Source organism: Nelumbo nucifera, chromosome 3 (assembly GCF_055504915.1).
Source record: "Nelumbo nucifera cultivar China Antique chromosome 3, China Antique-T2T, whole genome shotgun sequence".
NCBI classification, from domain to species: Eukaryota; Viridiplantae; Streptophyta; class Magnoliopsida; order Proteales; family Nelumbonaceae; genus Nelumbo; species Nelumbo nucifera.
In genome coordinates, this window is record NC_142651.1 from 74498584 (window position 1) to 74642762 (window position 144179).

A 144179-nucleotide genomic window follows, 5' to 3' on the forward strand; every position below is an offset into this window, starting at 1 on the left:
TTATTATATCATACTAAGAATACACTACAAAAAGAAAAAACCTCTAGTGGCAGTTTTTGAACTAGCTATTTGGCGACCACTGCTAGAATTATTGATCTTTAATGGCAGTCAATTAAAACTGTCACTTAAGACTAAGCAAGTGCTGCTACATAAGTGACACGGGCTGAGAGGTTTTCCACTTTTCCTCCATGCCTCTTCCTCTTCCCGCCCTCTCCGTCTCTCTCCTCTCTCAATCGCCATCAGGTCTTCTCTCCTCTCCCAATCTCTCTCTCTCTCTCTTTCTCTCTATCCCAATAGTCTAGATGCAGTAGCGGTTCAAATGGAACAATAATGAGAACAAGGTCTTTTCCCTTCAATTGAGCACCTTTGAAACTTTCACAATTAGTTCACAATCTTGTAAGCAAATAAAAATTTCACCAAGAATTCAGGTTTGAAAAGAGACCATCTAACCAAAGTCTATATTGGTTGGCAGAAATTTGTCAATACTTTTCAAAGATTATGTTGTAACATGAACATAGGCGATCAGGACACCTAGAAACTAAGCAATATTCAACAAAAAACAAGATCCAGGCATACAGAATCCTCTAATCAGATCTGTCATGCAGCCAAGCTGCAAAATCCCGCATACAGATTGGATAATAGAAAAGAGGGCCTTGGAGTATGAAGATGTACATAAGTTCAGCTCAGAATTCAAAAAAAAAAAATCAGCTAGATAGCTTGTTTTCACAGATAAAAAGAAAAGGAAATAGAGGTGAGGAATCAATCTCACAGCTGGGCTCAAGTTTATGTGTTCTATAGACAGAATAAATAGAAAGCAACCAGAAATTTAAGAAGGAAAACTAGATAACTTAGAGAAGAATTAAAGAAGAAAAAAAAAAAGCTTTTGTATCAATTATTCATTAGTTGACTGTATCAGATTTCCCAAATCGATACATTTGCTTTGGATCTGTTCTCAGAAAAAAAAAAAAAAAAAAAATCACCTACATCTACGGGAGAGATAAATCCATCCATCCCTGCCGATGAAAAATGATGAGAGATAGTGAACAATTCCTTGTCATTTACATCCCAATTAACCCTCAGCTCTCGTATATACTTGTTCTCACTTTCCTCACTCAAACTCACGAACCCTTTCAAATAGAAAAAAACCACTCTTTTACAAAGAACACCCTCTTTCTCTCAACCTCTTATCCTTTCCAAAAAAGATCCTCTTTTATCCAAAATATCAATGTTTGCTCTTTTCACTCGAAAGAGGCACATCTACGTACAAAGAAAAGAAGTATCTTTCATATACAAAGTTGTATGCCCTTTTGGTCTTTCCTAAGGGGGATCACACTCACCGTTGGCTTACAATCTAAACAACGATTGTGCAAAAGCAAAACAACCCTGATAAGATTAAATAAATCTATATCTATATTATTTATAAAAGAGCGAATCCTCTTTTTTCTGGATTTTTCATTGGATATTTTATATCCCTTTTGTCTAAGCACACAGCAGGCACAATGAGGGCATATGCATCATTTATTCTCACTTCATAAACTGTTCACTCATAACTGTTTAGAAACTACCCACTTATTAAGTTATAGCCATTTAAAAATTGTCCATTGATTATAAATAGTTGTTTTAGAGATACTGTCACGTGCAAATACATGTACATATTTACTAATAGTTAAAAGAAGAACAATGAAAGAAGAAGGAAAAATTAAACATGCTACGGAGAGATTGGTACAGATAGAGTGCCAAATTTGCACCAATAAAAAAAAACATTTCATTTATATCTGACCAAACAAATAATTGGTCAGATACAGTCATGGTTGGTATTGTTAATAATTAGACTCCAAGAAACCAACCCCAGTGCGCATGCTAATACCTTTTAGAGTTTGAAACGTTTGGCAGTTTAGGAAACCAGACGTCTTAACTTCATAAAAAATGCAGATAGTTTCTTGAAACTGGGGTTGTACATGCATGCCTTTTCTAATAGTCCGTGTTCTGTGGACCCGTGGGTTCACGGGATGCATGAACCTACCAATGAAAGGCGACCACGTTGGTTGGGTGAAAAGAATCTAACGTTAACGGGCTTTTGGCCATTAACTAAAGTGACCGGTTGAACCGGACACAAAATGACAAAAATCATGTGAATATCCTCTCAGTACCCTCCCTCCCATTTTCTATTTCTCATCCCATTTAGTTATTTAAATAACTAAATAATATTGTAAATAACTAATTTTATGTATATCAATTAATAATTCTTGAAAATAACTTTCAAAAAAATGTTTATTAATAATAATATTAAAATGTTATTATATATTTATTATTTATTTATCTATACTAAAATTAATATTTATTTTATCTTTAGTAAATATTTATTGTCTTTTGTGATTAAATATATTTTCAATAATTATTAAAGATTAAACTACTATTATTTAACTTTTAAATTTAATTTATTGTACTTATTGTTTTTTAATAATTGTGTATTTTTGCTATAAATTTTTAGTTATTATTGGAGATTAAACTAATTTATTAGAGATTAGACTATTAATTTAGCTAAAATTAGGAGTGCTCACAAGTTGGCTCGACTCGGTTGTAGGTTGTTTGACCAACCAAATCAACCTAGTTAGGTTGGGGAGTTGGTCACCCGAAACCAACTATCCATTAGTGAAAATTGGCCAACTCGAGTTGCATCAGTTTGGGCAGATTTTTGGTTTGGTCGGTCGGTCCAAAAGATTTAAACTTAAAAAATTAAAAAATAGTGACATTAGTAAAAAAATAAATTTAAAAATTAAATTTATGATATAAAATATTTTAGACTAAGAAATATGAGAAATTTGCCACTTTCCTATATTAAAATATAAAATATTAACATATATCTATGCTTAGGGTGTTCGATTTACAAATGGCCAAAGCAAAATTGATCCAATTCGATGGGGTTAGGAAATTGTTGAACCAAAGCCAATCGTAGGGATAGCAATTTCCCCATTTCCCTGATCTCCATGGGGATCCGCCCCGAATGGGGTGGGGATGGGGATGGTTCCCCCCATCCCCTGCAGAGAAGGGGATTGGGAAATTTCCATCCCCATTGGTGGGGACGTGGAGAGCACTCTTCACCCCATAGGGACCTCGATCCCCACCCCATGGGATCCCCACTAATATATATGTATATATGTACACATACGTCTATATATTATTTAAAAATATTATTTAATATATTTGAATATTTTCTAATAGGATTTTAAATTTTAATTATTTTACTTTTATTTTTATAAATAAAATAAAAAATAAAAACAAAATGATTGACATTATAAAAAATCATGGGGGAGTGGGGATCCCTACGGGGATGGGATTCCTTGTGGAGGTGGGGATTAGTGGGCACAAGGACGGGGATGGGGAGAAGCTTTTCGTTCCTGCCCCCCCTCGTTGCCATTTGTAGCCGACTGGAAATACTAGAAAACTTACCAACTCGGGTCGAGTTGGTCGGTTTCATCAATTTGATGAACAACCCTAGTTAAAATTAATTGTTGTTATTTTTGTATTGAAAAGAAATTATTAAAAGTAGTATATAAAATATAAATAGTTATTAATTATTTAAAAAGTTAAAAAAATATAAAACAATTGTATACTCTTATGTGTTTCTATTGTTTAGCTTTTACTTAACAAATCCCATGCATCGCATGGGTTCCCGCTAGTAAATAAATATATAACGTTAGTTATATATTTGGTTAATAATATTATTATTAAACTAAGAACGATACTTCATTCAAAAATTTCTAGATTAACAATCATATAAAAATAATAAAGATCAATCATCTAATTTAAAAAAGAGTAATAAAAATTAATAATTTTTGGTTTGGACTTAGACCAGTTCGGTACAATTGGGAATTATACAAGTCTTAATTTTTCTAAACAAATCTCCTTCTATTTTGTTCTGAAATAATAAAAATTTATTTTTAAGAATAATTTTTAATTTTGAAATTTAAATTAATACAATTTCATCTAAAATAATTAGTAAAAATTATGAATAAAATTATAATTAATAACAAATAAAATTCATTTAATTTTTATTTATAATAATTAAAAATTAAAAAAAATATTAAATAAGAATACATTTAATGGAGTTTATATAACGATATGTAAATTTTGTTTTAATAACGATATGCTTGGGTTGGATTTGAACCAACTTGGCCCAATTGGAAATGTCATCAGGCTCCTCTGGTTTTAGTTAAATAAAACCCGTGGATCGCATGGATCCCGACTAGTAAAGTTTGTTTTTCAAAGATTCAAATGGCTCCCAAAGGAGATATGGCATCGTTATTTGAGAACCTAAGAATATGTTAGTGTTTTTTTTCAAGAAATTTATTAACATTGATTCTTAGAATAAGTGATATTCAATTTACAATAATTGTCAAAGGGTAAAACTTCGTAGTACTGCCGTTTATGACATGTAATGGTCCAGCTTCTGCTTCAACTTTCAAATAAACATTTTTATTCATAAAACCAAGGTTTAAAGTATCAACACATATCGTCCCATATTGGCTGATACATATTGTTTCGGTACCCTTCCAATATGCTCCTATAGTGGGTGTATCGGGGGTCTGACTGGCTCAAGGGGTGGAGGAGCCCTAAACCAGCCCTCCTGAACTGATTTAAAAAATAAATAAAAAAAAGAGCACAAAAGTGTGTATCAATTCGCCCGATACGCCGGTAGGGGCATATTGATATTTTGAACCTTGCATAAAACTCTTTCCTTTGAAATGAAAATCTGACTTTTTCACTTCTTTTAAACAATTAAATAGGAAATGTAGAATTTTCCAAAGTAGGGGTGGTAACTGGTAAGTTTGTAGGTAAAGGTTTTCTCCAGTACTTGGTATTTCTCTCTTTTCATGTTCCAAATTCAGTTCCCAATATTACTAAACAGAGTTGAGTTGATGAGAAGAAATACATTTCAGTTGCGCCCAAACATGTCGTTTCTAGTAAATCACTTGTCTACTTCACGCAAAATCTAAAGAGTTTCCTCTTTCTCGTTACCTTTTGAGAAGCATCTACATCGTTCCTTCTTGAGAATTGGGTATCAGCTCCTATCATTATATTATTATAGTCCCAGACTCCCAGCCAAGGTTCAAAGTATCGACATAATCGACCTGTCTCGGCCGATATGTATTGTTCTGGGACCCCTCCGATACGCCCCTATAGTGGGTGTATTGGGGGTTTGACCAATTCACGGTGTGGAAAAGCCCTAAATCGGCCCCCCTAAACCAATTTGAGAAAAAATAAAAAATAAAAAGTAAAGAAAAAAGTAGTATCCATTTGCCCGATACGCCCTATATTTTGAACCTTGTTCCCAGCTTGATAATCACAAAGCCTTTTTACACATGACTCATCTTTTATACCGAACAGATTAGTCTTGAATCGTAATTGTCAACAATGAATGGTGATCCAAGTCCTATTCTGCTTAAAATTCTTTTGTTTAGGCTTCGTTGGTTAGTGGTGTAGTGTAATTTAATTTGCAATGGTGCATAACTTTGGCAGTGCAAATGAATTAAGTCCAAATAGTGGTTTAAGTTTGCTACAAGTTTTACTTTTTGTTTGTTTGTTAGCAGTGCAGGCAAAAGTAAAATAAAACCTAAAGCAAAATAAAGTACAGGCCAAAACAAAAATGAATCATAATCTGCAATTTTCTCATTTGTACTCCCATGTATTTGTACTAGTGTAAATGGAATTGCACTGCAAGCAAACATAACCTTGGGAAATTTACACCTTTTAAATATTGGATTGTTTTGCAACATTCAGTTTCCTAGTGTAACTCGCCAAAAATAAAAGTTTCCTAGCGTTTCTCTTTCTATTGAATTCATTGTAAACAATAGAGATTTGTGATTTGTCTCTCGCAATCTCATTGAACTGAGTGAGTTTTCCCTTCAATCATCTCTCTCTCTCTCTCTCTCACATACACACACACACACAACCATACCCCCATATGCGCCCCTGTCCCCTACACAAAAAAAGGTACACCTATAGAAATGCCTAATGATATATCCTAATGCATCTGTAAACTTTCACATGAAACATAAGAAAATCTTGAATCTGTAAGTACCACTAATCAACATATAATTCCTGGAAGAAAGGATTATCAGCATTCCTTATTTCTAGCTTGAGCAGAGCTGTCTATGGTAGATTCTGATGCAGTTCCATTGCTTTTACTTCATTGTTTCTCTTGTCATCAGGTATTCATTATTCTAAAAGGATGTGAACATTGGTAAGGTAGCATCCTACATCTCAATACTGTCCCAGTCAACTGATCCGTCTTCAACACCATAGTCAGATTGTTGAAGCCTGTTGCGAGCCAACCTGCTCATCACTGCAAGACCTGAAGCAGTAACCAATTTTAATCAGAACCACCAAAACCGCACATCTTTTTTCCTACAATGATCATATAGTTGCATCATTTCTATCATCTTCCATTGTGCATTTACAGGAGGTTCCATCGAGTTCAATGGAGCATACCAATCACTTTCTTCATATTGTACAAAAATCATTTCTATAACCTTCCATTGTAAATATTACAGGAGGTTCCTTCCAGTTCCATCTAATAATTTTTTTACTATTCATCTAATCACAAGCCAAAAGAAAAAGAAAAAATAAATTAAGAAATTTTGTTGTCTGGCTAGGACCATGTAATTGCATAATCATAGGCAATATGGTCTCAGATACTTGAAGTTTTTCTAGTTAAATATGGTTCAGTGGGATTTGGTTTTCCAATTTGTTATAAATCGTAAGAAAAGTAAAATTTAACTAGTTCTATATCCCTTAGTGAATAAGAAAAACCATGACGACCCCAATTACCTCCTATAGAATTGGCATAACAAAAAGGATAAGAGTGGTGGATAAAGATGGTGTGATTGGGAATCTATATTTCTTCTATGGAGTGGTTTGGGTATCAGGAGAGCTGGGGATATCAATCCGCTTCTCTTGCTGAAACTCTCATGAAGATTCCTTGTTTCTTTGAGTGCTTTGTGGTTTAGTTTGTTGAAATCGAATTATTTAAAATCTGAAGATATTGTAGGGAAGGAATTTTCATGATTCTCCCTTTTGATAAGGGTCACCTGATGTTCTAAAAAATCTGGTTGATCAAAATTCGAAATATGGAAGCGAATCATGCTGGAACCGGATTAAATTAACTAGAAGATACTTCTGTTTTGAATGGACATAGTCCTTGCTGCCCCTGGTCTTATTTAGAAATTGTGAATACTTTAAGATTCTCTACATGTTGGGTAATAGAGCTGCACATTTGTATCACTAAAAAAAGCTAAATTACTTTCATCTAAAGTAGTTTGGGATAAGGAACCTCCTTTTTGATTGTTAGAAGTTCTTTGGGATGATTGTATTGATGATGTATCTTAATAGATTAGCTTTTTAACCATAAAAAACAGTAAATCCTAAAATTCTTTTTCCCCTTACTATACAAATACACATGCATTATGTATATAGATATTTATGCATAGGGACCACTGATTGGAGCAATTTGTAAAACCTTGGGCAGACAAGCATCAAGAATACAGATTCAAATCTGTGAGCATCCACCTTGAACAAAAAATGCCAAAGGTTAGGTCTGTATCCAGTCAACCCCACCCAAGACCTCAAGCCAGGAAGAATATTGGATAATGACCCCATGCATGTGAAGTTGTAAACATGTATGCATTTAGAACTATCATGCACGCACCTTCAACCATTTTGTAGAGAGCTGACCACCATCTACCTCTAGAAACCTGGTACTGATTCAGTGTCTCTTCAATGACTTTGTCATGCTTCCCTTCCAATACACACTGAAGAGTAATGATTGCATCCTTGGTTTTCTTGATAATGCTGTCCTCATCTTCAATGTCCAGGTTTTGGAGATCATTCTGCGAAGAAGACAGACTAACAGACAGGGCAAACTGTGCAGCAGCAGCCCAGCGGGAAGAGGCTAGCCATCTTCTCTGTCCATCTTGCCCCCTGGTTTCTTTTCTGGTTGACCTGTTTTCACCTTCTCCAAGAACTAAGCTGCGTAAATACTGGGCATTTGCAGATCCTGTACTTTGAACCATCTTAGAGAAAGCGCTCCCTTCATTTAACAGAAGATCCTCTGGTGTATCAAACTCTAGAACCTGAATAAAAGCATTTAATCTTCAGGTACAGTATCAAAACTATAAATAGAAACATGGGATATAACAATTTGAATATGAAATAGACTTGGAATTTTATTAGCTGATTTCCAGAATTTGGCTTGTCCACTTTTAAAAAAGAAAATTTTGTACCCTTGAGAAGAAAGCTCATTTACTGCTGACAAAGCAGACACACTGGATAGGTGTTATCAAGGAAATTTCTTAGGCCAAGTACCATACTTATCTATCATGTCCTGTATGAATCTTATAACATCTGATCTATTGCATTCTTTAGCACAAACCAGAAGAGGAGTTGTGTGTATCTAAAAGATGGTTAGCATCATTAAATTAAATAAAGATGTCTTTCTTCATACTCATCCACCAAGATTTGATTTGTCCTACGAAGATAGCAAGGTACAGTCAGACCCAGATCATTGAATCATTCACAAGTCCATGAAAAGAGATTAATCATGGGTCAATTGCCACCAGTTGACCCAGTAAATGTGGCATCATAAATAAAAATATAAAAATCTGTTTATTATCTATATTTAGTTGAGTAATTATAGACATAATTGTGTTTATTATATTAATAAATTACATAACTAATAATGTTTATCTAGTTAAAATAAATTTTTATGTTTCTATAATTACTGTATAGGCCATTTAATACATGATGACGAGTTGAGGTTTAATGGCCTTTGTTTTTTCCACCACACAAGAGACACAAGCTCCAGTCTTCAAGTGCACCTTTTGTGCAAAAAGCATATGTACAGAGAGACCAATTACCCAGATGGTTTGACAAACATTAGCCATGCTTTAAAAATCCAGTGAGTTCTCAGAAAACCTGACAAGCCCATAGTGGTTTGACTGGGTTTTAAACAATTTTAGGCCTGGGGTTTCTAAAACCCACGAATCTGTGACAACAATGATGTGAAAGACAATAGGAGCATACAAGCAAAGTTAAAATGCTTGAAGTACCTGGCCAGCATCAAGCAAAAGAACTCGGTCACAGTCAATGATGGTATTCAGTCGGTGAGCAATAACAAGCATTGTGCATGATTTAAACTCTTCCCTAATGGTTTTCTGGATGAGAGCATCAGTTCTAACATCAACAGCAGCCGTGGCTTCATCAAGAACAAGAATCTTTGATCTCCGCAGCAAAGCACGTGCCAGACTTAACAGTTGCCTCTGTCCAACACTGAAATTTTCCCCTGCCTCAGAAACCTTGACACACCAAAGAGTGACATCTGTGTTAAAATATTATGCACGTTTTCTAGTTTATTTGATAAGAAACATTGTTGGGACTTCTCAATCATGCATGCTGAGGTTTTGTCTTCTTATTAGAATGTAATGAATCTGTAATTGTCCAATCAAATACCTATTTTATGGAACGTCATATTCCAGACAGCGGCTAAACAAAGGTTGGAATAGACAATCATTTAACATTATTAGCAACCAAGAAAATGAATAGGTAAATAGAAATTTACTAGATTTGGACAATTAGATCTTAAATCCCAATTGCTGCCTGTTCATTAGGTGTCACAAAATCTGTTTCTATATGGTAACTTTGCTCCCACCCAAAGAAAAAATAAAGAAACAAATTTGAGCAACATACCTCAGCATCCAAACCCAAAGAGTTTCTTCTGATTACATCCTTTAGATGTGCTCTTTCTAAAGACTCCCAAAGATCAGCATCATTATGCTCATTGAAAGGATCAAGATTGAATCGTACAGTTCCTAGAAAACAAATAAATGAGCATTCATATTAGTTACAATCGGAAGATCAACTTAATCCACATCAATATGAGAGATTGAGTGAGAATCTATATCAGTTACAATCATAGTTGTCCTGGCAACACCTAGGTAATATGGTGCTTTTTTAACATCTTGTTCTTTGACTTGGTGTTTTTGCATGGGCATGTCCAATCTACCATGTCTCATGCTAGATCATATAGTCTGGAGTTTTTCTCATTAGACAAAGCAATATTCCCTTTCTTTGTTTACCTTTGTAGCTAATTAATTTATTTATTTTGTGTTGGGGGCTGGGGGGAGTTATTTGAAGAACTTCAAAATACAAATCTATAATATCAAGGATTTTCTATTAATGAATGCTGTGATGCATCTTCAATTAACTACTGTTTTGGTGGGCCATGTAGGTTGTTCAAATCTGTTGAAGTTTGACCTGCCATAGAATTCTGTCTTGTTCGTTGACTGTAGAGTAAAGTAGACAGCAAGAAGTAGGAGAGGAAAGAAGAAAAGAGAGAAGAGAGAAAAGAGAGAAAGGCTGGTTCGAATTAGGGAAAAAAGTTAATCCCTTGATTCGGCCAGACCTATTATTATATTATTGACTTATTGAAAAAGACTTGAGTGCCCTTCTTTAAGTAAGAGGCACTCGAACTAACATAACAGTACACATCAGCATTCTCAACAAGTACAAAGACTGAAATACCCCTTCACTAACACCACTAACACTCCCCCTCAAGCTGGTGAGTATATATCATATAATCCCAGCTTGTTACATATGTAGTCCACTCTCCCTCGACTCAAGCCTTTTGTAAACAAGTCTGCCCACTGGTTTCCCGTACTAACATATGCAGTTTCTATCACCCCATTCAGCACCTTCTCTCTCACAAAATGACAGTCAACTTCGATGTGCTTGGTTCTTTCATGAAACACTGGATTGGAAGAGATATGAACCGCTGCCTGATTGTCACAGTAGAGCTTCATTGGAGTACTGATGTCATATCCTATCTCCTGTAGAAGGTTCCTCAGCCACACTAGTTCACAAGCAGTATGTGCCATGGCCCTATATTCCGCTTCTGCACTGCTTCTTGCCACAACTGTTTGCTTCTTACTTTTCCATGTTACCAGGTTACCCCCCAGAAAGGTGCAATAGCCTGTGGTAGATCGTCTATCAGACATAGAACCTGCCCAATCAGCATCGGTGTATCCTTCTACTACCAGTTTTCCACCACTTCTGTACAGCAAACCACGACCAGGAGCTCCTTTCAGATACCTCACAATCCTTAGCACTGCATTCCAATGTGGGACCAAAGGTTTCTGCATGAACTGACTCACCACACTAACCGCAAATGAAATATCTGGCCGAGTAATGGTTAGATAGTTTAGTTTGCCTACAAGTCGTCGGTATCTTCCAGGCTCTTCAAACACTTCACCTATATCACTGCTCAGCCTCGTATTTGTTTCCATAGGTGTCTCAGCCGGTTTAGTACCCAACAATCCTGTTTCTTCCAGTAAATCAAGCACATATTTCCTCTGGCACAAATTAATGCCATGCTTAGATCTTGCTACCTCTATGCCCAAAAAGTATTTCAACTTGCCAAGGTCCTTTGTCTGAAAATGTTCCTGTAGGAATGCCTTCAATCTGTCAATGCCCATTTTATCATTCCCAGTCACAACGATATCATCCACATACACCACCAATATTATTTTACCTGCCGAAGAGTCAAGACTGAAGACAGAGTGATCAACTTGGCACTGTTTCAGACCAAACTTCTTGACCACCTCACTGAACCTACCAAACCATGCTCGAGGGGACTGTTTAAGTCCATAAATAGCCTTCTTAAGTCTACATACCTTACCATCCTCCCCCTAAGCAACAAACCCAGGTGGTTGCTCCATGTAGACCTCCTCGAGCAAATCCCCATGCAAAAAGGCATTTTTGATATCGAGCTGATGGAGAGGCCAACCAGACATAGCTGCAAGAGAGATGACGACACGAACTGACCCTATCTTAGCAACCGGGGAGAACGTCTCCGTGTAGTCAATGCCATAGGTTTGGGAGTACCCTTTGGCAACCAGCCGCGCCTTCAGGCGCTCAACACGACCATCTGGCAAGTACTTAACACTATACACCCACTTACAACCGACAGCCTGCTTCCCAGGAGGAAGAGCGGTGAGATCCCAAGTGTGATTATGATGCAAGGCAGAGAGCTCTTCTTCCATAGCACGGCACCACTCTGGAGAGGTAAGGGCTTCCTGGACATCCTTAGGAACAACCACGGAGGATAACAAAGATATGAACTGGCGATGGGAAGCGGAGAGGTGGGTAAGTGAAACAAAATTGGAAATAGGGTGAAGGGTGCAAGTACGCTTACCTTTCCGTAAGGCAATAGGAAGATCTAGGTCGGAGGCTGGTGTCGAAGCTGGAGCTGGATCTGTCGACGGTGATGAAGCTGGAGGAGCTGCAGCCGGTACACGTGGGCGATGTGTATACACGTGACGGATGGGTGGACGGTCAACCAATGGTGGCACCGGAGGCAAGGACGTAGGCATGACTGGAACCAAAGGAGGTGGATCAGCCACAGGAAGAGGAAGAGGAGGTGGTGATGTGGGGGAAGCAGCAGCACCGGACCCCACGAAGAACGGAGTAGACTCAAAGAATGTAACATCAGCACATACCAAGGAACGACGAGAACTAGGATGATAACACTTGTACCCTTTCTGAGTTCGGGAATAACCAAGGAAGATACACTTCATGGAACGTGCATCTAACTTGTCAGTCCCGGGACTCAGATTATGAACAAAGCAGACACACCCAAATACCCGAGGAGAAAGCGGAAACGGAGACATGTTGGGGAATAAGACACTAAAAGGAGAACGACCATCAAGGATAGACGTGGGCATCCGATTAATTAAGAAACAAGAGGTGAGCATTGCATCGCTCCAAAAAGTTTTGGGAACATTCATGTGGTGCATGAGGGAGCGTGCCGTTTCTACAAGATGGCGGTTCTTTCTCTCAGCAACCCCATTTTGTTGCGGAGTATAGGTACATGAAGTTTGGTGTATAATGCCATGTTGGTCCAAGTATTCTCGAAAAGATGAAGACAAGTATTCACGACCATTATCAGAACGGAAAATTTTGATGTGAACACCAAATTGATTACGGATCTCAGCATAAAATTTCTGGAAGATGGAAAATAATTCACTTCTTTCTTTCATTAAATAGAGCCACGTCATTCTTGAACAGTCATCAACAAAAATAACAAAATATCGGTATCCATTATATGACATCACTTTATAAGGACCCCAAACATCTGAATGAATTAAAGAAAAAAGACTCGACACACGGTTATCGACCCTAGAACGAAAGGGAACACGATGGTGTTTCCCAAATTGACAAGACTCACAATCTAAAACAGAAAGTTGACTCAATGAAGGGACTAAGGACTGCAACACTTTCAGCGAAGGATGACCAAATCTACAGTGCCACTGGAGAGGAGAAATGGATGACTGAAGAGCCGTTGACGTTCGTCCACCACCATCAAGATAATACAGTCCACCGGCTTCATGCCCTCCACCAATCTTCATCCCCGTCTTGAGATCCTGAAAAACACACATAGAAGGGTAAAAAGTGATGGAGCACTTAAGTGACTTGGTTAGCTTACTAACAGACATAAGATTAAATGGAAGCTTAGGTACATATAAAACAGAGGATAGGGATACAGGGTCTAGGTCAACATTACCAACACCACAGATAGATGACGTGGAGCCATTAGCAAGGGTAACAGATTGTGATGTTGAGCAATGAGTGAGAGATGAAAACACACCTGGAGTTCCCGTCATGTGATCGGAGGCTCCAGAGTCAATAATCCAGGGGTTGGGTGTGGATGCCAAACAAGCCATACCTGAGTGTGCAAAGGAAGCTGTGTTCTGCTGCGACTTGGATTGAACAAACCTCTCATACTCATCACGAGGAACACTCACCATCTCCTTGCCTGGACCATCTGAGGGAGTAGAAGGCATCGGGTCAGCTGACCGTTTCTCCTGTGTAGGGCTGAAACTGGTGTCACTAGTCATGGCATGGTTGGCCCACGTCGAGGGAGGACCATGTAAGTCATAGCAGTAGTTAATGGTATGTCCATCCAAACCACAGTGAGTACACTTCCGTGGACCCGAGCCACGTCCTCTACCACGAGCTCCCCCTGAATCTCTGCCTCCAGTACGACCACCACCACGGATATGTGTAGATCCACCACTACCACTCCTGCCAGGCTGGGTTCCTCGAGTCCCACTTCTGCCACCTCGGCCTCTTGACACTGCAAATGCTGATTTATCGGAGACATTAGAGTCCATAGATCCAATGGAAGCCCTCCGAAGACGAGCAAACACCTCCTCTAAAGATGGAAGAGCAGATCCCCCTAGTATCTGGGCTCGTACTGGTTCATACTCAGACTTCAGCCCCACCAGAAACCGTGTTACATCAAGCTGCTCTCGCTGTTGCTGTTGAACTTTGACATCTGAAGTGAGAGGATGATAGACATTTAACTCATTACGGATATTCCTCACATTGGCATAGTACTCCTCAAGGCTCTGATTTCCCTGTTGCAGATTGAAGTATTCCTGATACAGTTGATATACCCTAGTGGTATTATCCTGACCTGAATACAGTTTCTTGGCATGATCCCACACCTCTTTGGCTGTGTCAAGAAACATGAAGTTCACACTGATTTTGGGTTCCATACTGTTCCACAACCATGTAATGATCTGTGCATCTTCCTGTTCCCAGTCTTCATACTCCTGAGAATTAGCGGGGGGTTTCTCCTCTCTTATATGCTTCACTTTCTTCTTCGCCTTCAGAAAAACCTCTACAGACTTGGCCCAAGGGACATAATTCTCTCCATTCAGTTTAATGGAGGTCATTTGGACATTCAGGTAGTCAGTAGATATCATGACACTAGGTTTACTATCACTGTTATCTGCCATTGCCGAACTCCCTTAATTCTGAGCACTGAATTAGGAGCACTACACACTGCACACTACACACAGACACTTCATCGAAATCTGCACACTGATTTCAACAGCTGAGAACTGCAACACCACAAACCCTACTCACCGAAGTCTGTACACTGATTTCAGCAGTATTAAATGTTGAAAACTACAACACCACAACCCCTACTCACCGAGGTCTACACACTGATTTCAGCGATATCAAAAGCTGAAAACCACACTTGTAACACCACCAACATTAATCCACAACTATAGGAAGCTTCACCATTAAGTAGACACTATTGCCATTCGAATCACACACAAACCAGAATAAACCCTAGCATAAACCCTAGCATACTGCAATCTGAAAACCCATCATGCGAACTGTACTACACCTCTCATGTATTCCATAACAAAAAAAATATATAAAAAAAACTTTACCTCATCGCCTGAAGGCCAACCATACGAAGGGCTGAGACACCACTGCACCACACGTACCAGCCCTAACTAGGGCTTAGAAACCACAGCAACCAATCACCAACGACACAATCGGAGGCATAGAGACCTCCTAGGGAAGAGGGCGATCACTCCTTTTCAGCCCTTTTCCCAGTCTCCAACTCACAACTGAGAACCCCAAGTGAAACCCTAATTCGAATGCGCAGAAGGCAGAATTCTAGCAAGTCTGATTTGGTGAACCTAGCTCTGATACCATGTTGAAGTTTGACCTGCCATAGAATTCTGTCTTGTTCGTTGACTGTAGAGTAAAGTAGACAGCAAGAAGTAGGAGAGGAAAGAAGAAAAGAGAGAAGAGAGAAAAGAGAGAAAGGCTGGTTCGAATTAGGGAAAAAAGTTAATCCCTTGATTCGGCCAGACCTATTATTATATTATTGACTTATTGAAAAAGACTTGAGTGCCCTTCTTTAAGTAAGAGGCACTCGAACTAACATAACAGTACACATCAGCATTCTCAACAAGTACAAAGACTGAAATACCCCTTCACTAACACCACTAACAAAATCAAATAAGCTGTTTTGGTGGTGAAGATCAAGATGGATACCACATACCTGAGAAAAGAACTGGTGATTGTGGGATAATCCCAAGAACTTTGCGTAAATCCATCAGACCAAACTTTGCAACATCACAATCATCAATTAAAATTCTTCCTCTTTCAAGTTCTACAATCCGAAACAAAGCATTAAGCATGCTCGATTTCCCAGCTCCAGTCCTGCCTACTATTCCTATCTTCTCACTAGGAGAAATCAAGAAAGACAAGCCATGCAGCACAGGAGGAAGTTCAGGCCTGTATCGTAAGACAACATTTTCAAATTTGATAGATCCTGTTGAGGGCCATCCTGGTGGAGGGCGGTTGCTCTCAATAATGGCTGGAGCCTCAGAAGGTAACACAATATATGTTCCTATTCGCTCCACAGCATTTAAACTATTCTCAGCCAGACTTGCAAGTCTTAAAACAGCAGTCAACAGGTTTGTGATATTTAAAGCATAACTGAGAAGAAGACCCATTGTAGATGCAAACACAACCTGATTTTCTGCCCGTTGGTTCTGCATGACTGCAAACGATGCTGTTAACCAGATCATAACTCCTCCCAATGTTTCAAGCCGGATAGCAAGCCAACGATTTGAACTCATATTCACAAGAGTGAATCTAATATTATTGTCCATTGATTTCCCATTAATGTTGGCCATCCGATCATAGGCCTTGTATGCACGAATGGTTGTTAAACCATTCAGTGCTTCTCCAAATTGTGCATAGACAGGAGATCTGGTTATTGAATCCAGCCGTTTAACTTCGCGAGCAGTGCTCTGTCAAATAAAAAAGTCTTGCATTGTTAGAACACCTACTCATATTACCAGAGATTATGAAATGAAAAATGTTTTGGCAACTATTAAACATGAGCAAGAAATTCTGAGAAAATCATAGTTTTCAGGACAAAACAAGCATAATTTTCAACATGTGATTAAACAGTCCTGGTTTAATGCACTTTCCCATTGGAAACATGCTTCATCTCTGCTCTCCACCCTCACATTATCACTCTGCTTTTGACTACAATGATACTTTTAAATGAATACTGGGCCAAAGCATTAAAACACTAAAGCCTGAAGTTTGGCATTTCACTTGCCTAAATTGAGGCATAAGCATCACAATTGCACATTTTTTTAAATAAAACCAAAATAAGATAGTCATTGCTCTAATCTATTTCTTCCCAATGGGCTTTTTCTTTTCTGTTTAGGGCCTATTGGGCCTGAAGTTTGGCATTTCACTTGCCTAAATTGAGGCATAAGCATCACAATTGCACATTTTTTTAAATAAAACCAAAATAAGATAGTCATTGCTCTAATCTATTTCTTCCCAATGGGCTTTTTCTTTTCTGTTTAGGGCCTATTGGGGTAACTCACAGTATTCCTAGTGAGTTTTGATATTCCTAAATAAAAAAACATAGTTATGATTTCTTTTTGAATTGTCATTTTTTATTCAAAGACAAATATAATAATAATTAAGCTCGAACCTATTAATTGCACTGTGAAATTGTCATTTTTTATTCAACTTAGGTGCACGCCTCAGTTATATGTCATGAGCATGCCATACTTCATATTGCACCTCAGGTCACTTAAGGTTATCAGGTATGCCTCTCCTTGTTAGAGTCGACAGTCCAGGGGTACTTAAAGTCATTTCACAATGTTTTATTTAAAGGTGTTTTGTCTATTATGTCTAAAGTTAAGTAGGGTGTCCCATCCATAAAGAGGGGCACAAAAGTCTTTGTACTTAATATTACAAACCTATATAGACAATTCTGGTTGGCTGAGAATATGTGATTTTTCTTTCAAGCAACGACCATTTAACCATCTCTTCTTCTCTTCTTTTTTCTTTTATTCCAGGACAGAAATCAGATCTGATCAAACTAATAACATGGTATCAGAGCTCTGATTTCCTGCCCAGTTTTTCTCTCTTTTAGCGCCTTCCAGCACACCAATTTTGAGATTTCTTAGTATTACCTGGAGGATCGAAGAGAGGCCACAAAGGAGTGATCATTTTCTCTCTAGGGAGGTATTCATGCCTCTAGGTGCTGCAGTAGGTGTTGTTTCAGTGGAGTTTTAGAAAAACCCTCTAATCGGTGCATCAAAGAGGGACTGTCAGTGATCAGTTTGTGTGGGGTGTTTCAGTGATCTGAAAGGGTACGGTTGTGGATCTCAGGGCCTATTGTGGACTGCCTATTAGCAGGTATGCATATGAAGTGAGTTTCTGTGTGTTTCCTGTTACGGAAAGTGGGTGATAGGTGTGAGAATACATAGGGCTGTCAACGGTCGGGTCTGGATTGGAACCAGCTGGAACTGAAACCGACCCAACATGAAATGTTAAGGACCTGGACCCGGAACCAGACCTGATAGGGTCTGAAATTTTTGGACCCACAATCGAACCAATAGGTTCTCGGGACAATTGGGTCTGACCCAACAGGCCCAATTATAATAAATAAAAAATAAATATTTATGTTTAATATATATTAAATATTCTATATATTATATGTATAGTATATATAATTTATTTATTTAATATTATATATATTGGGTTGGGTCTGAATCGGTTCGGGACTGGTAGAACTGGTTCCAAACTGATAGTAATCGGGACCCTATATCAGGACCCAGAACCAACCTGTCAGTTCTAGTTCCCGGAACCAGAACCAGCCCAATCAGTTCGGTTCCATCAGGTCTGCTGGGTCGGACCCGACCCATTGACAGCCCTAAGAATACAGAACAGTGCTGAAATCTGTTATAGCACATGTTTCTGCTGTAGTTGATTGGTAGTGGTGTAGTGTGGTGCTGTGGGGTGAAGTGACAAAATAAGTGCTATAACCCCTGATTTTTTGAATGTACAAATGACATCTATATGGAGAGAATTATGTGCCATGGACCAAGTCAGTAGAGGTCTTTCTTAGGGCCAAGAAGAAAGCGAAACATGTGAAAGAAGAAAAACCCTTCATTGATTCCCAAGGATATAGTGATTAGGAACAAGAAGATGCACAATTATCACGTGGTTGTGGAATAGTATGGAACCCAAAATCAGTGTGAATTTTATGTTTCTTGATATGGCTAAGGAGATATAAGACCATGCCAAGAAGCTTTATTCTAGACAAGATAACACTACAAGAGTATATCAGCTCCATCAAGAATATTTTAATCTAAAACATGGAAATTAAACACTTGAGGAGCATAATGCTAGTATGAGGAACCTTCCAAGTGAGCTCAATATCTATCATCCCTTGACATCGGATGCTAAAATTCAGCAAAAACAAAGGGAGAAACTTTATGTGATTAGATTTTTAGTGGGTTTGAAGGCTGAGTATGAACTAGTCAGAGATCAAATTCTAGGAGGTTCTGCCCTTCCCTTGGGAAGGTGTTTGCTTGACTCTATAGGATTACTATTGGGTATTTAAAGGGTTCCACCATTTTAGATAGATTAGCCTTTGCAATGACGAGAGGGGGAGGCCATGGAAATAGAAGAGGTCATGGAGTTTAGGGAGGTTGTGGTGGTCTTACGTTGAATCATGGTGATGGACGTAGTGGAGGTCGAGACTCAAGGGGAGGTTGTGGTAATGGGCCTAGGAAGTGCACATATTATTACAGGGAAGGTTCAAAATAGTTGATGCAAGGTTCAAAATATCGATACGCCCGATATGCCAGTAGGGGCGTATAGGGCGAATTGATACTGCATTTTATTGCTTTTTTTTTCGCAACTAGTTTAGGAGGGCTGGTTTAGGGCTCCTCCACCCCCTGAACCAGTTAGACCCCCGATACACCCACTGTAGGGGCGTATCGGAGGGGTCTCGGAATGATACATATCAGCCGATATGGGCCGTTACATGTCGATACTTTGAACCTTGAGTTGATGTTCAGAAAACCGATCAAGCACTCTCTACATCTACTAGTGCCTTTGGGAAGGAGATGATGAGTAAGAAATGTTTCATCGGGCTACCTCCTAGTAGAATACTGCCACTCTTGCCCACTCAAGTATGGCTTGTCTGGCAGCCAAACCTTCACACTAGATTATCGATTTTGGAGCTTCCAATCATATGACTAGGACTCCGGGTTTGTTTTCCTCCCTTTCTTCATCCTCTACATTACAAACAGTTACTTTAGCTAGTGGTTCTACCTCTCCTATTTGTGGTGTTGGTAATGTTGAAATTGCATCGTTGTATTTTAGTATGTGTTCGAATTTCCTTTTAACCTTATGCCTATTAGCAAATTAACCAAATCTCTCAATTGTTCTATAACTTTCTTCCCTGGTTCTTGTGCTTTTCAGGATCTCAAGACGGCGATGAAGATTGGTGGAGGGCAAGAACCTGGGGGATTGTATTATCTTGATGATGGTGGTTTGACAGTAGCTCTCTAGTCTTCTCTTACACCTTTCTAGTGGCATTGCAGGCTTGGTCATCCATCTCTCAAGACACTTCAATTATTCCCTCATTGCATCGTCTTTTTTCATTGGAATGTGAGTCATGTCAGTATGGAAAACACCACCGGTAATCCTAGAGTCGACAATTGTAGTTTGTGTCGTTTTGCTTTAGTCCATTTTGATATTTGGGGTCTAAACAAAGTTCTTTATATATAATGGTTGTAAGAATTTTGTAATTTTTGTTGAGGATTATTCAAGAATGACATGGCTTTATCTTATGAAAGAAAAGAGTGAAATTTGGGGTCCAAACAAAGTTGTGAAGTGTTCCCCAATTTTCAAAAATTTCATGACTAAATTTGAACTCAATTTGGTGCTCACATAAAGATTCTTCATCTAATAATGGAAAAGAATATTTCTATACACCATTTCAACAATACTTAGAACGACATGGGATCATTCATCAAACCTCTTGCACTTTGTAGAGAGATTGGGCCGAATAGGCCGTAGTCCTTTGGTGTCATTCTTATTAGTTCCTTCTTGTTATGTTTTCTTATTGGGCCTTCTTTCTTTATGGGCCTTTAGCTTTTGTTTTGTTTTTAAGTGTATTGCTGATGTGGACACCTACTTAGGGCCTTCTTGTAAACTATGTAAGTTAAGTAAGTCTAATAAAAGATTAGAGTAGGGGAAGAGGAGATTATCGAACTCCTCCTTTCTTTCTCTAATTTTATTGGTTTGGATCACATCTTGGTATCAGAGCAGGTCTTTCTTCGTTTTCTCTTTTTTTTCCTTCTTTTACCATACACCTTTTTTTTCTAATTGAAAGGTGTACGGAGAGATAAATTGCTGATCAATCAGAGATCTTGTTTACCTAGTTGGTAAAGGGTTTGGAGAGTCAGAAGTTGGCCGAAGATTGCCAAGAAAGTGGGACTGCAGAATTTTTCCCAAAACCCTAGCTGACTAGAGAGTTTCCAGTTACAGGTTGAAGAGGTTGTTTGGGTGTGGCGCTCAAGGCTTGGAGGGTTCCCTTTTATCTCCAAAAGTGGGCGGCTACAATTGGAAGTGGTTTGGATTGCTCTGGTTTGAGCGGCTACCTCTTCTCTCTTTCTCCCCAGAGGCCAAGTACGATGAAACCCTAGTTTTGGGACTTTTGAGTGTTGACTGACCTTAGTTAGGCCTATAAAAGTTGAAAACTTTGTTTTTTGATTTTCGTTTGATTAATGGAGCAATCTAGAAGTGAGATGAAGCAAATCCCGATGTCGAAGGTTGGTCCTGTATATTCCATTCTGACAGGAGTGACTACAATTAAACTTGACGGAACAAATTATCTTGCTTGGCACAATCTGTTAAGATCCATGTCTGTAGTAGAGGTAAACTAGGGTTTCTCACAGGTAGTAAGGTGATGCCAAAAGAGACTGATACTACATATGAGAAATGGATGCAAGACAATTACACGGTTATTGGGTGGTTGGTAAATTCTATGCAGCCCCACATAAGTCAACACTATCTATGGATGACTTCAGCCAAGGAAATTTGGGAATAGTGTTACAGAAACATACTCTCAGAAATTAAAAGTTGCAAGGGACTACAAACTGAAGAATGATGTGAAAAATTTAAAACAGGGGGACAAGAGTGTGGCTATCTACTATTCAATGTTGAAGTCACTATGGCAGGAGATAGATGTTATGGAAGCAGTTGTATGGGAAAGCACCAAAGATGCAGAAACTTTTAGGAAATTTGTGGAAAGAAATACAGTTTTTGAATTCCTTACAAGACTTGATCCTGAATTTGATATTACAAGGCAAAATATTCAAATAGTCAACACTATTTGACCCCACCTCCCCCAGAACATTTTGCACATGCTGGATTAAAACCAAAAGGGGTAAATGAAAAAAAGGAGGTGATATGTGAATATTGCAAGAAGTCAAAACATACGAAGGGTTCTTGTTGGAAACTCCATCCAGATCTTCGTCCAGAAAGGTTTTGAAACAACAACAATTTTAAGAAGGGTAGTCAGTCTGGAAAGCCCAAGAATGCAAATGTTGCTACAGTATCTGAAAGTGAAGAATAATTTGTTGTGGAACAACTGGTAGTAGTGAAGGCAGAATTTGAGAGATATGGGAAGTTGATACATCACTTGGAGTCTACTGTTGCATCATCCTCCTCAAGCACCCCCTCTACATCCGCCTTTGCCCATTCAGGTATTCGTGCTTCTGCAAATCATGCTACAGCCTCAAGTAATCGTAGAATTCCTTGGATCATAGATTAAGTAAAAAGCCTTATGTGCTGATTTCGGCCAAGCTTCTTGTGAAAGGAAGAGTAGAAAGTTGGGGATTTCAGCAAGAGACAGAGGAAAGGGAAGAAAAGAGAAGAAGGTCGACTAGGATAGATTAACATAACCCTAGCCGCCAGCCCCTCATTCTATTTATAATTAACTTAAGTATGAGATATTACAAAGATGCCCTTAGTAGGGCGGCAACTCAAACTAAGTAATTACAGCTCTTTTAAAAAATAAAAACTAATGGGCCCAAGGCCCAACAACATCTTAATTTAAAAGAAAATAAACTAATGACAAGTCGGCCCACTCAACACTCCCCCTCAAGTTGGGAGTAGATGTCATACATCCCCAACTTGCGTAGATCATGCTCCAGCTTATTCTTTGCAACACCTTTTGTGAGGACATCAGCAAGTTGCAGATCAGAAGAAATGTATGGAAGACAAACTTCTCCAGAAGTTACCCTTTCTCTGATAAAATGTCTATCTACTTCAATGTGCTCAGTTCGGTCATGCTAGACTGGATTATGAGCAATATTAATTGCTGCCTGGTTATCGCAGTATAGCATCATAGGTTCTTCTACCTGAACAGATCAGAAGAAATGTATGGAAGACAAACTTCTCCAGAAGTTACCCTTTCTCTGATAAAATGTCTATCTACTTCAATGTGCTCAGTTCGGTCATGCTGGACTGGATTATGAGCAATATTAATTGCTGCCTGGTTATCGCAGTATAGCATCATAGGTTCTTCTACCTGAACACCGATTTCTTCCAACAGAGAACGGATCCAGAGAAGTTCTGAAACTCCATGTGCCATGGCCCTATATTCGGCTTCTGCACTTGATCTTGCCACAACTGTTTGTTTTTTACTCTTCCATGAGACTAGGTTACCCCCAACTAGGGTGCACACTCCTGAAGTTGATCTTCTGTCATCGAGGCATCCTGCCCAGTCCGCATCTTTATAGGTCTCTAGCTTGAGTTGTCCATGATCAATAAACAATATGCCTCTGCCTGGATGTCCCTTCAGATAAGCAAGGATCCTGTCAACTGCCTTCCAGTGTTGGTCTCGTGGAGCATGCATGTATTGGCTCACTACACTTACTGCATAGGAGATGTCCGGTCTTGTCATGCACAAGTATAGTAGCCGACCCACAAGTCTTTGGTACCTCCCAAGGTCCTTTACTGGTTCACCTTCTGATACACTGATTCTATGGTTCTGATCAATGGGGGTGCTAGCTGCCTTTGTTCCAAGTTTCCCTGTTTCTTGGAGAAGGTCCAAGACATACTTCCTTTGAGAGATAAAAATTCCATGTTTTGATCTTGCAACTTCAATGCCTAAGAAGTATCTCAGTTCTCCAAGGTCCTTAATCTCAAATTCCTTATGCAGGTTCCTCTTCAGACTATCAATCTCACTCAGATCATTCCCAGTGACAACAATATCATCCACATAAACAATTAGGATTGACACCAAGGATCCCCTGCGCTTCACAAACAAGGTGTGATCAGATTGAGTTTAAGTGTAGCCAAAAACAATCAAGGCCTTTCAGAATTTGTCGAACCATGCTCTGGGAGATTGTTTGAAGCCATATAGTGACTTCTTCAGCTTGCATACCTTTCCCTCTTTAGCATTATCATAAAAACCAGCTGGAAGATCCATATACACCTCTTCTTGCAGATCCCCATTTAGGAAAGCATTCTTCACATCCAGTTGAAACAAGGGCCAAGAGTATAAGGCAGCAAGAGAAAGGAGTATCCGAACAGAGGTCATCTTTGCAACTGGTGCAAAAGTCTCTAGATAATCAATGCCATAGGTCTGTGTGTATCCTTTTGCAACAAGTCTTGCCTTGTACCTCTCTATGCTTCCATCTGCCTTATACTTTACTATGTAAACCCATTTGCATCCAACTGTCTCCTTGCCTTCTGGTAGGTCCACAATCTCCCATGTCTGATTCTTAATCAAAGCCTCCATCTCTTCTTGCATAGCTGCCTTCCACTCAGATTTGGAGAGAGCCTCACTAACACCCTTGGGTATAGACACGGAATCAAGAGAAGAGAGAAAAGCACGGTAGGAAGGAGAAAGTCCACTGTAGGATAAGTATTGTGATATGCAATGAGCAGTGCACTTCCTCTTCCCTTTTCTAAGAGCAATAGGGAGATCAAGGTTATCTGTAACAGTGTTAGTGGGACCAATGGGAACTGAAATAGTAGAGGGATCAAGAGGAATACCTGGATCTGTATCAACCGAATCTGGAGTCTCCAAGGGATCGACAGGAAGTGGTGTGAGTTCTGCTATAGTGGAATCAACCTCCTTATGAAGTCTCTGTCGCGAGTAATACTGTGAGACGGAACGCAAAGGGGGTGGCAAGGTAGGTGACATCGGATGGTTGTCAAGCACAGTAGTAGACACAGGAACTAGAACTAGGAGAGGGATAGACTACTGACTTACTTCCCCAAAACACTCCCCCTGAGAAGGATTCCTTGAGAAGAAGTATGTAGGTTCGAAAAAGGTGATGTCCATAGTAACAAACCAGTTCCCAGAGACTGGACCATAGCAGCGGTACCCTTTCTGATTCTCTACATATCCAAGGAAGACAAATTTCTTTGCCTTGGGGTCAGATTTCGAACGGTAAGGACCAAGAATATGCGCAAAGCAGACACACCCAAACACCCTTAGAGGAATATGAAACATCTCCCCCTAAGGAAAAAGAAGGCTGAATGGAGTGCTGAATCCAAGTATACGAGAAGGCATCCTGTTAATCAAATATACTGCCGTGAGAACAGCATCACCCCAAAAACGAACCGGAACTGTCGCTGTGATCATCATGCTTCTTGCCGTCTCAACAATGTGTCTGTTCTTTCTCTCTACAACACCATTCTGCTGTGGACTGTAGGAGCAGCTACTCTGATGGACAACACCATACTCCAATAGATATGAGGCAAGATGTCTCTCAAAATACTCCCTAGCATTGTCAGATCTGAACATCTTGATTCTAGTTCCAAACTGTGTTAATACCATCTGATGGAATTGCCTCACCAAGGATGGTACCTCATCACGTGATTTCATCAAGTAAATCCAGGAATATTGAGGGAAATCATCCACAAATAGGAGAAAATAGCGATAGCCACCCATAGAGGGAACATGATAAGGGCCCACACATCTGAATGAATAACATCAAAAGGAGAAGAACATCTTTTCTTACTCGGTTTAAAAGAGTGTCTACAATGCTTTCCAAGTTCACAACCTTCGCACTTCAACCTTGACAGACTCACAGACTAACAAACAGTTTTGGAAACAAAGAACTTAAAGAAGAAAAAGACAAATGACCCAGACGATTATGCCAAAGTATAATCTGATCCACAAGTTTTGACTCACTGTCCTTGCAAACATGATGACTTTGGTGAATTGGAAGAGTATCCAGGAGGTAGATTCCATTCACTTCACGACCACTCCCAATCCTCTTTGAATCCAGATCCTGCAAAATACAATGTCCAGGAGAAAAAATTACTGAGCAGTTCAGATTCTTAGTCAAACTACCAACAGATAACAAGTTGGTGCTCAATCTAGGAACATGGAGGACAGAGGGTAAACAAATGGAATCATTAATCTTGACAGATCCCTTCCCAGCAATAGGAACATGGGATCCATCAAATGTGGAGACCCTATCTCTGCTAGAATTGAGCTGGTAAGAGGAGAAAATGGTGGAGCAATGGGTCATGTGCTCTGAGGCTCCAGAGTCTATAATCCAAGGAGATCTCTCCTTACCTGAAGCAGAAACATAGTTTGCAGTGACATATGGACTACCTGTGTGGGCAAGGGAGGTAGAGTGAGTTCCACCTGTGCTACCTGTACCTTGTTGTCCGGTTGCGGCTGAATTGGAACTAGCTGTATCCCTCTGATTCAGAAGTAACCCAAACCTCTCAAGCTCGGCCCTTACTGCAGCAACTGCAACAGACTCCAAGGCAACTGTAGTAGGGGGGGCCGGAGTGTCACTAGTAACTGCCATATGTGCATTTCCTTTCTTATTCTTCAATCTAGTCGGCACAAGATGTGGGTGAAGCTTCCAGCAAGTATCTCTTGTATGCTTCGGTTTCTTACAGTAGTCACAGGCTAAGTCCCTTTTGTCTTCCTTCTTGTTCTCATTGCCATTCTGTTTAGGTTTCACAGCACTTACCATAGTAGACTGATTAGACATGAGATTCTTCATCATTACATCCCTCCTGCACTCCTCTCCTGACACGAATGCATATGCTTGGGAGAGAGTGACACTGTCCCTGGAAAGAAAATGCTGTCGTGCAATGTCATACTCAAGGTTAAGGCCAGCAAGGAATTCGAACACCCTATACTTCTCTAAGTGTCTTTGATAGGTAGCTGCATCCTTGGTGGTTTCCCAAGTAAAGGTCTCTAGATGGTCAATCTCCTGCCACAAGGTCTTAAGGACTGAAAAATAAGCTGCAACAGATCTATCTCCCTGCCTAGTAGCAATAATCTGATTTCTCAGTTGAGAAGCCCTAGCAACATTCTCCTTCTGTGAATAGGTCTCTGCAACCCCATCCCATATCTCCTTAGCAGTGTTTGCCCAAAAAAGTTTTTACTTATATGTGGCAACATAGAATTACGCAACCATGTCATTACCATATAATTTTCTTGCACCCACCAGGAGTTGCCAATTTCGGGTTTTACCTCTTCACCAGTAATATACCCCAATTTTCCACGAGCCCCAATGGCCATCTTTGCAGATTGGGACCATTCCAAGTAATTTGTACCATCCAACCTAACTGTAGTAATGGTTCCGGCTCCGAAGGGGTCTCCAACACCTCCTCTCACTGGTCCCATTTCATTCCCGGGCTTATATTCAACTCTGTGTCCCTCCATGTGTCTCAAAGAGGTACAGAAAACAGCTAAAAAATGCAACAAGAATAAACAGAATACCTTCTGGAACCAACGACACTCCTTTGGTGTCCTAGACTTTCTTCCCACGAAAGATTCCTTTTCGGTGGGATGGGGAGAAGAGAGAGAAGAAGCAACCGCCCTCTCTAGAGGCCTCCAAACCACATGGAACTTGAATCGCCCCTTATAAAAAGCCCAAAGAAACCCTAAAAAAATAGGGCGCCACTACCTAGGTCAAAATTGAAGAGTCCAACAAAATCAGGACTCTTCCCCATTCTCCAATTTTTCCTGATTCTGATGAGAAAGCCTAGACCAGCTACAGGGCATACAGATCCATCAAGAAAATCCAAAAACTGGGCTTACCTGAAAGCTTCGATCAGCCTCTTAAATCTCCATGCAGTCGGCCGATCTAGGGCTGTAGGAACGAATCTCTTCAAGAACCTTCAACCTGCTCTAATACCAAGTAGAAAGCCTTATGTGCTGATTTCGGCCAAGCTTCTTGTGAAAGGAAGAGTAGAAAGTTGGGGATTTCAGCAAGAGACAGAGGAAAGGGAAGAAAAGAGAAGAAGGTCGACTAGGATAGATTAACATAACCCTAGCCGCCAACCCCTCATTCTATTTATAATTAACTTATGTATGAGATATTACAAAGATGCCCTTAGTAGGGCGGCAACTCAAACTAAGTAATTACAACTCTTTTAAAAAATAAAAACTAATGGGCCCAAGGCCCAACAACATCTTAATTTAAAAGAAAATAAACTAATCACAAGTCGGCCCACTCAACAGATTCTAGTGCATCAGACCATATGACTAGCATACCCAACCTTTTTTTGTTCATACCAGCTCCTCTCAGGTATAGAAGATCTCTCTTGCCGATGGGTCTCTTGCTCCCATCTCTGGCAAGGGGGATGTTAGAGCCTCTCACTTGTATTATCCTCTGTCCTTCATGTTTCCAAACTTAGCACTAACCTTTTATTTGTTAGTAGTTTAACAAAACCAATGAATTGCAGCATAACCTTCTTTCCTACTTATTGTGTTTTTCAAGACCTGAAGTCTCAATGAACGATTGGGAGTGGCTATGAAGCGAGTGAGATATACTTGCCAGATGTCTCTGATCAAAGTTTTGGATTACCTAGTGGAGTAGCTTTGGAGTCTGTTTTATTAAAGTCAATTGATAGAGTCATGATGTCATTTCAGATTTGGTCATTTGTCTTTTTCATCTTTAAGTCATTTATTTCCAAAAATGTTTAAGGGAATATCCCTATCTAGCCTTCATTGTGAGTCATGTGAAGTTGCAAAACATTGTAGACAATCTTTTTCAATGAGTAATAAAAGATTTGTTTCTCCTTTCCATATTGTGCACTCTGATGTTTGGAGGCCATAACATTTACCTGCTATGGGGGATTACAAATATTTCATTCTTTTCATTGATGATTTCTCTCGTTACACCTGGATTTACCTCATGAAATCCCGGGATGAAGTACCAAATATTGTACAAAAATTTCATAAACTTATACTTACCTAGTTTAATACTCAAATCCAAATATTCCAATCTAATAATGCAAAGGAATATTTTGAGAAGAGCCTTTCCTCCTACATTGATACCTTTGGAGTTATTCATTAGAGTTCCTGTTCCTACACTCCTCAACAAAATGAAGTGGCGGAAAGGAAGAACAGACATGTGGTTGAGGTTGCGAGGAGCCTCCTTTTTGCTTCCCATGTTCTTGTTAAGTTTTGGGGGGATGATGTCCTTATAGCTACATACTTGATAAACCAAATGCCTTCCCGGGTTTTGGGGTTTAAAACTCCCTTTATCTTGTTTTTCCCAAATGAGGATCTATTCTCTCTTCCTCTCAAAGTGTTTGGGTGCACTTGCTATGTTCATGTTCATAGTCATCAAAGACATAAGTTTGAGCCTAAAGCACGCAAGTGTGTCTTTTTGGAATATGCCTCCACACAGAAGGGGTATTGCTATTTTGATCTAGTTCGTGGCACTTGCTTTGTTTCTAGAGATGTCACATTTGCAGAGTCTGTACCTTTCTTTGGTACTTCTCCTGAGAGGGAGAATTCAGAGATGTTGTTTGCATTGTCACCATCTGTTCCTCTTCCAATTCCCATTGAATTTTCTATGGAGTCTCCTCCAATTGAGTCCTTTATTGGCTCTTCTTCTCATGTTCCTGCTCCCCCTCCTTGGCTCTTCTTCTCATGTCCTCTATTGGCTCTTCATGAGTTCTTGGCATGAAATCTCCATTCACCCTTTTATACCCTGATAAAGAGTTGTCCATCATTCCTCTTAAAACATTTGGTTGTACTCCCTTTGTTCAGACTCTTGGTCTTCATCGTTCCAAATTTGATCCTAAAGCCTCAAAATGCATTTTCCTTGGTTATGCACAAACTCAAAAGGGATATTGCTGCTATGAACCTACTTCTGGGAGGAGATTTGTCTCTATGGATGTCACTTTCTTTGAGGATGTACCTTATTATCCTAGGGTTTCTTCTCAGGGGGAGTATAGTGAGGTGGGGATTCATTCATCAGAAACTCCATTACTTGTTCCGGTTACTGAAGAGGGGTGTAATGGAGAGGGTTGTCAGAGGTGACGGGATTTGAGAGTTTATCATAGACAGTGGAGGCAGGTTGATTTTGGCCATCATCAACAGTACAGGCCAACCCCAACTCCTGCTGATCTAGATCCAAGTACAACTGTCGTTCCTTCCTCCTCCATTACAGATGAGATATTCCATTGTTGAGCCTTCACCCTTTCTTGTTGAACCTTCGCCCTCTTGTGATGACCTTGATTTTCCCATTGCAATCTATAAAGGCAAACATTATTGTACCTCATCTATAGCCCATTGTATTTCCCAGTTCCTGTCCTATGATCACTTGTCCCCATCCTACAAGTCCTTCTTGACATCCATTGCTGCTATTTCCATTTTTAGAACAGTGCAGGAAGCCTTGTCAGTTCTTGAGTGGAAGGATGCAATGAAGGTAGAAATGGACACCCTCCTTAAGAACAACACCTGGGAGCTAGTTGATCAACCTAAAGGGAAGAAACCAATTAGATGTAGATGGATATTTACTGTGAATCATAATGCTGATGGTTCCACTGGAAGGTATTAGGCCAGATTAGTTGCAAAGGGATTTACTTAGACATATGGCATAGACTACTTGGAGACCTTTGCACCAATAGCAAAGATGACCACTATCAGAGTTTTATTCTCTCTTGTAGCCAGTTACTCATGGCCTTTGTTTTAAAAAGATGTTAAAAATGCCTTCCTCAATGGAGACTTGCAAGAAGAAGTTTACATGCAGTTGCCTCCTAGGTTTTATAGTGTAGAAACAGGAAAGAAGGTTTGCCAGCTGAATAAAGACTTGTATGGACTAAACTAGTCCCACAGAGCTTGGTTTGATAAGTTCAGACAAGCCCTTGAAACGTTTGACTATGTGCAAGCTCAGTTAGATCATGCTCTATTTATTAAGAAGGTGGATTCTTCCTTAACCCTATTTGTTGTATATGTGGATGATATTGTAGTGACAGGGAATGATAACAATGAGACTGAGTCTCTTAAACAACTCCATCTAGAGTTTGAGGTAAAAGACCTAGGAGAGCTACGATACTTCTTGGGTATTGAGGTAGCTCGGTCCAAACATGGGATTTTTTGTTTTTCAAAGAACGTATGTTCTTGATTTGTTGGAAGAAACAGGAAAGTTGGGTGTTAAGCCTACTAACACACCTATTGAGCAGAATCACAGGGTCAGTGCAAAAGGTGGAGAGCCCCTTGAAGGTAAATCTATGTTCCAACGATTAGCTGGAAAACTTCTCTATCTTTGTCTCACTTGACCAGACATCAGTTATGCAATCAGTGTAGTCAGTCAATATATGCACTCTCCCAGAACTACTTACTTGCAGTTGAGAGGATATTGGCATATTTGAAGAGATGTCCAGGTAGGGATATTCTATTCAAGGATAATGGTCACATGAAAATAAAAGTCTACATAGATGCTGATTGGGCTAGGAGTGTGGATGATGGGAGGTCTATCTCTGGATATTGTGCCTTTGTAGGAGGTAATCTTGTTTCTTGGAGGAGTAAGAAACAAAGTGTTGTTGCTCGCTCCAGTGCTGAAGCTGAATACAGGTCCATGGCAAATGGTGTGGCTGAAATCCTATGGTTGAAATCACTATTTGAGGAGTTGGGTATTACTTATGAGAAACCCCTAATGTTGTATTGTGATAATCAGGCTACTATTAATAGCCCATAATCCGGTACAACATGACAGAACCAAACATATTGAAGTGGACTGACACTTTATTAGAGAAAGAGTTGCTTCTCAAGAAGTGTGTCTTCCATATATCACCTCCAACATGCAACTTGCTGATCTTCTCACCAAGGCAGTTTCAAAGACAAAGTTAGAAGCAGACCTATGCAAGATGGGAATGACAAACATCTATTCCCAACTTGAGGGGGAGTGTAGAGAACATTATTGTGGCCCCCACTGTTCATTAGTCTAGTTTATGTTTATCTTATTCGGCAGTTAACAGTTAGTTATTTCAGTTTGTTTTATTATTAGCTCTTTATTTTATTTATTTTCCATGTAAGCAGTAAGGGTAGTTCAGCCCTTTCATCTTTATTTTAACATTAATATAAATTGTAGAGTGAGGTGACAATCTTAGCCAACACACTCTATTTCAGAATTCTTTTCTTCTCCTCTTCTCTTCTCTTCGTCTCCCTCTCTCAATCTTATTCTGATTATTTTATATTGAACCTAGGACTGATTGCAGTCCTATTCGACTACAGTTTTTTATACCATTGAGCTTGCATATTAATTAAAAAATAGCAATTCTCAATATTAAAAACGCTAACTTTCCTCCCAAAACATGACAAAGCATCATATCTAAGAATAGTATTTCAAATATGTTAATTTATATACTTTACAAAACATAAATACTAATATAATATGCATTTAATATAGAAATTTTAATATCAAATTAACAACGAAAGAATAGAGAACTTTGTCATGTTTTGAGAGAATAGAGAATTGCTCTTTTTGTCTTTTTCTCTTCTTAGAACCCTTGGATCTTTTAAACTCACTAATAGAACTTTAAAATAAAGTAACAATGTGAATGATATTATAATAAGGCACCTGCGAAGGCAGGGGCCTAGTCACCTAGACGGGCCTTGTTACCATAAGACATTTAGCAAGCCACCCAGCCAAGGCTGCCTAGTGGTCCTGAAAACATCGCCACAATTCTACCATTTTGATCTCTGAATACTCCTCCTATACCTGAAGGGCCCGGATTACCACTAGAACTCCCGTTGAAGTTCTATTTCACTATCTGTTGTGTTGGTGGGGACTACAATTCCTGCACAATAGGTTTAATGGAAGTTGTAGATGCCACCACTTCCCAATTCCTGTAAATGTCTTCAGTTGAGAATTCTCTAGCTGGTTTTCCACTTTCACCAGTATCCTTAAGGTAGATAGGAAGTACACTGGTAAGTTAGCCAAAGTTGACTTTATTAGGGTTATCCTACCTCCCAAAGAAATGTACTTTCTCTTCCAATTCGCAAGTGACTTTGTAAATCTCTCAATCATTTGATACCAGAAACTATCTATATTAGGATTTCCCCCAAATGGTAGTCCCAAATATTGTAATGGCCAATTCCCTACTTCACACCCCAATAGTCCAGCTAGCCAAATCACCTCTTCACTCCCTAAATTTACTCCTGCCACACAACTCTTGCCCCAATTAATCATAAGGTTGGAGATCCTCTCGAATTTATGGACTATCCTTTTTAGGTTCACAAGTTATGTTTTCCCTTCACAAAACAAAAGAATATCATCTATAAATTGTAGGTGTGTACCCACCACTCCATCCCTTCCAACTCTCCAGCCTCTAGCCATATTGTTGGCTGGCTATCAAAACATCAGCAAAATTGAATTATAGTTGCACACAGGTTGTCTGACTGGACCGAGTAAACTATATGGACAGTTGCCAGCCATCCACATCAGTTGGCATCCTATCTATATATTGGAATTTTTTTATATCATTCTAAAGAAGCACCTGCAGTTTTAAATTTTAAATAAAAGAAATGTCAAAAAGGAACTCTCTTTTCCTTCTCCAAGAGGCCCTTATGATGAAACTTGACAAGTAAAAGAGGGGGATGGGTGGAAGATGTCGATCCCTTGGCTCACATCCTCAGCAGCCAATATATAAATTACTAAATTTCCACCTAAAGAAACCAAATTAGATCCACAATAATCTTCAAAAGAACAACAAATAAACAGTATATAAGATTAAGATAGAAACAGTTAAAACAATATCATATAATCTGTAAAATAATGAGTAGTGCCAATATTTACACAAAGGTGCATGTACCTGATAATATAGATAGGCCGCATAAAAGAGCACTAGAAGTGGCACTATGGCCCAGAGAGATAAGGTGCTCACTATGCCAATAAGCACAAAAGTTGAAAGAAGTTGTGAAACTTGGCCAAGAAACATGTTCACAAACACAGCAACATTCCGATCTATATCACCTAGATCCTTTGCAAACCTATTAATTACACGCCCAATAGGATTTGTGTGGAAGAAAACCATAGGAGCTCTCAATATTGAGTTAAGCATGGCATTGTGCAATCTTTTTGCAGCATAAAGACTTGAAATTATCAACCAATAGGAGTTTGCCAATGTAACTAGCACCTGAATAGAGCAAACATATAGAATATTAGTTAGTTACTGACACACAAAGAAGTTGCAAATCCTCCACAACTTTGTAGAAAATATGAAATTCTCATGACCACAGCTTGCCCATGAATCCAACCTAAATTCAAAGTCAACCGCATCAACCCATGGGACCATTTCACCTTATCCTTTTAATTATTTAAAAACAAAAAGGAGTTAAGAGGTCATTGCTTGGTATTATGATAAAATCTTGGTATGAGAATGCAACACTTCATGTAGAAACTGCTGGATTGTTTACTCAACTAATGAACAACTTTTCACATACCTGACCAAAAGACAGAAGGGCATACACTAGATTATAGAAAGCAGCACTATAATTCTTTGAATTGCCTTGATCTGTCCAAACACTTAACCAGGTGCTACTTGAAACACGAAGAACTTCTGTTGAAATATAGCAGAAAAAGAGTATCATAACCACCCATGCACCTCCTAATGCATTTTTATACCTGCAAAAGATTCAATAGCACATCAAAGAAGGTCTGAAACTATGGCACAAAAAATGAAAGCCGCATTTAAGGAAAGATGGTGCATAGTGCAGGGTAAAAAGCTCATAGACAGATAGACCAAATGATTAAATTTATCTAATTATAACAAGTTTTGACTAGAAATCGTGTATTAGTTTCCCTTGGAAATCTATTTGTTGAGTACTCCCAACCTTTCTAAGTTATATCAGGTATGATGTGGGTAATGGGCATAATGTTCTGTTTTGAGAAGACCTTTGGTTGGGCAATTCCACTAATCCACTCTCAAAGAACAATTTACCCTATTGTATTTGTTGTCAAATTATAAGATGGAACCTTTAGCTAAAATCTAGTCTACATACCGAATGTAATTCCTTAATTCTCCTCTTGGCCAAACTTGGCTCCACTTTCTTGGAAAGGCATACCAGTGATAGTAGGATTGGGTCAGCTTCTCCCACTGGTTTGTAATAGCCTGGGAGTGAACTTTCTGGTGAAATAAATTTGGAGTAAACCCGTCCTTCCTAGGATTCAAGCCCTTTGTTGGGAAGTGGTTCTGGGCAAGATCACCTATGACATGTTGCAGAGGTGGAGGCCATTTATGTGCCTCTCCTCTCACATATTTTGTTTGCATGGAAAGCAGTGAGACTGCTTCCCATTTATCGATCTCCTCTACCTTTGTGAATTGTGTTTGGTTGGAATTGTGCTCTCTTTTTGGGTGCAGGTGGGAGGCTCCTCAAGATATGGCTGGTTTATTCTCCCCAAACTTTCTGAGGCTACCGAACAAAAGATGCAGAATCTTGTTGGGGGCAGCAAGGGCAACAGTGATATGAGTGATATGGGAGGAAATGGATGGAAGAATATTCAAGGAAAATAAGTAAGAATGTAGGAGAATAATGGATAGTGTAATAAAGGTGGCTAACCAGGTGAAATAGTGAGAGCTTGGAGAGAAGTGGCTATCTCGTCTAAGAGAAAAGATAAGGCTGTGACAGAGTAGAAGCCGCCAACAATTCAAGGATTGAAGCTAAACTTTGACAGCAGCTTATTGGGTAACACAGGTCTGGCAGGAATAGGAGATGTTTATAGAGATACAAGGGGAGTAATCAAAGCTATATATTCAGGACCTATTGGAGTTAGTGACTCTTTAATAGCAGAAATAATGGTGCTGCTACAAGACATGAGGATAGCCAAGAAGTTGGGAATCCAACATTTAGAGCTGGAGGGGGACTCCAGGATGGTTATATCTTGATTAAACTACAATGTTCCAGGAGGTTGGGTATATAGGCATGTTGTAAAGGAGAGTGGGAGCTACATTTAATTGGATTAGGAGAACAGTAAATGGGATGGTTTGAAATTATTCTGGGCTAATTTATAATTAAGCTGGTTTGGAATTATTCTGGGCTAATTTATAATTAAGCTGGTTTGGAATTCCTACTGAATGACTGGACTTTCCATCCGTTGTACACACCTCTTTTATTTAAATTAATGAATTTATGTTGCTCATGAAAAAAAAAAAAACAAGTTTTGACTAGATGACATTTGAAACAGGAATAACTGAAATGAATTCCCAGTCCCTTTCATGTGCATTATATAGACCCTGTGATGCCTTTCATAAATTATCCAAATTTCATTTGATCTAATGCTAATTCTAGGGAAAGCAAGAAAATAGGCTGCCCTTGGGTCTACTTTCCTATGCACAATTTGGACTTCAAAACTAAGTCGGGAACTTCTATTGAAGCAAAGTCACTCTACAGTGCTTCTAGACCTCCCTATACATTGCAAGAAAAATGATATCATATTTCTTTGTTTTAGCATCATTGCTTTTTATAAGACAACGGAGTTTAACATATTCAAGTAAATGAGTTCAATAGTACAAGCAATTACCTCATCAGGACATTCCAACTAACAACACCTGTTTCACGTTCCTCCTGTTTAATAAGGACAGACTTGCCTTCCTTCCCTTTGTTTTTGTGACTTGCATTGTCTGACAAACCATTTATTTCCCCATTGGCAGCAGGCGTTTTTTTCTCCTGTACATGGTTCTCCCCATCTTTCTTTTCTTCCACGTTATCCTCCATTTTCCCAGCATTTTCCATTAATTTTTTGAACAATATCCCATTTTTAGTAAGTTCCTCAAAGGTTCCCTCCTCTTTCACCATACCTTCATGTACCAAAATAATCATGTCAACTTGTGGGAGAAAATGTAACTGGTTTGTAACAAGGACTCTTGTTTTTCCTCTCAGTTCATCCTTAATACATTTATCAAAAACCTGCAAATGCAATGGTATTTTGATTTAGATTAACAGTAACTGAAACCTCAATAAAATCAAATTATTTCTTAACATTTAACAGATCAATCTACTAGCAACAGTAACTCTATGCCATCAATTAGTTAGAAAACCTTCTTCATTGCAATAGCAAGTAATTTCCGCTGTTCCAATATCAGCAGTGGTGTGTACAATTTAAGGAAAAGAATGAGAGAAACTTCAAACAAAGAGGCAGATCTATGAAGAATATAGTGGACATCATCAAAATAAAGGTAACTCATAGGATTAAAATGAAGGACATGGAAGAATGGAGAGAAGTTGCAACTTGCAAGATCCTACACTTCTAAAGACAGTTTTATGAGAGTGGAAATCTTCAGTAAACAATAGAGTGAAACTGAATTTTGATAGAAGCTCAATCCGGGACCGTCAGAGAATGGAGGTGTGTTCAGGGATGCACAAGGCAAAGTGGTAGCATTTGTCTCAGGTCCAATTGATCATGCTGGTTCTCTAAAGGCTGAAGCATTGACACTACTAGAAAGCCTAAGATTACCTAGCAGATTGGATTACAGGATACAGAGGTGGAGGGTGATTTAAAGCTGGTCATCTCTTGGATGTGCAGGCTCAACTCGGGAACCTGGATTTACAGGCAAGCATTGAGGGAAACTGAGAAGTAATCAAGGGAAGCTGGTGCAACATTCAGATGGATTAAAAGAACTGCTAAGCTAATGGGATGGTGGATTCCTTGACTAAACAACGGGTCGACAGGGAACAATATTTCTTGGCAGCATTGTAAAAGGCTAAATATAACGATTGGGTGGCTGGGTATTCAGTCCCAGCGCTGTCTGTACATTAACCCAATTTTTAACAAAATGTTCTTTGCAGATCAAAATAAAATGTCCTCTAAAACATGTTCTTTTAGAGTAATTAAGGGTGTGCCCCTTCATCAAAAAAGAGATATGCACAAAAACTCTTCCCAAAGAAAGAATTGAATTCGTGGTGTTTTTAGGAGCTTCTCTTTTCTTACACTCAAAATGGCTGGTTTGGTCAAATTCTTTTTGGCCCAAAGTTAATAAGTTTACAATACAAAATTTGCATTTCTGGTGCCTTCCCCTTTTTTGGAAACATTGAGGCCTTTCTACTGGGCTACAGCCCACAGGAAAAATTAATAAATACTCTTTCACTTATGTGTAGCTATAACAATTAGAAAACGAACTGTATGCAAGTGAGAATACAATGGTTAGCCAAGCAAGGGGCAAGAAGGAAACAATTGTTTTGGGCTCAGCTGTAACTTGATAATTACTTTGTAATGTAATTTTGGGGTCTCATCGAAATGTAACCTTGATGGGGGAGGCTGCAGAAAACGAATTTTGATAACCCAGATAAACAAAGGCACTATTGTGTAGAGAAGATTTATTTAATAAGGAAGATGCACTTTCCAAACAAGATATCGTACATTAATTAAACAAATCATACTCAACTAGGAGCAGAAAAAAAACAATTATACCCTTGAGTTTGTGAAAGATGCAGTTCTTAAGAAAATATGAAATTATCTATCATGTTGACAATACCTGTCGAGCTACATGAGCATCAAGGGCACTTAAAGGGTCATCAAATATGTATACATCTGAATTGGAATAGACAGCCCTAGCCATTGAAACTCTTTGCTTTTGACCACCACTAATATTGACTCCTCTCTCACCAATCTCCGTGAGATCTCCACCCTGATACAATAAGGGGTAAGTAGAATATAGAAATGCAGGCATACCTATAGAGAAAGTTGTATGGGCATGACTCCTAAATAAGATCAAGTAAAATAAATATTAAGAACCTATCTTAATCTAAGATCATATGCTTACAGGGAGTATGTGAAGGTCAGGTTGCAACGCTGTCACTTCTATTGCCTTTTCATATCGTGCCGGTTCAAAAATAGATCCGAACAATATATTTTCACGTACCTGAAAGTACATGATTTGGCAGTTATTAGTGTAAAAAAAAGGGGAGATTAACCCTTAGCTGCTTGATAAAAGTCAGCTCTCTGGTTCCAACATTATGGAATGAGATTCTTTTCTGCTTTAAGTAATAGAATGTAAATTTTAGCAACCACATAATCACCACTTCAGCATGATACTACTCCATGGATACTGGGGTCATATTCCACAGTATGATGATTTGGTTTGTTCTCTGTAGCTACACAATCCATCTCCAAATAAATAATAGATAACAAAATTAACAGAATGTTACAACTTACAGTCGCATTGAAAATCCATGAAATTTGTGGGACATAGGCAACTGTTCCCCGAATAACAACACTTGCATCTGACATTGGAGGAAGTTCCCCTAGCATTGTTGATATCAATGATGTTTTTCCTTCTCCTGTACTGCCAACAATTGCAACCAGGCTACCAACTGGAATATCCAAGTTGATATTTGACAATGTCGGCTTCTCTACCTGATAAAACATAGCCAGTAACTAAGGCATGAAAAGAGGAATACTAATATGAGAGCATAAAGCCTTCTAAATATTAAGTTCATGCCATAATAATCCAAAACCTTAATATAATGACAAATTATTTCATGTAAACTTTTAAAAACGAACAAGGCTTAAAATCATGCTAAAATATTAACTTGTAATTAAACCAGTCAGGGCTGAAAACATTTTTTGTTTCCTAGGTACTGTCAACTGGACTTAGCATTCAGTTGCTAATGGTAATGATTAAATGTCATGTCTTATAACTTGAAGCAGCTAATATGATCTTAATATACTTGTTTTTAGGGGCTAAATTCCATAAAATGAAAAGAAATTGGGGATGGGATTGGTCTTGAAAGTTGAAACATTTTATTGTGCTGACATTTACCAATTAAATTAAGCATAAAACATAAGTAAACATTTTCTCCATACTTCCTATGAAAATAACATTTTGTTTCCTCAATGGCTGACTCTCATAGCATCTACTGGCTCACTGAAGAACAAAAACAAATGGACAACAATTAGCATGGATAAACCATGGATTTGGAATGGGCCTATTAACAATTGTCAAGGACGAGGACTTGTGACATGTACATATTGTCATAAAAGGATTAAATTGGTCTTATTTCTTCAATCCGCTTCACCATTTGCATTTAGAGCAATTCAGTGTGTATGTGTGTGTGTGTCTGTATATATATATATATATATATAGAGAGAGAGAGAGAGAGAGAAAGAGACAGAGAGAGAATGGAAGAATGTTTTTAGGGAAAATAGGAGATGGATCCAGTTTGATACATGATTCCAGACTATTTGATAGTGAGACTATAATTTGAATTCCCTAGACAGATATGATTTTGTCAAGAGGTTCTGGCCTTGGAATTAGTTGTGCATGTCTAGGAGTGTTTCTTTGCATTTTCTGTTGGATTAAGTGTATCTTTTGAATGCTCTCGTTTACATTTTTACTCTTTTATTTTCTTTAGTAAAAGTTTCTTCATATCAAAAGTACTATTCCCTCAACTTCCAAATACTTGGGTTCTTCTCCTAAACCCTCCAAAACCTTTTGTACTCTAGCATAACTAATACCATGCTCTAGGTCCTACCTTGTGCCCCATATGATATTAAGACAAAAAAGAAAAAAAAAAAAAAACATTGTACATAAAATCAAGTAGCTAACAAAAGCCTCCAAAAAATTATCAAAAAATTATGATATCTAAAAAGCAAAAAGACAACCAATTGAGGTGTAACCAGATGTAGGAAACAAGCATTAAAATGAAAACAAAATAGACAATGCCATCATATATATTAACGTGGAAAAATAAGAGAAAACAGGAGAAAAACAGAGAAGAGAAAGGGGAGAGGAAAGAAGAGAAGAGAGATTAAGAGGAAAAAAGGTCTGCTGGTGGCACCAGATTTTCTATTTATATTAGGGTGTGCACAAGATTACAGGAAAAGACAGTAATGCCCTTACAACACTATATTTACAAAATATGACAGTTTTAACACTCCCCCTCAAGTTGGGGCATAGATGTCAATCATGCCTAACTTGTCACATAAATTATTGTGCCACAATAAGGTAGGCCCTTCATGAAGGTCTCTGCAAGTTGCTCTTGAAAACTAACATAGGGGGTGCACATTCCCCACTTACAAGATTTTCCTTGATAAAGTGTTTGTCCAACTCTATGTGTTTTGTTCTATCATGGAGGACTGGATTGGCTGCAATATTGATGGCAGATTTATTGTCACAATAAAGGGATATAGGACCATCAATTGCAAACCCTAGTTCACTATGTTTCTCATCCACAAAATCGCAACAACTCCATGGGACATAGCTCTGTTCTCAGCCTCTGCACTAGACCTAACCACCAAATTTTGTTTGTTCTCCACATGACTTGGTTTCCCCCCACAAATGTATAGTAGACACTGGTGGATTTCCTGTTATCTATTGACCTAGCCCAGTCAGCATCTATATACACTTCAACCTTCAAATCCCATGCTTCTAAAACAACAAACCCGCTACTAGAAACTTCTTGAGATACCTAAGGATCCTCTTGGTAGTCTCCAGGTGAGTGGACTTAGGGGAATGCATGAACTGGCCAAGGACACCCACAGCATAAGCAATGTTAGGCCGTGTCATAGACAACACAAGAGTCTTCCCACAAGTCTCCAAAATTGCTTCATATCTACAGTTTCCCCATGATAGTCACCCATCCTATGATTTGGATCAATGGGAGAATCAATTGGCTTCACTCCTAATTTACCTAAATCATGCAATAGATCTAGGATGTGTTTCCTCTATTAAATGAATATCCCCGTTTGTGAATCAGATCTTTCACCTCAAACTGAGTGGCTAAGAACTTCTTCAACTTCTGAATTTCTGTCGTTCAATCACAAATGACTACTATGTCATCAGCATACACTATTAAGGCAGCAATTCTACCTTCCCCTCTCTTCACAAATAATGTATGGTCAGACTGACACTGCTTGAAGCCAATTTGTTGCACAGCCAAATGAAACTTGTTGAGCCAAACCCTTGGTGATTGTTTCAAGCCATACAAGGACTTCTTTAGTTTGCATACTTTCTACTCACTACATTGGACAAAAACTAGGGGATTGAACCATGTACACTTGTTCTTCAAGGTCACCATTCAAGAAGGCAGTTTTGATATCCAAGTAGTGAAGACCCTATCAAGACTAGCTGCCAATGAGAGGACTCTGATAGACTCATCTTGGTTACTAGTTAAAATCATGGTTTCAAATGTTTGTTGATGTCGAGGCTCACCGACATGAAAATGGATGGTAATATAAAAAATTCCATTATTTTGGTCAACATTTCCTATATTTCGAAAATGTCGACCAAATTGGTCCAAATAACCAAAATAAAAAGACAGATTTTCCTATTATGTTAACAAGATGTCGACTAATGTACATTAATAATATAATATATTAGTATATTATATTAATATAATACAATATATTAATACAAATTATTCCATTAATAATTTCTATTTAATATTTCAAATAAAATATTTATAAAAAAGAATTAACAAAAAATAAAAACAAAAGAATCAATTAATTACTTCATAATATAAAACATAAAATATTTTTCAAGTAATAAAATATTAACTAGTTAGTATTTTTATAATATTTATTAAAATCAGAAAATGTTTATTAAATTTTATAATAAATCATATTCTAAATTTAATATAAAAAATCAGAATAAATTTATTAAATTTTGTACTAAATCATAATTTATTATAAGTTTAGTATTAAAAATCATAATAAATTCATTAAGTTTTATAAGAAATCAGAATTTATCATAATCTTAATCCTACAAAAAGGAGAATCAGTTTATTAAATTTATAATAAAACATAATGTATTATAACTTTAATATTTAAAAAATCAGAATAAATGTATTTCTATTTACTAGTTTGAAATAAGTATATTAAAATTTATAATAAATCAGAATAAAAAACAAGAAAAGAAAATATCGGATAACCTTGTAAAAACATCAAAATGCATAATAAATCAGTAAATCATCATTTACTAATTTGTTATTGATCTTAGTTTATTAGCTTTATATAATGGTTGGAATAAGATAATAGTCTAGAAATATGTATTAATGCCTCTTTTATCATTTTACAAAATATCATTGCATATTTCCACAATGTCTCTAATTTTTACAATATTTCCCCTCAACATTTCCGATATTTCCAACATATGTCCTATATTTTGGTAAGCAACATTTCCATCGACATCAACATTTTAAACCTTGGTTAAAATGTCTCTGCATAATCTACTTCGTACACCTGAGTGAAGCCTTTTACCACTAATCGGGCTTTATAACTTTCCACTGTGTCATCACCCTATGCATCACTATAAACACCCACTTACATCCTACTGGTTCATTTCCTTTAAGAAGATCCATCAACACCCATGTACCATTTTTATGTAAAGCATTGATCTCTTCTTTCATTGCATTTGTCCATTTAGATACTAATAGAGCCTTTACTACATTCTTAGGGATAGGAACATTGTCAAAGGAAGAGTGAAAGGCACAAAAAGAAGGTAAAATGTGATGTGGACGCCGGCAGCAGCAGCAGTAATTTAGTGTTCTCAGCAGCAGCAATTTAGTGTTCTCATCCTATCTTATCTATTCAGTATTCTTACCTTATCTGCTTTCAATAGTAGGGATTAGTAGGAGTCTTATCTTATCAGTTCAGTAGTATGAATTAGTAGGGAGTCTTATCTTATCTTATCAGTTCAGTAGGATAGATTAAGGGAGTCTTATCTTATCTTATCTTATCAGTTCAGTAGGATAGATTAGTAGGGAGTTTTCCTAATTAGCAAGGAGTCTTCCTAAAAGTAGGACTCTTATCTCTTGTAATCTCCTATTTAAGGAGCTGAGAATATTGAATAAAACGATCAAAAATTTCAGTCAAGAAGAGAGCAAAAGGAGAGTTGGTGGTCTCTTGAACAAATCACCTTTAGGGCGGCAAGATAGGTTCTTCAAGAAAAGGGAGGAACAAGGGAAAACAGGAGGTTTTCCCCGTGGACCGACCCGTGACGAGATCCTATTCGCGGGCCCATAACAAAATGTTCTCATAAGAAACAAAATGGGAAATGGGATGCTTAGTGATGCAAGACCTGACTCCATTTTTTTGCAATAGGAATATCCAGGTCATCAACCAGAAGTATTTATGCAAATAGGGTCAAAACACATTAATGGAAATAAGGTTACCTGGTTGGATAGGATTTGCCCCTAGGGAGTCTAATGACGTTGGTGTTACAACTTCAAGTTGCTTCATGACTCTTGAACTTGATTGGTCCTTGCAACGAAAAATGAAAACAACAGAATGGAGAGGATCAAGAAGAGGAGGAAGTTAAACCTGAACTTATTTCACTATAAAAAGAAGGGCACATCTATAGAAACATAATACTTCTTGGAAACAGGATCAAAACATAGGTAACCCTTTTGAGAAGATGGGGTACCCCAGGAAAACATAGGGAATAGTATGGGGGTCAAGTTTACCACAAGTGGGAGACAGGTCTTAAACAAAACAAACCACAAGCATATGAAATAGTAATGTTTAGAAGCATTGGGAAATAGGAGTTGATGTGGGGCCTTGTACTCCATCCAGAAACGTTTAGGAGCATTCATATGAAATAGTAATCCACAAGCAACTTCAAGTAGATGGCAATTTTGCTTTCTACAATGCAATTTTGTTGGGATGTTTCAGTACAAAAACTACGGTGAAGGGATCCACATGAAGCAAAGAACTCTGTAAGGTCACACTATGGATATACTCCTTGGCATTGTCAAATTGGAAAATTTTGATTTCAATTTGAAATTGGGTGAATATCATACATTGGAAATCTTTCACAATTTCAGGTACTTCATATCTTGATCACATTGGATACACCCATGTATATTTGGAGTAGTCATTAATAAGTGTAATAAAGTACTTGTAACTAGTCTCGGAAGGCAAACTAACAAGGCCCCAAAAATCAAAATAAACAACATGGAAAGGAATTTTAGATTTATTATTTCTTGAAGGAAAATGATTTCTACAATGTTTGCTCAAAAGATTTATTATTGACACCGACTTAAACAATTCTAGAAACAAAATTTTCAATGACTCAAAAGATAAATAACAGAGATGACTTTTCCATAAATGGGCTTGACTCTTACTAGACTAACTCATAGACATTTTGGCTGCAAGAGTAGCTTTATTCTCTAGGACATAGAGATCATCAACCACACTACCTCTACCAGTCATCTTCCCTGAGGTCAAATCCTTTATCACACAAGAAAAAGGGAAAAAGGTTACTATGTAGTTTAACAAATTGGTAATGCTACTAAATTGAGTTCAAGTTTATAGATAGTTAAGAAACATGCTATACATTAGAGATAGTGAGGTTAAAAGGAAGGGAGATGATTCCTTGACCAGCTATGGTGGAGAACAAGCCATTAATTAGTCTTACTTTGTCCCTCCTAGAAAGAAGTCTATATGACTGAAACAAGTTGGACGTACTTATCATGTGATTTAAGGGTCCTAAGTCATTATCCAAGGAGAGTCTATAGTATGAAAAGACACATAGAAGATTGTAGCAGAATTAACCTAATATAGACACAAAGGAAGTCAAGGGAGTAGGGCCAGAATCCATCTAACAGAGTGCCCTACTATAAAGCTCTAAATGGTCACAAAATAAATTGATGAAACCTTCCATGGGATTAGAACTAAAAGGACATTCATGATTCACCGTAGAGCTGGATGTTTGAGTCTCCTGCAAGGCCATATTGGCTAAATTGTACTTCCTCTAGCCTTGTGGCCTCCTTATTTTGGTCTTATTTCTTAACTAACTCTTGATCCCACTTCGGTTTTCCATGGAGATCCCAACAAGTATCACGAGTGTGTCTAGACCATTAATAATGATTGCACCACAGTTTATCCTTGTCATCCATTCTCTTTTGGACATCACTCTTCTTAAAAGAATTGCCACCATTTGTACTTGAACCCCCATGGCTGCCAAAGCAACTAGATCCCCCTCAGAACTATTCATCACATTTCTTCTACTTTCTTCAAGAACTAAAGAAAGTTTTTTACTTCTAGGATTTGCACACTAATAGACTCATATACTGGGTTCAGCCCTAAAAGGAAGCAAACACCCATTGTTGGGAACCAAGAGACTTGTAAGCTTTAGCATCTTCATCAAACTTCTACTCCATACTCTGATAATGATCTAAGTCCTTCCAAATTGATGTCAAATCTGAATGGTACAAAAGATTCCTTTCCCTTTGCTGCTTACAAATAGAGGATTCAGCTTGTAACTGATAAATCTTCACATAATACCACTGCTCAGAATAGGTAGGTTTGGCTTGTTCTCAAATTTCATATGCAATGTCAGTCCACACTAGAACCCAAGACATCACCATGTTGTTCTACTGGTTCCACCTATCATATTCAGCAGTTCCAGACTTCAGTTGCTTAAAATTACCATTTATAAATCCTATTTTTCCCCTTGCAGTGATACAGAGTTTTGTGGAGACACAGACAGCAGAGTCTTCAAAAGACATGGTCAAAAAATCAGATTCACTTAATCAACCACAAAGCATTGTAGGTAGAGAAGACTATCACTAAGCTGCCAGGTGTACTACAAACCAGCACTGTAGGTCAATTTCTCCATTCTACACAAATACTACTGCTGGAAACACAGGTACAGCATCAGTTTGGTAGTCCTACACTACTATCACCACAGTTACTTGAAATACTAGGTTTTACTGCTGTTATAGCACATACAAGTCATAACAGATCTACAAACATCACACAAAGGATCACACAATCCACTAGGAGGATTGGAAACCATTTAAACTCTTCACACCATCCAACCGAACCAGTTGCACATATTTTTCTTGGTACATGACCAAGAGATAAGAGGACTCAGAAAAAACTCTCAGACCAGTCCGATAGGGTTTCTCTGATCTTTAATCCAAAAGTAAGACGAGAAGGAAGAAAGAACACTGATCGATCTTGTTCTCAGGTCCAACAAACCCACTTTAACACCATATTAACCTGGAAAAAATAAGAGAAAACAGGAAAAAAACAGAGAAGAGAAAGGAGAGAAGATAGTAGCCAGATTTTCTCTGTATATTAAGGCATCACATACTCTAATTAAAAAGACAGGAAAAGATGGTAATGCACTTGCAACACTATATTTACAAAAGATGACAGTTTTAACAATATAGAATATAAGACATCAACATGGATTTCCATGGGAAGGGCATTAGGCAGAAATGCCCAAATAAAAGAATATCAATTGCCTTGAAAAATATTAAAAAGTAGAACCAAAAATGCTGCAATAAAATGCTCTAAAAGGTTGGTAAAAAGTAAGTGTGCTCCATTGACAGAACAAGATGTTAAACACAGTCACAAACTCAAATATATAAATGGAATAAACTGGTAATATTGAACTTAAAGTACACCTTTGAATCCCAGGAAAAGCATCCTTTAACAGATATCGCTGGAAAACCTTGCTCGAGAGGTGGATTTGGCAACAGAATTCTCTCTTCAGCTAAGAAAAGTTCCTCCAGACGTTTCAATGATACATTAGCATTTACAACCTGCAAAGCTAGAGTAGCATTAGAAATGCAGAACACTGGAAAAGATTATACTTTCTTGTTTGTATGAAAAAGCAAAGTTTTAAGAGGTATATAAGGCTTAGACCTTAAGTAAAATGCCATGAGCTTCAATATTGAGGCACACACCTAAAAGTACAATGTGCATTCATCATACTTTATAGTGCTTTATACCAAGAACATGGATTTCATACATTAATTAAAGTAGCATTCTCTCATAAGAATGAAGTAAAGACTAATTCTATGATTTCTGGTGTCAGTTCTTGATTTGTATTAATATTTATGGTTTTCAACACCCTTTTGAAGTTATGATGACTTCAATTGATGAGTAATGCATCTATACATTCTCATATAAAATTTTAATCATTTTTTTGCATAATTCTGCATTTTCTCTCATTTAAACTCATGCCACATCTTGGAATAATGAGATCTCATGAAGCTTAAGCCTCATGACTCAAGGCTTATGCCCCAACCTTGATCGGCAATTTCATGATCATAATACCATGTTTTAAAAATTAGGGAAAAAAGCAGTTTATTATCTACAATGTTACAATCCATTTCTCCCTTGATAAGCAATTTCATGACTATTTCTAAAAAATTAACAATGTGACAAATATTCAATCAAACAAGATAATTGTAAACTTGAAACAAGAGGCAGAAATAAATTAGGAAATCAATTTACCAAATATAGTGATTATATCACCTATTACTTTACACATGACTACCTAATTAATGGTTATTGAAGCAAATACTCACCCTCTTGCCATGATTAACGGCAGGATAGAAAGCTTACTAGAGATGAATTCGGCAGACAATCCTGTGTGGAGGGGATCTCAAGGAGACAAAGGTCTAGGATGAGATAGTTAAAAGAGGGGAATAAGAAAACTGCATTTTTCCATAAAATTTCTAAACCAAGAAGGCATTGTAATTTTATTTCATCCATCAAGATAGAAGAAAACGCATACGAAGGAGAGCAGGAGATATTGGTTAAGGAGACCCAATTTCCCCTTTCCTTTTCACCTTAGTGAAAGTAGATTTATAGGGCCTGGTTAGAGGATGGAGAATTGGAAGAAACCAAGTGGTAGTCTCTCACCTCCAAATTGTTGATGATACAATAATTTTGTTCTGTGAGGGTGTAAATTTCAAAAAGATGGGAAACTTGAAGTTATTGATCGATGATTTTGTGGGGTTGACTGGCTTGTGAATCAACTGGGGTAAAAATGGGATTTCAGGAATCAACTTGAAGATGGGAAAATGCAAAGATCTGGTGAGGTACTGGAATATAAGACTAGAGAGTGGCCTATAGTATACCTAGGTTTGCCTTTGGGAGGGAACCCTAGAAGTGATGAGTTTTGGAAGCCAGTGATGGAAAGGTTTGCTAGGAAATTAGTCCTTCGTAAGAGGCATTACATATAACTCGGGGGAAGAATCACTCTGATCAAAGCTTTACTGGCAAATCTCCCTATTTATTTCCTCTCCACCTTCTACATCCCAATTATGATAGCAGGCCAATTAGAGAAATACATGAGGGACTTTCTTTGGGAACCGAGAGAGGAAAAAAAGGATCACCTGGAAAAGTTGGAACAGGTTAGCAAACCTATGGAAGAAGGGGGCTTAGGGTTAGGGAACATTTTCCTTAGAAACATTACTTTGTTGGGTAAATGGTTGTGGAGATTCCCCTTCAAGAGAGATAGGTTGTGGCACAAGGTAATAACAAGCATTCATGGGTTGTAAGGTAATGGTTGGATGCTAAAGTTGTTGACCATTTGTCCTCAGTGTCTCCATGGAAAGAAATTTATGAAGTCTACCCAAACTTTCTTAACTCTATATTAGGTACAATGTGGGAAAGGATAACAAAATACGTTTCTGGGAGGACCTATGGCTGGGGAGAAGTCCAATCAAAGACCAATTCCCTAAACTCTTTTCCATCTCTCAATTTAAAGGAGAGACCATTTCTAGGTTGGGAACACCTCCAATTGGCTTAAACTAGAATTTGGGGTTTAGAAGGGGGTTAAGAGAAAATAAGTGTTCTTCCTTGATTCACCTACTTGATACCCTAAACCAGGCTTCATTGGACTCTTCCCTTGAAGGTTCTAGAATTTGGTCACCCTCTTTAGTTGTTCCTCCTTTAAATCCCTTACCTCATTTAACATCCAAGGGGTGGAATTCCCAGTGAAAGAAATTGTGTAAGCCTATTCCACTCAAAATTCAAGCTTTCTGCAGGGAAATTCTTCTTGGCAAGGTAAATACATGTGGCATGCTACAAAGAAGGCCTTTTGTTTGCCTCTCTCCTCACAAGTGTTTCCTTTGTAGGGTAACGACGAGATATTATCTCATTTACTACTCTGTCCTTTTGTGCTTAGAATTTGGGATTTTTTTGTTCTTTTCTTGTTTGCAAGTGGGTCCCACCCCAAGATGTGGAAGGTATTTTCGACCCTAACTTCTTGAGGCAACTTAAGAAAAGGGGAAAATTGCTTTGGAGAACCAATAATGCAGCAATTTTCTGGCTGGTATGGGAAGAGAGGAAAGTAGCAGAATTTTCCTAGAAAAAGAGTCAAAATTTGGAAGAGATGTATATGCAGTATAAAAACAAAGGCAATTCTTTGGGCACAGAATTTGGATATCTTCAAAACCTTTTCAGTAACTGATTTCTTCAGGGCCTGGACTTAAATAACACAATTATCAGGAGGAAAAGACAGAATCAATTGGGTTTGGAAATTAAACTTTGATGGGAGCTCTCTTGGAAACCTGGGTATGGCTGGAATAGGAGGGGTTATCTGAAATTTCGAGAGGAGAATCTTGGCTATACTCTCAGGACCAATTTGGCTTTGGAAATTCTTTGAAGGCTGAACTGTTGGCCTTATTGCAAGGCCTCAGGTTAGCTAAACAGTTGGGTTTTAGGATGATCAAGGTGGAAGGAGACTCACAAATAGTCATATCTTGGGATATATGCAGTAGGTGTACTCCTTGGTCCCTTCTGTATGTGCTACAGGAGATGGAAAAGATTGCAAAAGAAATGGTGGTTGAATTTAAATGGGTTTAGGTGTGCAAAAGGTTTAGATGACTCCTTTGCTAAGCAACGGGTAATGAGGGAACAACTGTTTTGGGAATCCATGTAATTTGGGAATTGCATGTAGGGATTGAAACTATGGTTAAAAAGTTGTACTAATCATTTCTTCTTTCCAAATTTTAATAGTCATTTTTCTACATATTAAAAAAATGTTGGTCCTAGCCATCTGGGTTCTTGGGAGGGGTAGACTGGATACAGTGCTAACCTTTGGCATTTTTTACACAAAGTGGCTACCCTCAAACTTTGCATTCTCATGCTTTCCAGCCCGAGATTTTACCAAACATTCCACCATAATCTTATTAATACCAAAGATCCAAGGTGTTGAAGATATAAGAGATTATCGGCCTATTAGTTCAATTGGTAACGTTTACAAATTATTGTGAAGGTGTTGGTTAATAGACTTAGAAAAGTCTAGAGTAAAATAGTTTCTCCTTCGGAAGGTGCTTTTGTAGATGGGTGACAAATCCTAGATGGTTCAATCATTACTAGTGAATTGATTCGAGAATCAAATTAGGAGTTCCTACGGTGATATGCAAGTAGTACAACTTGACAAAAAGAAACAAGAAAAAAAATGTATTTTCTGATGTAATTCAGAGAGAAGAAGAGAAATTAACCTAGAACCAAAGAGAAGAAGAAGAGAAAAGAGAAAGGGTGCGGTTAGATAATTCTGGACGCCCCACTAATTCTTGTTTATACTTGTAACTTTACAAAGAAATAGAATTCCTCTAATACCCCTACTAACTTCATAAGAAAACAAAAGAAATGAAAATGGCCCAACCAGCCCAACTACCATAACTATCACAAAGTAACATAAAGAAATAAACAGAAAAATAAAGTGTGGGACCACACACACTAACAGCCTATCAGCTATCTCTACACCCCCTCAAGTTGGGAGTAGATATTCGTCATTCCCAACTTGTGTAAATCTGTCTCCAACTTGATTTTTGTGACTGCTTTAGTGAAGATATCAACTACCTGCATATTTGAGGCAATATAGGGAAGACACTTCTTGAATAAAATGTCTGTCCACCTTGATATGTTTAGTCCTATCATGCTGTATTAGATTGTGGGTAATGTTAATTGCAACTTGATTATCGCAATACAGCATCAAAGGTTTCTCATAGTCAACCCCCGGCTCATCAAGTAAAGATCTCAACCATAACACTTCTGCAACACCATTGGCCATGGACTTGTACTCAGCTTCAGCATTGGATAGAGCAACAACATTTAGTTTCTTGCTTCTCCAGGAAACAAGGTTTCCCCCTACAAATGCACAAAATACCCAGAGGTAGATCTCTTGTCATCAATACATCTAGCCCAATCAGCATCTATATATACCTCTATCTTCATGCGACCACCATTCCTGAGGAGTATGCCTCTCCCTAGGCACCTCTTCAAGTAAGCAAGTATCCTTTTCACCGCAAGAAGGTGGGTGGTCCTAGGAGAATGCATTTACTAACTAACAACACTAACAACATACGAAATATTTGGTCGTGTTAGGCAAAGATAAAGAAGTTTCCCAACCAACCTTTGATACATAGCCTTGTCTCAAGAGGTTCTCCACCTTCTGCACTTATTTTATGGTTCAATTCAATGGGTGTGTCAGCAAGCTTTACTCCTAACTTTCTAGTTTCTTCCAATAAGTCAAGAACATACTTTCTTTGAGAGACAAAAATGCCATGCTTAGATTGAGCTACCTCAATTCCCAGGAAATAGTGTAATTCCCCCAAGTCCTTCACTTCAAATTCCTTGTAAAGGTGCTACTTAAGAGAGTCAATCTCACTAATATCACTTCCCGTCACTACAATGTCATCTGCATAGACAACAAGTAAGTCAAGGAGGAGCCTGTCTTCTTAAAGAAGAGAGTGTGACCTGACTGAGCCTGCATATAACCAAACCTTTCCAAGGCCAGTCTAAACTTATCAAACCAGGCTCTTGGAGATTGCTTCAGCTCATATAAAGCTTTCTTTAGCTAGCACACCTTCTTTCCCATTTATGTACTATAAAAACCAGGGGGTTAACTCCATGTACACCTCTTCTTACAAATCTCCATTAAGAAATGCATTCTTGACATCCATATGAAATAGTGGCTATGAGAAATTTGTAGCAATGGGTAGTAGGACTTTGGTAGTGTTCATATTGGCAACTGGTGCAAAGGTTTCCATATAGTCTATGCCATAAGTTTGTGTGAATCCCTTTGCAACCAATATAGCCTTATATCTCTCTACAGAACCATCAACATTATATTTCACTGTAAACACCCATCTGCACCCAACAAGTTTCTTCCTCTCAGGCTGGTCAACTAGCTCCCATGTATTGTTCTTAACAAGAGTATCCATCTCTACCTTCATTACTTCCTTCCACTTAGGTATCAATAGAGCTTCTTGCACTGTTCTAGGAATAGGCATAGCAACAATAGATGCCAGGAAAGATCTATAGGATTTTGAGAGAAATCATAAGAAAGAAATTGGGAGATGCAATGAGCAGTGGATGAAGTACAACGGTGCTTCCCTTTACAAATTCCAATTAGGAGATCAAGGTCATCTAAAGGAGAAGGCTGAGACTCAATAGTGTTAAGCAAAGCATCTACAACAGTGGGCTCAATAGTGGAAGTAGTGCCCGGATCTGAAGTTGTAGAAGATGTTGGGATAGGCCTGGACTGTTGAGGACGGGAATCAACATGCCTCCATTGCCTATGACACACTCTCAATTCCTTGCACTCCTGACAACCCTTTTCACGGCACTCCCCCTCAGTAATTGAAATAGGCAATGGAACTTTTGGGGCTGAAATCCCTTCCTCACTACTCTCCCCTGAGAAGAAACACTATGATAGTAGGGCATATCCACAAAGAATGTGACATCCATAGACACAAAACGCCTCCCCAAAACTGGCTCATAACAGCAATACCCCTTTTCATTTTGTGCATACCCAAGAAAGATACATTTGGCAGCTTTGGGATCAAATTTGGAGCGATGAGGTCCAAGGAGTTGAACAAAACAAGTGCACCCAAAAGTTTTAACGGGAATAGTGAACAAGTCCTTGTCTAGATATAGAAGATTGAATGGTCTTTTCATGTATAAAACTCATTAAGGAATTCTATTAAAAAGGTAAACAATTGTACGGATTGCATCCCAAATCAGCATATGGGAACATTGGAGTTGAGCATGATGCTTCTGGCTACCTCCAAGATATGTCTATTTTTTCTCTCAACAACCCCATTCTGTTGAAGTGTACAAGGAAAGTGCTCTGATGAATGACTCCATGATCTAGGAGATATGAGGCCAAGGGTTTTGCAAATTAATCCTTGGCATTATCGGATCTGAGAATTTTGATCCTAATTCCAAATTGGGTCAGTACCATCTGATGGAAAGCCTGGTTCAGAGAGGTGAACTCATCTCGAGAGTGCATAAGGTAAACCCATGAGAAACGGGTATAATCATCAACAAATAACAATAAATATCTGTAGTACCCCCCCTCCATAGTAGGAATATGATATGGTCTACAAACGTTTGTATGCACAATTTCGAAAGGAAAATTGCTTCTTTTATTACTCAAAGAATAAGTTGATCTACAATGTTTTACAAGTTCATAGCTTTCACGCCTCAAACTAGACACTTGGACTAACTCAAACAAATTAGGAAACAAACTCTTCAAAGACCCAAAAGACAAATGACCAAATCAGTTGCATAATCTGACTTAAAGACTGAGAAACAAATAATCTCCCAACCTCACTCTCCTTCCCCTATGGATGCTCAAGCAAGTAAACTGCTTTCGTCGCACGGCCAACCCTAATAACCTTCCTCTTTTCTAGATCCTAAAAAACACAACGATCAGGGAAAAAAGTCACTAAACAGTTTTGGTTCTTAGTAATACTACTAACTGAAAGCAAGTTAGCACTAAGCTTAGGGACATGCAAAACTGAGAATAGGGAAATGGTATCAGACAGTCTGATCTCCCTTGTCAAAAATAGGCACAATAGAGCCATCAGCAATAGATACATTGTCTCTACCAAAGGATAGACAATAGGTGGATAAACTGGTCATATGGTCATAAGCACCTGAATCTATTACCCAAAAGGGTCTAGTGTTACCTAGGCTGATGTATGATATGTTGAAGCTCTTGTACCTGAGTGAGCAAAGGCTGAAGTAGTAGCAGATGTAGTAGCTGATGGCTGAGATGAGGATCCAGAAATACCAGCTTCATTCTTTAATTGTGTCAAGGCAGCCTGGACAGTAGCTAAGGCAACTAGAGATGTGGTCCTTGTGCTAGAAATGGATGCACTGTCTGTAACAACTGCCACATTAGCACTTCCCTTCTTGTTTCTGAGTCTCACTGGCATCAAGTGGGGATGCAAGTTCCAACAAGTGTCCCTAGTATGTTTTGGCTTCTTACAATGATCACAAAAAAATGTCTCTTTTATCTTCCTTCTTCATTTCCCTTTCCTTCTCCCCTCCAACCATAGTTTTTGTTGCTGCTAAAGATGATTCCGTAGTCTAAAACGATAACATAAACTTTCTCCTACTCTCTTCACTATGTACCAATGAGTAGGCCTGAGATAAAGTCACACTCTCCCTAGTAAGTAGTTATTGTCTTATAATGTCAAAATCTGAATTTAGACCAACTAGGAACTCAAACACTCTATTTGTTTCAACTTTCTATATGTTGTTGCATCCCTTTGACATTCTCACCTGATTGTTTCCAAGTGATCGACTTCATGCCATAGGGATTTTAGAGTAGCAAAGTAAACAGAGACTGGATTCTCCCCTTGCTTGAGATCACTTCACACTTCAGCTCATAAGCTCTAGCAACATTAAGGGGTTGGGAGTATGTCTCCTTCATGTTATCCCAAATCTCCTTGGCTGTTTTTGCCCATAAGTAGTTTCGGCTGATGTGAGACTACATAAAGTTGCATAGCTGAGTCATCTTGGGATGTGATGTGTCATCCTTGGCTGGCTTCTTTGTGTCCTTGGCTGATTGGACCCATTCCAAGTAATTGGTTCCATCAAACCTAATAGTGGTAACCTGAAAAGAATTTCCAGTCATGCTACCAGTCCCTAAAAGTCCTTCCTCTTGAGTCTTCATCTCACATCCAACCTTCTCCATTCTATATGGAGCACTAACAGGTCAGGACTTCAAGAAAGAAACCCAAAAAAAAAACTTCTTTTATACTGAAAACCCTAAGGAAATGAAAAAATAACAACCCAGAATTCATTCACAACCAGGAACAGTCATCAAGAACGCATTCTCAGTCAACAGTCACCTTACAAGAAAACATCCACAGTCAATAATCAAACACCTAGTTCATCATCAGTCTGAAAAATCAGTCTTCTGAGTCCAAAAACTGATCGTAGGGTTTGACAAAATTTGGAGAAAACAGCAGGTAAGACAAAGATTTATCAACCGCTGCTCATAGAGTGGCTTAAACTACTTCTAACCAAGGTCAGCCTTACTAAAGAATGTACTTTTCTCAGAAGAACATTGATTACCACCTCAAATGAAACCCTAATCTTACGGACCTGTTTTCTCTGATCCTTCCTGGTCACCGGGCAATCTCCAAGGATCTTTCAATTCCTTGGGCAGTCTTCAATACTCCAGCAACCTCCAAGAACCAGGCACTATTGCAGAACATCCAGTCCTAAGGAGTTCCCATGCAGCCGACCAGATCGAGCTCACATGAGAACCCTAATCTATCTTTGCCTTGCTCTGATACCAACTTGAATAACAGAAACAAGGAAAGAATGTATTTTCTGATGTAATTCATAGAGAAGAAGAAGAGAGAAGAAAGAAGAAGAAAAAAGAGAGAGAAAGGGTGCAGTTACTTAATTCTGGCCGCCCCACTAATTCTTGTAACTTTACAAAGAAATAGAAATCCTCTAATACCTATCTTCATAAGAAAACAAAGGAAATAAATATGGCCCAACCGGCCAACTACCATAACTGTCATTAAGTAACATAAAGAAATAAACAGAAAAATAAAGTGTGACCACACACACTAACAGCCTATCAGCTATCTCTACAGTACATTTAGAAAGCCTACGACCATGTCTAGCGGAACTTTTTAGATTATCTGCTCAAAAGAATGGAATTTGGCACTAAATGGAGAGGGTGAGTTTCAGCTTGCTTATCAATGGCTATGTTTCCAATCCTCATAAATGTATCCCTGAAAGATTACTTTGAGTTGGAGAGAGGCCTTAGGCAAGGGACCCCCCCCCCTCTTTTTGTTCATTATAGTAGTGGAAACACCAACCAGGTTGATTGGCTAAGCTGAAGCCAGTGGCCCCATTAAAGGATTCAACACCAATGCAAACAGCCAATTATATTTGACCAGCTAAAGGTTAGGGGTCAAGCTGGCTAATAAATGTTGTTTATGCTCCTTGGAAGTGTTAGACAGTTTTGTATGGCCTTAGCTCCAATCAGATTTGATGTACTTTTGACATTTAGTGTAAATAAATAAAGTACAAGTTTGATTCATGTTGTGTGATATATTTCTGTGTAAGACCCTTAAACTGGACACTTAATGAGACTCGTGTTAGTTTAGAACATTCACAGCCGTTGGATAAGTCTGGGGAGATTTATCCTACCAAGGCTGACACTGGTGTGCCGCCAAGTGTTGGGGTGGCTTGTCTCGGCCGCCAGGGTAAGACCCAAGGCACATGCAGTGTGGGATTACTCGAATCCTTGAACCGGACCAGATTTCCAGAATTGCCCTGGACCTTGGAGATAGATGGGCAAAACTGGAAAGTTACAACTAACCCCTAGACTCGATTATGATACTGCACTAGGTGTCGGATTGGGCTGTCTTTGATATGCCAATCAGTGAGACCCTTAGCGGGGGTCAAAACCTGGGTATGTTGGGACAGTCTGAGAATTCATCTAAGTGGGTGATCATAGTGACAGGATCAGCCCCTTTGTCGGACAAAGGTAATGATCGAGGATGCACTCTCTCTGATGGAAACCAAACTGCCGGCAGTTGATTTCAATCGTTGGAATTTTGTTTTACAAATTTTATATATATGATATATAGATATGTACGGTTTCAAAATGTTTGCAAATGGTTTTAATTCCCGGGATCCATGTAAGTAGAGAGTGAAGCACTGTTCCTTGCAGCCGAGGGAGAGGTCCTCTCTTGTCGGGCAGTGCTTGATCATTATGGGCTGAGAGGCTAAGTGTAAGACCATTTAGGGTAATGCTTGATGGGCTAATCTTGCATCTGCCCGCAGTCCCTAGGTTTTTATAAGATGGCTTGGCCCAGGGACCACTTAGTGTAAGTATTGGGCCCATAGGGTCCATGTGATGGGCTCAGAGGGTTCACTAGGCTTTCCAGTGAATTCGGCTAGGCCTTGTAACATAGGTTGGGCCGAACCCATGTGGCTGATGTGTAGATCAATGCTTGGGTCCCACGCCATACAAAGAAGCCCAACTGAGCAGCAGTTTGGAAACTAATTGAGCACTTAATACTTATTGGGCCTAAAGCCCATTTCGAACTGGAGCTGATATGATCACCCACTTATGGGGCGGATCTGAGATAAGAGTTAGCTAAAAGGATTAGGGTTTTAACCCTATCCACTCTTGGAGACCAAATTCAAATGAGATTTGAATCTGGTAATCTCCTGATAAGATCAGGAGTAGGCTAACCTAATCTGTAGATAGGATTAAGATTATCCCCTATCCAAATACAGATTTGGATTGGGATAACTCCTAATAGGATTAGGAGATTTCTTAATCAAGAAGAAAGAGGAGAAACCCTAATGAGAAAAAACAGAATTCGAACCAAGGGTTTTAGCAGAACAACCTCCTGCAAATTGAGATAGGATCTCAGATACTCCAGAGTGAAGAAAAGTAGTATTCGCCAACTTCATCTCTAGAGTTCTCCTCTAGCTACCGCCACTCACTACAAGATTCGATCTCTCTGAGAGGGAAAGATCAAGGAGTTCTTGATATCAGTCTTTGCTGAAAGATTGATTCAGTTCGGTGCTCATAGTCTCCAACGAATTCTTGTGAAGCGTTCAGTGCGTAGGACGCACACTACTGGTTCTGTTCCACCGTTGCTATGTCATGTTCAGCAGGAGCAGATCTTGGACCTCTCTTTGGACGTGAACACCGACGTTGGGAGATACTGATTCTCCGTATCAGGTATAACCCTTCCCTTTCCTTTTGGTTCAGATCTGGTTCGGTTTTGGTTCAAGTAAATCCTTGAATATTGATTCTAAAATTAGGGAATATGATTCCCAGTTGGAAGAAAGGTAGAAAATTTTTGAAATTCGCCCCACCCAATTCCGCACCCTTTTGGCATCCATATGATGGATCCCACCATTCTTCTAGGAAGAGGAATCCGCAGCTCAATGTTTATCAATTGCAGAATAACCCACAGCTGTAGGTTACACTTCTTTTAGTTATTTGGTGTCCAATCGATGATGCCAAAAGGATTTATATTCTCTATTGGCTGCTTGGACATTCAAGGGATTCAGCAAGATAAGGACTATCCTGTGGAAGCTGGTTCCCTTCATCATCTTCTGGGATCTTTGGCGGGAAAGAATTAGCAGGATCTTCAAGAGTAAGAGGAGACATTGTCCTGTTTCTAATTTCTTGGGTCTTCTTCTTAGCCAAGGAACGGTTGGAACTTGGGGTTTGTGAGAAACCTGAGAGAATCTAAAATTCCTTCTGTGTGAATATCTTGGACAACTTGGTTTTTGATGAGTCTGGGTAAGATAGACGACTGTGGAATCTCAGTCCCTCTTTCCCTTGTAAATCCTTTTTCTCTTCACTAGTGGCCTCTCCCCCTTCCCATCCTTTCCCTGTTAAATAAGTCTGGTATGCCCCTGTCCCCCCAAAAGTCAGTGCCTTCTGTTGGGAAGCTTATCATGAAAGCATCAACACAGATGATCTGTTGCAAAAGAAAAGGACAAATTGGTGTTTGTCTCCCAATTGGTGCATTTTGTGTAAGTTGAATGGTGAGAGAGCTTTCCATCTCTTTATTTCCTGCCCTTTTTCTTGTCATATCTGGGAATGGTTCTGCTCTCTCATTGGTTGCAGGTGGAGCCCTCCTGCTAGTTTGGAAAGCCTCTTTAGCCCATCCTTCTTGAGATGCACAAAAAGAAGAGGCAGAATTTTGTGGAAGTGTGCGAGAGCAGCGATAATGTGGACTATGTGGGAAGAAATGAACTTCAGAATTTTTTGAGGATAAAGAAAGAAACAAGTAATCTTGGAGACTATTACTGTTAGAGTTTCTCATTGGGTAAGGACTTTGAAGCTATTATCTGATTTTTCAGTGGAGGACTTTTTCCGATATTGGAGATCAATTGCTTTTTCTACTCCTAAAAATTAGAAGGTCTTGGAGGTTTGGTCGCCATCAAGTAAAGGCTGGGTGAAACTTAACTTTGATGGAAGTAGTTGCGGTAATCCTGGTCCCTCCGGAATTGGAGGAGTAATTAGGGATGGGAGTGGGATCATTTGTGGCTTGTTTTGGGGGCCTATTGGGCAGGGTGGTTCAATGAGAGCCGAGCTCTTGGCGGCTATTGTTGGGGTGCAAAAAGCCAAGGAAATGGGGATTACTAGATTAATAGTAAAAGGAGATTCTAAAATAGTCATTGGCTGGCTGAGAAAAAAAAAAAGAGATGGGGGATTATGGCAATACAGAAATGATCTCAGGCAGTTCAAGATGCTATCAAGACATGCAAATCCAGTTAAGATGGGTAGGAGGTCTGCTAATGGTTTGGCAGATGGCTTAGCTAAACAAGGAGTGAATAGACATCATTTGTTTTGGGCTCAATGTTAGTTGGGTAGTGAGGCTCTGCTGTATTGGGTGTTATCTCTAACAACTTCTTGTACTATTATCTTTTTAAGTTCTAAAAAATCTTTTTAAAGTTGCTTATCAATAAAAAAAGAGTTCTTCAAATTCTCATTTTCACCTATTTTTGTAATCGTGGTACATAATATATCAGATAGCAGCTTTTAGCCAGCAAGTTCTTGATGTAAAGAAATGAGTGCTGCCTGGCTTTGATTTTTGGATGTACCACGGTAACCATAACTCGCTTCTTACCACTATCACCTCTACTTCAATCCCTACTTCTTGCAAGACTTCTTTTCTATTGGCATTCCTGCAACCCTCAACTTAACTAAGCCTTGTCCCAACTATAAAATTCACCGACCTCCCTATGGAATTCCTCCCACCCCCACCCAAAAAAAACTGCATTTCTAACGACTGTCCATTCAGATAAGGTATCTCTCCCAGGAAAGAATTAATAATAGATCTAAAGATTTAGCTAACTGCACTTCATGTTGCAGCAATTGATCTATCTGTAGTAACTGCACTTTTTGACGGTTTCCATGTCATCACTCTAGTAGGCCACTCCTCCAAGTCAGGCTTCTTCCCCACTGAATCCTACTCCACCAAAAGAAAGATTTAATATGTTCTATCAGACCCAAGAACACCAAACCAGCCCAAATTTCTAACTAAAAGGCAGGAGAAGAGAACTCCAATCTGCTTCACCCACCCCATCCCTTAAATTTATTATCTTCATATAACAAATTACATAAGGTAGGCAGAAAGGAAGTAATTTTATCAACTGACAGTGGAAAATGAATAATGTTCCATTGTGACTGAAATGATTTTAAGAATATAGAACTATCTCTATGGGACATGATACTCTAATAAGAAAGAGAAAGAAACAGTACCTGTGTTATTAAATTAGGAAGCATGAACAAGGGGAACCGCAAGACTGCAAAAAGTGACAGCGATGTAAATGCCCTAGCAGGTGTCAAATTCCCTCCAAACAAGGTGAACACCCCAAAAGAAGCCACCGTAACCACAACCGGGATGCTGTTAAGTATAAAACTATTACACTGCAAAACAAGTCAACAGGTCATCAGCACAACAATAAAGGATAAGATAGTAAAGCCCTGGCTTGTAATTTACATGTGGAACATATCATCAATCTGCGTGGAACAGGATATAGACACTAAATGCTTGACACATCCAGAATACCACTTTTCTTATTTAATCATTACACTGCAAATGTTCAGGATGCAGAACACTGTCAATGTATGTTTCAGATTTGATGAGGTGCATAATGAATAAAGAGGACTTGAGTCAAGAACAGGAGTGAACCAAATGGGTGCTGGGGGCATACCCCAAAAAATTTTGAAAAACCCAAAATAGAACTTTATGATATGTAAGGTAGACACCATCAAAGTTCCAGAAATTTCTAATTGGTGCCCCTTCCAAGGAAAGCATCCTGGTTCTGCCTCTAATCATGAGTATAATTGCCTAGAGAAATGTCATTCATGTAAGCATGACAATAGAATGGCTGGAAACATTTCAAAATTGTACTTTGTATTCGCTTCCCTACCGCTGCTAGAAGTTGTGCTTTACGAAACCATGAAAGTTCGTCATCTCGAATACTTTGAACTTTAGATTGGAAACTCTGCTCCCAGGCATAACATCTGAGGCATTATCAGTATAAAGAATCAGAATAATTACTTGAACTAGCTTACTCCATTCAAAATGAAAAGAACATCCGTATGAGTGTATAGCTTACTTCACAGTGTCCATGGCAGCCAATATTTCATTCATGAGACCAATTCTCTTGTCAGTACGTTGCAAGCCTTCCTTAGACAGCTTTTGCATTTTGCTTATCACATATGTCTGCTCCAACAAACAAATGCCAAGGCAAATTTTCATTAGAGTTAGAGGAAGAGGGGGGAGAAAGAGAGAGAGAGAGAGAGAGTAGAACCCAGACACCCAGCAAGGTGTAGCAAACATGAATCTACACAAAAAGGACCCAGAGGACCATCCAAAGCCAACATAATTGAGAGAGCCAAAAACTTAAGGCACACCCAAAAGAATATCAAAGCCCAAAACAGAAAAATGACAAAAGCTCCATTTAAAAGTGAGAAGCAGAACTAAAGTGCAAGAGGTTCCTAGAGCCTGAGATACAAGGTGCAAGGTGAAGCATGCACTAATGCACAGTATGCACCCAAATTAAGTAAGAACCACATTTGGGAAAAATCAAAATAAAATTAATTAAAAGAATATGCAAATTTAAACTTTGAGAAACAAAATAGTTCAAAAAGCTCAATAGTTGAATTGGTTAGACCATCAGGTTATTAGCACAAAGGTTTATATCCTTTAATAATTTTATGTTCAAGACCTACATAGGCTCAATTGTATAAAAACATCATAGATACAACCTACATTATAGTAAATTACCAACTCAACATTAAATTCAAGGTTAATTCATCATCACATATCAACAAAGTTGCAACTTGGGCCAGGCCCAACTCAATGTGTTCAAAAATCAATCCTATCTTTCATCCAACCCGATTCTCAACCACATGGTTCTTGACCCTAACCCAGCCTAATCTTCTAATTGCAAAATACACACTATCATACCAATGTAAGCACACATACTATATAGGCAAATGAGACAGACATCATATTACAGAAATATTTTACAAAAGCAACACTCAAACCCCAATCCCCTAAAACAAGCATTCTTGTTTACATAAATCAATACATATATCCATATAACATACAAGAATATGCAATTATAAGTGCAGCACGTTAGGTCCAGGTTGAGGGTGGACCTTGGTGCAATGGTTGGGTTGCTCCATTGCGACCTGGGTGACCAGGGTTCAAATCTTGGAAACAGCTTCTCTGTATGTGCCAGGGTATGGCTGCATACATCTGTCCCTCCCCAGACCCTGCATTGACAGGAGCCTCATGCACTGGACTTCCATTTTTCACATTAGGTCCAGGTTGGGTAGATGGGATTGGACTGTCAAAGGCATCACCCTTAACCAACCCCCACCCCAACCTCTGCCTATTCCATTTGCTTCTAGAGACCCATCTCATTAATTCTTCTATACGCCCCATCCCGCACTCTCTCCCTTTGAGCTCCAATAGAACATAAATACTATTCTCTGCCCTTTCTTCCAACCATTTAGTGTATATCACAAAGGCCTTATACCACCTGATTCACATAAAGTGACTTGCTAAGTTCACAAAATTCATCCATTTGACATGGATACCAGCCAAATCCTTCGCATGTTCAATGTATCCTTGATTTTTCTTATTTTGAGCTTCAAAACTGCACAAATTCTATTCTCAGCATCTTCTTTCAACCATTAGCATATCACAAAGGCATTGCACCACCTGCTCCACAAGAAGCAACTTGCTTGGTAAATTTTGTCCATTTGCACAAAGACATCAGTCCTCCAAAGTTTGGTAATGGAAGTGGTAAAAATGACAATAAACTTTGTCAGATCAAATGGTCATCTGTTTCTAAAAACAAACAGGATGGTGGGCAGGGATTTTGTGTCCCATTTGTCTTTAACAAAATTCTACTTGCTAAGCAGGTGTGGCGGCTTATTAACAACCCTCAGTCCTTAGGGTCTCAAATTATGGAAGCCAAGTAGTTAAAAAATAAGATTTCCTGGATGACAAGTAATAGTGGGTCTTGAGGGTGGAAGAGTCTTCTTGTGGGTAGAGAGTCCTTTTGAAAGGGATTGTGTGGAAAGTAAATGTTGGAGAGAAATGTAAGTATCTGGAATTTCCATGGATCCCAACCATTGAGAGATTCAGAATCATTGGACCTAAGACGGGTTCTGGTTCCCCATTCAAGGCGATCTGATTGACCAAATCAATAGATGCTGGGATTCAAATGCTATTAACAGATGATTTCTTCCTTTTGTAGCAAATGAAATTTTTAAAATAAAGTTAGCAAGATTTACTTGGCCAGTGGATTTATAATAATAAGGGTCGTTTTTTCTGTTAGACTGGATCATTTTGCCATTAAGGAGAGTGAAAATGATTCTTTAAATAGGAATGTAGCTCAGTTATCCAAATCCCATTGAGCTTCCTTTTCGAAAGTGCCAAAGGGTGGTGGTTGATAATATCTGCCCAATCTGTGATAGTAAGGGAGAATCAGTTGAGCATTGCTCGTTTACATGCTTTTTTGTGAGATGTGTTTTGCTCAAATACAGAAGTCCCATATTGTCATCTTGTAGAGCTTGAAAAGCAGTCGCTGGTAAGTTTGTGCGTGTTCAATATTGCCCGTCTTCTCTAGTATCACAAGCTTCATTGGCAAGAGTCCGAGAGCATCCACCACCTTATTTGCTTACTATGAGAGATAGAGAAGAGAACCAGTTCAGGAGATCCACAATGCCAGGAAAATATACCAAAGGTCCCACCTCACTCTCGGCTTGCCCTTTACCAAGTTAACCAAGACCATATTATCTGAGAGAAGTTCAATGTTATGGAAACCCTGAGATTGGGCTGTAGTTAAATCATGTAGCAAGACTTTTAACTTGACTTCCATACTTGTCACCAACCAATAATAACTAGAGAAAGCAAACAGAAATTTTCTTGAAGAATCCCTGAAGACTCCCTCCTCCCCCCTTCACCAGGGTTACCTCTAGAAGCTCCATCAATATTAAGAGTAAAACAAGTTGGTGTAGGTGGAATCCTCTTATCCACCACACAGATTTCATCCTCCATACATTCCTCACATTGAGATTAATACCATTCTGATCAGCTGGATTGACTCTTCATTAGGAAGTTCAGATTCAAGTTTATTGTAAGGAGCAACTCACCAAGCCATCATTCCACCACCCTAATCACATAACCTCAGTAGCAGAATTTGTTCTCCATTCTCCTTTTATTGCTTTCCAGCTATCTATTTAGACGTCGGAAACATTCTCTACCTGGCATCTTGGGAAGACAAAAATATCACTGAAATGTCTCCACACTTGGATGCCAGCACCCCCTCACAAAGACATGATCTCCATTCTCAATTTTTTGTATACTGACAACAGTTGCAAGAGGATTCCAATGGCACACCCAGCTTCTGGAAATTGTCATCAAGAGGTAGTTTATTTTTCACCAGTCCCCAAACTAAGAAGCTTATCTTAGGGGGAATTTCACTGTTCCAGATGTTAGAAAAAAGTGCATTTCTCCCTCGAGATTTAGGAGGAGAGAAACTACCATTGCTAGTATGTTTCCAAACCACAGTATCACCTCTGTTTGAAATAAATTTTCCACTATTACAATTTACAAATAGCTAGAACCACCTTGAGTTTTTGTTGAAGGATTGTTGTACTGGATCTTGAACCTTTTTTTTTTTTTGAGTTTAGGCAAGCTGGACATGATGAATTAGGCCTAATTGCTGCATCTCACCGCATATGTGCTTTCTCTGTGAGATGAGTGGAGAGCCCACTTTCCATCTACTAATCTCCTACCCATTGGCCCCCAATATTTGGGAGCAAGGATCAAAATAGTAGTGCATATCAATTTCACCAATTATATCTTTTTTTTTACTTTTTTTAACATTTTATGTTTAAGCATTAAAGGGATGCCAAAGATCATCCCAAAGTGTTAAAACTTTTAAAAACTTACTATCGGTGTAACTATGTGTATCTGGGTGCACCAATATGGATACAATACACCCGATATGATATTTTGATCCTTGTTTGGAAGTTTCTTGATATTTTTGGTTGTAGGCACTAGGCAGATACCACTAGCAAATTTGCAATGTCTTTTCATGGCCTCATTCTTTTTTTTCGATCGGTAACAGAAATCTTTATTAATGAGTAATAATTGTGAAAATTAACTACAGAAAATGGGGAGGTAAACGATCTTAACTCCCCAACATCAAAATGGCAACAAAATACTAAAAATGTGCCCAAAACAAAGAATCCTTAGCCACCCTTTGCTTAGCTAACCCATCAGCCATTGAGTTAGCACTTCTCTTCACCCAGCTGTATTGCACCTCTAAGACCTTACACAGCCAATTAAATTTTTTCTTCTCATTGCTGTAGCTCCACAAGCCACAGATATCTCCTTTCAGCCACCTAATCACCACCTTCGAGGCCCCCTCAATCACTAAGCATCTAATGCTTAATTCTCTTGCTCTTTGGATTCCTTCAAGAACTACTAGAATTTCGGCCCTAAGAGAGTCACCCTCACCAATTGGCCCAGAGAACATGGCAGCAATATACCCCTCATTCCTGAAAACACCCCCTATCCCAGAAGGCCCTGGATTCCTTAAGCTAAATCCATCAAAATTCAGTTTTATGAATCCAGCGGGAGGGGGGGTCCAAGTGGGACTACAGTTCCTTTTATACATAGCAGCAGTAGCAACCTCTTTCCACTTTCTCAGCATGTCTGCCATACAGAATTCAGAGAATATCTCCATTGATTTCAGCCAATGAGCAGCCCTTGAAAGTATCAAATCTGTTAGGTTTTCTGTGGTTCTTTCCTTATCTGAAAAAATTCGCAAATTTCTTTCTTCCCATATTGACCAGAACATGCAGCCCTAATGCTTCTTCACATAATCTTCCCCCTTCTCTTAGGCCAACTAAAGAAAGAAGGAGAGAACAAGCATTGCACACTCACGGGGGGTCCAAGTATACCCAAAAAGGGAAAACACCGACTCCCAAATAGTCTTAGTAACTGGACAAATAACCATAATATGATAACCCGTTTCCCCATCAACTTTGCAAAGAATACACCTATTGGGAAGTAAACAGCAGTTGGGCCTCTTTCTTTGAAGCAAGTCATTTGTGTTAACTCTTTCTAGGAAAATTTCCCAACAAAAACTACCAACCCGAGGAGGAATGGGTTTGCTCCAAATCTCTTTAACTGGGAACGACAGCCCAAGCGGAGTAGTAGGTTGGACTAATGTCTCAAAAAACGAAGCACAAGAGAAAGAGCCGGATGAAGAAGGGGACCAGATTCTGGTGTCTCCCTTACTAAGGTTCAAGAAAACATTTTCAATGATGGTTAGCAAAGATGACATAAACCCCAAATCTGTATCCCTTATTGCCCTTCTCAACCCCAAATTCCACCCAAACCCAAAAGAAAAATCAAAAGGAACCAAGAAGGAGGAAATGGGTTCATTTTTCAAATCTGACAAAGCAAACAATGATGGAAATTAGTCTTTCAGGGGTAGGTCCCCAACCCAAATTTGCTCCCAGAATTTTATTTGATTACTAGAGTTCAAATCGTACCTGATCCAAGGGAAGAAAATTGGAATCAAATCATGAACGGCTTTCCATGCGGCAGTAGTCCTTGCCAAAATTCCAGGATCCCAATCATTCTCATCCAACCCATGTATGCTAGCCACAACCTTCGTCCACAATTTGTCCCTTTCCAATGGGAATCCCCACAACCATCTCCCCAATAATGCCATGTTCCTTTTCCTGATATTCCCAATCCCAAGCCCCCCTAGCTTCTTGCTCCTATTTACCACTTCCCACCTCACCCTATGGTCTTTCTTCTCCACTCCTGGTTCTCATAAAAAATCCCTCATTAATCTTTCTATCATGTTGGAGACCTCTGTAGGAATCTTGAACACTGGTATGAAGTAAATAGAAAGGTTGGAAAGGGTATACCTAATCAAGGTGATTCTCCCCCCAAGAGAAAGATATTTTTCCTCCAAGAAGCAAGCCTTTTCTCAAATCTCTCTACTACCGGGTTCCAAAAGCTTTCATTCTCGGGGTTATCTCCTAGGGGGAGGCCCAAATAAGTGATAGGCCACTCTGAGATAGCGCACCCTAACACACTTGTACAATCACTTATTTCCCTTTCCTCCAAATTCACTCCCACCACACAACTCTTATCGAAGTTCACTTTAAGATTAGAATTCTGCTCAAAGAGTTGTATTGTCAGTTTTAGGTTTCTGATCCACCTTATATCCCCACCCCCTCACAAAATAGGATTTTGTCATCTGCAAACTGCAAGTGTGTAAGTTGCACTTCCCCCCTCCTGACCCAACAACCTCATATTAAGTCTCTAGAATCGATTCTATGTATCAGTCTCCCCAAGACATCTGCAATTAGAGTCAAGAGAAAGGGAGAGAGCAAATCACCTTGTCTTATTCCTCTCATGGCCGGAAAGAAATCCACTGCAATTCCATTCACCAATATCAAGTAATGGCAACTCCTGATACAACCCCAAATCCATCTACACCATCTGTCTCCAAAACCAAAACTTTTCATTACCTCCACCAAGAAGTATCAGTCAACTAGGTCATAAGCCTTCTCTAAGTCTAGTTTGCAAACCACTCCTTTTTTCTTGAATTTCCTAAAATTTTCTAAGCTCTCATTTGCAATCAAAATTTGATAAGTGATCTACCTTCCCTCCACAAAAGCTCCTTGATTTGGTGTGATAATGGCTGGAAGAACTTTCTTTATTCTTAGAGGTATGACTTTTGCAATTATCTTGTACAAACTATTCACCAAACTAATGGGCCTAAAATCCCTTAGATGTGATGCCCCTTTCTTAATTCTTAGAGACAAGACTTTTGCAATTATCTTGTACAGACTATTCACCAAACTAATCGGCCTGAAATCCCTTGGATATAATGCCTCTTTCTTCTTAGGGATCAATGCAATGAATGTGGAGTTTAAACCCGGATTAATGATTCCCCTCCTGTGAAACTCCACAAAAACCAACACTAGGTCCTTCTTCACAATATCCCAGCCATCCTGATAAAATGCCACTGTAAATCCATCTAGGCTTGGAATTTTCGTTCTATCCATTGAAAATACTACTTCCTTTATCTCCTCTAAGTCAAGGTTTTTCTCTAACCCCACTCTGGTTTCTAAACTAAGAGTTGGCCATTCCAGCCCCTCCACCCAAATCCTCTCATTTAGAGGCCTTCCAAAAATTGATTTAAAATGGGTTGCAAAAGCCTCTACTATTTCTCCTAGTTGGGAAAGAACAGCCTTCTAGCTTAGAAATGATATTCTTCCTTCTTCTAGTGTTTGCCACAGAGTGAAAAAATCTAGTGTTTCTGCCTCCCTCCTTAAAACATTTACATCTAGACTTTTGTCTCCAACTTATCTCTTCCAGCAATAAGAGATCCTCCAACTACTTCAAACCCCCCTAAAAAGTGGGGAAAGATTTTATGGAATTGTACTAGGGCTGCTAATGCGAAGACACAACAAACAAAACTAATGCAAAGACCAAAAAAGACCCCCAAATTATTAAGCACCCCCGACCTAACACCTGACCAAAGACGCACACAACTTGCAAAAAATGGTGCCTCAATCTTCTTTAACGAACTCATCCTCCAGGTCTGCATCCTCCTCATTCCATACCTCGCCTCCCTCCCTAGAGGTTTTTTTATTCAACTTTTCCTCCCTGCTTCTCCTTTTAAACTACTCACAACCCTAAAAAACAAACCAAGACTTTTACCAACCGTGACTTCTCTTTCCACTAATTCTTGAAGGGGTACACAACCTGAAACTCCGTTCTTTTCTTCATTACTTCGCAACATCATCTTTGCGTCAGATTCAAGACCATCAACACTCACCTTGTTGTCTTATTGTTGTTAGACAGTGCATGCTCTTAGCTCTAATCAAAATGATGTACATTATGACATTTATTGTAAATGAATAAAGTACATATTTGATTCATGTTATTATGGTGTGTTTCTGTGTAATACCCTTAAACTGGATACATAAAAGACTCGTGTTAGTTTAGAATCTTCACAGTCGTTGGATAGATCTAGGGAGATTAATCCTGCAAAGTCTGACATTGATGTACCGCCAAGTTGGTTGGGGTGGCTTGTCTCAGTTGCTAGGGTGATACCTAGTTCAATTGTTTCTTACATTGCTGTACCCATGAGAAGGATGTGTACAACTTATGAGATGTATCCATACTTGAAGAAAGTGTACTATCAATCCAACATGTCCAAATAGTATCAAATTCAATCTGAAATCTTTTCCTACTGTCGGGAGATAAGAAAAATCAGGAATATTATGTCGGTTTTATTGACATTTGGGAAGAGTATGAACTTGTCAATACAGATTCTTCATATCCCGTAGAATGAGGCAGAATGAGTATGAACTTGGCTCTATTGCAAAGTCTCAAGATAGCTAAACAGTTAGGATTTAGAATGATTGAGGCAGAAGGAGATTCACAGGTAGTTATCTCTTGGACAAAATCCAACAAGCATATTCCTTGGACCCTTCAGCATGTGTTAAGAGAAGTGGAAAAGATTACAAGAGAAATAATGGTTGAATTCAAGTTGGATAGGAGTTGAAATGGGTTAGTTCACTCCTTAGCCAAACAAGGGGTTAAGAAGCAACAAATGTTTTGGGCATCCTTGTAACTTGGGTTTGTAAACAAGGATTGACACTTTGGTCAATCAAGTTGCATTAATCACTCATATTTTCCAAGTTAATATAATAAAACTACCTTTGCTGATAAAAGAAAAAGTACTTGGCGAGAGAATTGCACATATCAATTGTATATGAATAATATAAGTACATTAGTGTTTTACGTTCAAATTGGTGTGTTTCTGTGAATTACTCTTTAAACTAGACACTTATGAGACTTGTGTTAGTTTAAAATGTTCTCAACCATTGGATAGACTTGGGGAATTTATCCTAACAAGGCTGGCATTGGTGTGCTACTGAATTGGTGGAACAGCTTGTCTTAGTTCCTAGGGTTAGACCCCAAGCACAGTCAGTGGGTGTTTGAAAAAAGCACTGAACCTAGACCAATTTCCAATTATGCCCTAGACCTTAGAGACGGATAGGCAAAACTGGAAAGTTGCACTTAACCTCAGACTTGATTATGATACTATACTAGATCTTAGACTGAGTTGCTTTTGATATGCCAACTAGTGGGATCCATCAAGGGTCAAATACTTGGGCTTGTTAGAGCAATTTAGGAAATTACCTAAGTGGGTGATCATAGTGATAGGATTAGCCCCTTTGTTAAACAAAGTGAATATTAAGGTTTACACTCTCTCTAATGGAAACCTAAAACTATTTCAACAGTATTTAAAATCAGATTTGAAAAATGTATTTATGCATATATTATGTTCATCTCTGAAAAAGGTTTGTAGTTAGGAAAGAGGCCATTCCCTATGAGCAGTGTTTTGATTATAAAGGGATGAGAGGTTAAGGGAAAGAAACCATTAGAGGGTTGATAACCTGATGAGTTTTATCTTATGGAAGTCCATTATCCTTGGGTTTTCATAGGGTAGTTGAATCCAAGGACCACTTATGTTTAAGTGTTGGGCCCAAACTGAGCCCATCTTATTTGGCTCAAGGATTCGGCCTGTCCCTTTCCAAGGATGGGCTAAGCCCATGTGGACTTGCGTGAGACATTTGTGGGTTCCATGCCACACAATATTTAGGCCTAAGTGGTCATGCAACGCCTAGATATGTGATCCATTAAAGAAAATGGGCCTTGGGCCCATTACTAATAAGATTAGTTTAAGAAGTCACATGACAACTCATGGATCGAATATGGATTTGGATATGCGTATGGAGCACCCATTCTCTTAAGAAGATAATGTACCAATCCAAATCTGATTTGGATCAACTCCTAATAGGATTAGGAAAACGCTCTATATAAGGGGATTAGAGGGAGTGGGCGAACCATCCCATTCTCTCCACTGTTTTGCTCTCTCTCTCTTCTCCCCTTGCACCCCAAAACCCTAGTTCAAACCAGCAATTGTGGGGGCTGATTCTCATCAGTCCTCTTCTTGGTATTAGAGAAAAACATCAGAGAATACCAGGTACACATCTGCATCGATCTCAAGGAAGTTGGAACTCAGTTTTGCAGAAACAATGTTGCTGAGTCAGCTTCATACATACAATTGTGCCATCTTCAGTTGGAGGCCGATTTGGGTCTGATATTGGGCATGAATCACCATTCTAGGAGCTGCATACTATGAACACCGTATCGAGTATGATCAGTTTTAATTCGGGGGTGTTCTGTAGTGTGGATGAGAAATTGGTGGGCATGGACTAGTCCACACCACACCCTGTGGCAGGGGCCAATCCACACCACACCACAGTCCACGGCTGTTCTGAACTGTGGACAAACTATGTGGATTGGACCAGCCCACACCCACAATGGAGTTCTGTAGGGGTGGTGTGGACTGGTCCACACCACATTTTTTGATTCCATGTATCTCATATACATTTTATGAATGATCTACATAGTCAATCATAAATGTCTAAATTTTGCATTTTATATGATAAATATATTGAAAAAAGGCATCGATAAATTAATTTTAATCAATAAATATTAATTTTAATAAAAAATAATTTAAATATTTAAAAATATTATTTTGTTGATAAAAACTTTAAAATAAATAATATTAAAATAAATTAAAATAAGAGTAAAAAGGATCTCCATCGGGCTTGTGATAGAATTAACAATAAAATATTATTTTATTGATAAAATATTAAAAAAATATTATTTTAAAATTTAAAAATTAAAAAAAAAGAAAAGTATGTAGAAGAGATGTATTGTACCAAAATACAATGTGGAAATGTTATGGACCGGCCACATCCACGAGATACAAGTGTAGCTGAGATTTTGGGTTGTAGGGATGGTCCACGATATATTGTGGACCAATCCCATCCACGACCAACAAAACGGTGAGTTCACCCCGTGGCGTGGACTGAAATGGCCCATCCACGAGATGAACATACTACCGAACATCACCTTCAGCTTTCAAATCTGGTCCTAGTATAGTGCAAGATCGATCCAGAAATTCATATTTCAAAATACCGAGAAATATGTTCTCAGGTTGGGCTGAAATTTTTTTTAAATTTCAGCCAGCAACTGTAACAATTTTGGCCATGTTTAATCAAGCTTTCTGTCCCTCAAACAAAATAGAGGTTGAATTCAAGTGGGAAAGTAGTTAAAATTAGTTAGCTGACTCCTTAGCCAAACAACGGGTTAGGAGGCAGCAATTGTTTTGGGCATCCTTCTAATTTGGGTTTGTAGAAAGGGATTGACACTTTGGTTAATCAAGTTGTATTTATCTCTTATATTTTCCAAGTTAATATAATAAAACTTACCTTTGCGGATAAAAGAAAAAGTACTTGGGCAAGGGAATTGCATGTCATTCAAATGGTTCCCTAGGTCTAAAAACAGCCTAGCCAATGCAGTTTCTAGGCATGGAGCAACTCAGGAAAAGCTGTTTAGGAATTATACATGGAAAATGAATGTAATTGTGAAGTAGTATTCTGAAATAGGAATTGTGCAGTGCATGCTGGCCTGACAGTTGTAATTTATTGTGCATATTTTTCAAGATTTAATAAAATTTTTTTGTTACCAATCAAAAAAAAAAAAGCAGGGTATGATGAATCTTTATGCTCAGCTTGAGGGGGAGTGTTGACAGATTGATTGCCAAATTATTCTCCATTTTACTGGGCTTTATATTTTCTGTAATAGTTTTATGCTGTTGATATCAACTGATTAATAGGCTCATTTTGTAGTAGGCCTTCGGCCCTCATCTAAGTTTAATCTTCTTTATTGCTGCTGCATGACTAGGGGCATTTTTTGTAATTGTCCCAAATCAGTTATAGATAGACAATGACAAAAGATTTGGGAGGCACATATTCTCCTATGGTAGATGGTAGATGGTTCTTTCTTCTAATTCTCTTCCTCCTCTTCTCTTCAATTGGCTTTCTCCTATTCTTCCATTAATTTTCTGCTCTATTTATTCTCATTTTTATTTCTATAAAAGACAAGTGTTTCAATTTCTGAAGGCTGTTCATAAGAGAAAAAATCTTAAAGCTATACAGAAACATGTAAATTAAAGCAACAAAAGTTGAAAGGAAAGAAATAACTGAAAGTAGAATTTTAATGAAGGAAAAACCTCCAAACCTGTATGGGAATCAAGAGGACAAGCATTAGTGATCCCAGAAGTGAAGCAACACCAAGTTCATTATACAGAAGAACCATGGCAACAATGATACGAAATGGAGCAGACCACAAACTATGAAGCTGTTGGCATATTTGCTGTATAAAGAACAAAGAATTTTAATTATGGAATATAATCCCCACCGAAAGTTCAGTTGTAAAAATACTTGTAATCAGTAATAAGTATTACGTATTTTCTTCAACCAAATAAATTAAATATATAGTTCAAACTTCTCAAATGCAGTGCAAGAAATCTGGATAACTTGCCTGAAGTGCCTCAGCATCTGTGGTCATCAAGTTGGTTATTTTTCCTGATGCAAACTTCCTGCGACTCTCATGTGTAAGTCTCAAGGATTTACGAAACACAGCAGCAACCTGAAAAATAGAACAGGAGTAGCTCTTTCAAAACTTTATTGGAAATTAATGTCTAGTGAAAGATAATTTCAACAATCAAAATATAAAACTCAAGCCGTAAACTACCAAACAAAATGAATTGGTCAACCCCAGTTGGCCAAAATAAATTATGATCTTCTGCTATCTCACATATAGAAGAAACAGAAGAATGCATATCAAACTAGTAACCTTGAAGTACCAGCACTAGTTCTTTTTTCTCTTGTTTGTTATAGTTAATGATAAGGTTGGCAAAAGCAATAAACAAAATACACAAGTCCAGCTATGCAGTATTAGTTACTTATTAGTTCAAAAGCTATACATCAAAAAGAGGATTTAAATGATTTGGTCCTATCCAGGCATAAAATGACCAAATTACATTTCCTTAAGCCCACCAAAATAGACAGCTAGAAATAAAACGGTAAAATTTAAGTATTAATTAAATAAAATTTATAGAAGTTGGAAAAGTGGTATGCAGTTGCCAAACAGGTTTAACAGAAATTTATTCAATAAACAGTACAGTATCACCTAAGGTTCCATAGACCACATTCATGTGTACACTATATAGATGGCACACAAGCAAGAATGCTAAGAACCACCGCTACTGGGTCATTTATTCCAAAATTTGATAAAACTGGCTAAAAGAATCAACTAGTTATTTTTCTGTGATTTCCCCACATTCTTGTCCAACTGAGTGGGATTGAACTGATATATGATAGTTGCAATCATCTGAGAAAAAGAACATTGGCATTAATCTCCTAAGTAGGACGAAGAAATATATCATAACCCTCACCTAGATCATGTGCATGTAAATGCAACTCATGTGATTACTTCCAAGGGGAAGAAGTAATGTTGTAAGAAGAAACTGGTCATTTGATTGATTTCTATTCCTGTTCCTGTTGCACTGTTTTGCAGAACATTTATCATCAATCTAATATGTGTAGACAGTATCAAATTGAATCTGAGATCTTTGCTTACTGTTAGGGAGATAGGAAGAGATAGGAGGCTTCTAGTGCTTATCGCATTTAGAAGACAAAAGGAGTTTATGGGTGGCTTCTCACTTATGTTCTGAAGAAGTGCTTATTACTTCCCACTTTAGTCCATTTATAATTTACATAATACCAAAACTACCTCACCAAATGAAAAACCATCACTCATCTTCTTCTCCATTTCCCCTTTCTATTCTCACCTCTCACAACTTGCAATGATAGCAAGGTACCACCAAGTACAATTTTCCACTCATTTTTCTTGTTTGTTTTCCTTATAATATTGATTCAAGGTCGATTTCCACCATTTCATCTCACTCATTATTCATTTTTCTTGTTCTATTGTTTTTTTTTTTAATGAAACACATCTAGTACCAGATTTTGTGACAAACCAGGTAGGAATCCGCTGTTCCTTTTTCATTTTATTCAAACAATAAGTGGTTATATACAAAATCCCCTTCCCAATTAAACCGGTTTTGTTGTCAAATGTGTATCTTGGATTGTATGGACCTGTGAACATGTGATTTTGTACAGTATGAACATGTAATTTTGCTTGTATCTCGTGGCTGTTTGATGTCTCTATAGACCGATGATTGACATGTTTTTTACTGTTTGATAATGTAGCTATTCAAACTTGAATGCAATTGACATTGTGTTAATAGTGGCTGAATAATAACAAAGCAAAAAAAAATACTATTAGAATTTATGTTCCATGAAACTCTATAACTGAAACCATTGAGAACCGACTTTGATGGGAAAAAATATTGTTGTTAAAATAATTATGTTCCATGCAAGACCTTGCATAACAAAAATACTGTTAAAATAACTTTTTAACTGAAAATAACTAGTATGTTTTTCATGTATTATTTTATTCATGATTCCCTTGGTTCATTTTATTTATGACAACTATCATGGTTCATAAGTTGGTTATTCCATTTTAAGAGAGTTATGATAATGAGTTTCTCTCTAGTATATGTAATTATCATAAAAACTATATAAGATAATTATTCTAGTCTAATCATATATGATTATCATGGTTTCATGAATTGGTTATTCTATTTTAAGAGAGTTATGATAATTATTTTATTTTCTATGGTTATTCTATATATATATATATGATTACCTAGTTTCTATCTATATACGATTACCCTAGTTACTATCTATATAGTCATCATAATAACTACTTAATAGAATTATTCTAGTATCAGTTGGTAATTCTATATATGATTACCCTAGTTCTATCTAGTATATATAATTATCATAATAACTATTTAAGAGAATTATGATAATTTTGGTTGGCTATTCTACATGTATGACATATGATTACCCTAGTTTTTATCTAGGCCTAGGGTAATAATTTATGAAAAAAGGGCATAAAGTAGATTGAATAAATGGGGTTTGGGTCAATTAAACCACATGGAACCAATATGACAACATCCATAGAGTTGTCAATTTGTTGGCAGCCAAGAAAATGCAGTTTATGGGCATAAAATGGCGTTTATAGGTGTTTTTTCAGAATTATACATGGAGGGTAAGATTGTCTTTATTCTAGCAAAAGCCCATTTTTTATATGCTTTTTTAGAAGCGCTTCTAAAATGCCCGTTTAGAGGAGAAGCCCCACCAAACGCAGGCTTATGCAAGTTTTCTTGATTTGTGGGCTGAATATGAGCTGGTCCATATTGATCCCTCTGATTCCACGGAATGTGTGAAATATCTTCAAAAAGATTTTGAGAAGAGAAAGTTGTATCAGTTTCTGATGAGGCTTAAACCTGAATATGAAATAATCAGGTCTAATATTCTAAGTAAAGGAACTCTTCCAAACTTAGATTCTGTGTTGGGAGAATTGCCAAGGGTGAAGACTAGACACATTATTGCAGCTAGATTTGAAGGAAAAATGATGGAATCCGGGGCTGATACTGCTTCATAGCACATTGAAGTAAGAAATCATCTTCTAAAGACTTCTCTATGACTCAATGCTATGAATTCAAGTGTTTCGACCATATTGCATTTCATTGTACAAAAAGAATGTATGCACCTACTGCAAACAGCAAGGCCACAACCTCGTGCATGTCAGGTAACTGAGGAACAGACTATTAACATTACCACAACCAAGGGTGATTCTTTTACTAAAGGTGAATCTTCTGCATCTATGGATGAGGAAAAAATTCGGCAACTAGTGTCACCTACTATCACTTCTATTTTACTGCTATTGGTTAATCTGGTGATTTTTGTGGTTATTGATCTTCTCATGTTTGCATCATTGACAGCAAGACAACATCACTCTAGATTGTCCTGTTCGCCCACCCAAGGGTACCCAGAAGAAGACAACCTCGTGCATATCAGGTAACTAAGGAACATACTATTAACATTACCATTACCAAGGGCGAATCTTCCACTAAATGTGAATCTTCTACATCTATGGATGAGGAAAAAATTCAGCAACTAGTGTGACTATCACTTCTATTTTTACTACTATAGGCTTATCTGGTGAATTCTGTGGTTATTGTTCTCATGCTTGGACCATTGATTTTGGGCTACTAATCATATGACAGGAGCCTACCCTGAACATTCAAATAATTTTACCAAAACCCACCATAAACATATTGTTATTGCCAATGGTGAAAAATTGAACATCATTGGTAGTAATGATCTATCCCTCAACCTTTCATCCATTGCTTCCTTCCCCCTCACCAAGACCTTCTTTGTTCCAATCTTACTATTAACCTTATTTCTATTGGCCAACTCATTGATGAAGGTCACATTCTCATTTTCTCTAATGATGGTTGTTTGATTCAAGCCCAATATATTGAGAAGGTGAAAGGGAAAGGGCATAGATTAAGCCATCTATTTGCATTGGAGTTTGAGAATTCTCAAATAGCAGCATCATCAGCTTATTTCAGTTCTTCTACATCTAGTTCTTTTTTGAGTCACAACAATAATGTTTAGAACTTATGGCAAAAACATTGGGGTCATCTACATGCTGAAAAATTAATGTTCTTGTTTGATTCTGATTTTAAAAATATAGTTCCTCCTTTGGAGACTTTTGATACACCATGTGCTCCTTATTGTCTGAGTAACATCCATACTTATCATTTCCTCACACATCTGAACAAGCTACCTCACCCTTTGAGCTGATACATAATGATGTTTGGACTACACCTAGTATTTCTCAGCTTGGATAAATACATTTGATTGTTCATTAACGGTTGTATCAGGTACACGTGGATACACTTTCTCTACCACAAGTCAAAGGTGTTTCCAACATTTCGGTTGTTCCTTGATATGGTACGAGTTTAATTTCAATCACATGTGTATATTCTCTGCTCAGACTCAACAAGTGGATACACTAATGGAGATTTTCTATCCTGTCTGAAGAACCATGAAATACAAGCACAATGAAGTTGTCCAAATGTTCGTCAACAAAATGGTGTAGTCGAGAGCAAGAATGAGCATATACTTGGTATTATAAGGACGTTACTACAAGAAAATTCCATGCTTCATCCTTTTGGGTAGAGGTATCCAATATAACTATGTTCTTGATTAACTATATTCCTTCCTCTGTTTTTGCTAATGTCTCCCTTTCAAAAATTATTTGGTCGTCCTCCAGATCTATCTAATATTCATGTTTTTGGATGTCTATGCTTTGTCCATCTCCCCCCCCCCACCCTGAATGTTTTAAATTATCCACTCAATCTATTATGTGTGCCTTTGTGGGGTACAATCCTAACTACAAAGGATTTCTTCGCTATGATCCTTCTATTCATCGAATCCATATTTCACCTAATGTTGTTTTTCTTGAAAAAATTTCATTCTTTGCTGGAATTGCTAGATTCCCTACACCGTCTATCTTTGTTTTGCAAAACTCTGATTCATAGGATGTTCCTCCTCCATTTGCTATGAAGGGCCTTCTTGTCTTCTCTTGCAAATGGGTATGTGCTCCAGACCTACGACCTCCCTTCCTCCTAATTCAAACCATCCTCTCACTACTGCACCTGTAAGTGATATCCCTCCTTTAGATGCCTCTTCTTCATATATTGTTTCTACTCCTATTCCCCTGTCGTTCCACTAGCATTTCTAGGCCTCCTGACCACTAGAGTTTTCCTCCAAACCAGAGCTTATTGTCTATTGTTTTATCTTCTATAAATATTCTTCATTCATACCAACCAGCCATTAGCAATCTGCATTAGAAAGAGGCCATGGATGAAGAATTTCATGCTTTACATGAGAATGACACTTGGGATTTGGTGCATACACCCTTAGGTACTTTGAATTGTTGGGTTTATACTATAAAGCTTAAGTCTGATGGCTCCCTATATCAGTACAAGGCTTGTATTATTGCACGGGGATTCACACAGGAGTATGGTATTGACTATGAAGATATGTTTGCCCCAGTTGTCAAAATCACTATAGTTCATGCCCTCCTGGCCTTGTTTATTGTACACTCGTGGATTTTTATAGCAGACCGAATGTCCTTTTCTCCCATTTTTACAGGTGGCAAACTTCCAAACATAAAATAAGATACTATTGCCAATTAACATTTTTGTGATCTGAACCTACAAGCCATTTGTAACAAGTGTTCTGGAAAAAAGCAGTATTTCTGAATTTACTAAAGTTCTTACTCTCCTGTTTGGCTCAGCAAACTATAATTGGCTTTTATTTGATAAATATAATTGTCTTATTCTCTGCTTTCTACTTAGCTCCACAATTCTTTATTCTTTCTCAGAATCAGTTTACTGATGTTCCATTTGTTCATCTCAATTAGTGTGATTCTTCTCGATGTTAATTTACCATAAAAGAAAGAATGTTCACCATGTGCATTGCCTTTAACTATTACATTGTAAATAAATGTCCTGGACTCAGTAGAGCACCTCGATCTTATCCGTCATTCTTGAAACAAAAAAAAATTCAGATCAAAAGATGTATTGATGCTAGAAGCAGCATAAAAAACTGAAGATAGGTGTCCAAGTTAGAAGACAGTACCAAGGTTGACCTTAGCCGGAAACCAACACGCATGACATTTTGGAAATACTGCGCTTCACTTAGCACTCCTAATGACTGGATGAAATTGAAACCTCAAATTAATAAAATAACTGATGAAGTATTTAGATCCTGAGTACAATACTTACATTACAATGTTAGGAAATATAAAATTGAAAAAAAGAAATGGAAACATGTGTCCCAATGAAGTATTTACCATTCAGTAGTGCAACAGAATAACAAATTAGTTGCAAAAGAAACACTTACTCTTTTATTAACAATTCAAGCATACAAGCAATAAAATTGAGAAAGTACAGCAGATGATGGCATTTATCAGCATTCTCTAGGTAACAACTGCTACATCTTGAACTTGGATTCCTAGTCACAAATATTGCTGCTATTGGGGAACATAGTTACCAAGAGTTAATTGGTAACAAGAGACCCACTACTCACCACTTTGGGTTAATAATCCATATACCATTTACAACCTTTTCGAGTGAAACAATTTTTTATCAGTAATCAGATAAAAAGTGATGCATTAATATTAAAGCTGAGAAAGTACCAGTGTTTAGGCACACAGGCAAGATGAATTTTAAGACATGCCTCACCTAAACCCAGGTGCAGCCCCTTTCAAAAGGTGCATGTCTGGTGTGTTTTCTGCCTCAACACACATTTTAAACATGCCTTTTTTTTGTTTTTTATTTCATTTTGAAAGGTTTTATTTGGAAACCTGATTTAAAAACTTCACTGAGACACATCATATCATATCAATTACTAAAATGACAAGAAGCATGCTTCTGAAAGATTATAGATAATACCCTATCACACAAAAACATAAGTGGACGGAGCAGAATAAATTAATGCTGTAGGAAAAATTAGAGTAAGCTTTGCAATGATTTAAGTTCTCCAACAGAAAAAATTGTGAAGTGCAAGTGTAAAGCCTACCACTCCAGCAAAAATTGAGAAGGCATAGATGTAACCAATCCAAGCTGGATCTCCCCGTTGCATAGACTGCAGTAACAGTAAGAACAATTACACTAGCCTACATATGTACTATGTACCTAACAGATAAACTTACATGAAATGCTTAAAGATTAAAATAATTATATGCATCAAGATTCCACAATTCAAATTAGGTATACAAGAAAACTTGGAACATTACATGCATATGATTTTGATGAGTATGCAAAGCTTAGAAGCACTAGTATCATCCAAATCATAAATGTTGTTAGGATGGTCTGGGCTTAAACTTAATGGTTTAATCCATGGTTTGAGGGCCTCAGATCACATGACTGGATCCTCAAATCACATGACTGTGTCCTCAGATCATAAGGTTAATGTTGTTAGTATTATTCTGTAGAGAACATTGATGTGGGCCCCACAGCTGTGGTCCCACTCTGTCTGTAGGGTAGAATGTATCTAGTCACAACTGTGGTCAATTTATTATTCTGTTATTCTAGTTGTTATTTACTTTTCAGTTTTATATTGTTATGTGTTATGATGTAAACACCAAGGGCAGATGTGTCCTTTCAGTTTTATATTGTTCTTCTCCTCAAAACCTGTGTTCTACTGTTCTCTCATCACTCTTTCTCCTTCTTCTTCTTCACTTCCTCTTCTCTTCGAACCTGAAGTTTCTTAGTGATCAAGACTGATAGCAGTCTTGATCAACTACATGGTATCAGAGCCAAATTAGGGTTTCTCATGTGAGACTAATACCAATCGACCACATGAGAATCTCCTAGGACTGGGAGCTGAAAAGGAGGAGTTCGCAGACTGATTCTTGGAGATCGCCAGAAGTGCTAGCAGCTATTGGAAACTTGTTAGGGTTGCAGAGTGTTGGTGGTCAGGAAGGATCAGAGAAGACTAGGGTTCGGGTAACCCTAGAAGGCAGCGAACAATTTTTTCCTTGTAAGTTATTTACTTTGTAAGAAGTTATATCAGAAAAGATAGGTTGGACCTATCTGGAGGGGAAGGCCGAACCATTCTGGGGTTTTCTCTCTTCGATTCACTAGGGTTTTACAGCAAACCCTAGGCCGAACTGTCTCAACTGTGTTTCTCTCTACTCTAGGGTTTGAAAGTGATCTTGCGGCAAGCCCTAGTGTTTGACTGAACCTTGTGATTCATATATTCAGATTCTAGGGTTTCTTATTAACCCTACTGCAAGTCTATATACACAGTACTGATTGGATTGTGCAACTGAATTGTTCGCTTTAAGGACTGATTAAAACCCAAACTCTCCCAAGCATATCAGGCCTATTTTAAGCTGTTTTTTCAGAGTCCTAAGGGGTTAGAGCTCTACGGACAGCTACTGTTGTGTTGGCTAGTTGGTTTCAGATCAGATTTATCTCAGTTTGTGCACATACACTGTGAAGACAGATCAGGCACATACTGTTTTTGATTGTGATTGGTAGTCCAAGTGCTGTTTTTAGACTTGACAGAAATGGAGTTTAAAAATCAGGCAGAAGGCAGCCTTGGGAACATCAGTTATAGTAGTGTTTCTGAGATGGGTGGTCATATTACGACCGTAAAGTTTGATGGATCAAACTATTTGGAATGGGCCCAATCAGCCATGATGGCTATTGGTGGAAGAGGTAAATTAGGGTACCTCTTAGGAGATATGAAAGAACCTCCCAAGGGAGACCCGACATATACCAAGTGGATTCAAGAAAACTACTTGGTTATGACATGGTTGTGTAATTTTATGCAGCCTCATATTAGCCAGAATTATTTGTGGGCAAAGACAGCTAAGGAGATATGGGATGTTATGAAAGAAACTTATTCCCAACCCCTTAATGTTGCCAGAGCATATGAATTGAAATGTGAAGTGAAAAATCTTAAACAAGGAGAGAGACCGGTTTCAGTATATTTCTCTACCTTGCAGTCCCTGTGGTGTGAGATTGATCACTTAGAGACTCTTGAGTGGGAGAGTTCCAGAGATGCACAAATATATAGAAAGCAGGTTGAGACAAACCGGGTATTTGAGTTTCTGGCAGGCCTAAATTCAGAGTATGATATTGTATGGCAACAAATTTTGACTAGAGACAGTGTGACTCTCTCTCAGGCATACTCATTTGTACACAGTGAAGAGACCAGATGGAAGGTTATGATGCAACCTCAGCCCCCCACACCAGCCTTTGTAGCGGTCACACCCAAATCAGGGGGTGATTCAAAGAAGGACAGGAGGAAGGAAGACAAGAAGGATGTGGTATGTGAACATTGTAAGAAGCCCAAACATACAAAAGAAACATGTTGGAAATTGCACCCTCACTTGGTTCCTGCGAAGTTGAGAAGCAAGAAGGGCACTGCTCATGTAGCAGAGAACACTGATTCAGCATCTTCATCTGGCATAAAAGGGACATCTTTAGAGACCTTAGCTGCAGTTCGGGCTGCCCTAATACAGTTAGAAAAGGAAGTTGGAAATTCAGCTCAGCCACCGCAATCTTCATCAGCCCCTGCCACATCTGCCTTTGCACATTCAGGTACTCGAACTTCCGCCTATCATGCCTCAGCTCCAGGTACTACTGAACCTTGTTGGGTAATAAACTCAGGTGCATCTGATCACATGACTAGCTTGCCTTCACTGTTTACTACTTACCACTTGTCTTCTGGTAGGGATAAAGTATCTATTGTTGATGGCTCCCTGGTTCCTATTTCTGGAAAGGGTGACATCAAGTTATCAGATACTATCTCCCTGTCATCTGTCTTGCATGTTCCTAAGCTTGATACTAACCTTCTTTCAGTCAGTAGTATTACCAAGCATATGAACTGCTCAGTAACCTTCTTTCCTGACCGATGTGTTTTTCAGGACCTGGAGACGAAGAAGGTGATTGGGACTGGCCGTGAGACGAATGGGATCTATCTGCTCGGGGAGAGGTTCCATCAGGGAGAGTCAGTTGAGAAGATGTCTTTTGTTTCTCAGAGTGTGAGTCCGGTTATGCTTTGGCATAACCAATTAGGTCATTTGTCTTTTCGGTCTTTACAGAGTCTATTTCCTGCTTTATTTGAGTCTATTGAGTTGTCTCAGTTACAGTGTGAAAGTTGAGTTTGCTAAGCATTGTAGAAAGCCTTATTTATTGAGTGATAATTCTTTTGATATTGTGCATACTGACGTTTGGGGGCCTTATCATATCCCTTCCATGGGTGGGTATAGATATTTCTTGTTATTTGTTGATGACCATACCCGTTTTTCTTGGGTTTATCTCATGCGTTCACGAGATGAGGTACCTTCCCTGACCCAAAATTTTCACCAAATGATCCTAACCCAGTTTGATGCCAAGATCAAAGTTCTCAGATCTGATAACGCAAAGGAATACTTTGCTAAATCATTGACATCTTATCTTCTTCATCATGGGGTTATCCACCAGAGCTCTTGCCCTCATACACCTCAGCAGAATGGAGTTGTCGAAAGGAAGAATAGGCACATTTTGGAAGTGGCTAGAAGTCTCATGTTTACTTCCAATGTTCCTATCCGCTTCTGGGGTGATGCTATCCTCACGGCGGTATACCTTATTAATCGGGTTCCTTCCAGGGTCCTTGATATGAGATCTCTTTTTTCCCTTCTACACCCACGTGAGGACTTGTTTTCTATTCCCCTTAAGACATTCGGTTGTACCTGTTTTGTTCAGCTTCTCGGACCCATCACTCCAAGTTCGAACCCAAAGCCTCCAAATGCATCTTCCTTGGTTATGCACAAACTCAAAAGGGTTATTGCTGCTATGATCTTGTCTCAATGAGGAAGTTTGTCTCCATGGATGTCACTTTCTTTGAGGGGACACCCTATTATCCTCGGGTTTCCCCTCAGGGGGAGAGCAGTGAGAGTGGGGGTTTGAGTCCTTGTCTTCAGGGGAAGAGCAGTGAGAGTGGGGCAGTTCATTTACCTATTCCATTGGGTGATGAGGGCTGCAATGGTGAGGGTAGTCAGAGGGATCAGGAGTTGAAGAAGAGCTGCAATGGTGAGGGTGGTCAGAGGGATCAGGAGTTGAGGGTCTATCACAGGCGGTGCAAGCAACTTGATCCTGATCATCAGCAATCCAGGCCAGCTCCAATCTCATCTGCAGCTCCAGGTCCAGGAACTACAGTCCCAGCCATTTCACCTTCTACAGATGATCTTGACCTTCCGATTGCAGTCTGTAAAGGGAAACGACATTGTACCACATATACAGCCCATTGTATTTCCCATTTTTTATCCTATGATCGCCTATCTCCTACCTACAGGTCCTACCTTAGTTCCATTTCCAATGTCCCTATTCCAAGAACAGTGCAAGAGGCCCTATCCGTCCCGGAATGGAAAGATGCAATGCAAGCTGAGATGGATGCCCTGTTGAAAAACAACACCTGGGAGGTAGTTGATCTGCCCAAAGGAAAGAAACCAATTGGATGCAGATGGATATTTACAGTGAAGCATAATGCAGATGGATCTATTGAGAGGTATAAAGCTCGGTTAGTTGCAAGAGGGTTTACACAGACTTATGGCATAGATTACTTGGAGACCTTTGCACCGGTAGCCAAGATGACCACTATTCGAGTCCTATTATCCCTTGCAGCAAGTCACACTTGGCCTTTATACCAAATGGACGTGAAAAATGCCTTTCTGAATGGAGATCTGCAGGAAGAAGTTTACATGCGTTTGCCTCCTGGATTCTATGATGCAGAGATAGGTAAGAAGGTCTTCCGGCTCAACAAGGCTTTGTATGGTTTGAAACAGTCACCTACTGCTTGGTTCGATAGATTCAGACTAGCCCTTGTGAAGTTTGGTTATGTACAGGCCCAGTCAAATCATACCCTATTCATCAAGAGGGTGGAGTCCTTAACACTACTGGCAGTATATGTTGATGATATTGTGGTCACAGGGAATGATAGCCATGAGATTGAGTCCCTTAAACAGGTCCTTCATCAAGAATTTGAGGTGAAAGACCTTGGTGCACTTCGGTATTTTTTGGGTATTGAGGTTGCTAGATCCAAACAGGGGATCTTTATCTCTCAGAGGAAATATGTCCTAGACCTGTTGACAGAAACTGGAAAGTTAGGTGTCAAGCCTGCAGATACACCAATTGAACAGAACCACAGGATTAGTGCCGAGAGTGGGGAACTTCTTGAAAACAAAGTTATGTTCCAGCAATTGGTAGGAAAGCTCCTATATCTCTGCCTCACTCGGCCAGATATTACTTATGTTGTTAGTGTTGTCAGCCAGTACATGCATTCTCCTAGAACCACACATCTTCTTGCGGCAGAAAGAATCTTAGCCTACTTGAAGAGATGCCCGGGTAGGGGTATACTGTTCAAGAACAACAACCACATGAAAGTGGAGATCTATACAGATGCTGATTGAGCTGGGAGTGTTGATGATAGAAGGTCTACTTCAAGATATTGTGCCCTTGTGGGAGGAAACCTTGTCTCCTGGAGAAGTAAGAAACAAAGTGTTGTCTCCCGGTCAAGTGCTGAAGTAGAATACAGGTCCATGGCCAATAGAGTGGCTGAAATCCTATGGCTAAGATCTCTACTTGAGGAGTTGGGTATTGAGTATGAGAAGCCCCTGATGTTGTACTGTGATAATCAAGCAGCCATTAATATAGTACATAATCCAGTGCAGCATGACAGAACCAAACACATTGAAGTTGACCGCCATTTTGTACGAGAGAGGGTCTCATCTCAAATAGTATGCCTTCCTTACATCACATCCAGTATGCAACTAGCAGACATCCTCACTAAAGCCGTATCAAGAAAGAAGCTAGAAGCGGATCTATCCAAGTTGGGAATGATGAACATTTACTCCCAACTTGAGGGGGAGTGTAGAGAACATTGATGTGGGCCCCACAGCTGTGGTCCCACTCTGTCCATAGGGTAGAATGTATCTAATCACAGCTAGGGTCAATTTATTATTCTGTTATTCTAGTTGTTATTTACTTTTCAGTTTTATATTGTTATGTGTTATGATGTAAACACCAAGGGCAGATGTGTCCTTTCATGTAACTAGCATAACATATAAATATTAACTTAAAGTGGCGGCGGCAGAATATTGAGATTCTGTTCTTCTCCTCAAAACCTGTGTTCTACTGTTCTCTCATCACTCTTTCTCCTCCTTCACTTTCTCTTCTCTTCGAACCTGAAGTTTCTTAATGATCAAGACTGATAGCAGTTTTGATCAACTACATATTCAATCAGACTTCTCCATCACTTCTCAATCTAGACTCGTACCAGAAGTTTTTACCTTTATTTATTTAACTAAACACAGGCCTGATGCTTGGCTAAAAAATCAGCCAAGCCATTTGCAGCCCTTGGTACCAATGTATTCTTATTACCAGTTTCCTTGTTAGCCATTTATTCTTTATAACCTCTCCATGAGTGCAAATTTAAGGATTTAAAAGGACAAGTGAAAAACTAAAAAGGATACAGGTTTAAGAAGTGAAAAGATTTGGCCATTCATTCTTTAACAAAAGATTTCACCCTACATCAAGTAGAAAAGAGGAACAAGATTTGTCTGGCCAGTCCCATATAGTTGATTTGCAACAAGGCTAATGAAGACAATAATGATAATTTTGAACACTCCAAGTATAGGACACATATACAAATCTAAATACTGATAAATTACCATTTTATCCTAGTCACTGTCCATATAAAAGAAAAAGGAACAACAATCCCCACCCCAGTGACCTTCGAAATAAAAAGAAAGCAACTTCCCTTCTAGAATCAACCATACAAAACATGTAAGAGTTCAATCATACAACTCTTTTCTTAGAAAACATCGCATTACTTGGCTTACTCTTTAAAGAACTCCATAAATAACTAAATGTCAAGGGCTCACCACCAAGAGAAATACAGAAAATGTAAATCAAAAAATCTTGAGAAGAAAATTTGCAGGCCAAGTTTCATCTCCGGTGGACGCTGCAGGCCCATCACTGGTCTTCATACCCCTCTTCTCTTGTATTCTTCAATTGAACCAGGTTAAGATATATTGAATCAAGTGAACTCCCAATTCCCAGATGACAACAGAGAAGCTTTATGTTATTAATAAAAGAAAATCTTATAAGCATCAGAAAGCAATAACCTATCTCAATTATTAACATAACTAAGCCAATAGCATTACCGCATAACTTTCACAAATCTTGAATTGAAGATGTAACAAAAATGATGGATAAGAAAAGAAAAGTTTTATAATCAACAATGATAACATGCAGGATTTCACCACAAACAGAATTGATCAAATAATAGCTATCAAAATCAGACTAAAATAAGGTTACATGAACACGAATAATGTCAATGATGAATATTTAACAACCTGAAATTAACACATGAAAGGAGATCCACTAACAGCTGACACACTAACCAAACAAAGAGTGACCAAGAATAGGTGTCACTTTGGCCAGACTAAAATTAGGGTACAAAGGTGAAGAAAACTGAAGAGAGTAGACCTTGAGAGTTCGGCAATGAGGGTTTGAGAGTGAGAGTTTCGAACCATACACTCTCAGCACCCTAACACTGTTTTATTAAGATAGATTTGAATAATTACAAGGAGGCCCTTAGTTGGGCAAGAAATTACAAAGAACATAAATATAGATAGGATGGGCCCAGAATAAGGCCCATTACAGAAAAACATAAATAATAAGACAAGAATAAACAGCCTATGGGCCATTCGGCCCATCTTCTCTACACTCCCCCTCAAGCTGAGCATAGATGTCAATCATGCCAAGCTTGCTAGTATCATATTGAAGTTTTGCCTTGGGAATGCCTTTGGTGAGAAAATCTGTCAACTGTCCTTCAGATGTGATGAAAGGAAGACATACTTCACCCAAAGAGACCCTTTCCCTAATGAAATGTCGATCAACTTCAATATGCTTAGTTCTATCATGTTGCACTGGGTTGTGAGCAATGTTAATGGCAGCCTGATTATCACAGTACAACATCATTGGCTTGTCATGTTCAACCCCAAGTTCCTCCATCAATGATTTTAGCCATAATAATTCAGAAACTCCATGTGCCATGGCCCTGTATTCTGCTTTAGCGGAAGACCGAGCAACAACCGATTGTTTCTTGCTTCTCCAAGAAACAACATTACCAGCCACCAAGCTGCAATACCCAGAAGTAGATCTTCTGTCATCAATGTTTCCGGCCCAGTCAGCATCGATGTAGGCTTCAAGTTTCATATGACCATGCTTGGAAAACAGAATTCCCTTTCCTGGGGAGCCCTTCAAATAACATAGGATTCACTCTGCTGCTGCCATATGAGTGTCTCGGGGAGCATGCATGAATTGGCTAATGCAACTGACTGCATATGCAATATCTAGCCGAGTCATGCATAGGTACAAAAGTTTCCCAAGAAGTCTCTGAAAAATTCTTTTGTCTTCTAACAATGTCCCATCTAAGGCAGAGAGTTTATGACTCATATCAATAGGAGTAGCAACTGGTCTAGCACCCATCTTTCCAGTTTCAGAGAGCAAGTCAAGAACATACTTCCTTTGGTAGATAAGAATCTCATCCTTGGATCGAGCCACTTCTATGCCAAGGAAGTATCTCAATTCCCCCAAATCTTTAATCTCAAACTCTGTATGGAGAAAAGATTTTAGATCATAAATTCCTGAAACATCATTACCAGCCACTACAATATCATCTACATACACAATGAGGTATACTACCAGAGGTCCACTCCTCTTCACAAAAAGAGTATGATCGGACTGTGTCTGCACATAACCAAAGTTAACAAGTGTTGTTGTAAATCTCTCAAACCATGCTCTAGGGAACTGTTTTAGTCCATAAAGGGATTTCTTCAGCCTGCATACCTTTCCTTTCATATCAGTTCCATACATCCCTGGAGGAAGAGACATATAAACCACCTCATGTAATTCACCATTCAGAAATGCATTCTTCACATCCAATTGATAGAGGGGCCAGTCAAAGTGAGCAGCTAAAGATAGAAGAACCCTCACAGATGTCATCTTGGCAACAGGTGCAAAGGTCTCCAGATAATCAATCCTATATGTCTGTGTATAGCCTTTTGCAACCAGACTGGCCTTGTACCTTTCAATGGTGCCATCAGCTCAGTATTTGATAGTAAAGACCCACTTGCAACCGACTGGATCCTTCCCTTTAGGCAAATCCACCACTTCCCATGTGTCATTCTTGTGTAGGGCATCGATTTCAGATCTCATAGCATCCCTCCATTCTGGAATCTTAAGAGCTTCTGACACAGACCTGGGAATAGGGTTAGAAGCAACAGAAGAGAGATAGGCAAAGTATGAAGGTGAAAGCAATCTAATAAGAAAGGTGCTTGGAAATGCAGTGTGCAGTGCACTTCCGTTTTCCTTTCCTAACAGCAATGGGAATATCAAGGTCAGGGAAGGATGACCCCAAAGGTGCTGAAACTATACTTGTTGTCTCATCTGTGACTGGAAGTGTATGAGGCTCATGTATTGTAGGAGAAACAACCTGCACATTTCTGGATCTTTGCCTTTGATACACCTTGGGATTGAGGATAGGACGAAGAAGTAGAGGTTGAAGAGTACTAGGACAAGGAGAATGGAACGACTGATCCACCCTTGATACATTTGAAGGAGAAGCAGGCACATCAAAAGACTCAATTGGGACAGGAAGAGGAAGAGCAAACCCTTGTGACAAATCCTCCCCCTATGGACAATGTCCTTCTGGAGAGGAACCATAAAAGGGGGAAAGCTCATCAAAAGTGACATCCATTGAAACATACCGAGTGCCAGTCTTTGGATCAAAACAACAGTAACCCTGTGTGGGGGAATAACCAAGGAAGATACACTTTTGAGCTTTGGGTTCAAATTTATGCCTTTGGACACTTGGGACATGTACATAACAGGTGCAGCCAAAGACACGAAGAGGAACAGGAAAAAGGTTCTTGTCCAGATGAAGGAGATTGAAGGGAAACTTAAACCCCAAAACCCTGGATGGCATACGGTTTATAAGGTAGGTAGCAGTAAGAACAGCATCACCCCAAAACCTTGTAGGAACATGTGAGGCAAATAAGATACTTCTTGCAACTTCAACAATATGCCTATTTTTCCTTTCAGCAACTCCATTCTGTTCTGGGGTCCTAACATAGGAACTTTGATGAATAACCCCCATGTCAGAGAGATTTCTTTTGCATTGTCAGATCTGAAAATTTTAATCCTGGTATTAAATTGAGTTAGAACAAACTCATGGAATTGTCTTACAAGCCTTGGAACTTCATCACGGGATTTCAGTAGGAATATCCAAGTGAACCGAGAAAATCATCAATAAACAGGATAAAATATTTGTAGCCACCCATGGAGGTTAAGTGGTAAGGCCCCCACACATCAGAGTGCACAATATTAAAAGGAAAAGAAGATCTTTTATTGCTCAAAGGATAATTGTTTCTACAATGCTTTGATAACTCACAACACTCACAATGAAGACTGGACAAACTAATTCCCTTAAACAGTTCAGGGAATAGATGACTCAAGGCAGAAAAAGACAGATGACCAAAACGACGATGACACAACATAATCTGACTAATAGACTCTGAAGAAACAGATCCAAGAGCAGCATTCCCATGATGATCAGTGCATTGTCCCGGAGTATCAAGCAGGTATATTCCATTCGCCTCATGGCCACTCCCAATCACCTTCTGAGACTCCAGATCCTAAAAAACACAATAGGAAGGAAAAAAGGTTACACAACAGTTTAGTGACTTGGTTAAACTACTTACAGACAACAAATTTGTATGTAGTTTAGGTACATGAAGGGCAGAAGGTAGGAACAAGGAATCCGTAGCCTTGATGGTTCCCTTACCAGAGATAGGGGCAAGTGAACCATCAGCTAAAGTGATTTTATCACGTCCAGTAAGCAAGTCATATGAAACAAACAAGGTAGAAAGGTTGGTCATATGGTCAGAAGCACTTGAGTCAATAATCCAAGGGATCTTGAGATTACCTGAAGTGGTTGCATGATTGGCAGAAGCCCTTATACCTGAGTGAGAAAATGCAGAAGAAGCTGAATTTCCTGAAGGGTTGGAAGGAGAAGTCACATCACCCAGCTGACTGATCATCTTCCCAAACTTTTCATATTCTGCTCTCATGGTTGCCAACTGTGCACAAGCAGACATTTCTTCAGTATCTGGCCCGGCAGTTACATTTGCACTTCTTGATCTTTTACTATCATGTTTTTTTGAAACCAAATGGGAACAAGATTAGGATGTAATTTCCAACACTTGTCTTTTGTGTGCTTCAGCTTCTTGCAGTACTCACATATAACTTCTTTCTTTCCTGTGCCACTAGAAATTCCAGCACTCCCTTTAGGTTTAACCCCCATATTCGCAAAGTGATCACTAATATCAGCCCCTTGAACCTGGACAGCCCTTCTGCTCTCTTCACTACTCACCAATGCATAAGCTTGTGACAATGAGACACACTCCTTGGAAAGAATATTCTCTTTTGTGATATCATATTCTGGGTTTAGTCTGGTTAAGAACTCAAACACCCTGTTCCTTTCAACCAATTTTCTGTAGGTCTCTGCATCATTGGTGGTGTCCCAAGTTACAGCTTCTATTAGGTCAATCTCTTGCCATAGAGACTTCAGGGTTGAGAAATATACAGCTAGAGGTTTCTCCCCTTGCCTTAAATTCTTTACATCACTTCTCAATCTATATGCTCTGGCCACATTGAGTTTTTGGGAATAGGTTTCTGCAACACTGACCCAAATTTCCTTTGCTAAATTCATCCATAGGTAGTGTTGACTAATTTGTGGCTGCATTGAGTTCACAAGCCACCCAATGACAGTGTAATTTTCTTGCATCCACTTCTCGTAGGATGGATCATCTTCTGGGAGAGCCTTCTTGCTCCCGGAAATGAACCCCCACTTTCCTCTACTACATACATATATCTTTACTGACTGTGACCATGCCAGATAATTAGTTCCATCTAGTTTGACTGTGGTCACAGTCAATAAAGAATCACTTGGAGTCCCCTGAACCAGTCCATATTCAACACCATTCTTGTTTTCAAACTCTGAGGAGTACATCATGTAAACACTTCAAATATGATTTCAGATGACTTCTACAAGTATACTGAATGAGGACGAGCAAGGGCTGAGTTCAACCGTCCTCAAGAAGGCAATACACAAGGCCAAACTACAGCCAAAAGTTGTGAGAACCAAGACTGAAGCAGAAACTTCTACACAAGTCACAGTTTGGTTCGGCCTTCAAGAAGTAATCAAAAACTTCTAGGCACTGTGCACTCAACCGAAGTTCCTTTTCAAATCAGGGACTTCAAGGTAATCACCAAAGAAATAGCCAAGAAGAGTGAATACCAATCAGTATTGCTGAAAAGACCTTTTTACAAACACAGTGAGGGCAATAGAAACGACCCCACTGTCAAAATGAAAGAAGGCCTCAAGAGCAGTTCGTACAGTCCCCAAAAACAGCCAAATAGAAGCAACAATCCACAGCTCTTGATACAAGGATGTTTCGGCAGTTTTGACAGTCAAAGAAGGAGTGAAAACAGCCCAGAAATTTCTGGGTTAAACCAGATTATAGGGCAGCCGAAAGTTGTACAGAAACAACCCAGAAATTTCGGACACTACAACAGTCCAAACACACCCAAAAATAACCAGAAAACTGAGCACAACTTACAATTTTGAGCTTCAAATCAGAACCGAGCTGTTCCCCTTCCCCTTTTTCTTTTCTCTGATTCTTCCTAGCCACCGAACCACTTCTCCAAGAGATTCGAGTCTTGGGCACTTCCAATGACCTCCAAGAATCAGGCAACACGAGTTAAGCTTCCAGCCCTAGGATATTGAAGTTCAGGTATGCTCTGATACCATGAAGAAAACTGAAGAGAGTAGACCTTGAGAGTTCGGCAATGAGGGTTTGAGAGTGAGAGTTTCGAACCATACACTCTCTCAGCACCCTAACACTGTTTTATTAAGATGGATTTGAATAATTATAAGGAGGCCCTTAGTTGGGCAAGAAATTACAAAGAACATAATATAGACAGGATGGGCCAAGAATAAGGCCCATTACAGAAAAACATAAATAATAAGAAAAGAATAAACAGCCTATGGGCCATTCGGCCCATCTTCTCTACAAAAGGCACTTCATCGATTGTATACATTCTTTTATTCATATTAATAAAAAGTTGCAGTTATCAATCAAATAAGAAAAAGGAATTGCATAGCCAAGTCAATTAGCAGCCTATAACCACTCCAAATAACAATCTCAGAATGGATTTTCCAGACGTAAATACAAATAAGGGACTTTGCCATGTATACTGAAAAAGAAAACAAGCATGACATTTCAAAAACTGAATGTACAAATTATGCAATAAAATGTTTTGAGAAATTACAACAGACCTGTAAGAGAAGGTTCAATATTACTGGCCCCACAAACTGAGAAAGATCATTGCCAATCTAGAAATTTGATCAAAGAAAGAATATACTCAGAAATAAATCAATCAGGAAAATCAAGACTATGTAGCCATGAAAAACGAGAAATTTTTTTCTTCCCAAAAAATTTTTCTTGCCATAACAATTTGTATGCAAATTCAAAAAGAAACACAGAGATATGGGTGGACATGATAGAGTCTCCAGAAGTCATCTGGTGCATTTTAGGAAAGAGGCTTCAAGTAGGTAAATTCATATTATTAGAGATATATATGAAGATGCAATAACCTGTGTAAGAAATCAAGGGGAGATGGGAAAGTTTCCAATCACAATGTATTTACACTACTGTTCAGCATTTTTTTTTTTTTGTTAAAGGTAAAGTATATTAATAAGATCAAAAAGATACAAGACCAGTGTACATTAAGGGACTGTACACTGGTACAGTATATTATTCTGTATCTTGTTACATTTAGTTATGTATGAAATCAAGAAGGGGAGATGGGAAAATTTCCAATCACAATGGATTTACACTACTGTTCAGCATTTTGTTTTTGAAAAAAGTAAAGTATATTAATAAGATCAAAAAGATTCAAGACCAGTGTACATTAAGGGACTGTACACTGGTACAGTATATTATTCTGTATCTTGCTGCATTTCGTTATGGATAAATTAACTAGACATATACAGGAAGAAGCTTTTGTGGGGAATTCAAGATTTAGAGCTTCCTAATGTTATTAATCTTTTGACTGTGCTGGAGGGAGTTTTTGTGGAAACACCAAAGCCAGACAAGAAGGTTTGGACTCCTAGTTCTTTTAGTTCTTTTTCTTGTGCCTCATTCCTTAAGGTTCTTTCTTCCCTTCCTAGCTCATCCCAATCCTTTCCTGTTAAAGGAGTGTTGTTTAACCATTTCCTCATAGGGTTCAGGCTTTCTACTAGGAAGTGTTTCATGAGAGCATTAGCAATTGAGCATTATGAACATATTACAAAAAAAAGAGGCCTTACCAGTGCATATCCCCTAATTGGTATGTTCTTTGTATCGCTTGTAATGAGACAAACCATCCTTTACTAATCTCCTGTTCATTTGTTGGTATTTAGAAATGGTTATTTTCTCTATTTGGCTGCAGGTGGGAAACTCTAACTTGTGTGGCAAATCAGGGATTTGGAAAATCATCATCATCATCTATGCCTTATCCCAACCATATGGGGTCGGGTGCATGAATCCTGTTTCACCAATTCGTTCTATTTAAAATCATATCCATTGTTAAATTATAAGTGCTTAAATCATTTCCTACCCATGTCCTTTTTTGTTTACCCTTAGCTTTTCTAGCCCCTTCCACTTGTAACAAATCACTTCTTCTAACTAGAGCTGTTGGTGGTCTTCTATGCACACGACAAAGGGTCTCAACAAGCGAGACGAATTCATAAATTAAAAGAGTTCTTGGCTACTCAATTTGAGGTGAAAGATCTAGGTCTACTAAGATATTTTCTTGAAATTGAAGTTGCTTGCTCACAGAAGGGGATCTTCATTTCCCAAAGAAAATATGTGCTAGATCTGTTATAGGATACAGGAATTTTGGGAGTAAAACCCACCGATTTCCCTATTGATCCAAATCACAAATTAGGTGATTGTCAGGGTGAGATTGTCAAGGATGTAAAGCAGTTTAAGAGGCATGTACGAAGATTGTTATATTTGTCTATGACCCAACCAGACATTGCTTATGTTGTGGGTGTTTTAAGTCAATTCATGGACCATGCCCCTAAGACCACCCATCTTGAAATAGCTAAAAGAGTTCTCAGATATCTTAAAAAATTTCCAGGCGCTGAGTTGTTATTTCAAAAGCATGGACATTTAAAGGTTGAGGTGTATACGGATGCTGACTGGGTTGGATCGCTAGATGACAGGAAATCTATTAGTGGCTATTGTACCTTTGTGGGGGGTAATCTAGTCACATGGAGGAGTAAAAAAATGTAGTGGCTCGCTCTAGTGCTGAAGCAGAATAAAGGGCAATCTCGTGGAGTGACTGAAATTATGTGGTTGAAAAAATTGTTGAGTGAGTTAGGATTTACTATTGATGAACCTATACTGTAATAAAAAGCTGCTATCAATATTGCTACCAACCCAGTTCTGCATGATAGAACCAAGCACATAGAAGTTGACAAGCATTTTATTAGGGAAAAGGCAGTCAAAAGGGAAGTGTATACACCCTATGTCAGATCTGAAGAGCAACTTGCAGATATATTCACAAAGGGCTTACATCACTCACAGCATAATGGCTTATGTGACAAGTTGGGCATAATTGACATCTATGTCCAAACTTGAGGGGGAGTGTTAAAAGTCTGTTTATGTATGCTTTATGTCAGTATTAGTACTGTAGGGGTACTATGTAATTCTCGGATTATTTTATGATCGCCCTGATATAAATATGAGAGCTGGCACTGCCAGCTCAATCTTTTGGCTCTCAACTCTCTTCTCTCCCCCCTCATCTCTCTTCTTCCTTCTCTCTTCAGCCGCTCTCTTCTCTGTTTAATAGGAATTAAGGCTGAATTGAGTTGAGCAATTATAGTTAGGCATGGTTTTCCACTTGACACAAGTCCTCAATATCATTTGGGTGCAAGAAATAAGATTGCAGGATAAGTAGATGACCATCCCCAACTCTTATGGCCTATGTAATTGGAACCCCACCCAAAAAAGTTCCTCAAAATAAAATATAAAATTTTGTAAAACCTAAAAAGTACAATGAAAAAAAAATGAAAATTTGGACATGAGAAGTTCCTGTACTTTAATTCACTGAGACAAATTATTCTAAACAAGAATAACAGCCAACAGTTGCCTCAGAAAGATGGTTCAATACCTTGAAAAAACCTCCCAACCAAAACCTACAAAAAGAAATAACACCAAGGTAAAGTGAATAAGTTGATAATGGCATAGCTTACAAAGAGAAAGATATATAACAGACTAGAAACATTAAAACTATCAGTTTGTACCTTCCTCCAAGGCTTCGGTGTAATGCTCTTAGTAGCCATGGTTTGGGCTTTTGAGATTCTTCAAGCCAGTATTTCTGGAACCTACAAAGTGGGCACCATTATAAATTTTTCATAATCTTAATATAATTGATCTTAAATAGTAGCTGATGTCAAGACAAGCAACACAAAGCTCACTTGTCATTAAGTGTCTCAGTCAGATCCCATGTATCTAGTTTCCAAACATCCTTCTCAGTGATAGGTCTTTTAAAGCCTAACTGCATGAGGGGAGTCATCCAGCCAAAATATATCTCTACCAGAGGAACAAGCACCACACAAGGATCAGATAATATAAAGCAGCTGCACAGACATGCTTTTAGTCAAGAAATAACTTGGGTGAAATACATCAAATTGTATGTCATGTATATGGAACATTGTTATTGGCAGTCCTTGATGTCAAAATGACAGGTAACTTATATTTTCTCACCCACCCAGCTCAAGAAATTAGTTAAACAATGTAAAAGTTTGGAAATATTGATTTCCAAAACCTGGAACCTACAACTACTTACTGGAGAATATGTTGACATGCCTCTCAGGACAAATCTGCTCTCCACCAGGAAGTGCTTCATACTCAGTATAGTCGATAGATTCAGTCTGTATTGGGGTGTAACCTGGATATGGCTCCAAATTTGGAACATAGAACAGCAAGAAAATTCCAAACATGGCCTACATATAAGCAGAAACCAGATTATGAGAGCATTACTACATTTTCAAAATAACGAAATAAATAAACATAAGACTCAAGGTCTAAAGTGACATTCCAGTGTCAAGAGAGGTGCATCCAGTAACCTCTTTCAGTTTTTATAGGACAAGTATTGGTCATCTCAGCTAAGTCCCAGACAACTCATGCATAAATTTTACTGCATTGGCCCAAATTTTGAGCACAATAATCTTAAGTCTCAGTCTACCCATTCAGATAACCAGATCCCAAGATCAACTAACAAGTTGAAACATCATAAAATAGTTGAAGAAAGAATTAGGAAAATGGCATTCCAAAGATCAAAGTAAGAGAAACAAACCTTGCAGAAAATCTCACTGATGTACAAATACAACACAGATCTGCATTGAAAAATATTAAAGTGAGAATGAATCATTAGTAAATATGTGAATGAAATGCATATTATACCCATATTTGTGAATTTTGGACAAAGAACATATAAGATGCTGAATAATTCTAAGATACAGAAAATACAGGAATTTTTCATAAAGAAATATAACATGCAAATAAAATGGATTTTCAGTAACAGGAAAAAAATGGCAATGTATTACTTTAGTATATTTTGCAATCTATGTTATTATATTTGTAAGTACGCATATTTTAATATATTTTACTTACATTTACATGTAAAATATGCAAGCTTTTCATTCTGTGTTTTCACTTTTCAAAGATGACGTATTAGACATGTTCCATTTTTAATTGATCTTTTTAGTATAGCATATATGCTTGAGAGATTTCTTATCATATTTTTCATTCTTGTAACCAAATTGTACAAGAACTTTTCTGTACTGTTCTTTTCGTTTTTTTTTTGGGGGGTAAAAGACCTGTACCTCTCTTGCATTTTCAACTAAATACTGAAACCTCCCCTCTCTTTTCAAATTGGACTAAGACCTCCCCTGTCAGATGACATCAACGGATAAAGACTTCCCCTCCGTTAGCAATCCATCAAAATCTGCTTGGACACGACACCGTGCGTGGGTAAAATTTTTAAAAAACCCAAATTTGTCCTTCCAAGATCCCTTTGCTTTTAGTTCCACGTCCCTGTCCCTGGACAAAATTTACAGTGGCCAAGTGCAGTGTCCAACGTCTATCTAACCAGAGGATTTGATGCAGGTCTGCCAGGCACTATATAAAGCATGAAATTTTCAAGTTTAAATAACTACCAGTCCATTGTCCGACACCTATCTAACCAGAGGATAGTGGGTATATTTTTCAGGTTTAAGCAGTAGAGAGGAAGAGACTTGAGAGCAAGAGAGCAGATGGAGAGTGAGGGGAAAAAGTCTAGAGAAGAAAGATAGAGGGAAATTGAGAAATAGTGAGAGAGAGAGGAAAGCAAAAGTAGTGAAGCCTTCTTCACTCCAACCCTGAATCAGTGAGGCAAAGAATGTTAAACTCAGCTTGATATTTCCTCCATCACTTCCTCCACGGTTGCTATCCACTTCTTTTCTACTACTGTAAAGCCCCTTATCCTCAATCATCTCTCTGGATAACACTTTGAAATGCTTCAGCAGTATATCATTTTCTGGATTGACAGCAATGAACTATTCACTGATGGCTGTATAAGATTATAATTTGGTGAGTTGCAGAACATCTTCCTTGACTCACATTGTTAGGGAAACAAACAGTTGATTTTAGGATGACAGAGCAGGTTACAACAGACACAAAGGTAAGAAATCCATTTTTGGTCAAGCAGGTTTGTGTCAAAAAGAGAAGAGAAAAGTTGAAAAAAATCTGAAGAGGAAGCAGATTAGGAGAGAGTTTGCACTGAAGGAAACGGAAGAAGGAGCTTGATTTAATGATCTCAAAGAATAGCTTAGGATTCGTTTAAAGAAACAAGAAGAGGCTAAGATATTGGAAAGGGAGAAGAAGGCATTTGAAGAACGTGAGAGATTGTGGGTTGAGGCTGCAAAGAAAGCTAAAGAGCAGGCGCAAAAGAAGATGCTTAAAGAGTTACAGCAGCAGCTTGAACAAGAGAATAATTGAAGAAGATGATGATGATGATGCTTGGGGGAGCATGTAGAAGAAGGGCCTGCAGAAATTATATGGCAAGTAAATGGGATAATTGTCATGAAGAGAAGAGTCAAGGTCCATAAGAACAACCAAAATTAAATTGAGAATGCTGGCAGACCTGCATTAAATCCTCTTCCTCTGCAATCCAAAGCTTTCATTGTTTATAACAACATATTATCTCTTTCTGCGCAACAGTTCTTTGAGAGTGTTACTCAACAAATCCCAAATTTCAGACTGAACTGAAAAAAGCTCATTGTCCTTTTTTTATCACAATAAAGCTCATTGTCCTCTCTGCATCAAAACTGGAGCCTGTCGTTTTGGGTCTTATTGTAGTAGAGTTCAGTTTTACCCTGATAAGTCCTGCACATTATGTATCAAGAACAAGCTTAAACAACCACTGGTCCATTGAAAATCTGGTTCTTGTTGCTTCATAGTGCACAGCGGACAGTTGAAGATCAAACAGATTTCCATTGAAAATATGTTTATGCTTAAACAACCACGGTCCATTAAAAAGGACCAATTTGGTCTACGATGGAAAACAGTTTTTCTGTTTCTTTTCTCCTACCAAGAAAATTAGCTTGGACATCTTATGAATTGCATTAGATCTTGAAACTACTTCTTGCTTTCAGAAATTCCATTGCAGTCAAGAACCTGGTTTTTAAGTGAGAGATCTCAATACTACCGAAAAAGATGGAATTTTCCTTGTCGCCTGCACCAAGATCAAAAGCAACTGAAGATGAAGAAGTTTTCTGTAGAGTTTTTATCAGCAGACAGGAAAAGGTGGGGAAAAGGTTTCGATGGGGTGGACAACCACAAGAGAGAAGAGCTTTTTTCTGCAATGGTATATTAGACTTTTTAACTCCTCCATTACATAAAACGGTTGATACATCTGATAGGGGAGATCTTAGTCCAATTTGAAAAAGAGAGGGGAGGTTTCAGTATTTAGGAAAAACATCAAGGGAGGTTTATTTTTGCTCTTATATTTTTTTTGAAGAATGAGGATAAAAAGTTTCATTGAAAAAAAGAAAAAAGGATAAAGACAAAGATATCACAGTAACAAAATCTTAATCCACTTAATAATGCATAATCATTAATACTCAGTGAGACTCGGTAATGGCCCTAATGGGTTTGCAAGACACTCATTGAGGCTTGGTACCATGTAGCAGCACATTTTGGCCTACTTACCCATCAATGTAAAGCCTACCACTTGGACACAAGTCAGTCTCGTGGATTTATATTTTCACTTTTTGATCTGGTGCACTGCTACTTGAGTAAACTAACTAGTCATATTAACCTTCCCTATCTTTAATATGGTTTTGCAATCACTATGAATCATAACTTCTTATAGTGTTATCAATTGATGTGACAAGACAACCAAAACAAACAAAAAAAAGCTTTCCATATTTGATTATTTGCCTTCAATATTGATGTCTGACACTTGCTCCATATATTTCACAGAAATGATAAAGGCATAGCTTTAGCAATAAGAGAAACTAAGGGTCCGTTTGGTTCACAGTTGGAATCGGAATCAGAATTCCCTTTGCCTGTGAGGTCCAAACAGGAACCAGAATTAGAATCAGAATCAACTGGTATGAAATTCTCATTCCCAAGGGAGGGGGGGAATGGCCATTCCCTCAAATGGGGAATGCCATTCCACTAGGAATGTATATTGGATACTGACCCCACCCAACCAAACAGTTAGAATCGGAATGGGCTATTCCAATTCCGATTCCAGACCCCTATTCCCGTGAACCAAACAGACCCTAAGAAAAGAATAAAAATTATGGCTTTGAAGTTTGAAGTGCATACGACTAGTCACGTTTAAAACTTTTTCTTGGGGAAGAGGGGTGAGAGATGAATAACTCACTCATTGTAGTATTCCTTGACTGGTAATATAAGATTGAGCATAACAATCTCCCCAATCAGAACATAGATGACTCCAAACCGGACATACCACCGAAACTCACAGATGTAGATCTTAGTTTCCACAATGGTCATTACCACCATAGAGCACCAAGCAAGGGACTCAATGAGAAGAGAAAGCATCTGCAAAATAAAGATTAAAAGATCATACAAGTAGACATAATATCAGTTTTACCAAGCTGCCCAAATGATTTTAGCAAGGACGGAAATAACAAACATTCTGTTTTATTGGACAAGGGTGATCTGAACATCCTGTAGAAAAATATCACAACATAGTTACATCAATTCTACCCACATCTCCTCTATAAAAGAAATGAGTTTTAGCCATGACATGACATCTCAACTACCAGAGAAGTAGTGGTTTGAATTCATTCCTTTAAGAGATATTGCTTCACTTTCCACCTTGACTTCTTATGTAAGATGCTGCCTTCTGACCTAACATGGTATAGACTTGCCTAGTCATAACTATATACTTGACCCATTCAAATATTTGATATTTTCTTATGTTTCAACAAATTTAGGAAATCAAAGTGGTTCATTAGTTTAGTTTTACATCATATTAAGGTTGATTTGTGAATACCAAGAAAATATATTTGGTTTTCTAAACCAAGAAGCTTGGGAGAATGCCAATAAAGCCAATAGAAGGGTTGTTGAGATTTTTGTGATATCTATATTAAGTTCAGGGATTTATGGGAATTTGGTTACAAGTGTTTCTTTCCATACAAGATATTAATAACAGAGAACATGTAAGAACAAAATCATTTCTTAGCATCCATATTTCCTCAAAAAGAACCTACTGAACTTGGAATTTATTGCAACACAAGAAGCTATCCTTCAATGTCCCCATAATCATGGTGAGGCAATGAAGATAAATCCGGAATACAAAATCTTCACATCATGTCTTATGGATGGATAATCACAATTATTTTGGACAAAAATTGAGTATGCTTACTGATGAAAAAGAACAATGACTGCAAATAGGCAAGCAAAACTAATGCACACATTCATACACACATTGAAGAAGTTCAGAAAGAAGGGTAGAGGTCATATGTGATTTTTAGACAATAATAAAACTAGTAGGAACTTAGAAGGGCAATTTGTTATGATTTTAGGTAAAAGAGGATTTTCAAGTAGATGTGTTTTATATGACCAATAACATATACTTATATGAGATGGAGCATTTAATAGCACTGTGAACAGTTACATGTTAGCACAAGAAATTTCAAATGAAAGAAATGCTTGGTGGAGAAAGCTGATTGTGGACAAATATGGAGTGGACCGGGGTGATTGGAGATCCAATTCTCCTATTTCAAGAGGGATAAGTTCCATTTGGACAGGAATAATGAAGAACGCTAATTTATTTGAGGAAGGAATCGGTTACAACTTGGGAAATGGGGAAAGAATCAAATTTTGGAAAGACTCTTGGTGTTCTGAAGTGTGTCTGAAAGATGCCTTTCCTCTCTTGTATCAAATTTCTGTAAATCAGGACTCCTCGGTGGCTGAGAATTTCAATGTGGATGGTAACTCTTTCAGTTGGAACCTAACTTGTAGGAGGCGCCTCTTTGACTGGGAAATTAAGGAGTATGCAATTCTGTTGGGCCTGCTCCAAAACCAGAGGATTGACCCAAACATGGAGGATGCTTGGAGATGGAAATGGGAAGCTGATGGCATGTTTTCTATTAAGTCTATGTTCCGTAAGTTGATAAGTTCAGGTCAGGAAAACTTTCCGGCTAGGCAGATTTGGAGCTCATTCAGTCCTTTCTAAAGTGAAGTTTTTGCTCTGGACAATGGCTTTAAATAAATGTCTATCCAAAGTTAATCTAATGAAACATGGCATTCAGATTTCGGACATGTCATGTGGCTTATGTGGTGGGGTAGTAGAAACTACTGAACATCTGGCCTTACATTGCCCAGTCTCAAATTATATTTGGAGGCATCTTCTCCAAGCTTTGGAAATCAGCTGGGTAATGCCAAATTCTGTGAAGGATCTTCTGTGGTGTTAGCAGATTGAGGGTCTCAGCAAGAAAGGTATCTTGATTTGGAAGACTATCCCGGCTGCTGTGCTTTGGACTATCTGGATTGAAAGAAATAACAGAATTTTTCAGGGCAAAGCTAAACCTTCAGAGGAAATGGTGCAGAAAGCTGTGGGTAAACTTCTGTCCTGGATGTCGGCATCAGAGTTGTTTAAAAATCAGAATTTGAGTCTTTTGTTTAGGTCTCAGAACTGGTTGTATCTGTAATTTGTGGCCTAGGCTCCTTTGTACTGGTCCTTATTTTAATAAATTACCTTACCTTTTCAAAAAAAAAATAAAAAATACCACACTCTAGCACCAATCACTGGTATTAAACTCATACCTTGCCTTGATTGTTATGCTAATTAGCATTTTCCTGTTTCCTCAATTAGAAAAGAGAATTATCTTAAAAAGAAATGAAAGAAAAAACAAGATGTGTACAAAGAAGAATAAAAGCTAAAATGGGACAAGGCATTGCCTACCCCTTTCCACCCCGACCCAAAAAGCAAGTAAACATGAAACCAAAACACCAACCATGCAGATCTACATGCATGGTTATCAAGGCAGCGAAGTGAGACCAGGAGAGAGGGTACCACCTTGCCACTATTAGTTGGTGGTGTTTTGACAAATAGGATCTATAATTCATTGGATATGATTGATTTTGACACATTCCACATTTTTCAATTTCTTATTATTTTATATTGAAAATATTAAAATTACAAAATTTCCAAAACTGATTAAAAATAATGAACTTTGCATGTAAAAACACATTATATCATTTTTATAAGTGACAAGAAATATTTTATTAATACGAACAAAAAATTATGAAGAATGCAAAGCTTCCCATGGGGAGGCATGTAAAACTACCTCACCGTGCAGTAAATTAGTAGTTATAATTGAGCCCAATACAAATGATCCCTCTTGACTCCTTAGTTAAAGTATCAGCCAACCCATTTGCAACTCTAAGTACCCATTGAGTTTTAATCACAATTTCATAATACAATATTGCATCTAATCCTAAATTCCAATATTTCATGTACAATATAATCAATTTCGTTTGGTAAAGCAGCAAGGCATATTTAAAATCATGATTTTCCATATTATAAAAATCCAAACAAACAGGGGAAATAAGTCAATAATATAGTGTGAGTTCTAACAAACAAATATTACAACACACTGAAGCAACACAATAAGCAAAGCAAAAGAAGATTGAATCAAAAGAACGAAGGATCTCAGAAAGAATCCAAGCAAATAAGTAATAAACAACATGCTAATAAATAATATGCATACATGATCTGCAGAGCTGAAAAATGACAAAATTGAATTGCTTATCCAACTAAAGACAAAGTAAATCTCAAAAGAATCATTGTACCCACACAGCCAGTGGAAACCCAACAGCAGAAAGCATGTCTGCAGCAAAGAGAGAAAAAGCACCCAAAATACCCGAGCAGTGAAAACCAAACAGTAAGGATGTGTTTTTTTCCACATAAAAAAGGTGAAAAACAAAGTTTTCACCATAAACAAGCCAAAAATTCATTATTATTTATAGTGGATTGGCTCAAGGATTTTATGCTTCCAACCTGACAATCATCCTCCTTTATCCAGGCTTGGGATGTGCAGCGTAAAATAGCCAGTTATTTTTTATTGGAAATGGTAACTTTCATTCATTATTTCATAAATAAATACACACCAAACATTCCATGATGGAAAGTTAATCCCATAAACATTTCCACTATTATAATACAGCCAAAAAAGTTCACCGCTGTTTGATCCTTGTTTGGCTAATGCATCAGCCAGGCCATTGGCTGTTCTTCTAACCCATTTGGAATCTGCTTCAATTTCCTTTCAGACACCATATCTCTCTCACAAGAGTCCAGATTCCTAGATTTCCGGCTTGCATCCACTCTATTACTATCATTGAATCCCCTTCTACTTCAATCCGATGTAGTCCCATTTGTTTTGCCAGTCCCAGTCCTTGCAGTAAAGCTAGCACCTCAACTCTTAAAGAATGCCCAGAACTATATGGCCCGGATAAAGAGCCACAATTTTTCCTTCACTATCTCTAAAGACTCCCCCTACAGCTGAAGGCCCCGGGTTACCAAGTGAACTCCCACCGAAATTTATCTTTACCCTTTGTTGTGTAGAAGTTGCCCAACTTTCTTGAATTGCTGACTTGGATTTTGAAGAGTTTTCTACTGTACTCCATCCCCTAATTGTATCATCCATTCAGAACTCCTTAAACAAACTCAACCGTTTTTACCCAATGTACCACCATAATAGTGATGCGGTTAATCAATTCCTCCCTCGATTTTCCTTTTCCTTAAAATACCCTGCTATTTCTTTCTTCCCACACTGCCCATAAAACTGCTACTCTTGTTGCCCTCCATAACATCCTTCCCCTTTTCTTTAGTTGCCTAAAAAATAAAAAAGCTTGTGTCAAAGAGGCCTGACACATTAGGAGGAGGAATCCACCTGCAACCAAAGAGAGAAGAAAACCACTCCCAAATAGAAGAGACAAAAGTGCAAGAGATTACTAGGTGCTTGGTAGTCCCACCACAATCAAATTGAAGGAAGCAGATATGAGGGGAGAGGCACAAGTTTGGCCTTCTTTTTTGAAGCATGCCACAGGTGTTGATCTTCAAATGAGTCATTTCCCAAAAGAAAAAACACCAAATTTTGGAGGCACTGGGCTGCACCAAACCTCCTTAGATGGAAAAGACGCTTCCACATTTGAAGAGTGAACGAGCGTGTTGAAACAAGAAGAGTAAGAATAAATGCTAGAAGGGGAGGCCGGCCAAATCCTACTATCCTCACAAGAAAAAACCAGAAAAATGATGCTGAAAGGAGGAAGAAGTTCATCCACTGCCCCCATTCCAGCATCCCTAAGCCCTCTCTGCAAGCCCAAGTCCCAAGAGTCCCCATTACAATGAACAGAAGCAATCACTTTCCTCTTATTCCAATAAGGGGCTATGGATGGGAATCTATCCATGAGAGGAACTTCCCCCAGCCAAACATCTTCCCAGAAAAGCACTTTATTTCTAGAACAAACATCAAACCTAAGAAACAGACAAAGAGAAAGGGTAAACCCATGTATGGCCTTCCAAGGGGACGAACGGAAGCCCTAGGGTTGAGACCAACATCCCAGCTATTAGCTGCCCTATCATGAATACTTGCTATAACTTTATGCCACAACTTATCCTACTCATGAGGCCACCTCCAAATCCACTTCCCCAATAAAGCTATAGTCCTCTTCTTCATATTGCCAATGCCCAAACCCCCTTGTTCCTTACTTCTGGAGACCACCTCCCACTTTAGTTTCACCCAGTTCCCAGAAGAAATCCCTCATAATTTTCTCTAACTTCCTAGCCACACCCATTAGAATACTAAAGGTAGAAAGAGAGTACACTGGCAGATCCACTAGTGTGGACTTAATTAAGATGATTCTTCCCCCGATGGAAATATATTTCTTTTCCACCCTACTAACTTCTTCACAATCTTTCTAGAACTGGGTACCAAAAGCTCACCAAATCCTAAGACCCCTTCCCTTGCCTTCACCTCTTGTTGAAGACTCCCAGCTAGCCTCCTCACAGTTGAAGAAAAACAGAATTTGCTCCTTCTCCCATTGGAGCCAGACTCATATCATAGTAGTTAGAACAAGATGTTGTTGGATTATGCTAAATGTATTGGCAAGGATCTCTTTTTTAAGCCCCCCCCCAAGAACTCTGATATTTCTAAACACCAATCATGAAAGATATACCAAAAGGTCTGCTTATCTTCACAGCTTCCTTCACATTAATGCAAGGAGTTGAAGATTCTCTCCTTGCATCTTGTAAGGTGATGGGATGTCAATAGTCTGTAGAGTTCTGAAAGTTGGAAACAATGATGCTACCACAGAAGGGTTTGTGGACGCCAATAGACAGAGATTGTAGATCCAGAAGGCTCTGAAACCAAAGAACGGTGCAGAGGAACTAGGTACTGTTCCTCTGCAATCAAGCACGATAGTGTGACAGTCACCTACAAGATGCAAGGAGACTGTCACGCAAATCGTGCTTGATTCTGAAATATTCTTTTGTCAGAAAAGCATCTTACTTAGTAATGCCAGCTAAACACAGGCAAGTAAGAGCAAAGCACGAAGGAACTAGGTACCAATCAGAGTGTCTTTCCCAAGTCTTCATGCCATGTGTTACTGTCCTGTGCACTGCTTTGCTTAGTGAAACACTGATTGAGTGTGTTACTTCACAAGATATGAGGAAAAGAATTCGTGGATTAAAATGATTATAAGATCTAAATAACAAAAGAACAATCCCAGGATCCAACTCAGATCTATGATCCATCACAAGCTCTTTAGAATTTGAAATCAAAAACACTCCAAAACTCCTCTATGATTAGTCTTTAAAAGAGAAACCATCTTTTCTACCAATATCCTTAGGATCCAGATCTGCTGCCTGATGAGGATCATTGACAACCAAATACCAGAAGACTTCTGGGAAGACCCAACCAGAGATCAGGCTAAAACAATTGCGAGAGACATGTATTAGTCAGAACTAACTTGTAACCTTTTAACCAGGTATGATCTAATTAGGCATCGAATAGGAATATGTATTATGGTGTATGCTATTTGCCAAATATAATCTTGATTAAGAACACTATGGTAAATACCAAGCTAGAAATGGTTCAGTAATGCTTCAGAATCAATAGGCTTTAGGACAAGTCAGACAGTAGAAATAAAGTTTTAAGATTCACAACCAAGCAATGCCTAGAAATAACCACAAGGAAGGAAAGACAAAAGAGGGTGATTTCCAAAATAAGATTGGGGTAGAAGTGGGTATGTGCTTCCTGAGTTTTGTATAACAATACATAACAATCAGACAAGGGAAATTTTCATAAGCCAATCATAGTAAATCAGGTATAATGAGGGTAATGAGAATGAAAATGTTGAAATAGATAACAGAAAGAATAATAGGGATAGAAGCAGTTTCAATACACAGAACAATGAGGGAAAAGTCAATTGGCATAGGGAATGTGCGGAACTGTGGTGTTGCATTCCCATTTAAAGTTATATAAGTGTCATTAAGGCATTTTGACATTTTGACTTCATGATACATGCTTGGTTTGGCAGATTTAAGTTCAAACATTTGTACCATCATTTACATCGGCTTATGAATATGGGGGTGTTGGGAAAAATAAACAAATGCTCATTGTATTATGTGCCAAAACACCTTAAACTTTCCAATTTCCAAAACTGCAATTTTGGAATGTTGAGACTTAAAACACCACAGTACCAAACACCATCAAAGTGTGGTTATGTGCATCAAAATAAATAATTGGAATAGTGAAAAAGAATAATTCTGTACAAGTCAAGAGAGTCTAAAAGGTAAAGGGAATGCCAAAAAAGCACAAGGAGAAATAGAAAGTAAAGATTTGAGGACCTATTTTAACCAAAAATATGGCTGCAAGTAGGGGTGGATTCAAGCCGAGCTGAGCCAAATAGTACGAGGTTCGAGCTCAAGCTCGAGCTCGGTTCGGGCCAAAACCTTGAGCTCGAACTCGGCTCGAGTCAAAAATTCATATGCTCGAGCTCGATTTTGAGAAAAAATATTTTATAAAAATAAAAAATTATATATAAAAATATTTTTATTTGATATTTAAAAAATTAATAATTATAATATTTTTATTATATATTATTTTCTATAATTTTATTATATATATTATAATATATATTTATATATTCAAGTCGGCTCGCGAGCCTTACGAGCCGAGCTCTAGTAGGCTCAAGCTCAGCTTGTTTCATAATCAAGCCAATGAATTGGGCTCGAGCTCGAGCTCGAGCTCAGTTGAAACCGAGTCGAGCCGAGCTCGAGCAGCTCGTGAAAAGATCGGCTCGTTGCCACCCCTAGCTGCAAGACATTACAGAATTCATGAAACTAAGAGCAAGTTGATACACCTGTACATACATATACACACGTGCATGTATGTGTTTTCATATGTTATTGTGTATATGGTTTTATTTACTAGTAAGACAATTTCCACTCAATAAAAATGTACTAAATTAGGATTTTTTTTATATTTTGATATCTGAGTAACTCCTTCAACAAAATGAAAATCTACCAATAAAGTAACAAGTTAAGTCAACAACACATTTGAACAAACATACTGACATCTAAAGAATTAACAAAACTGAAATAAGATTATAAGAAATATCTTCATGTTACCATTTGGATTATAAAAACAGGAAAAAAATGCAATATTCAGCAGGAAAGAAGAAGAAGAAGGGAGAAAATGTGGGAAAGAAGGGAGGAGAAGAAAAATGTCTGTTTGCCACCCCTCTCTCATCTATTTATAATAAAGAATAAAAGTCGTATGATGCCAAAAATACCCCCTGGCTGCCCAATGTATATAAAAGCAACATAACAACAAAATAAAGAGAAGCAAAACAACAACTGAATATCAATGAATAAATAGAAAACATACTTCTAAACTAGCATCTCAACATTACAAATTCGAAGAAATCAGAGTTTTAAGAAAAATAAGTGATTAAATTTTGTGAAAGATAATGATCTGTGGAGCTAAGCTTGAAGCACGTTTAAAATTTAATTAAATACCACTTATATCTAAAACACTTTCTAAACTAATGCTACAATTCTAGCATTAGTAAAAACTAATGCTAGAATTTAAGACATTTGCAATGTCATTTTTTTTTGAAGAGGTAAAGTAAGATTTTATTAAGGAAAACACAACAAAAGATACAGGAAGGGTTCACTGCTCAAAGGCTGTGCAAGAGAAACACCTTAGGAATCCCAAATCCTCAAAAAAGTTAACCACTACACCAGCACTAGAAACATCTCTTTTGACATTTGCAATGTCATTATGGAAGATAGAACAGAATAAAAAGGAAGAGAAAAGAAAAACCCCACCTCAAAAGGAGCAAGGCTTGTTTGTCCATCAAGATTCAAAATTGAAATGCCCATTACCAGCTTGTATAAAGGTTCTGCAGTACAATAACAAGCTAATAGCCCCAACATATAATTATAGTAATTTGAGCTCAAATAGAACCTCTTCACCGTAAAGTCCCTCTTAATCCGCCATGTACGATAAAAGCACAAACCCAGGAGAACCAAATGGGAGATAGAAACCACCAGAGTGTCAACTCCACATGGTGTATACGGGCCTAAGGCATTCTCCACTGCTTTTTTCCATACTCCATTTTCGACAGGCTTACAGTACCAAACAAGTGGCTTAAAAGCCATCTTCTATCACTTCTCCACTATTTCCTACTTCCTCCACTAAGCAGACATTGTAAACACGCCCTTTTCGTTTCTTCTCAACTGGAATTATTGGGTGTTTGACAATCGTGGTTTTACAAGGTACTCTCAATCAGTAAGTTTTGGGATAAGCAGCCTATTCAATACTTTGTTCTTAGTATCATCCAGACACTGCTTGATTCCCACAAGAGGCGATTCCTGCAACAAATAAACCATCTTAGAAAAGGAAGAAACAGAAGGACAATATCTGTTAAAAAGAACCAGATACATTTCTAGTGCAATATGTTTGATATTATTTTAGAACTTCTAACTCTTACACAATATCAAACTCTGACATAAATTCACAGAGGCGGCGGTTCAGTGATTACTGAAATTGTTTTGTTTCAGAAATTGGCTCTGATTAAGATCAACACCTACCCAAATCTTCGATTACTAAAACTTGGTTTCAGAAAAAAGCTTTTGTTAAGATCACCATCCATCAAAACACCAAGCAAAGATAATACTAGTTATAACAAATCCGAAATTTTCCGCTGCTGTTAGAAGTTTAATAGAAACTAGTCAACAACTACTAATAAAACGTATACCTCCAGAGCTAGCTTTTTTCTGTCTACAGCTTCCACGGAAAATCAAAAAGGGCGGTGTAACTTTACAAGTTCTGAAACTGAAGATGTAAAGAAGAAGAAGAAGAAGAATAATGATGAAATAAGGATAAAGGAACTTTTCAAGCCAAAAATGATAATAATAATAATAATAATAATAATAATAAAGGACAAGGATCGAAAAGTAGAACCCAAACAAACAAGAGACACCGATCAACTAATATCGGATTAGAGCCCCAGAAATTTCAAAAGTTTTACCGATTTCTAGCTGTAACAGCGAACTTTCCTCGGCCTTTTTCCCGTGGCCGTGGGATTTGGAAATTTGGACAAACGCGACCATTAGCAAGGGTCAGCCATTACGAATAAATTTCGAGTTTCAGCCTACAAAAACTAATATTATTTTACTTGTAAAGAAAGTGAGACTCGCGAATCGTGTCAGCGACTGCGGGGAGTGCGATTTAGAAATGCGAATGTAACTTTTTTTCTTCTCGAGGTTGGTACTTGGAACGGGCTTGGATATGCTACACAAAACTTATTCCCACTTTCCTACGCACAAGACATAACAGTTGCGCATTGAGAATCTCTCTTTCCATTGATAGGTAGATTATTCACAATACACGGCTGCGGTGTTTGGTGGGGCGTGTGGGAACAATATCTGCGTAGAGATCCGGAGTGACTTGGAACTTGGTGGAACGAGACGTGATTCATACAGCTGTACCAATCATGGAGCCAAAGTCCTCCTTGTGCGTATTGCGCCCCCGGGTCCGGTAAGTCTATTTCTTTTGTGATGAATGCTGGTCGAGTCTACACCTACTACTCCAAAAACGTTCAAAAAGTAAACTTTTTGCTCCTTTTTTAAGAGGAAACGGACAAACGGTGCTGTTGTAGCTACAAGTTATCATTTTCGTATTCGCATAATCGCATCGTATAACCCGTGGGTCCACATTTTACGTGACCCACCAATCATATTTCACCCTATCATTTAAAATTTTATTATCCTTGAATGATATTTAACGGTTATTATTGGTCATGTGACTAATTCCAATCATTTTCGAATAAGTGATTATTCATTTTTGGATAAATTTCTTAAATTAATCTTACGGTTTAGCTAATTAAATAAGCGTATCCCTATTGTTTGAAAATTGATTGACGCTCCGATAATTGGATAATCCTTCTTAGTCATTAATGTGTAGATGTGAAAAAGACTATTTTATCTTCTACTATAATTACTCGGATCTCTCCCTTTCCTTCTCATTTTCTTTGTTAGAACTATTGGAACCGTTGGAACTGTCGGAATGGAAGATGATGACCGGATTTGGGTTCTTTGAGAGATCTAGATTCCTTGCAAAGAATCTGAGAGATACTCAAATCTAGGTTCCTTACTTGAATTAATGCTCTTTCTTTTGATTTTTTAGAATGGAGTAAACATCGGCGAAATAAGCACTTGCGACATATTGACACTACCCCTACACTCCACTTCAAGGACAACACCGCGCAACCAGCAAAAGTCACCCATCTCCGGGGCCTCCTGAAATAACCTATTGAACTTCATCGAACCACCGAGGCCGCCTAGACCTCCCTATGCTCACCGGAAGAGGAAGGCAAAGGTGAGGAACGAAAAAAGAAGATTTTCAATGTGTGTTGGAGTTACCCTCCGAACGGGAAAAGTCTGTCAACACCGTTCAAGTTCCTCTCAGTTGAGTGCTCCCTACCGCTCGATCCAACTTCGTCGAACTCTCCGCCTCTCTATGTCTCTTCCGCTTCCCCTTCGTTCTCTCATTCACTTCCCATATTTCATACCTGTGAAATTTCGATCACAGTCATAACTGAAGGGATGGGATATCCATCACATGGACACCCAAGTCTTGCGGAATGGACTGGGCGAATTTCAAAAATTTCTCCCATCTTTGCAGGGAATCGAATTCCCTATTTTAGAAAAACATATTTTTCAATGATCAATCTTGAACCATGAACCAAACCAGATCTGAACCAAAACGAGTAGGAGGGAGGATGTACCTGATACGGAGAAACAGTATCTCCCAATGGAGGTGTTCACACCCAAAGAAGGATCCAAAATCTGCTCCCACTGAAAATGGCGCAGTGCAGGATGGAGCAAAATCAGTAATGTTCTTCCAAAAGAACTTGACCCTTCGCAAGAATCAACTAGATGGCTTGTGAGTACAGCTCCAATCAATCTTTTCCCAAAAGAATGGTATCAAGATCAGATCTTGATTTCTCCCAAGAACTGGAGATCGAACTGAAGGTAATGGCGGCGGCAATAAGGAGGCGGCAAGAGAGTATTCGCAGGGTGCAGAATTCTCTCTTCTTGTGTTTTCAGCTCTGAAGAGAATTGAACATCAATCCATAAAGGTTGCCACCCCTTTCTTGTGATTCGGTCAATACCGATATGGCCAAGTCGGTAATGCCACAGGCACGTGGGATTAACTGTATCACGTGCTCTTTTCTTGGGGATTTCGGCCGACGTAGTTTCGGCTATGTTAGTTTCTAGAGAAGGATGTAGAACATAGAGACCGTTCTCCGGTTCCCCATATGCAGATGTAGACCGTTCTCCAGTTTCGGCTATGTTAATTTCTAGAGAAGGATGTAGAACATAGAATGGCTGTGAACATTATAAACTAACACAAGTCTCATTAAGTGTCCAGTTTAAGGGTATTACACAGAAACACACCACAGGAACATGAATCAAATGTGTACTTTATTCATTTACAATAAATTCATAATGTACATATCCCTGATTGAAGCTAAGGGCATACAACTGTCTAACAATAGCTACCATTGCCATGGCTGTATCCACCACTGTCATGCACAGCGACCATCGTAGCCGCTGCCACCACTGTCATAACAACCACCACCGCTGCATAATCCTCCGCCCCCACCATTACTTTCTTTTAACTATGCCTAGTTGACGGTGATGTTTCTGTCGTCAAGAATTTTCCCTCTAGATCTACCGATCTAGAAAATGACGAACCCAAACCCTCTACATCTACCAATCTCACGATCACCAATTATCTTTGGTTCTAGAATTTCACCATAGGGACTAAAAGCTCTCGAGAGAAAGAGAGAGAGAGAGAGAGAAAGAGAGAGAGATTGATTGTCAGTGGCTCAAAGCATTGGTACTCTTTTATTTAAGAAAGTAGTCTCTGAACCGAGTTCAACAACCCTAGTTTGGCCGCAACCCTTTTCTAACATTGATCCATCCTATTTTGGCGATTACTAGTTGAACGTTCAAGAACCCAAGCAACAGTGAAGATGAAACAAGGGGGAGAGGGAGAGAGAACGAAAGGGAAGGAGAGAGAGAGTGTGTGTGTGAGAGTGGAGTCGAATGTGGAGGAGGCTAATGCAGCGGCAAGTTAAGGACCGAACCAGTTCGATTTGCTGTTGAAAGGAAGAAGACAATAAGGGTAAAATTGGGTTTTAAAAAAATATACATCACTTGTATATGAATTTAACGGAATATTAATGGGATGCAAACAGTAAGGGTAGATCTAATCAATTGTCAGAAATAGTAGGAGTAGCATTAGTCAATTTTCAAATAGTAGGGGTACACTTAGTCAATTAGCTAAACCATAAGGGTAGTTTAAGAAACTTACCCTTCATTTGTTTGGGCATCATATCAATAAGCAATTATTCATGTTTGGGAAATAAGTCTAAATAAGTTTTTATTTTGACACTTTAAAAAAAAGTGTTTATTTTGAGAATGAAAGCTTATTCAAAAAGTTTAAAATTTTAAGTTTTTTTGGTATTCAAATTTTAGTTTATTTTTAAGTATTAGTAAGTGCTTTGCATGTGGTAATTCTATATGATGAAAATGATAGTAATAATGCATCTAAAAATTTTTATAAATTTTATGTATTTTTTATTTTTTTTATTTTTTGCTTTTTATTATTAATCAAATGCAGATTGTAAAATCTAAATCTAATTACATAAACATCTCATCCAAATATGTGATAATCATATTGAGTTGTAAAGTTTCAAGTATCATTGATAGGCCTACCTACTTGGCTATATTCTTCTTTTTGGTGTATCCTATTTTTAATTTGTTCATTTGTCATAAACGGTAAGATTTAAATAGAGGGAATTGAATGAGGTAAAAAGTAGTAATTCAATTTACAATTTAAACTTCACAATTAAATGGAGACTAAATTAAAAAATGAATCAATTTTAAAATATATGGATTTATACTATAAAAAATATTGGCATAGATCTAATTAGTAGCATTTATTAGTGAAGAATAACTTAGAAATGTAGGATTTAATAAGAGAAAATGGATTTAATACCTTAAGTATAAGACTTAATTAAAAGATATTAAATGAGGTGAAAAGTAATAAGTGAAGTTACATTTTCAACCCTTACAATTAGAGATGGATTAAATACACAAGTATGGATATTCTAATCATCATTAAAGCTATCATAAAAGTACTTTTATACCATTTCTCAAGCAAAGAAATATAGGGCAATTTTAGTCAAAAAAAAAATTCCACACTACATTCACACTTTTATATATAGTATAGATACTATATACTATATAAGTCTTTATTCAAAAATTTATTACCACAATAATCCATGGTTATATTCCAAAATGCCAATATTTCCCTTCGATCGAATAACATAGGGTTTAGCTTTGTTCGACGACGGTTTCTCCTTCATTCTTCTTCACTTAGATTCCACACCAATGGCAAAACTATTCCAAGCTTGAACCAGAGGCTTGTGCATTCAAGTTGGTGAAGGCTTCTTCTCTTGTTTTTTTTTTTTCATTTTCTCATCTTCAACCAAAAAAAAAAAAATCATTGCATGCGTCCAACCCTAACTGTTTTTTCCTGTGAAAACCAGCATATCTAATCAATCTTTGCATCCAAATTGGCGAATAGTCCTATCTAATCTTTTTTTTTTTCATTTGTTCAATCAAATAGTGAACATGGCATCCAACCTTGTGATTTTTTTTAATGGAATGTCATTGTTGCTACCTGGAATGGGCCAAGGGCAACAATGTAAGTTCACTTCTAAGATGAGGGCTGGTTGACGATTCCGAGAGCTGTTAAAACCGAGGGCCTATAAGTCTGACCTGTGAAGGAAGAAGCATGTTAAAGGCCTCGTGTGTGATCCCAGGGGTGGAGACTCCAATGGTCAAATTAGCAAGGACGTAATGAGGAGGGCGGACGAGGCCTGAGTAAGGTAGCTCAGACGAGGTCACCAGGGAGCTATAGAGCTGAGAGCAATAAATGCCAAGATACTTTACCTCATGGTGATGCTACTTATTTATACTTGAACCTGCTTGGAGTTATTTATGAGCGAACGGCCAGGATGCGATATGCCCTATGCCGTGCGTCGCCATCTAGGGATGCCATGTGTGCACCTGCCATTGAACCTGCCATGTGCGCCTACATCAGTCATGAAGCCATTTATTTATTCTATGCTGTGATTTTTTTTAATGGAACGTTTTGAGTTCATGAGTCAAATGCTCTATTTATATTATTTTTTCCCCTTTTGTTGTGGGGTTCCTTTTCAATAGAGTGCCTTATGTTGTGGGGTTCTTTTTCTTGCGCCAGACACTTAAACCTTTCCGTGCAGACTGCTGGGTCACCCGGCGGCTTCAATTTTGGTTGTGGGAAGGACAAAGAGGCCTTAACAATAATTGTCCTTGTTTGTGTCTAGGTTAGTATATGGTAGATTATCCTTCTTGGGTTGGTTTACCAATTTGGACCTGCTAATGTCGTTTCCATGTACCAATTTGGACTTGCTTGTACGAGGAAACCGGGCCGACTGTATCTTCTTGTGCAAACATGATGCCACAAACAACCATGCATCTTTGAGCTAGGAGGAGTATGAAGAGAACATTATAGAGCTTGCCATTTATTGAACATCGATCTCTTAGAGGGACCAACACCTTCTACTTTACCACCCTATTTACAGATGGCAAATTAAATTTTAGATTAATCCCTGGTCTCAAGGAAGCCGAGGTGATGATTCTGACGAGTCTTGATCAAATTTGAACTAGATATGTGGGTTTGGGCATTTGGTGAGCAAAGTTGGATCAAATGGGTTTTGAGTGCTAAGCTGTTGGGTGTTAGACTACGATGAACAAGGGTGTTCGATCGATATGGTTATAGCAAACAAGAGAGCAGTGGAATAAGAAAAAAAAAAAAGAAAATAGAAGATGAGGGGAACCAGGGGGAGAGAAAAAGAAGAAGAAAGGGGAAGATTAGGGGCGACAGTGGTCTCTCTCTCTGGTCTAATTCAATGTTCTAGACTCTGCACTTGTAGTGTCATTCAAGTGAGAAGATTACATTTGGTGGTGTTCTAGCGGCAATAATGGCATTCAGTAACAATTGTGAGAGCTTCTTTTGGTGTTGCATGAACAAGACTATGAACAATGGAGGGGAGTGGAGAGAAACGCTGTTCATTGTCCTAATTCAAACACCAATATTCATTCTTGTGGAGAGCATATCTGCTAAGGAAAAATAGAGAACAGGAAAGACGGAAATGTGTCTTGTTCTTTAATAAGTCTCATTTCCTTTAGATAGACAACTTTGGTTCCTATTAAAATATGACTACAATCACCTTTTCAGTGGATTTAAGGCCACTTTATTGTACATTCAAAAATTTTGACCAATAAAAAGGAGTCACGGACTCATCATCCACCATTAAAAGCGATTGTACCTAGGATCGAAAGTTTTTTTCTCTATTAGAGGGTCCGGGTAAAAGTGGTCCAAGGAGTAAATAGTTAGGGCTGTTCACGGGTCGGGTTGGGTCGGTTTACTGTAGTTTTTCCAACCGACCCGACCTGGTTGGGTTACCTGACATAGAAATCAAAACCGATCTAGTCAGTTTGAGTCGGATTGGGTCGGTTTCGGTTCTAAGTTCATCCCTGTGATAAAATCTTGCAAATTTTAAAAACAGTCATAAATTGAACATCATTTCAGCCATATCCTATGATAAAATTTAAATGAAAAGTTAATCACAAAATTTGTTCATTAATCACTATTCACTAATCCAAAGTTTCTTGCAACCATTCAAAAACTAGGTGCCCTAATGCGTTTTGGAACTTCATGTTTGAATTAGGAACTAAGCCGGTTCGGTTCGAGTCGGTTTCGGTTTTCTTGTGTGAAAACCAAAACCGACCCGAATCATCGGTTTGGGAATTTGCACAACCCGAAACTGACCCGTGTTGATGAAAACCCGACCAACTCGGGTTGAGTCGGTCCAGGTTGGTCGGGTTGGACCTTCTTATGAACAACCCTATAAATAGTAGTGGTGATCATGGGCCAGGCCGGGCTTTGCACTTATGATAAGGGTTATAGTTTAGGCCTGGGCCTGGCCCGGGATTCTAGGCCTGAAACAATAAACCCTAGCCCGGGTCTATATGGGCCCGAGCCAAATCGGGCCTGATTCTAGGCCAATGTCTTGCATACATAAAACATTACATATCTATAATATTTTATATTAAATAACATGTATATAAACTTTTACTTTATATATTATATAATATAAAATATTACATATAATATAAATTATACATGTCATGTTATAATATTTATATATAAATATATATAATATAATATAAAATAATATGTATACATTATACACAAAATGTGTAAGTTTAAATATATGCGGGCCGAGCCAGGCCTAGGCTAGGCTTGAAGTATTAAACCCAAGCCCGACCCTAAAATTTGCGAGCCTGATATAGGCCGAGCCTGAACACAAAACCCAGGCTCAAGCCTAGAATTTCCGAGCCGGGCTGAAATGATCACACCCCTAATACATAGAATGCAAATTCATCATTTTTGAGCTTGAATCTGCTACCCACATCTCTACCCATGCGACATCACAGCCGCTGCACATTGGGAATATCTTCCTTGTCATTCATGAGGAGATGTTCCCAATATATGATGGTGATTGGGAATATCTCCCTTGTCATTCAAGGGGAGATGTTCCAATACATGGTGGTGTCTCTAGGTAAGGATGTAGGAATAATTTGTAGGTAGTAGATCGTGAATGATCATTTTCAGCCTAGCTCAGAAATTCTGAACTGGGCCTAGGTTTCGTGTTCAGACCTAGGAAAATTATTATATTATATACTAATATAAAATTATTTATAATATAATTATTTTTTATAAAATAATTTTTATATTGTATAATATAGAATATTAAACACACTTAATATATATTGTATACACAAAAGCTATGGGCCCGAATCAAATCTTTGTTGATCGATAGCTAAGTCAGTTGCTACGTGGCAAATTAAAGTTGGAAAGCTATTTTATTTGGTGGATGACGTTGATGCTACTGGCGTTACCGCGTTAGTGCTATGGGAATTTTATAAAAGGTAACTTAATTGGGTTATGGGCTTTTTCTTCTACCCCACCATTTACGGGTATCATAAACGGGGCAACCAATTAGGTATGGGTCCCAATGTATTATTAAATACTGGCATTGACTTGTGATTGGTCACTCGTCTTCACAGCAAATTTCATTAATTTTTTGGCATCTTTTTTTACATTGAGTGGTCTACTGGTCTTTTATTTGTAACCAATCACAGGTATCTAATAGTGATAACCAATCAGGTGATTATTTATCAAATTCATTTGGGGGTTTTGATTGGTCAAAGCACTTCTCATATCATGTCTTTTCATAGCATAGTTTTTTTTTTGTTGAACCAATGTTTAAAATCTAGGGGTTTTAAAGTTTAAAGTTTTCAAAAATTTTTCTATGATACCAAAAAGAAGTGGTAGAAGAGCTTGGACCAATCAAAACACCTTGTGAATTTTAATGAATACCACTTGATTGGTCACCTCTTTATGATAACAATCGACTGGCACAAGTTTTTCCAATACCATAGTCAAACCCTTCTAAAACAAACACAAAAAATGGAAGCGTTTTTTCATCTGGTTCAAATGGGTCAACCCATAATATGATAAATTGAATAAGGAATATAAAAAATTGTTGAAAAAACTGTATATTATATAGTCATCTTGTTAAATAAAAGGGTCATTTACTAAAACACTCTCATAGTTTCATGGATTTACTAAAACCTATACTACATTTTGTATTTTACTAAAACATCCCCTATAATTTGCAATGAATTTACTTAATCGACCTTCCATTAGACGATATTGGGAAATGACAATTTTGACCATAATATCCATTTGAATAAATTTAATCAAAAGAAAATAAAAATGGAAATGACATTTTTGTCCCTAGTAAGACACAAACAACCACTCTATTTGGTCAATTTTGTTTCCTATATGAAAAAAATGTTAAGGGTACTTTTGGAATAAACAATCATGGGCCCATGCCCTTTAACATTTTCCACTCAGTTTAGGTGATCATGCTACTATTTTCATATGGCAAAACAAATACTTCTTAGTGAAATGTTAATTAAGTAAATAGATTGTAAACTATATGGGTGTTTTAGTAAAATAAAAACTATAAGGTAGGTTTAAGTAAATTCGTGAAACTATAGGAAGTGTTCTATTAAATGGCCCTAAATAAAAATAAATATCATGAATGAGAGATATTGGAAATGGTTGATAATATATATATATATATATATATATATATATATATATATATATATATATATATATATATAACAACAAAAAGGAGAATGCATGCCTAACCCATGACCCATGTCAAACGGTTCATTTGGTTTGCAGTCATAATTGGAATCGAAATCCATCGGAATTTAAATGCTCTATTCCTCCCACCTATTTGGTTTAAATGAAAATTGAAATCAATTGGAATGGATTCTCATTCCCAAGGGAGTGGGTGGGAATGACCATCTATATCAAACTATGCTATACTATTTATTAAAAGCGTGAATGAGGTCTAGTTCTGATTTTTTTGACTAAAATACCCCATGTTGAATTTGATCCCTCTTTATTATAAGGGTAAAAATGTAATTTAAACTACTATTTATATAAAATTCATTACATTTCCTCTTATTAAATCCTATATTTAAAGTATTAACTACCACCCTCTTATATTAAATAAATTTGCTTTGTGGACTTTTTTATAAAACACCCCTACTTTTGAATTTGTTCTTTCTCTAACTATGAGGGCAGAAAATGTAATTTAAATTATTGCTTTCCATTCATTTAATACTCTCTCATTAATGTAACAAGTATTTTTGGCTAAAAGACCCCTATTTTTGAATTTGGTCATTCTTTTGTTATAAGAGCAAAAAATGTAATTTGAACTTTAATTAAGTTCATTCCATTCTCTCTCATTAAGACCTACGTTTAAGGTATTAACTCCCATTCCCACTCATTAAAACCTATATTTAAGGTACACTAAATAAATGAGCTTTGTGGGCTTTTTTGACTAAAACACCCCTACTTATGAATTTGGTCCCTTTCTAGTTGTGTGGGCAAAAATTGTAATTTAAATTACTTTTACTTTTCACTTCATTCAATTCTCTCTCATTAAGGTGTTAATTTTCATTCTCTCTCCTTACATACTTTATTTGAAGTATTTTTGTTTTTTACCAATAAATTCTACTAACTAAATCTATATCCAATATCTTTAATAATATAAAACCTATGTCCAAAACTAACATTAAAAATAAACCACCCTTTCATCTAGGTGAGGGGTAAGTAGTTCATCCGTGATCCGTCCATGTCAAATGGGTCTAACGAATGGTCAATACTTAAATAAAAATATATAAGTATTATAAAAATTATACAATTTTGTGAAAATTTAAGCACATTTATAACATTGTTTATTTATCATGTCAAACAACAATAAGTATGATAAATAGGATGTATTTTTATTAATGAATAATGATGGAAATGAATACACAATTTAATACTAACCTATAAATGAAACCACTTTCCTATTCAAGTGGTCGGTCAGTGGTTCAACCTTTTAGGTCAAATGATCAACCCATGATGTTATAATCAAATAATAAAAGCAGAAACATAAAAAATCTATTAAAAATATAAAAATTTTATATAAACATTTGGGTGCATCTCTATTATTGTGTATTCATCACATTAAACAAAAATAAGTGTGATAAATAAGAGTTATTTTTATTAATGATAAAAAGAAAATAAAAATGTAAACTAACTTGAATAGAAAATTGTTTTTTGCATCTAATTGGTGGTAAATGCTCCATAAAGATGCAAATTGAGTGGGCTTAACTCAAGCCTGAATTGATCCAGCTCAATTTTAGACAAGCTATGTGCTTGGATTTTTAGTTCTCGAGATTGATTTAGGCCTAGGCTTAAGAGTTTGGGCTTTTCTGTTTTTCTAGGTTGGACCCAAGCCTAAACGTTAGGCAGCTCAAATTAGGCATGATTACATACATACATACATACATACATACATACATACATACATACATACATACATACATACATACATACATACATACATACATACATACATACATAGACACAAATTTACATACATGCATGTAGATACAATTATACACATACATTTATGCCAAGTTTTACTGTGGGGTTAATTGATGAACCCAAGTGCATCAAATTTTAGTGTGGGTTGGACCTACATTGCATAGATCATGTTTGACTTTGGTCTTGAGCCTTATGTCCAATGAATAGGGTTGGTCTTGCGTTGAGCTTAAACTTGACCTAATCTACTTGATTTGCACCAAGACAGTCTAATCATTTGGATAAAAGGGATCGACCAATGATGTCATAATAAAATAATAAAAATACAAAAAATGATTGATTTATCATATAAAACAAATAGAAGTGTGATAAACAAAAATTATTTTTATAAGTAATTATGAAAATAGAATAGAAATGTTAAAATTGACCCAAAAAATGAGGTCACTTTTTTCAAGTCAAATAGGTCAATACATGATTTCATGATTATATAATAAAAACTCAAAAATGGATTGAAACAAAAATATTAAAAGCAAAAAATATATGCACATCTCTAATATTATATATTTATCATATTAAACAAAAATAAATATGATAAATAAGAATTATTTTTATTGACAATGAAAATAAAATGCAAAATTTAAATACACTAGCATACTATGCTTTGATTACTTATCTTTTTTAACGGGTTCTAAAAAATATATTGAGATTGTCATTGTTATCTGAGATTGTCATGTGTAACTTATATGCATATTTACTAGTTCTCTCAAATGAGGGAATGCCATTCCATTATGAATGGGAATGGGGTTCCAATTCCGCCCAACCAAATGGTTGGACTCAGATTCTGATTTCATTATTCCTGCAAACAAAATGGACACTAAAATTCTTGCAGGTAATAGATCAACTTGCCCAATTGGATGGTTCAAGTGCATCTTAAAAGCACTAAGTGCTTATTGGATAAATAAGTACTTATAGGATTAAGTGCTTATGAGTAGTGGTAGAGCCATGAATTTTCTTTTTAATTTTGTGTGTGGGGGGAGGGGGGGCAAGTTAAACAAGAAATGAGATAGGGAGGAGAAGTAGGGTTTGAGAAAAATGGCCTGGAAAGGTTTGGATTTATTACAGATTTTTTAAAGAAAAAATAAATGTTTTTTTTTTCATTTTTAATTTTGGGAGTTGGAGGAGGCTTAGAGAATGATCCTTTACCCACTTAATTATATTGCTAACCCAATCTCCACTCGGTAAGGTAACTATGGTTTTAACAAAAAGTTTGGGGGGCAAGGACCCTGGCTATGCCCGACTGTTTAGTAAGAAAAGTGCTTCTTTCAAATGGGAGTACTGTAGGTAATATGAAAATTACATGGCGGGCCAAGACGGGCTAGAAACACAATAAATAGATATTGAGAAAGCACTTAAAAATAAGTTGAAAATTTTGACTTCTTCAAAATGGGAAATAAGCACTTATTTAACTTTTTCCCCAAATACACACAAGTGTTTATTGGTATAGTCTCGGCCTAAAATGAGTTCTTAGTAAGCATTCCCAAACAGGGGTTAAAATAAAAACGTAGAAATGAGAATGTCAAATATCACTATATCAGCGCCCATAGTCCGTTTCTTTGTTTCTGGTCTTCATGGGTCCATGAACAACTGCCACCATTTTCTTAGTGATAGTGATACATTGTCTTTTACACCTTGAAGTCTCCAAAATCGCTTACACCTTTTCACATGGGTCCATCACCAAAAGATTCCAAAGCTTTTGTTTTAATTTGCTCCTATTGTATTCTCTCTATTTCTGTCCATCATCTTTTAATAATGATGTTCTTTGTTATTTCCATATCAAAGTACTTAAAAAAATCTACTTTTTATTTCAGGGGTACATTCTTGTTCTCTTGCAAAAAGGTTTCTTTCACCACAATTTTTGGAGATGCTTATCTACTTCAAATTCCCCTTGCGCATCTTTTTTGAGTGGCTGTGAGGGTGGGAGTCGCATTTAAGGACTAGAATCAATATAGTTGGATGGGAGAAGGTGGCAAGTGGTAACACCACACACGTCTTCATGTACATAAAGATATTGGATCTATTGGCATTAAAGGGCTCACAAGAGACACGGATGGGCATAGTCTGTCTCCGAAAAATACATTATCATATGATTACCTTTACCTTTACAAGTTGGGAGGCGTGTCCTTTTGAGATTGTATGTATTAATAATGGACTTATAAGAGTTCTATTTTTTACGGTAAATTTTATAACCCTATACTTTGGAAGTAGTGGCAATTAATCACTCGAGGTTTCGTTTATGACAAAGACCCCCTCTCCCCCTATGCTATATAATGTTAGTTAACTTGAAAAAAAAATTCTCACGGTAACTATTAAAACTTTTTAAATCCCCAAATTACTCTTCTTTTCAATTAACTAAAACAAGTATTGGGTTCAATTTAGTGTTTTTTTCTTTTTTTTTTCAATTTCGATACTGGTTTAGTGGATGTGTTTGTGCTATGGTTTTTAAAACCAGACCAGACCGAATGGTTGGATTAGAAAAACAAGTATCGGTTCCGTTTCACTCTAAAACTGCTTTTTGGCCAAAAAATATTGATTTAGTCAATAAACTACCGAACCATTGACTTGGACAATGGTTTTTGGCTGTTACCTTTTTTTTTTTTAAAGTCAGAACGGGCCATCCATTTGAACCAGATAGTTGGACCATTTGACTTGGGAACCGGTCCCTAGAACGGTTCCTTGTCCAGTCCAGTTTTAAAATCCTTGGTTTGTGCAATTCCAAGTTTTCTTAGAAGTTTCTTTTTTGTTGCAATTTTCATTTTATATAAGTTTCTCAAGTGAGTATTTTGGTAAATTGATGTTTTCTAGGGATTTTTGTCAGAGCATGCAAGTTAGGGAGTCTTTGTTGCAAAGGAAAGTTTAGGAGGTAATTGTCACTACATCCAAAGTATCTGTAATTTACCCTTTCTTTTTTCTATGCTGATGATCTAGTAGTTGAGATGGTTGTAGGATCAAACTTGTGTGATTGCAAGCTCTTTTGTTTTGATAAGGTAAGTGGACCACACGTGCACCCTGCTTTGTCCTCATGTGTAATCTTATATATATATATATATATATATATATATATGTGATAGGGTCTCTCTTCGTGTAGGAAACGGAATCTACTCGTGCGAGTAGATTACTGTCATATAAATAACAGTAATTAATTATTATAATTTAATAATTATTGATTATTATAGTAATTTAATAAATATATCTATTTATTTTAATAATTACTGATTATTACAGTAATTTAATAAATATATAATTAGTGATTATAATTAATAATTACTGTTATTATAAATATTGTTAATAAATAGATATTTACTATAAATTAAAATTATAAATATTGTTATTAATAAATACTGTTAATAAATTTAGTAATTATTGTTATATTAAAAATAATTAAAATGTTATTAAAAGTATTGTTATTGATTATTTAATAAAATATTATAATTACTAACTATAATTGATAAACACTGTTAATTTAATTTAATTTTGGTAATTATTAATTTAATGAATATTGTTAATAGATCCTATTCATAAATTTAATATTTACTATTATATTAAAATAACTAAATAATATTATTAAAACTATCATTAATGATTACTTAATTAAATAGTATAATTACTTACTATTACTGATAAATGTTGTTAATAACGTTCTGATAACCAACGGTTCGATTGTCCGGTTCGAACAGATGGCCCGTTCTAACAACAAAAATTACAAGCAAAAAATTATGAAACCATTCGGGCCACCTATTTTAGGGTCAATAGTTCAATCATCTGGTTCGAACGGACGGTCCGTTCTTACAACAAAAATTATAGGCAAAAAAATTGAGTTTGTAAGGTCCATTAAATAGTATCATACGTGTTATGTCATTTGAGTGTGTGACTCATACAACCTGAAAACGAAACCATTCTAGCCACAAGTTTTTAGGTCAACGATTCGACTTTTCAGTTCGAACGGACAACCCATTCTAACAACAAAAAATTACAAGCAAAAAATTACAGAATCGTTTTGGCTAGGGGTGAGCATTCAGTTTATTCGGTTAAAAACCGAACCGAATAAACTGAATTTTTAAAAACCGAACTGAAACCAAAATTTAAAAAAACTGAAATTTTTGGTTAAAATAGAATTTTAATAATATATACTTTATTATATATATTGTAATATATATTATATATTATAAAATATATATTATGAAATCAAATTTCAATATATATAAATTAATAAATAAAAATCTAATATATTATATATTATATGCTACATATTATATATTATATATTATATATTACATATAATAAAAAAGTTTGGTTAATTCGGTTAACCAAAATTGTAATTCCAAAAACCGAAATCGAAAATCGAAATTACAAAACCGATTTAACCAAAAAGCGAGAAAACCCAAACCAAAAATTTCGGTTTAGTTATTTGGTTTTAACTGAATAATGCTTACCCCTAGTTTTGGCCATCGATTTTCGGGTCAATGGTTCGAACAGATGACCCATTCTGACAACAAAAATTATAGGCAAAAAATTGAGTGTGTGAGGTCCATTAAGCAGTATCATACGTGTTATGTCATTCGAGCGTGTGACTCATACGACCCAAAAATGGAATCGTTCTGGCCACCGGTTTTCGGTTGATGGTTCGACTGTCCGGTTCGAACGGATAACCCGTTATGACAAAAAAAAAAAGAAATGGCAAAAAACCATTGAACGAGTCAACAGGTTAACGGTTCGACCACTCGGGTCAATGGGTTGTTGACCGATTCAACAATTTTTGGCCAAGGATTGGGATTGGGGTAAAACATAACTGGTTTCCTAGACGGTTCCCAATTAAAAAAATAAAAAATGGACGACCCATTCTAACAAAAAAAAAATTACAAGCAAAAAATTGAGTGTGTGAGGTCCATTGAGCAGTACCATACATGTTATGTCATTCGAGTATGTAACTCGTATGACCTGAAAATGGAACCATTCTGACCACCGGTTTTCGGGTCGACGGTTCGACTGTTCGGTTTGAATGGATGGCCTGTTATGACAACAAAAATTAAAAAAATAAAAAAAAATGACCAAAAACCACTAAACGAGTCAATGGTTCGACTGCCTGGGTCAATGGGTCCTTGATCGATTCAATGATTTTTAGCAATGGACCAAGATTAGGATAAAATAGAACCGATTGCCTGGATGGTTCCCAATTAAAAAAATAAAAAAATGGTCAAAAACCATTAAACGGATCAACGAGCCGACGATTCGACCACTTAGATCAATAGGTCATTGACCGATTCAACAATTTTTAGCCAATGACCGAATTAACGAATCAACGGATCGATAAATCCATTCCAGCCCTGCGAAGCCGGAACCCTCCGCTAGTTAATATTTAATACAAAACAATTACTTTATATTCTACATGCATATTGAAGCCTAACCTCCATTTAATTGACCGTCTTTAGCTTTACTTTGAAGCTGATACTTGCCTTGGCTTCAAGTTCAGACCACCATCCAAAACTTTAGTCTATTGATTTTCCTCTCTCCACCATCTAGTTTTATAGGTACATTTGCATGTACGTGCCATTCAACTAGCCTTTACAATGCAATATTCATTCTTTTTAAAATAAGGATGCCAATGTAAGTGATCCCTTTCTCACTACATTTATATATTTCCTTTTTTACTTGTTTTTTAAATTGAACAAAATAGCTCAAGTTGCCATTAATTGTCTCATCCTAATTACTGACCCACTATATTGACTAAAACTCATTTATTCTATCTATATCTATATCCATTTCTATTTAATTATAGTTATTTATAATTAATTTAACTTAATATAATTATTACTTATTTCCTAATAAAATTAAAATCCATTTAATGTAAAATGGTTTATAAATTATAACACATTTAACCATGTTAGTATTTAGAATGTAAAATCCACCTGTTTCTATTAAGAATAATTATTAATAAAAATTAATCTTATATAATAAAAGTATTAATAAAATAATCACATTTAAAATTTTTCTATAGAAAATTTAAAATTAAATAATACAAGTAGAATATCATTAAAAACTATAATCCATTTATAAATAATAAAAATTAGTAAATCTAATAAAAAATTCAAACAAATTTAATTATTAGAAAAATGAATTATTAATAAAAATAAGTGATTCATAAATTAAAAATTAAAATCCATAAAAAATAACTAATATTATTATAAATTTAAAAATTATTAAAATTATAATCAATTCACGCTCCGCTTGAAAATAGTAAAAATTAATTAATTATAGTAAAAACAATTTAAAAATATTACTTAACTACAATAAAATAATTATTAACTATTATTGTTTATAAATATAATATTTTTGTAATTACAATAAAATAAGTAAATTAATAAAAATATTAAAACAAATTAAAATTAAGATCCATTCAAAATACATTTAATACTAATAAATAAAATTAATAAGTAATTATCTAGCAATAATATTATTAAAATTAAGAAAAAATGAGTAAAAATAATATAAAATAGTACAAGTAATCTTGGTTGAATTCCTCCTAAGCTCACTAGATCTCCCCCTCCATTGGAGTATATTTAAACACCCAATCTTGATTGTTAAGAATGTCATATTATACATCATCATCATCATCTTTTGAATAGATTGTCTCATAATAATCTAGTTAAGGATTGTAATCTATCATAGTAAGCAAGTAAATTCATCTTCTCTGCTTAAAATTAGCTAGATACTACCTAAGTTGAAAAATATTAGCTCCATTTCTTCTCTAAGAATAAGTCTTATTCGTCCTTACTTCATAATAATTATAGTTATTTATAATTATAATTATATCTATATCCGTTTCTATTTATAATTAATTTAACTTAATATAATTATTAGTTACTTCATAATAAAATTAAAATCCATTTAATGTAAACTGTGTCATAAATTATAACACATTTAACCATGTTAGTATTTAAAATGTAAAATCCACTTGCTTCTATTAAGAATAATTATTAATAAATTATAATTTTATATAATAAAAATATTAATAAAATAATCACATTTAAAAATTTTCTATAGAAAATTTAAAATTAAAAAATACAAATAAAATATCATTAAAAACTATAATACATTTATATTCCATTTATAAATAATAAAAATTAGTAAATCCAATGAAAATATTAAAACAAATTTAATTATTAGAAAATTGAATTATTAATAAAAACAAGTGATTCATAAATTAAAAATTAAAATCCATAAAAATAACTAATATTAATATAAATTTAAAAATTATTAAATTATAATCATTTTATGTTCCATTTGAAAATAGTAAAAATTAATTAGTTATAGTAAAAATAATTTAAAAATATTACTTAACTACAATAAAATAATTATTAACTATTATTGTTTATAGATATAATTTTTTGTTATTACAATAAAAATATTAAAACAAATTAAAATTAATATCCATTCAAAATACATTTAATATTAATAAATAAAATTAATAAGTAATTATCTAACAATAATAATATTAAAATTAAGAAAAAATGAGTAAAACTAATATAAAATAATACAAGTAATCTTGGTTGAATTCCTCCTAATCTCACTAGATCTCCCCCTCCGTTGGAGTAAATTCAAACACCCGGTCTTGATTCTTAAGAATGCCATATTATGCAGCATCATCTTTTCTATTAGATTGCCTCCCGTAATAATCTAGTTAAGGATTGTAATCTATCATAATAAGCAAGTATATTCATCTTCCCTGCTTAAAATTAGCTAGATACTACCTTAGTTGAAAAATCTTAGCTCCATTTCTTCTCTAAGAATAAGTCTTATTCGTCCTTTCTCAAATCTTAGTTGTTATTTTGAGAAACATAAGACTTATTGATTTGGGGTGTCGTAGAGTTCTATAACCATGATATAATAATCATATCCTCATGTAGACATCCAACAATGGATCATCTTAAGCCGCCATCCTCTTCCATCTTCCCAATCAAGTGCTTGAGGTTGCCTCTACCATCAACATCCAACTTTACCCATTGGGACCATTCGAGAAAATTGGTTCCATCAATCTTAATAATTGTAATTTGTAAGTTTAAGTTCTCTACAAGATTAGTGATAGACTATCTGGCACAACAGCGGAAAGAGATAGTGCAACAAATAAGTATAATTACCCATCAAGCCTTAATTTGGGCAAGTGGCTATTGTTCGGTATTGTGGATGGCTCATCAAACTATCTCACAATTTGTCATCCACAGTTAAATCTCATGGATCAATCCACACCACACTATATTTAATCATTCTTATAAAGTTTTGCAATAAATGACCAAGATTTTTATTTAAAAATTTGTTGACAATGCATCAACACCCATCTATGCCACAATGCAAAACACATTACGAAGGTGTGGTGTAACCACACCACACTAGTGGAGCCTAGTAGATTTGAATGTATCACACTTTATCTCATCCACGATACCAAATGTTGCCCAAAGGTTGAATCCAAGAGGGGGCTGAATTGGGTTCTTCATAAATTTTCATCTAAGGTCTCCCTTTTTTAATGAGTGTGTGATTGTGTGTTGTGTTGTATTGTAAACAAAGTATCAAAATCTATCTACAAAATGCAAGCATGACCAAGAGTAAGAAACACAAAGAACATAGAAGATTTATAGTGTTTTAACAATTCACAACCTACGTTTTCTCCACAAGCACACCAACTAAGAAATTTTCAATCTACTATATAGTTGGACTTACGGGTGTCAATCAAACATACTATAATAACATAAAATAGCTTATAGGTTCTATCCAAACTTTTCACATGTTCAATCCCTGAACACTTCATAACACTCAACTAGAAACACTCTAGCCACATGAGAGCAACAACTCTCTTGCAAATACACAACAATTAAGATTTTGCCCCTACAGGGCTGATATAAACTATTTAAATTACAAGAAAGCTCAACCTAAACTAAGGTTCAAAAGATTTTGGGATTCAATGATTTCTTCAACTCAAGGCTTTCACACTCTCAAAATTTTCTTCCTTTCTCACTTGGTTTATTTTGGATTTCTCTCTTTTTTCCTTCTATTTTTCTTATCTTTTCTCTTTTTCTCCAAGATTTTCTATCATATATTCAAATGATGAACAATATGACTGTATGAGTCCGTTGTAACACAAGTTTTCTCCAATTGGAGAGTTTTAGAGATGGTTTTTAAGAGATTTTGAAGCATTCCAAAAGAGGAAAGAGCTGCTAGAGGTTTTGAGACTATTTGAAAATTTCTGTCAGCATGTTCAATGACAAAATCAACTTGTTAGCACAACAAGTCGACTCTTGATCTATCAAAGTCAAGTATCTTCTAATAGACTAAGTTGGGAATCAACTCCCATGCAGACTCCTGATTTCTATCACTAACTTATAAACTGCAAACTTAGCATATGCAAGGAGTCAACTCCTAAACTTTGGTAATTGACTCCTTAGACTACCAAAATGTAAATCTTGATTTGTAATTAACTTTTTTTGTCAAACAAAGGTCTAGGAAACTCCTAAGGTCCTACTAATTGGTCTCTAAGGTATTTGTTTAGCCATGGTTGGTTTGAGATGAGCCCTAGATAAGCTTTTCAACTAAATACATCAATTGCTTAAATAATTCAACTCTTTAATTTCATTCGACCTGATTTTCTTTTGTCGAGAGAGGAGAGGTTCGTTTTTGCTCAATATTGCAACTTGAATGTGGGAGAATCATGAAGTTATTTGCACATTTGGATTTCAATCATGTTAGTACCTTTAAAGAGTTTGTTATCATCAAAACACATAGGGTCAACACCGTACACCCCTTATCTCGATTAAACTCACTTGAAGTAACTACCTATTGTATTCATAAGAAGCCAAGAGTTATTGAATTTCCTCAATGGAAAAACAATAATCCTAGATGAATGGATTGCCCCATTCTTTCTTAGAAATAAAATAGGAAAAGAAAAATAAAAAGAAGTTGAGGGTGATGTCTACATTTTGTTTACTAGAAAAAAAAGATGGCCAATGGATCAAAGCTGCTTACTGAAACTTGACTAAATACGATTAAAACTGATTAAATACGATTTTGGTAGTTATATATATCACCACCCTTACCTTTAAGTGAATGACACCTAGCTTCCAACTTAAAAGATAGTGAGAGCCAAGCATGTGATACTATTTTAGTAACCTAAATGGGCTTTTTAATTAGCCCATTATCCTTCTTTCATAAATGTGGTCCTAATTGAATGATAATGAGTACGCACAAGTATTGTATTTATTTTGTTGTGATGTACAAGATTCATTATTGGTGTGTTTGGAAGCATGTCGTTAATCACTTTGGAACACCAATTTAATATTTATAATTTTTTTCCGATTCTCAAACAATTACAAACACAGTAAAATGGTGAGAACGAGTCGTATCCATAGGGAAGCGTGGGAAAAATTTGTACATACTCAAATCTGGACAAGAAAACACAAGAAGGAAGTGCAAAAATATAAAAATTAATTAATTAAACTGAGGAAAATATAGAATTCGAACAATACTAAAAGTTAAACGCATAGAAACATAAATAAATACAGAAATAGATAAACAAAAGAAACAAAATAAAAATCTGTAATCCGATCAGAGGTAGTAGTCTCTAGACCTCTCCTTTGACCCTCGAACTTCTCGAGGTAGGCCTTCCGTCTTACCAGGACGAATTGCAGATCTACAGAAAAGAAAACGAAGATAAAATAGAATGAAAAAATTGCAGAAAGGAAATAACAAAATTGGAATTAGAAGAATATAAATTAAAACAAAAATAAAGTAAAAGTGGTTGGGATTCGATTCCAGAGGTGGCAGTAGTGGTGTTGGTGAACTACAAGCAGGAACCCCTCCTCTTGCTTGGGCGTCTTCCTCTTTCTCTACCCTTGAACTTCTCAAGATCAGCCTTCCATTTTACCTAGGGGCAGAATCCAACCCTTTCTCAGGAGCTCTTGGGTCATTTTTATAGAGAATGGTGGATATAATTGGGATTAAAGAGAAAGAGGGGGGAGGGGCGATAGTTGGGTTTTAGCAAAGATATGGGTGCCCTAGGTTTTCTAATGGAGAGTTAGGATTGCTCTGGGGTGATCCTAAGGCTGAGAATAGAAGGAAATGGCACCCAATATTATATAGGGCTGAGATTTGGGCACCCAGAAATAGATGGTGGAGATTAAGGCGACTAGGGTTGAAAGGTGAAGATTAAAAGAGGTGAGTGGTGCCCTAGAATTGATGGTTGAGATAGAAGACAGAATGGAGGGCTGAGATCTAATAGTTAGGGGTTGAATGGTGAGGATTAGCAGTTAGGTGGCACCGTAGGGTTTAAAAGCTACAAAAAGAGTGCCCTAGAATGAGTGGTGGAGATTAGGAGTGGAGGGAGGATATTAAACAGATGGGGGCGGCTAGGGTTTGCTAAGGAGGAAAAGAATAGGTCAAAAGGCGCCCTAGGGTTTTCTAAGGAGAGGGGAGCATGCTATTACAGTAGAAGGGGTGCCAAACTGGGTTTAGTAGATAGGAGGCGCCCTCCTGTTCTCAGTTTTTCACAAAAACACCCCCTCTCTCAGTTGGACTTTACACCAGCTTCCCAAAAACTGCATTTTAGCCTTGTAACTTCTCCAGTTTTCCACAGATTTTGCATAGAGACCCTCAAAGGTCACAACATTGAATTTAATTGGAAAAAGAGCATACTTTGACTATTCTAAGGCCAAAATTACCCCTGAAATGATTCCCTTAAGGCATAAAAATGTAGACTTATCAATTATATATTAAGATGAACAATGTTTTCAGTATTCATGGATAGTACAATTTGAGCCTTTGCATATTTAGAGTTTCATCTTGTTCTTTGGACATTGGAACTTGGAGCACATAGTAGCCAATTCATGGTGCAGCTTCTTTGATGACATATCCCTACCAGGTCGCAATAAACTTCTTGGCAAATTTGCCTTGTCTGATATGTGGAGCCACTTTTAGTACTAGATCACCTTCTTTAAATTCTCTCTTCCTTACTAGTTTGTTGTAGTGTGCTAGCATCTATTATTTATATGTTATTTGATTTGTCAGTGCCTATTCTCTTTTCTCATCTAAGTACTGCAATTGAGCATAAAGGGCTACATCCATGACTTTTGAATGGCGTTCTCTTCGTAGGTGTTGTGCAATTCTTGCAGATACTAGTAGCTTTTTTGCGGGTAGGACTGCTTCTTGGCCATAGACCAAGGTATGTGGTATTGTGCCTCTTGCATTTCTCTTGGATGTTCTATAGGCCTAAAGGGTGCTTGACAACAGATCTACGCAATCTATTTGGTGCTCATTGACCACCTTTTTCAGCATTTTTAGGATTGTCTTATTAATGGCCGTAGCATTGCCATTTTCCTATGGGTAGTATGTAGTGGAATGACCGAGTTTGGCACCATATTGGTCCAATAACTCTAAGGCTTCAGAATTCTTGAAGGATAATTTATTATCTTCTAGTACTCACATAGGTACCCCAAACCTATGTATGATGTATTGCCTTATGAAATTTTCTATGTTGGTCGTAGTCACCTTTCTAAGTGGTATTGCCTCTACCTATTTTGTAAAATAATCTATTGCCACTAAGATCCAACAATATCCGTGGGAAGGAGTTTTTTTTCCCTATCAATTCCGTACCCCATGTGTGGAAAGGCTAGGGTGTAATGATAGGGTTGAGTGGTTGTGTTTGTTTGTTTATTATTGATGCATAGATCTAGCATTATCTACAAGTGTGGAAATGTGCCACGAATTCTTGTATCATAGTGGCCCAGTAGAATCCCAGTTGTAGTATGTGGTCACAAAGCACATGTTGGCCTTAGTGAGTAGTAGGTTCTTGGTTGTGTGCTAGAGTGAGTGCTTTAATCGATTTCCTACCTAAGCATTTGAGAGGTTTTTCAAAGAATGACTTCCTAAATAGCTCTCCATCTATCAAATGATACCTTTTTTCTTTTCTTATTAGGTTTGTCGTGGATTTGGTGTCTGTGAGTAGGGTCCCTTCATTTAGATATTCTCTATATGGTTATCTCCAGTGTACTTTTATTATGTTTAAGCACTCTTGATTGTCTATCATGGGTAGGCAATCTTGGCATTGTTCCTGCATTTCCTTTGCTTGCCTTTTCATTTCAGGCCATTAATAGCCTAATCTTTGCAACTTTCTATATAAGGTAGTCATATGATTTCCACATATCTGCTTGTGAATTTCCTCCAGGATGACTCTTTTGCTTTCCGCAGCCCCCAAACATCTTGCCCTTATTCTGGTTGCCATTTTGTAATACAACATGTTGCCTAGGATCTAGAATTTGGTGAGGAAGTGATTATCTTATGTTGATTCTAGGAGATTCTATAGTTTTTGTACTCGTATCTTCAGTCTTCCTCGGTTATGTTGTCTGGGTGTTCTACAAAATGAGCAAATGTCATTGGGGTGGGTTCTACCACTTTTTATACTAGGATGCTCTCTTCTACACCCTGAAATTGTATCCACAAATATACTTTTGGCTCTATTGATATGCTAAAAGTTAATAGTTAAATCCTAATAGAGTTGGTTTATGAGGGTTCTGTAAAGTAGTAGTGTGATTTCCTTCATTACCATGTCTCCATTTGACTGTTGGATCACTAAGGCTGAGTCTCCATACACCTTGATCTTCATTTCTCCCATTTCTTGTGCCAACAAGAGTCCTAGTGTCATCGCTTCGTATTCTTGGCATTGTGTGATCTGAGGAATTGTAACTTAAATGCCTTGACTATTTTTGTGCCCTTCGGGGATACTATCCCTGCTCCTCCTGCTTCCATGGTCGCAACTCCATCGAAGAACAACTTCCATTCTGCTTCTTCTATTAGTGCGACCGCATGAAGATCTCTTGGTACATCTTCATTTATGTTAAAATTGTTCGTGGTGGGAAATATTGCTAAAAAGTCTAATAATGCTTGGGACTTTATTGCTTTGGGCTGCATTACCCTTATTGAGAACTAACATAGCTGCATTAACCATCTCACCATTCTCCCTGACAGTGGAGGTTTTTCTACTAAATACTTGACTAGATAACTCTTGCTTACCACAAGGGTTTCTTGGCCTAATAGATAATGTTAGAACTTTTGGACCACGAAGATTAAAGCTAGGAATTGTTTCTCTATATATTGGTAGTTGAATTTAGCTCCCTTCAGTACCCTGCTTGCATAATATATTGGTTTCTCTACTTGTTCTTCATTTTCTTGGGCAGGAAGACATCCTATTGCTTCAGGGTTCGTTGCTATGTATAGTAGGAATGGTCTACCTTTTGTGGGTGGACTCATGGTTTGGGCATTCATCATTGCTTCTATGATTTTGGTGGAGGCTTTCACCTATTTATCTTTACACTCAAATTTTTTATTTCTCTTAGTCAATTCCATCAAGAGTTTGATTGCTAAGGCTAATCCGAGGATGAATTTCCTAAGGTAGGACATTTTACCTAAGAAGGTTTTCAATTGCTTTTTTGTTATTGGTGGTGGAATTTCGAGGGTGGCCCTTACTTTGGTTACATCTGGATGGATACCTCTATTGTCTACTTTCCATCAGAGGAATTTGCTTGTTTGGAGTCCACATGCACACTTCAGCAGGTTTAACCTTAGATTCTCCTCTCCTGCATCTGCTAAATATTTTCCTCAATCCTGTTAGGTGATCCTCCCTCTTTTTCGTCCTTATGACATTGTTGTCTATGTAACAACCGATCTCCATGTTGATCTTGGCATCGACTATAACAACCGATCTACTTGTATGGAAGTAGAGGTGGAGGTAGACGCAGAAGAGGGTGGATGCAGCTAGTGCAGTGGGATGATGTCATGGCCGGGGTGCACGTTGGCTAGCATCAACATGTTGTAGTTGTCTCTTGCCAGGGTGACTACCTTCACGCTCCTGGTTTCTACAAAGTACAACTTCTTCTGGAGGGAGGTTGGTTTTGATGTGACTCATCAGGCTAGGGGCCCTACTGTTCCTTGTTGATTGCATGCCCGACAAGCTTGATAAGTTGGGTATCTTCTTAAAATATCATCTTAGTGTAGTACATAACATCTTGCAGGTGTGCCTCAATGACCACGAAAGGAGCCCTTGTTCTTGTGATCCTTATAACTTTTTCATGGTAGATGTAGAGCAGTAAAACCGGTCATGCTAGGTCGCACCTCCCTATCTTGGGATATTTTGGGGGGTCGACCTGGCATGGCCCACGGCTCGAGCCCGCATGGGCCTGTGCCATGCCGTGTCGTTCCATGGGTTAGGTTGGTCCGTGGGCTAAGCCTTAGGCCAGGTCTGGTTATGGATCAGGCCAAAGCTATTTATTTAAAAAATAAAAAAATCTTAAATTTTTTTATTTTATATGAATGTTGATGTATACAAATGTTTATATATACAATAATTAAATAATATAGTATAATAAAATTGAAAACAATTATTTATTTTATCAATATATTATATACTATATATTATTGTATAATTATAATTTATATAATATTATATATATATATATATTATTAATATATAAATATATTATATGGGTCATGCCGACCCTCGGACTTGAAACTCCAAGCCTAACACAACCCATACAATTGTGTTGTGCCCGACATGGCCCGTGAACCATCGTGTCGGGGCATAACCCAATTTACACCTCTAGGTAGATGGCCTTGGTGCATTGATGAAAGGTGGAGGGGACTAGTTGCAACCAATGGATGACGGGTCTTCCCAAAAACACGTGGTAGGATTTTTGATCGGCCACTATCAGGAACTTTGCCTTGGTACGATGAGGGCAACCACCACTTGAAACATCCACGAGCTAAGGGTCAGGGAAATATTGGCGCTAAAACCCGCGATCTTCATGCCCAAGCTTTTGTCTCCCATATCCTTGATGTTGATGTATTGCAAGGTGTGCATCGATACCACATTCACCGAGTTGCTCACATCTATCAGCATCCTCCTTGCCTCAACCATTGAGGCATCTAGTCACATACAAGGGCCTCTTGTGTTGGAGGTCTTCAGCGATCATGTACTTAGGGCTGAATGAGATGACCCTGGTCCTCTGCCATCCCATCTCCCCTACTTCTGACATGCCTCCGCGGGGATACTGTCTTCCTGATGATTATTGTTGAGGAACCTCTCCGCCCAACACCGCGGGTGATGCCATGTTGAATATGATGCCACTGATCATGTTAATGCTCCCCACTGGAGGATAAGGCAGAAAAGGCTGATCATTAACTCCCCCAATGAGCATTTTGGAAGGATCATTCAGCTGCATGAATTCCTTTAAGTACTTTCGGGGCTTATAGCAATCCATGATGTTATGCGAGATTGCTTGGTGGAACTTGCAAAAGCAAACACTCCACTTTTCCTCCTCTGCGGGTAGTTGGGCAACTTGTGGTCGTTGAATCCTCCCATCCGCGAGTAGCCTTTCCATAATGGCCAGAGCCTCTTGCATATTGTAGGTGAATGGGGCAGGGTGGTGGCTACTGTGGAAGGTCAAACCTTCCTCTTCCTCTTCTTCCTTCGTAGACTAGGGATCTTCTGCAAAAGTTTGATCCTTCCACCGCATAGGCTTCTCCGTACCATGATCCCATCTGCACTCTTCTCTTGGCCTCTTCAGTGTATGGTCCATCCTTGTTGCACACTGCCATAGGTTGGTAAAATCTTGGAGATTCAAGTTCTATCAGTTAACACAGTAGTGGGGGTTCATGTTTTTGGTACATTCCTCTACCAGATCCGACTCCCTCACCCTATTGTCATGAAGCTTGTGGGTGGCAGAGTGGAACCTCTCCATGTAAAACAACAACTCCTTACTGGTATGTTGCTTCACACTCCTCATGTTTGCCATAGTAATTAAGTCAGGTCGTCACCACTTGGACAAACCAAGTGTAGTCTAGGCTAGTTACTATGCTGCTCCACACTTCTCAAGTCTACCATAGTAAGCAGGCGATTCTTCCAATCACTTGCTAATGGAGATCATGGGTCTAAAGTTGCAAGGACTAGGGAAGCTGGTGATAGTGGCCATGGAGGCATTCTTAGCGATGCTTCCAACGAAGGAAAATCAAGTTGATGTTGTTCGGTCTTGGTCTTGATGGTGATGAATTGATGTCACTTGAGCCCGAGAACCGCTGTTGCTAACAGTTGCACTAGTGAAATTTGCACTACAAGTCTCTCTTTAAGCCAGCTAAAAAGTTGGTCTTGCTTCTCTTCTAACTTAAAGAAACACTGATACAACAGATCCTCCATTTTGTTTAAGCACTCCTCTAATCCATATACCTTTCTAGCATGTCGATGAATCTAATGAAGGATCCTCTAGTATAGGTTGTTAGGTGAGTTTCTCGTCTTGGACAAAGGTGGTGATATTATTTCTTGGCAACATTCTAATGCACATCCATAGAACCGAAACCAGAGATTCTATTGCAATGTAGGCACTATGATAATGGTCTTAGCTTTGGAGAACATGAGTAGGACGAAAAGAGGAGAAAGATAGCAAGAAAGCTAGAAAGAGCAACTTTAAGGATGGATAAAAGAATGAGGTCAGAATTTTGAGAAAATAATTAGAGCTTTGATGTGTCTTAACTATAGACGTATGGATATCCCCCTCATCACGTCAAGGAACCTTCTATTTATAGGCAAAAGGGAGAGTCAAGCATTCCAGAAAGTTCGCTGGTGAGTTATGGGTTTGATTCTTTAAACCGTTGAAATGGTGACACATGTTGGGCTACGATTCATGGAGCAAATTCTCTTTATTCTATGCTCACAGGTTCCTACTATGTGTCATGTTTGAGGGGATACGTTCTATCAACGTAACAACTGTTGTAGTTGTTTGTTTCCTAAATTTTGTCTTTAGTGAGCATAGTCCATGGACTTACTTTTTATACTTAGCGAATTTGTGGTTAGTTTGTTTCTTTTGCTTTGTTTTTAAGGCGTGCATCCACAGATTTACTTTAAGGGTTTACTTTCCTTTTTAGCAGGTCCATGGATTCAATTAGTTTGATCTGTCATCAATCCATGGTATTACTTAGGTTAGTCCCCTTATAGAAATCATTCATGAGAATAAAAGCAATAACTCTTTTGATATTCAAATGGTTATTTTCTATTTTAAAAAAATAAAAAATAAAAATTTTAATTTTTGACACAAAATTGCATGGGTTATGGATACATCAATTTCTACTTCTTAATTAAAAATAAATCATAAAATTGTATCATCATATCATATAGAATATATTTGATCTTTTTTATGTAATTTTCTCTAGTTTTTAAACTTCATTAAAAACCTTATACTTAAATATCCTATCTAACCATAAAATATACATTGGCACAACTTTTATGTGAATATATAATTAATAATTATTTCTTATTGAAATATTAGAATCCATTTTTTTAATTCCAAAAATTTGAAAAATAATAAATAAATATTGAAGAAGAAATTTCAATTGTTGTATGGATATGATAGATCATCCATATATCTATAACATACTCAATCCTTATGGTTAGATCACAAGAAAATAATTATTTTTTACTATTTAATTTATAAAATTATAAAAAAGTAAAAAAATAAATACTGAAGAAGAAACTTCAACTATTATATGGATATGATAAATCGTTCGGGGATCTACAACATACTCAATCTTTATGTCAGACCACAAAAAAGTATAAATAATTATTATTTATATTTAAATTCTAATAATTACAAAAAATAAATATTAAAGAAGAAATTTCAATTGTTCTATAGATATGATAGATCATCCATAAATCTATAACATACTCAATATTTTTATGGGCAAATTAAAAATATATATTTCTAAATTTTTCGTTTTTATTTATTTTATATTTTTCCCAAATCTCTTCAAAAGATCCATAAATCTATAAATAACACCAAAAAATTATTTGATTTTCAATACATGAAATGTAGATCAACATAGATTCAAGTATTCTCAAGCATTCAAACAGAAAACACAAGAAATCATAATATATTTTGAGAAAATTTGAAAAATCTTCATTAAACATGATGATGAACATTTGTTTTTTTTTGTGTTTTTTCCATTTTGGCCCTTTAGGAATGCGTAGCGTATTCACTAATACACCATTGTTGCGGTAGCGTCTAGATTGATATTTTACCAATGCACTTTTGACATGTGGTGATATGGTAATAAAATGGTAGAAAAAATTAACACCCCTTTTCTTACCATTTACTGTATCGATTATTCAAAGATACAATACAATATGCCTTGTATTGGGTATATCGTGTTGAAATTTTAAACCTTGACTCTGGGGGTTCTGACTCGACAATAATGCCATCCATGACACAAAGTCCTACAACTTCTTTGGATTATAAGACAAAGGCTTAAAAGCCAAGTCATTAACTTTGGGGGCCTCTGGCTTGACGGTAAATTTGGTAACTTTGAGGGGGCTTCAACTAGATAGTAAGTTTAGAAGAGATTTCACACCTCAATGGTCTGACTATATCAAAATAAAGGCTTAAAAGCCAACCGAATAACTCCGAGGGGCTTTAACTCAATGGTAAATCTAGAAAAAGGTGATAACTCTAGGGGCTATAGATTGGCGATAATTCCAGAAGAGATTTTGCAACTTAATGGCCCGTCTATATTAAAAGAAAGGCTTAAAGTCAAACTTGTAATCTTTAGGGGCTCCAACTCGAAGATAATTCCAAATGAATATTCTGTGCCTCTATGGCTCGACTCAATATCAAAAGAAAGACTCAAATACAAACTAGTAACTCCAAGGGATCCAACTTGACAATAACTTTAAGAGAATATTCTATGCCTTAATGGCCCAACTTAATATCAAAAGAAAGGCTTAAAGCCAAACTGGTAACTCTAGGGGGTTTCAACTCGATGGTAATTCTATAATTTATTACAAAAAGGCTTTACACCTCAAAATCTCAATGCTATTACCATAGGTTCCATGCCTCTATATTACAAAAGACTTCGTGTTTATATATTACAAAAGGCACCATGCCTCAAAGCTTAGTGATAATACATATAGTAAATCCTTGGTTTCTGTAGGAATTTATCAAAGCCCTAATCTCTCTAGGCACTCTAAGCAAAGCCCTAGCCTCCCCACGCACGAACAAGATCATACTTCATGCATTCATATTATGCTTAGTGAACATGAAATATTAGCATGCTTACATGATATGTTATGTTCAATATTTCTATAAATTCATATACCTCATGTGTATACCTACATAGCCCATGATCACAACTCATGGTTCTATATGTACATAACTCATGTAAGTCATCACTAATGGCTC

At 37.5% G+C, this 144179-nt stretch overlaps 1 protein-coding gene across 2 annotated transcripts; it reads right to left on the reverse strand.

Annotated features, from left to right (window-relative positions):
- Nucleotides 1-5728: 5728 nt before the first annotated feature.
- Nucleotides 5729-112948, reverse strand: LOC104588335 (ABC transporter C family member 2-like). 2 transcript variants are annotated; one of them, XM_010246214.3, is made up of 29 exons: nt 112754-112922; nt 112481-112557; nt 111549-112094; nt 102567-102745; nt 98991-99030; nt 98481-98637; nt 98110-98224; nt 97936-98016; nt 97803-97827; nt 94921-94977; nt 81541-81606; nt 80599-80673; nt 74510-74617; nt 74207-74341; nt 62100-62206; nt 61911-62004; nt 61237-61404; nt 47339-47476; nt 39138-39338; nt 38746-38844; nt 38458-38610; nt 36507-36892; nt 34430-34610; nt 33799-34122; nt 15923-16679; nt 9745-9866; nt 9108-9353; nt 7709-8132; nt 5729-6355 (listed from the first exon to the last, which is right to left on the reverse strand). In XM_010246214.3, exons 3-29 carry the CDS (start codon nt 111879-111881, stop codon nt 6258-6260), a joined length of 4869 nt encoding a protein of 1622 aa, XP_010244516.2. In that variant the 5' UTR covers nt 111882-112094; nt 112481-112557; nt 112754-112922; the 3' UTR covers nt 5729-6257. The 2 variants fall into 2 exon arrangements, with proteins under 2 accessions (XP_010244516.2, XP_010244517.2); XM_010246215.3 differs by lacking the exon at nt 112481-112557 and having other exon boundaries at nt 112754-112948.
- Between the last annotated feature and the right edge of the window lie 31231 nt (nt 112949-144179).

Bases quoted from the DNA above. Each gene is read 5' to 3' on its own strand.
- LOC104588335 (XM_010246215.3), bottom strand. From the start codon at position 111,881: ATGGCTTTTAAGCCACTTGTTTGGTACTGTAAGCCTGTCGAAAATGGA. The intron at 61,405-61,910 runs GTAGGGAAGCGA...CTTGTTTTGCAG, and splicing joins AAGCACAACTTCTAGCAGCG to TGTAATAGTTTTATACTTAA. The intron at 16,680-33,798 runs GTACATGCACCT...TTTATTTGACAG, and splicing joins CGGCCTATCTATATTATCAG to AGCACTGCTCGCGAAGTTAA.